This window comes from Tinamus guttatus, unplaced genomic scaffold (genome assembly GCF_059628265.1).
Source record: "Tinamus guttatus ecotype Peru unplaced genomic scaffold, ASM5962826v1 Tinamus_guttatus_pri_ptg000012l, whole genome shotgun sequence".
Classification (NCBI taxonomy): Eukaryota; Metazoa; Chordata; class Aves; order Tinamiformes; family Tinamidae; genus Tinamus; species Tinamus guttatus.
In genome coordinates this window covers 2,880,789-3,024,967 of record NW_028288546.1, presented here as the reverse complement: position 1 = coordinate 3,024,967, position 144,179 = coordinate 2,880,789, and the positions used below count along the sequence as shown (strand labels likewise).

The 144,179-nt window shown below is 37.4% G+C and overlaps 1 protein-coding gene and 1 non-coding gene across 2 annotated transcripts; both read left to right on the top strand.

Annotated features, from left to right (window-relative positions):
• The first annotated feature begins 26,580 nt into the window (after window positions 1-26,580).
• Window positions 26,581-26,739, top strand: LOC148596326 (U4 spliceosomal RNA). The gene has a single exon (XR_015913283.1). It is a non-coding gene; the product is annotated as a U4 spliceosomal RNA (small nuclear RNA).
• A 55,798-nt stretch (window positions 26,740-82,537) lies between these two features.
• CNGB3 (cyclic nucleotide gated channel subunit beta 3) lies at window positions 82,538-141,695 on the top strand. The gene is made up of 19 exons (XM_088523284.1): window positions 82,538-82,657; window positions 84,125-84,191; window positions 95,077-95,188; window positions 109,465-109,655; window positions 111,068-111,256; window positions 111,855-112,063; window positions 113,873-113,923; window positions 115,910-115,996; window positions 117,427-117,491; window positions 122,476-122,598; window positions 127,953-128,094; window positions 130,188-130,347; window positions 130,752-130,849; window positions 131,899-131,982; window positions 133,510-133,628; window positions 138,088-138,234; window positions 140,211-140,385; window positions 140,554-140,658; window positions 141,441-141,695. The coding sequence occupies exons 1-19, from the start codon at window positions 82,538-82,540 to the stop codon at window positions 141,693-141,695; spliced, it is 2,499 nt and encodes an 832-aa protein (XP_088379410.1).
• The last annotated feature ends 2,484 nt before the right edge of the window (window positions 141,696-144,179 follow it).

Sequence of the window (144,179 nt, the reverse complement as noted above, 5' to 3'; positions counted from 1 at the left end):
GAGTCTTTGCATGAAAGAAGTCTAAGCAGTCTTCATAGGTTACAGAACGACTACCTTTTGTCCCCTTTTGGAAATTAGCACATCATGGTCACTGAAGTCGTGTGCCATGCATTTGTAAGGAAGTCCAATTCTAGAACAGAAAAGCTTTTCAAAAGTTCTGCAGGACATAAGGTGTGATCTAAAAGTTTTAAATAAAGGGGAAAAAAAGGCTTTTTTTTTTTATCAAATAACCCAAATGCCTTCAGTGTTTTCAGTACCTGCACACAAACACGCACACACGCACTCAGAGGAAACCCGCGGTGGCCGATGTTCTCAATCCTCACCTATATATCATAAATCTGGGCATGTTTATTTTGGATTTAGTCTTGTTTTAATAGAGGAAAGCTACAGGAATATATTCCAATTTCAACTGCTTTTTCATTGTGTTTTTGTTTCTGGGTGGGAGGATTTTATGTGCTTTGCCTGAAGACACAAATGACACAGCCATATATGTGCAAATCCACCCTCAATTATGTAAGAGATTTTTCACAGGGATGGTGTTGGATAACTTTGGAGAAATGGAATTTGATCTAAAGACTTTGCAGACGTGTAAAGATTTTGTTAATGCATCCTATAGGAACAGATGACTACTGTCTGGGCTCTGAGCAGGACTGTGAGTTTTGGATTGACCTCTAGCATAATTTTGGGCTGAATGTTCTGGTATCTCCAGCTATTAGGCTCATCCAGAATAACAATTAAAAAATGTGCAAAATAATCTTTTTCCCTCTGCATATAAACAAATTGGTCTACCTCGTCTAGCTTTTCCAGAGGTAATTTTAGACCAAATGTTTTCCAACACTTTAAAGATTGGATATTGGTGATTTAGGGACTAAATGGGTTTATTGGTTTAGAAGCTTTGAAATACAGTCACAGGAAAACACTTTCTGGGCAGAATATTTTACTGAAAATTAAAACCCTCTAGAAAGTCACATTCATTTCAAGAAAAAAAAAAAAAAAGAGAGGAAATACCAGAGGAAAACAACTGTTCCACACTTGGGTATATGAAACACAAGATTTTGACAGTGTCTGACAAGAGAAAAAAATAGTTCAGGCAAAAAAAAACAAAGAAAATAATGATTAATCCTGAGTAAGACAGGGTAATCACCAATAAAAATATCAGGAAATTATAACCAAACATTACTTTGTTCCCTCACATTATTTGGAAGTTTATTAGTCCACTGAAAAGTTTAAAGACTCTGTGTTCTCTCCAGCAAAGTAAAGATATAAGTGTTAAAAAACTTTCACTTCAGCATCACTCATGGTGGCAGCTACTATAAATTCCTAATAATATTTCTTACACTTCTTATCCTTACTCATAAGCCAGCTTCTAACACATCTCAGAGGCAAAGGATAGGCAATCCACTTGATCTTTTTTTTATCACAGTTGGAAAGGTGAATTTAGAAGGCCAGGACCACACTGCAGAATAATTTATCGAATGAACATTTTCAAAAACAGCTTTATGAAAGATTTTGAAATAGACAATCTTCCAAAAATCTTCTGAAAAATTAATTCCATCATTAATTTTGCAGATGTCTATACCTAGTCCCAAAATGACTGTTGCTAAAAAAAGGGATGTTGAGAAAAGTAACATAATTTAGTGAAGCCATAGGAATAAAACAAATGAGGCTCATAATATTTATGACATAACACTGATAAACTGATCCCATGTTAAAGCAGAAACAAGGATTCATCTTATTTCTGATACTCATGAGCTCATGGTAGTCCAGAATTCAGTCACTCAGATATGAGCAAAATACCTATTAAAAAAAAAAAACTTTAGAATTGTTTTTACCTGTTTCCATTATATTTTTTATTTAATGAGTTTGAGTGTATTAAAGAAAAAAGGCACTAAATATAACACAATTATGCCAGTTTGTTTTAGCAAACTCCTAAATATACATATTTTGGGAAAAAATCCTAGAATTAGTAGAAAATCAACCAAAAGTTTGAGTTGGAATATCCACAACCAACACACTAAGAAGAAACATTCAAACACCCTGATCCTGCTTGCACAAGGGCACTACTGTAAAAGGCAGGCTCCAAGAGAAGCACAAATAATCTCCTTACAAACATCTTCTCACTTCATCAGCAAAAAGATCATAGTAGCAATCTAAAAAGTAGACATTTATTATCCTCACTGAATTTTTAAGCATCTTAAGATATTCCACTGCTGATATTCTGATGCTGAATTTGAATTTTGGAAATTCTGAAAATCTATCCTGGACAAGTTGTTATGTTTGTTTTATTCATTAAAATAAAATAAAATAAAATAAAATATCCAACAAGCAGTACTTAGGGATCATCATGTTTTCATTTTCCAGATGATAATGAAGAATATATTTGCATATTCTATAGTATAAACCTTTACTAGTATTAGATAATCTGGCTTTCATTTTCTGTCTGACTTTAATTTTTTTTTTCTGTGTGGATTTTATATGGTTTTAATTATCTGTTGTGTAATTAGTGGATTTTCAGTTGAAGAATGCAAAACTATGACACAACAAGGTCTTTTCAGAGAGATCAAGGAGAAGTTTCAGCGTTGCATTTCCACTGGATTGTGTACTTGGGTGGTCAAAAACCAAGGCAGTCTGGAGCTGTGGGAGTTCAGAAAAGTTTTAATGCAAGGGACACCCACAAATATAAAAATAATTAGCTGATTCAAGGGAATTTTTAAAAGCTCCACATATATTCATTTACCAAAGGAAGCCAGAAGCAGAAAGGATAAATATCATCAGAAAGTAATACTGCAAGATCAAAGAAAGAAAAATATACAAGGTCAAATCTTCAAGTTCTTATTCAGCCTTTTGTCCACTTCTCTACTAGTATCTGCAATGAGGATTTTCTGGTATAAGGAGTAAGTGAAATTTTCTGAAAAAATATTGTTGTCTCAAGCTGTCCTCTAATAAGGATGATTTTCAGAAAACCTTAGTATTTAAATTTAACTTTGCTCTGCTGAAATTAGTGTCTAAGGAGCAGGGTCAATTCTGAAACAGCAATTCTGAAAATCTTCCTACCATAAACTTCAAAAGATTTACTCACATCGACTCAGAAACATGTTTTCAGTGTTGGCTGAATGAAGGCCCAAGAGCCCAGAGTCAAATGAATATGCAATCCATTTTTTAAATACGAGAGCACCAAAAAGGCAGTGGAGAGTTTTCATGTTTCATGAGTAAATATTTGCCTCAGGAATTTATTTGCTTTAGGCTGTAGCAAACCAAATAGAACACAAAGACTGCAGCTTTCAGTGAGGCAGCTCTATGAACTTAAAAAAAAATGTCCAGCATAATTCATTTTTAATTCTATATTATACTTATTGTGCATGGTAAAATCATGGAGCAAAGTTTTTTTTGTTTTGTTTTGTTGTTTTAAAGATTGCACACACAAAGACTACTTACTTCGTGCTATGCCATCCAGCAAAAAAAATAAATTTGGGGAAAATTTTCAGAAATGTAATACTCCTAATGGTACGCGAACAGTTTATCTATAGCTTACCATTTTTTGCACTTTCAATATTTTGAAGCCGCTAGGGCTGTGTGCTGCTTTGTTACTGCACAGGAACAGCAAAGCAGCTTTGAAATGGTCAGTGTCCCTGTAGCCAGCAAGGATGAAGCAGGGCAGAGCACAGCCCACGAGCCTCCGGGAACCTATCTGCACCCAACAGCTAAAAATATTTCAGCAAATACAGAATTTGCTGAAAATGAAGCTTCAGAGACCCAAAATACATGACAAGCTTGAGTTTAATTTAGCTAATGCTTTCATTGGAAGAAAGAAAAATATGGGAAGCATATTACATTTTCTGAGTCAGTGACTGCAAGTTTCAAGATAAACACTGGTCGCATTTCTGTTTTGAAATGACATTTCTGTTTAAAATATGGAAGAAATTTGAAATACAAGTTAAAATGACATCTAATAAAAAACAAACAACAACAAAAAAAAAAAAACAAAATGCCTCATTTTGAGTCGAAGGAAGAATTTCAAGTATATAATTTTTAACACACCTTTATATTCTGAAGTTTTTCTCCGAAGAACATGGAAAACATGCAGCTACACTTTTTTGTCCACAGGTCTAAGTGGTTTGAAAAGTTTTATCCGCCAGTGCACAGTCCACAGACGGATCCCTGCCTAGCTGCCCCACGTATCATCATGAATTCAGTCCAGTATTGCACATGCAGTGGCAAAGTCGAATTTCCTTAGCTTGGGAGCGCCTTCCTAGCTCTGTCTTGTCGTTTACCCTCAATCTGGTCTGCAACGTGGGCTCAACCTTCAAACTAGAGTATGCACATGTGCCATGTTTAAACTGTGTTGCATCTCTCTCCCTTCTGCACAAAGAGGAAAGGATGATCTCAGGAGAAGAGAGGAAAGGGAGGCAATAAAATGATCAGTGAAAGGATGATCTGCTGCCTCTGGGATGGACACCTCAGCCCACTGCTTTGGCTGTATGAACCAGGCACCACTGCATATAGCACCAGAAATAAGGCATAAAGTCCTTCCAGGCCAGCAGGATTTCCACGCTGGAGCACAATCCCCTACTTCCTGACTGGCTCTTGCTGCAGCATCAGGCCCCGGGGCTCCAGTGTAAACTCATAATACTCCAGGGACTCAATTTTTGGAGGCTCGTCCTTGAAAAATTGCTGTATCATCATGCTACAGAAAGATGACGATCTTTACAGTCACCATACCCCCCATATTTCTTCTCCAAAATAACTGTAGCTTGGACAGGAGGAAATGGCCTCAAGTTGCACCAGGTTAGACATTTGGAAGAACTTCTACATGGAAAGAGTGATGAAGCATTGGAACAGGCTGCCCAGAGAAGTGGTGGAGTCACCAAGAAACATGTAGATGAGGCACTTAGGGACATGGTTTAGCAGCCATGGTAGTGATGGGTTACAGTTGGACTTGATGATCTTGAAGGCCTTTTCCAACCATAATGATTCTATGTTTCTATGTAAAAGAAATAATCTTTCATTGGTGATAGGGGTGGCATTTTTTTTTTTCTCTTGCCTTTCTGAGGGCCTGAAACTCTCTGGCAGATGGAAAAAGCGAGAGAGTTTATATCCACATGGTATGCTGAAAGTTCAAACTGAATATTTGACCACCCAATTTGTGACCTCATCTCCGCTCAAAAAAAAAAAAAAAAAAACCCCAAGAATCACAAAAATTTATTCAGCAATAATTCAAACAATTTGGAGAAATCAAAGTCTCCTTTTCGTAATAGAAAAAAAAATGTCTTTTCACAGCTGAAGTTGTAGTATATAGCATCTTTCTTTTGATGGTCTTTTCTATCAGGAAACCACTTTTATATCCTACCTTTGGTTGCATGAAGCAATCATAGAGGGCAGAAAACTACCTTCCCCTGCTACTATGTTAGGCCTGTAAGCAACAGAGATGCTGTATTATTATCACCTGTGGCCAATAGAGGAAAGAGTTTCTAAAAGAAGGAACAATAAAGGAGAAAAAATAGCCCGGTATCATACTTTCCACAGTGGGACTACAAAAATCAAATGGTTGCTTGCCCTTGGGATATCAGGGAAGCACCACGCTAGCATCAGCTCTTCCTTGCATGAGCTACAGTAGTTTGAGAGTCACTAGCTGCTTGAATAGCTCTAGAGTCAGAGACACCAGTTCTCCTGTCTCTCCATTGCTACTCATTTGATAACACAATTAGGTGATTGAGGGAGGTGATCTGGTCAAAACTAATTATGTTTTAAGTAGGGTTCAATTTTCACCAAATTACTTCTCAGAAACTCTCTTGCAGTCACATCACGTGAATACCATGGCAGAGGCAAAGAGAGGGACTGAAAGATGCAGCAGGGGTGCAGAAGACCGGGTTTGAATTAGTTTAATGTGCCTGAAAGCTATATCCCAAGTCTTCACATATCCTAATGCTTCACATATACTTTAAGCCAGCATTACAGTTGCAAGAAACAGTCGCTATTTGACCGTGGCTACTTTGCACTTAAGCTTTTCCTTATGGCAATATACGAGCTTATATGCTTATTGCTAAACTTGGTCAGGGTTAGTAGCACCACAGATTATTTCTCAAACTCCGTATTGCAGCAACACAAATGCTCATGTGGACGTGAGGAGTATGGGAACATATTTGGAATAACCACGACCCATATTGTTGGCAGGGTGGTCTCTTCCCCAACCTCAGTGGCTTGCTCACTGCCTTTCATCAGCTGTAGCAAATCCACAGCTGCAGGATGAGTCACTTCAATCTAATGGGAAACTGATTTTGTGTTTGTTTGGGGTTTCTTCTTTTAGTAATGGGCTAAACTGTCATTGGATCTAACACAAGGGAAATACTGGTAACAGGCAGCCAAAGGCAAGAGAGGAAGTGGGAAAGAATCTTTCAACAACAGCTCACATTTACATGAGATTAGGGATAATGAAATATCTCAAACTAATTGTCAGAAATTATCTGTTGGCTAGTCCATGCCATGACTGCATTCAGCAAGCACGGCTGAAATCCTGGCTTACTGGAGTCAATGGGAGTTTGCCATGGACATTGAATTTGAAATCCTGGTTTTCTTGAGGACTGACACCTTCTCCAAAAGTTTTTATGTTTGGAATATAACAGTCTGATTACATCAAGGACTTACAGTAGAGACTTCTCAGCAGCGGCTCTAGTTTAAATTATTACCACCTCTCACCTGCTGTCAACTGTTCCTACACTTTCCTCCTGCCAGTTACATTGACATAACTGTGCAACCCTTCCCCAAGCCAGATCAATAAAAACATTTGGATTAAGGAAAGCAAATTCTGTTTTTATGCTGATCGTGTCACATATTAATTCGAAGAAGTAATAGAATAAACAGTTATGTCAAGCAGACGTTTGAGGACTGGATCCTCCAATGGAGTTGTACAAATGGTAGCTGGAAGCAGACTAAGGGCATCTTTGATCCCATCTGCTTGTACCTCCAACAGAATCATTAGTGTGTCCTTAAAGTAACTTAAAGTACTGGCAAAGCTGTGCATACATGAAATATGATTTTAAAAGCGCTGAAAATGGATGTCAGGTCATACCACTTCATTTATACTGAAATAGTTAGAAAGGTCCAGCTTTGGAGGTTAGATAAGCCTTTACTCTTGAACCAACTGATGGTGCTGAAGTTACAAGATAAATGAAGCAAATGTCTTGTACCTCATTCTCCTCGTCCCTTGCTAAGTCAAAGCTACAACTATTAAATTAGGCAACATTAATAGCAATAAGTTCTACTCACACTGCACATGCAGCCCTTCATTCGCCTTCCCCCACCACCTCCCACCGTTTGCAGCCCGGCCAACAGCGGCGGCAGCAGCGTCTGACATTTCTGCAGGGCAGATCAATTAACATTTTGCAACTAAGCAGTACAACATAACTATGAGCACGAAAATGAGAAGAATTTAGTTATTTAAAGCAGAAATGTTTTAAAAGAATAACTCTTTAATATCCTAGAATGATCGGAACAGCTAAATGAGATAGTCCCCTGAAGCCAGAGTTTGCTATGTGCCTAGTATTATGTATACCATAAATCCATATAGATAGCAGTAGACAGCAGAGAACTAATGTTTGCATGGACTAGAAGTCTGGCCAGCTGTAACAGGGATAGAATCATGCAGTTAACACCAAAATAAAACAACAGGTTCCACTTAAGGTGCTTAACAGGTTCTACTTAAGGTGCTTAATTTCATTTAAGTCAGTAGAATTACTATGATAAAAACAGTATAAATAGTGATCAATGGAGCGTTTCTTCAGTGCAAAGAAATATGGTAACTGTAGGTCCTCAAAAAATCAGCCCTAAACTTTTAGTTTCTCTAGTAATGCAACATTCTAGTGCTTATTCTAAATATGATAATAACTCCAGGTAGAAAATAGGCACTTGTAATGCAACCCAAGATTCTTGATAGTGTCTTGATTTTTGTGTAAATACAGAAATAGAGTAGATACTTCAGAGATAGATGTGAAACACACATTCCTCTCTTTAAAAAGTCTGTAATCTAAGGACACAACAGGAGGAGGAGGAAAAATTATCAAAAGGAAGGTAGTATACCTCATCACTGAAGACTACTGTGAGATCATATTCCACATTTTACTACTATATTTTTGTTTTGCTTGCCTTTTTTCCCCAAATCTAAGTGAAATTCTTTTTCTTCCTTCATTTCCAATGTTAAAAGTTAACTTTGATCTTAATACTTACACCTTCTTGAGTATTCTTATTAACATGTCGATATGCTCCCTCTTCTGAAGAGATTCTTGCTCAACTCTTGGGATACCCCTGATCTTCTTAAGGTAGCTACCTATATCATGATACTTCTCATCCACTGGTTGATTTTCATTGAGTGGTTTTGGTATCCTAAAACACAAGAGACAGTTTTATAAAATGTGTGTCTCATGCACACAAAAAGCTCTTCTTTAACTATTATTAATTAATTTATTTATTATTTGTAAAGGGCTTCCAATAAAATAAAAAAGAATATGAAAATATCACTTGCAAGAGAGCTGTATATTTGAAGAAAAAAAATATACATTTTTAAAAGAATTCTAATTTCTCTCTTAACAAGCAAGTTTGGAAAACATGCAAAAAACCCCTTCTGTGAAAGGTGTGAAAGCAACAGTTCAGCTTTTCCCCAAGGCTGCTTTTGCTTTTATCTAGTCAAGAAGTGGCTTATAGGCAAATGTTGTGCATAACAATGCAAAGTGACTCATGTACGGGTTTAAAAAAAATTAACAATTTGAATTGTTGATGGTGTATTTACTGTCTAAATTGTGTAGGCATATGAAATCAACTACCCTATAAAAAGTTTTATCAGTGAGTGTTATTCAGAGATTGCCTTATTAGTATTCCCCTCTGGTCAGTAGAACAAAATGAAGCATCTGTTTTAATTTTTATGTTACTGCAATTATTTTCATTGCTTCTCTTCCTATTGACATTGTGTGATAGAAGTAGAGCTTTAAGCTATATTTTCGACTACGTGGCTTGCTTCACTGTGGACCTCACAGATTCTTGGCTATCCAGCTGCTCAGGGCTCCCTCAGCTCTAATTTCAAGATATTCCTTCGGGCTTCTTGCATAAAAGTTAAGACACTGGTCATTTCCAGGGACAGAACAGCTTGTCATTGAGGCTGCCTGAAAGCAGGGTTCATGGTAAAGAACAGTAAATCCATTTTATTAAGAATGGAAACATTGTTTTGAGCATTTTAATTCCTATTGCAATGAAAAAAAATCTTGAAACAAAACAGAATAATTTGCAGAGCTGCAGACTAAAAACAGGGAAGAAATCAGATTAAGACAGGTGATAACAGTACCTGCATAACCTGATAACAGCATAAGAGCATGCAATATTTAACCATACTAAGATAATTATGTGCCCATTTTCCAGGGATTTCAGTGGGGAGTAGGCACTAAAATACTATTTTGAATAAAATTGCTTATTTACCTCTCCTTTTCCCCTCTTCATTTTCCTGTAATGTAAGCAGCTGATAGATTCCGGTCTTTTAGTAAACTGGAATCATGGCTTTGTGCTGTAAACAAGCACACACTGCTTCTTAAATAAACTTAAGTCTTCATAATTTAGGCAGATTTCTCAGTCCATTCAGAAAACTCAGAGACTGAGAGTAGATAACCAGTTCTGAATCTCTAGTAAGAGCCATCACAGCATGGGTTTACTGCACCGTAAGCATCTTGTGACAAAGGAAATTTCAACACCACTAACTACAAAATTCATTTCTAAACATAAGTTTCCCTAACATTTCTAATTCGACACACATTTCTAATTCAACCTATTATGGGAAACAAAAAAGGGAGGAGTTTGCATCCTGAATGTGAAAGTTCATTAATCTTTACATGTGGACTCTGCTCATGCAGGTGGGGTCCTGATTTTGCACCACTTTGGACACTGTTCCGAGCCAATCCAGGGCAGTGTGCTCCCAAGGCAGCTCATTGCATCGCTGCTTGTCACCATGCAAAATAGAAATAAAGAATCAGACTCGATATCCATCTGCAAGTGTTTGTAACAACTTTGAACTAAATCTTTTCTTCGTGGTTATGATCGTCATTTCCAAATATGTTGGTGGCTATACAGTAAACCACATTCATGAGAAGTTCTCAGGCATTTCAGATTTTCCAACAATAGAAGTTTTACTCCTCAGATTTCTACTCATTTTACATTTGCATCTAAACACTGATAACAACACTCTGCAAATCAAAGTGGTCTCCTGCAGCTTTATAATTTGTCATTGTTATTAAACAGCTATGCAAAGGCAAGACCTAAAGCTCTTATTCAGGATCCATTTTACAATGTGCTATCAAAGTAAGTGCATTGTCTATATCTTCAAGGGCTGATGGTGAAACATCTGCCAGAACTGTGAAGAGAATTATACATAAAAGTGTATTTTCCGTTGTCAGGTAGAATCTAACAGATGACATTTGAATTTGATTCATGTGAATTAGGTTCTGTTCAAGAATTGCCAGCACATTTTCATTTTTGTTTACAGAAAAAAAATAAATAATATAATTCTGAAATGTTTCTCTCTTTTTTTTTTTCCTTAAAATAATCTCTAACCTTCAAGGCCATGATATAGCCTCCTAAATATATAAAAATGCTATTTTCCTATGAAAAGTAAAGTATTTTGAGCAATACTTTATGAACTAGGAAAACATCACTGTTTATAACATTACTATACCAACAACACGTGCTTCATTAAATTATTGGTTAAGAAAAAGTGGAAACTTCACTCTTTTCTTTCACTTGTCCATAGAAAATGGCAAATTTGAGTAATAAATAATAGGAAGATACTAAAAGATGCAGATTCCTGATTTTTTTTTAATGGAGAATTTAAAGTTATCAGATAGCAGTCTATAGAGAAGCTCCTCTCTGCAATAGCTTAAAATGGATTAGAAAGGCAAAGTTCTGGGTATCAGAATGCAAAACAGATAAGACACATCATTGCCTCAAAGGCTGCTGCAACATTTTTTCTTTGGAAGTCTGAAGCGAGCAAGCTACTAATTTATCTATTCTTCTTCCTCTTAGTATTTTCTACGTCCTGATTAAGACAGAATGTACAGTGAGCCTGCCAATTCAACAGCCACTATTTTGCTATAATTTTCCTCTTTTCTGCTTTTTCTTTCTAATGGTTTGACATAATTGTCACTTCCGCACTTCACTGACTGCATTTCAGAATTGAAAAATAACAAAAAAGTAATATATTTCAATCAGTCATCTCGTCCCTTGTTTCCCTTTTAGCCATGACCTTTACCTGTCTTTCTTACAAGTTTAGCAAACACAGACTTCACTAAAACTTAGAGCAGCTACCCACTTTTCTCTCAGTTGGTGTATAGTATGCTCCCATAACATTTATTTCCTACATTACTGCTGATAATGTCCTGATGATAGCAATAATAATAATGCATGATGGTTGTAATACAATTTATTTCACTTGATGTAGATATTCCAGAGGAAGCTATTTGCACATACATGAGGAATAGAATAACAAGATAAAAATTTCAGTAGGGCGAATGGAAGCTATGAAAGCCCCAGGAAAATGCAACTCCATTTTTAAATTATCAGTTAAATTAGATTCTAATAAAAAGTCTTGATAATAAGGAAACTATAAACGACTGATGTTATAACCATGTCAGAATTAAATTTAGCCTTCATTATAGTCTCCTCATCAAAGTATTGTAATTCTTAATGAGAAGATACCGACCAATGTACTTTTACTGGTATAGCTCCCACATCAACATTTAATTTGGTTCTAAAATACCCCATTCTGGCTTACACCATACTATTTCCAAATGGTCCAAAATTACCATTTATACTATATAAGAGTGTTCTTTTTTTTAAAAAAAAAAAAAAAAAGGAGCTTTACCAGTGTTAGCTCAGAATTATAATTACACTGCAAAATTACCCTTTTTTAGGGGAAGTTCTGACACTATTATATGTTATACTGGACAATGGGATTCTGTCCCTATAGGTAGCAATTTTTGCTTACATATGTAACGGTAGCCTTTTTTTGAGAAATTCAAGGGATTAAAGTTAATGTAATCTGTTATATCTGTCACATGGTATTGAGGAAGAGCTCAGCAATTAAAAAATAATAATCAATAACAGAATTCAAACAAATCAGTGGTCCTGAGTATTTCGAGCAAATAATGCATTTATTAAATTCAGGCCATCTGTCTGTTTATGAGTTGCCCATGGACAGCCTGCATTTAAGACGTAGTATTTTATTCAGAATAAAGTATTTTCTGTGAACAAATTGCACAACTGACAACTATTTGTGATCTGTTCCCCAGAAACAAACCTTTAAGCAATACACAGTTGTGATTGATTCTGAGAATGACTTGCTTCCTATTTCGAATAGCAATGTTTCTGCTCCACTCCTGATTGCACAAACTTTTCCAACGGGGGCACTGCATGAATAACGGGGTTGATTCTGAGAGAGTCCATGCAGGAGCAATGCAGAGCGATAAATAACAAGTCACGCAAATTTAATCAGAATTCCTTCTGCACATGCATGGATCCCAGTTCAAAATACCTTGTGTTCCTTCCTTCTCTCTGAGGTAGGGGAAGGTATAACGCACTGGCAAGGGAAAATTTCTGACACTTGAGTCCAGTTTGTGCAACGTCACTTGCAGCCCTTCTTAGAAAACACCTCAGCTTAAGCTTGATGGACAAGACACGATGGAAAATGTGAAGCTTAGATTAGTTGCAAATGATTAAAGCTAGGGCCATACAGCTAGCTAAGATATAGTCTACAGGATATGATTGTTATGTCTGTCCATAAAGTGTGCTGACAAGACCCAGCATACAAAGACGTATTGCACATTCTTTCTTCTTCCAAGAGTTACTCTAAATCCCAGACAGGTAATTATAACTTGAGTTAATCTGGAAGGTGCATGGCTACTAGTAGCAGGAGAAAATGAGACGAGGCAAAACATTGTGGGGGAAGCAAGTGAATCAACAATAACTCTCTACATAGGAATGATATGTTCCACATATAAAATAAATACCAAAGATAAACTGCCTAGCAATGATTCTAATTGTGTATTCCCATCATTTCACACCATTTTCCCCTAGAAAGCAAAATACTTCATATGCGAGAGGTGAGGAAGATAGGAGAGAGGGCAAACAGGGATAAGTCAGTGAACACAAGCTTCAATATTCGGAAGATGGCTTTAATAGGCAAACAAAAACTGCTAGCAGCAGTGAAAGTCTGGGTGTCAGAAATGTTTGTCCTTCACTCTTGCAAAGGCTTCTTTCTGTGAAACTGAATTACACAATTAAAGTCATCTGTATTTTCTGAACAAGTAAGATCCATAAACTGCTGAGCAGGACAGCTCTGCTTTGTAACTTTAAAGACTCTGGTTTCGAAATTATCTCGAGTCCAGTGAATCTCTGACGTATAACTGGGACACCTAATGTCCAGTAAATAAAAAGCCTCCTCTTATGTATCCCCTAGCATAAATGATCTATACTGGGAAATTTTGCACTCCCTGAAGCATCTGCACATGGCTGTGGAAAAGGGCAGCAAATATATTAGCTTGCACAACACCGCCGCATTGACACCTCTGCTAAGGCAAGACTCACTTGGGAGAAAAGCAAGCTGTGACACTTATGCATGAGATGAGGATAATTCTGCTACTGCTGTCAGAAAGAATAAGTGTTTAATTTATGGGTCGCTATGCAACTGTATGTCCTTCCAGTGCTAGGACTTTGCCTACATGATTGCAACAATTATGATCCTTTATGCACACAAGGAGGAGAGCAGCAGTATTGATATGCACAGGAGACCTGGAATTCCACTTATAGATGTGAAGATTTTGCTGCCTGTCCTGTAATGCCATCAGCACGTGCACACAGGTCAAGTGTCAACTGCATTTCAAACAAAACAAAACAAAAAACCAACCAACCAACCAACCAACCAAACCAGCAGATATGGGCAGGGATCACAGCAGGAAAGTTGCTCAAAGGCTACGTGGCAGAGGAGAATGATGGGAGCCAAAAGGGAGCACCTACAGACGTTTCAAAGAGTATTTATAGGATGACATTGATTGATTTAACCGAAGTTCCTATACAGATTTACATTTAACTGTAGAATGGCTTATTTCTGTGCAACTTGCATTTATAGCCAATTCCACTTAAACTAAACCAAGATAACCATCCAAACAACCTTCCAGTTCGTCTGTAACTGTACCAGTTAAGAAGCTCACCACTATTTTAAAAAGTCAAGACAAGTTAAGACTTCTCAAAACACAGGCTTTCCTCTATAGCAAGCACACATTTTCCTGAAAGTCAAACTTAACTTTACAGTATTTCTGAAACAACATTCAAGACCAGGATATCTTTTAATTATCTCTCTCTCAGTTTGATTAAGCTACTAGCAATTCAGATTCACATTTAAGGCAATGTTTATGGCTCTGCACTGACTCAAATCATGACTTTACAGCTATTTTTTTTTAAGAGAGATAATTTGATTTTTAAAACCAGTGCAAAAGCTGGTTTTGAGTAAAACTGAGTAAAACTTGATCCTCTTCATATATCTATCAATTAGTGGCCATAAATTGCAATGAGGAATATTAACCAGGTGTCAGTACTCTGTCCTGGGGATGGCAGGTTTACAAAGTTGCCCTGTTCATGATCTAGTTTTACTGGGAACTTTGGCACCGCATTATGAGAGACAGGGTCAAAAGATTCCAGCTCTGAAAGAACACAAGAAGCAACTCAATAAGTCAAAAGCCAGTTTCCCAACTCCATTCTCTCTGGGTTCTCTGATAAATTAAGTTTGCTCTATCTTTAATTCTTAGCAAATTCTGGTGTTTTTCACTGAATTCCATAATACTTTGGGGAAAAACAAAAAAAAATGCAGAAAGAAATGTTTCACACTGAAGGACTGGGTAGACTTTTTCTATTTAATGTGAAAGCATCTCTTCACCTCTTGCAAAACACATGACAGCTTGTCTCCATTCTTATTTCTGTGTTCAATAATCTACTCTCCCTTCCTCAGTCTGGGAAGCTTTTTCTGAGCATTGCCTCTATATTATCTTTATTCTCTGGTGTATAAAACTTAACGGAGTTTGACTTGATAGAGTAAACTGTATTTTTGGCAATGTTTGAGCTTTTTTATTAGGATCATCTATATCCCTCAGAGAAAACTAAAAGAAAAAAAACAATATTTGAAGATGAAAAAAGACACAGCCAAACATAATTCTTTCTTTTTGCCTTATATCCTGCACTAAATATATGTGTATAAGCTTATTAGCTTATTCATCTTCAGTTCACTCGTAAGTTACACTACACAGAATATACAGTGATGATTTAAAGGGTCATTCAGAATATATTTCAAATCATTTTTCAGCGCATCAGCAAGAATGAAAGCTTTGGCTGCAAAATATATCAATATGTATTTCTTCCATGTGAAACTTGGGGAAAGTTACCACTGTTGAACTTCATTTTTCTCTCACAAGAAAAAAAAAAAAAAGGATTGCTGTAATTTATTGAATGGCTTTCTGAAAGAGAAGACATTGACTCTCTATGGCTGTATGACTGCCACAAAGTCCTGTCACTGTAAACACTAGAATAAATTATATTTAAACAATAATTTTCCATGAAGGAGTACATACTGTCATACAACCATCTTCATCCAAGGCCCTTCTGTTTGCTCAAGAAGATCTGGGGCAATTACTGCTAAATATGTAGCACACTCGGATTACTCTTCATGATTAGAAGCTGGAAACAGCTAATGTCATGTTCCAATGTATCTCCTAATATATCTTGGCATATTAAAAATATTAAAATAATCCCAGACTTTTAGCTCTGAGTGGCAGAAGGCAGAACATGCAAGTCTAAACCAATCTCTCTGCCCTTGTGTTTATTAATTTGGAGGTCTGTAGCTAGCTGGGTCTCCTAGGGGTCAACACTGGGTTCAGTATTGTGCAATGACATGGATGAAGAGACAGGGTGCACCCTCAGCAAGTTTGCACATAATACAAAACTGGGAGGAGTGGATGATACCCCAGAGATCTGTGTTGCCATTCAGAGGGATCTGGATAGGTTGGAGAGCTGGGCGGAGAGGAACCTCATGGAGTTCAGCAAAGGCAAGTGCAGGGTCCTGTACATAGGGAGAAATAACCCCAGGCAGCAGGACAGGCTGGACGTGACCTGCTGGAGAGCAGCTCTTCAGAGAAGGTTGAGGGGGTCCTGGTGGACATGTTGACCATGAGCCAGCAATGTGCCCTTGTGGATCTTTCGGACTAGATGATCCCCACAGGTCCCTTCCAGCTTTAACTGTTCTGTGATTCTGTAACACTTTAGAGGCTGACATTGCAGCAATAGTCTCCATACAATTCCAAAAAACATCTTGGAAAATTGTGGTGGTCTTCTTTGTGGTTTTTACCGATTCAAGCTACAGGATTTGAGCTTGACTGGGACCTTATACACAGTGAATGAACGAAGATATTCTTGTCCCATACTTGTGAACCACTTAAGAAAACTCCTCAGATATATATATGTACTCAACGAAACTTTAAGATGCTCTGATGTAATGGGAAATGTTACTTAAACTCATAGGAGTAGGAAAGAAATGAGAAACAAAGAATCTTCCCAGGAATTTTGTTTTCAACTTTGAGTGGACTAAAACAGTGACAGGCTAGGTGCTGATCCTCAACATTTAAAGTTTCTTGCTCACTGCTGGCAGGAAAGCAACACATTTGCCTGAGACATACTGCTCACTGCAACTCACACAGGGCTCAGTGGAAGTTATCCTGATAGAGACTTCTAGATCTGTCTTCATTGCATGATTCACCTTATAAGAATCCTTAAAACATTAGCACTTTTGCATTAACAAAAGGTATCATGTTTTTGTGAGAAGCTGGACCACTTATCCCTAAGAAAAAAAAAAAGGCTAATTTCTATAGCAGAGAATACATAATAGATTTTACTTCCAAAGAAAGAGTTTTTGGGTGGTGGAGGATGTATCCTTTCCATTGCACCATAAACTTACTGATGGAGAAGTCAACAGCGATAACTGAAGAGGGTTCCACACTGAGTAATGTTGCTTTCCAGCCCTTTTCCTACGCTGGATGTAAAAGGCCAGAACTTCTCTTCCAAATTTTCATTCAAGAAGTTTTAAAGTTTTGTTTGTTTGTTTTGTCCAACCCATTTACACTGATTTTATATCAATGAGGCACCAAAGACGCAAATTTAGGATTAGCTGGAGAAGCCAAAAGAAAAAAGGGGGTGAAGAAGAGGAAACTCACAAACATGCAGTAAGGCGCTGGACTCCTTTTGCTAGCCCAGAGGCTACTGATCAAGGGTAAACTACGGGACACCATTTTCTCCAGCTCAGAGATTTAAATGCAATGAAATAGCAGCTCCAAAGGGACAAGAGTGCTTCCTCCCAAAATATCATATAGACTATTCAGATGGGAGACAGAGAAAAAAAATAAATTCAGATCTCTCTCTTTCTGGATGGATGCCATAACCACTAGAATACTTCATAAAAGAGATGACATCCTCTTCTTTCATCTTTGGTGGTCTCTTGAAAGAAAGAACTGATGTGTGTTTATTTAAGAGACATCTTAAGATTCACAGCCCTGCAGCCCTTCCTGGAAATAAATGCCTAAATGCTTCCTACAGTAAACCTCCTTACTGTTAGGAAGATGGAATTTGCATCTCTTCAGCACTTCCTCTGAGCTATTTGCTTGGTGCATTAAAAGTGGCTTTTCATCCTGAGCCTTTAACTCAGGCTTGTAAAATCCTCCTGGCAGAATTTCCATCCAAGCACCGTGTAAGCTGTTTTGTGCCCCCTTCTTCAGGCTCCTGAAGGCCAGTTACAACATCCCCCAGCAGGTTAACTAAGTGATCCAGCCGACCGATTTTCCATTAAGCTTTTCCTGCCCTGTAGCACAGAGTTTTCCACAACTTTAAGAGCCATAAGAAAGCTAGATACTGATCCTCAACAGTCCAGAAGAAAGGTTTAATAAGACAACTGTAGCAAACTAAATGCATTATGTATGGAAAAAGAAAAAAAAAAAATCACACTAGCCGCAGATTCCAGCTGTTTTGCTTTCCATGTACCTGACCTTTTGAGATGTGTTTTTGGTATATTTAAGATTCGTCTAAATGAAGAACGTTTCGCTTAGGATTCCAGGCTTGACTTGCATCTCTGAATGAGATCTTAAAAGAGCCAACAGTCTACTCATATATCATACAATGTTTTATTAAATGAGATCCTGTGCTGGTCACGCTTTTATTGCAGTGATTTTACATGCTGCACACGCATACACTTTGGGAATCAGAAATAAAATGAGAATATATTAGTGCTTTCCAATGATTCCCATATCATCAGATAGGAATTTTAGGAGGAGGAGGAGATGTTTGGAGTGGGAGATCTGTTGAAAGTTGTGCTTACAGAAAACAACAGATGAACTACCCAAACCAAGCACTTGTGAATTAGCATATGCAAACTGGGGCTGTGTGTAGTTATGATTTTGCAATCTAACTTCAGCACTCCCAAAAGAATACAATTGCAGATCACCTCAGACCCTGAATGCAGGAGCAGAAGAAACTAAATATGCAAAGCTCAGGCTGCTTTGCTCAGCGCTGTTGCTGCGGGGCTCTTGTCTATAATCTAGCAATTACAATATTTGCCTACTAGTATGAACAATTCCCTACACAGCACTCTGCAGCTTAGTTGGATGCAAACAAGCTCAAGTCACTAGGCCAAATTCTGTCTTCAGATACACATGCCATAATCCCACTGATACCTGTTAAGTAATTCTTTCCAGAGGAAAAAGGAGAACTCAAGACATGAGTTTGGATTCCAGTGTCTGTCAGTGATAACAAAGTTAAGGTAGACAGAAACAAAGAAACCTTTTTTTATCTCATCCTTTTAGTTGTAATCATGCAGAGAAAGCTAACACGGTGAGGGCAAAAATTCTTAATTCAATTATTTCAATACTGCTTGTACACATATCAGAGTTATATAAGAAAAATGTCTGCAAAAAGAGCAAGATTTGTAGCTCTTGTCGAAGGGTCTGGAGCTTATAAATCAAGGACTAATTTAATCAATGACCCAGAAATGTGTTTTTTTCCAACTGTGGCAATATAGTACTAGTAATTTTAGTTTCATTTCTGTATTATAGAGCACTGCTTATGTGAGAGAGCACAAGAGGATGTAAATTACAAAAACTGTGAGCAGAAATAAAATTCATGTTATTTCAAGTCACCAAAGGTAAATGGTTCTGTTGAGTGTATTTTTTAAATTCAGAGCTAACTTTTACAACAGAATTATCAGCCTGTGAGAACAGTGATTCATCACAGAACTACCAAATTAGGTTTTCGTACAGCACTCTCAAGACTGATTCAAAGACAAATTTTAAAACAGAAATTCACTATGTCCATGAGGTGACTTTACTTACTGATGTTGCATTACTCATTTTTTCCTACAAAAATGAAAATTTTTGCAAATTAGCAGTTTCTAGAGGTGTCCTGCAGAAGGTAGTTATGTTTTTGTTTGTTGTTTGGTTACTCAGAAAGATACTGCTTTTTCTATTAACAATTATTAAAAATATTTAATTAAAAGTCAAAATTAATTTAAAATGCTTGCAGAATATTTTCAGAATTCATCTTCATTGCATCTTTAAGGGGGGCAAAGTTTTATTCTGTGTGATAAATATACTACATTCCTGATCTACTTTAACAAGCAATTGAAAAATCCATGTCTTCAGGTATGTCTGGCTTGGACAGAAGTACAGCCCAGAAGTACAGGAAGTCTGTTCATTTCAATTTCTTTAATGGATTTTAAGCATTCCTTTAAGACCATTAATTCTGAAAGAATTTTGTTTAAATCATGACCAAAATGACTATCAGGAAGAGTAAATAATTGGTACCAAGTTCCCATTTTTCTTTCTACACAGGTATATGAATAACACAAGCAGGTTCACTTTAATGGCTTGGTTGAAGACTTTTCATCAAAATATTTTTCTTTGAAAAAACTGATTGTTACTCAATGGAAAAATATTAACTATTCTGTGTACAAGCCACTGAAGGTAAAGTACTGTAGAGGTGTAGTAGGTTATATCCCTACATTTCTACTTCTTTTTCCTGGAAAAACTTCAAAAAATAGATTCCATTTAGGGAAAAAAATAGAAATCTTCATCACCTTGTAGGCCAACTTCAGACTAACCCCATGTCTTTCAGCAAGACTCAGGCTTGGGGGCCAAGCGTCGGCGCTGTGCGGAGCCCCACGGAGCTCTGTGCACCCTGAGAGGTCTCCAAGGGGAGAGGCACAACCGGCAGCTGTTCCAGGGGGAAACAGGAAGCTGGGCCTTGCCCCATGCCTGCAGCATCCCTCTCACAGGGTAGAACTTTGTGATGGCCTTAAATATTTAACAAGGAGTCACATTTTTGCCTTCACTTTTACCACTGAGATAGGCTTCTCTCTTGCCTCCTGCAGATCCCAGGTGCTTTGCAGAAAGCTTCCTCCCTCCCAGACTTGTGACAGTGGTAGTCTCTGACGTGGCAGAAGCAACAACATATCCCTGTGCCCCGGGAAGCTCCTGAAAATACAGACCCTGGAACAGTGACTGCTTGGGGATAACTCTGACCCCTAATCAAGAGGTTTGGGACCAGGAGCTTTATAACCAAGGCACAGAGTATAGTGCAACCGCAGACCAACATATGAATATGTACATATAGATGTATTTGCTCATCAACAATTTACTTTCTATACGCCTCACTTTTTTTTTCAGGTAAAATGAAATTAATAAAATAACAGCAGCCATGCTCTTTCTTTCCTCCAAGAATCCAGCATCACACTGAGAAGTGGGTATGTGTAACCAAAAATGTTTTGAAAGGTTGGACAAATGTACTTCTTAGCAGCGAACAGATGTTTCTGCTCATGCAGAAAATGAATTTAGCAGTAGCTACTAATCTTTGTCTTCTGCAGCTGCTCCATCGTATGCAGTTGTAAAGCTTGACCTGATAATATCTTGCGCTTTTCTTTCTTAATCTCTCTCAAAAACAATAAGAAAAGAAATGTCATTCCACTACAAAAAGGATTCAAGAGGATATATGTTACCTTTTCAGATGTGCTTCAGGAATTCTTGGCAATACACTCTTTTCTTTGTAGAACACTTTAGGATAAAGTTCAATAAACTTCTGATGAGCTCTTTCATTGATGCATGGATCGTTACTAAAAGAAAGTGAAAATATAAAGCACACAGGCTGAAAATAAGCCTTAGACATAATGCAACTAAAAAGGTCAAATTACGTTTTTCCAAATGAAACAACACTACTGTCTTAGGAGCGTGCTTCTCATAATAATGTTAAATGAGAGTCTGCATAGAGACTTCCAAAGACTAGCAGAAGCAAAAGTCATTCTTCATGCAACACTTAAAATAAGATTGTATTTGGCATACAGGGAGAAAATCTCCTGTGAGAATTTTCTCTCTGGACCTGCATAGAAAATGATGTCCTTCCTCTTCAGTTTTGATTCTGTAGTTCGAACAACATGGACTTGTTTAGAACTCCCAAATGTTCTCCTGTCAAAGCATTTCAGAGGCAGCCTTCTCCAGAGCATTGATGAACCCAGGATTAATAGGGTTCATCGCTCATGCGAGCAGCTATATAAAATTATTGAAATTGTTCGTGAGCATCTATGAGCAATACCAAAAGTTCTTGCCTCCTTCTAGAGTATAAACACACAGGAGACTGTAAGATGTCAGCAGTGCAAGTCTACAGTTATGCTGCATGGTTTTGGAAAGCATAGAGATGGAAATAACCTTGAAAAATAAATAAAATGCTGATGCATGCCACAAGGGAATTTACAGGATGGCAGGGCACTTCACAGGTCAAAGCCAATAATAAATTAAAGGTTCTGCTGTGCTGGGCCATTCTGAAAAACAGTTTTGGTGTTTCCAATTTTTACTATTTTAACTAGTTGGTCTAATAAAAGGTATTGAGATATTGCCTCTACTATACGTACACAGATAGATCTGTTGTACTTCTGATAAAAGCTACTACAACACACAAATAAAAATTCCCTTCACATAATTAATATAATAACTAAATTCATTCACCTATGCATAGGTGAATGCACCTGTATGCAATATAAAAATATGGTCATAATAAATGTCATTATCATAGACATAGAAATAGTTACTTAAAGTATATACATTTCTTATGAAAGAGTCAAGGGAAATGAAAATATCCACTTTCTACTAAAAAAAAAAAAAAAACCTCAAGTGCAGCTTCACACTACATCACACATTTATGCTATTTCACTAACATCTCAGTCCATAGCTAAACTGTTCCAATTAGGCATTATCTTGAAGAAATATTTATTGACATTTTTCAGAAAAGTGTTTCTGACATGTCCTAGTTGAAAAGATTATTGCCATCAAGAAAACTCAGCTTGAAATTTGTTCTGTATCACCATTCTTTTTCCAAAATATTTCCATCAGAATCCACATGTATTATTAAACATTTTCTCAGTTTACAATGAAGACCAGAACCACATAAGCCTGTCATGCTCCTCCCTGTGGAGGGGCCACTTTCCTTTGCATCTACAAGGAGACAGCCGTACAAGTAAATGCAGTTGCTCCCATTTAATTTCAGGTGTCAGTTTGTTGTCTGGTGCTGTTGCACCAAAGGCAAGAGAAAGGCCAGAGAAATAGAGATAGAAGTGGGCAAAGCAGTAACAGAAGCACTAGGAGCACAGTCCTGAAGACCAGATAGGACCTTTCAAACTTTGCCCCAAAACTTAGAAAAAACAAGTAGTAAGAAAAACAAATGACATGAAACCTGTAGTGCATTTCTCTTTCAGCATATGCTTCTTTTAATTTTTCTAACAGTTGAGAAGAAAGAGATATTTAAACTTTGGAGAAATAAGTAAAATTAAATATGTATCTTCCTTTTGTTTTGTTTTAGTGTGCAGAAGATGAGAAAAAAAAATAAAGTGAATTTCTGAAGAAACACATTGTTTTTTGCATGATAAGTCTGCACTACGCAACCTACCAGAGCAAACTTTCTACATTTTTAAGTATCCTAACAAACAGCTAGCTATCAGATTGATACTAGCAATCAGTTTAGCCTGCATGTGTCTGGGCGTTAACAGCTGTTCTAACGCGTTTTTAATCGACTTATGCATAGGAAAATTCTCTAAGCTATGATTAATCAAAACTAGTCTCATTTACATGGAAGCTTCGGAGTGTGAACAGGATGAATGCCCATGTTTAGCTAATTCCCTTGCTGCTGCTGTTTAATCTGCATTTTGCTTTTAACAGAGGAATAACAGCTATCTGGTTCCTAAGACTCAAAAACTGACAGTCCCTATTTTTGCTCCTTGAATGGCAAAAAAATACTGTTAGAGTGCAAAGAAGTAAGCTTTCCTCTTTGAAGAAAGGCATTACATCAATCTATTGAAAACTGGCCATTTTGATTGATCTTAAAAATGTCTAGTCTTGCATTCCTAACTGCTTTTTCTGATGATCTATATTGCATATTTGTAACAAGTAACAAAGCACAAAGATAAAAAAAAAAGAGACAGTTATGCTTTGAATGGCTGCTTTTGCTAATGGGCATAATTAATAATAGGTATTCTTATTTTCAGAGTGAAAAAGCAGCCCTAAACAATTGCTGTGACATGACATGTTTGCAGTAAAATGGTACTTACATTTCCAGATTGTCTACACAAGGCAAACCACTGCAATCTTAGCTAAAAGTGTTAGCCCAACTAAAGCGTGTAAAGATCTCTTCCCAAAAGGGCCAATATTTCCTCTCCCAAGGCTGCCTACTCTTCAGGGATGTCAGTAACACAGCACAGAGATTCCCAATTTATCCCTGGGGAAACCATATCTAGAACTTGAAGCAGTGTTTCAACCTGATCTAATAAACCCATTCTGCCTTAGAGACCCCATATCTTTCTGAATACCATCCTCTTTCTGAATGCCATTTCTCTGCCATATGGTTTCTCAGTGACTTGCTGAACTACAGCAACTCTCATTTTTGGATCTTGTGGTTAAATCGCACCAAATCATTAACCACAGTTTATCCAGTTGCCACTTTGGGAAATTATGATGATGTGAATATAGACCAAATGAACAGATGACTCATCGCTCAACCACAGCATAAAGCCTAAGGACTAATAGCTCCAGGACATGGTCTGGAGAAATCTTTGCAGGGAATTCCAAGTTCTAACTGCTTTTAACAGAACAGACTGGGCAACGTAGACCCACACGCATCGCACCTCATCCTGACTAAAGGTTACTGCTCTGAGACCACCCTGTGCAAAGACCTTGTGAATATGAAGCACATGAGGACAGTATTCAGAAACCTGTTTAAGTTCATTTCCACATTACAAAATAAAGACCATCATTGCTTTATAATTTTCCTTAACTTAGCTAAGGAAAAATAAAAAGGTGGTCTTAATTTTAAAAGGATCTACATTTAAAAGGATCTAAAAGGAGCTCCCCATAAAGAATTGTCTTTTATTAGAAGGAAGGCATGAAAAATTGCAAATAGACTAAAACTACATAGATATTAATGACCAACATAGAGGGATTTGAAAAAGTCTCATAAAAAAATCAAAGATCTGATTGATTATTTTTTCAGCAGGAAACATGGACAGTAAAGCAACTGCATCTAATTTTGGTGGGAAATCACTTTGGTTCCATTAAAGGCATAATGAAGATGGGCAATAAATAACAGAAATTGCTTATGGAAAGGCAGAAGCTTGGAAGAGGACAAATTTCACAAGAATGGAAGAGAGGTATCGTTTATAGCACGTATCACATCTATCTTAGAAGTATCGTAAACTGGAAGAATCATAACACCAGAATTAGAATAGTCTTGAACATGACAGAGGAAACTGCACTAAAGAAAGTGGCAGCACATATGCCCGAGAGTAGCTGCTGCAGCTTTTTCAATCCACTTCACCTGTCTGTCTGTATATCTATACCTTTGATTTCTAGTCTCCTTGTCAGGAGTAAGCATAGGTAGTCACATTCTCCTTTTGCTATCAGTCCCCTCCTCCTCCTTGCCCTCCCTTCGCTGCTTTTCATGATCTGCTCATTATGGGCAATATGACTGGGATACCTGCAAAAAATTAATCAGTCACAGCACTAGGCAATTCACCTCATTTTTTTGCATAATCTTATTTTTAATTAGAAAATAAAATCTTTGATTTAAAGTTTTTGGATGGCTGCATTATCTACAGAAAAATGTGATTTGCATGAAATGTATCTCATCCAAAATCAGAGAAGCAACTTGCTGCACAAACAAGTGATCTTTAGCATAATAAAAGAAATAGATGCATAAATATAGCACTCTAGCTGAGATTATCCATTCTCATAAACCTTGACATATGAAGATTTTTTTTTTCAAGGACAGACATCTGTGTACTTGTGTTGCTGTAGAAGACTGTATCACATTTTATCTGTATCAACGCAGGACATAATATATATGATGCTTTAACAGCCTTAATACAAGCAAGTACATTTTTCCCTCCAACACAGTTTTGTCAAGTAATTGAATTTTCAAAAATATTTCTTGGAATAACCTGCACCGCTTGCATAATCTAGTAGTCCTAATGCAGATGCCATTCTCATCAGTGATAAACCTATCTATCTGCAGTGTGTGTTGAAAGGGTTTGATCTCCTAAATAGCACTCAAAACTTTTATTATTATTGGAGTAGTGAAGGAGTATATTTCCATATCATAACACACTTCAGTTTCTCCTAATTCTGGAATGTTTCTCAGAGTGAGATGTACTTTTTTTTTTAACTAAATAAAGAAAACAGCGCAGCAGGGAACAAATCAGAACAAGTATATTTTCCTTACAAACTTCTCAGCCACAACTATACTTCAAGAACCATTTTAACTACCTTCGTTGTTCAATGTTGCACAAATACTCTTGAATAGGTTTAGAAGTTACCTGTTCTGGAGACCACTGATGTTACACAGTTCATCTAAGTAAAGGTAATTCACCCTCTGAGGAATTCTTTTCTTATCTGAAAGAAAGAATAAAAAGATACGAATTATATGGAAAATCCAAGGTCTGAAAGATTCAGATATTCAGAAGAGGCTTTTATTATTATGGGGTGGGAATGCTACCTGGGCAGAGCGAGACCACGTGTGAGCGGCTATACAGGATGAGCTCGAAACAGATATTCAAGAAGGCCCAGTGCAAACTGACGACACAGATGCACTCCAATTGCCCCTCAGTTTCCATTTTTATTCTCCAACTTTTCTATTCCAGAACTTCTCAAGCATAAACTGTTGTGTATATCAAGCTGTCCAGCAAGACTGGCATTTCTCTTACACAGAAATCAATCTTTGTTTATCTAATATGTAAAATGGATTGAAGCAGTAAGGTAAATGGCAAACAAGTAAATCTGTTAACCTGTTTTTTAAAAAATAAAATAAAATAAAATAAAATAAAATAAAATAAAATAAAATAAAATAAAATAAAATAAAATAAAATAAAATAAAATAAAAATACGTCCAACTCTACAGTGTAGCATTAGTATTTACAATTCTCTGAAATAGTTGCCTGGAAACTTTGCGCAGTGGCAGTATCGTAGCCAATGAGGTTAATCTGAGGTGCGACTATTGCTAATTGAAACATTCTACGAAACTCCTCTCACAGGGGCTATTTCAGGCCCTTTGGTAATAGAGGATATAAGAAAATTGTGTAAGACCTACATGCCTAAAGGTATTCATATATGTAAATGGTCACATAGCTAGGCATACAAAAGTATAATTGAGCTATAAGATGGTGTTGACTAACGCAGTCAAACATTTAAAACATGTTTTATTTATAGTTTTGCTAAATCTGAAATCTTCTATGCCAGCTAGACTCTTGATCTCAGATTTAAATAAGATTGCCTTTAATAAAAACAAGCAGATTGAATTTCAATGCCATGCTTGGTCTCATTAGCTTTCAAACATTTTAACCAAACTCCTGGTCAAGTCACCTAGTTTTCTTCCCGTAACAATCTTTGCTTTGAAGAAAGAAGAATCAAAAACGAAATTATGGTTGCTACCAGCAAAGTGGTATATTATAATATATAAATTTTATATTTACATAGTGGTATAAAAATATACCACTCAAATATTATAATCATCTCCTTTTGTAGGAGGGAAGAAATATTTTGATTTGCAAGTCCTGAACAGGGAGAGCAGATAATACTATTTTCTATACTGAAGAGAGCACCAGGAGCAATCATTCTCATTTGTCCCATGTTGAAACTTACTGAAATAAGATAGAGGTGCAATTGCTACAACATGGGATATAACCACAGAAGACTCATACATTGATCAAAAGGTGTGAACAGGACTTTGGCTAAGTGTTGTCTTAGATAACCCTGGGGCAAAGAGCAAAAAGAGGTCGCTCCCATTGTTCCAATTCATTGATGTTCAAGAGAGCAGGACTTTGCAGCAGGACTTGAAACCCTATTTAATCTTCTTCTTCAACAAACACACAAGCATCAGGACCCTACCTTGCCACCTCCCACAAGAAACTCCCACTATTTGCACTAAGAACAAAAAAGCAGTTGGATAATACTTCTCCTACCCAAACCACCTTGGAAAGCTGTTAAGATACCTACTCTACCAGATCACATTGTATATAGCATAAATCTCTCTCTCTCTCTATATATATGTATATGTACATGTGTGTGTGGGGGGGCTATCTATACATATGTATACATATGCTATATATACACATATATTCATGTGTTTTATACATGTATATGTGTATATATACATATATACATATATGTATATGCTATATACATGCTATATATGTATATATATACACATATGTGCTATATGTGTATATATATATACATATGTACATAAACTGCATCTGAAAAGGAAAAGCAAGTTGTCCATAGCAGACTGTGTCAAATTCCATCCTATCTTTCATACACTGCCATGACCAGCACTACCGTTACCAGTATGGGCTTTTTGTTTTTCTCTCCTCTACTAAATGGAGGCTTTTCCCTTCCCTTTTATTTCTACCAGCACGCAAGCCAGGATCAAGACTGAACATTGCAGACAGATGTTTTAAGTTAAAATCAAAGTCAGTTCATTGACCTTATCTTTCCCCGGTGCTGTCTAGGGTTTTTTCACCTCATCTCAACAACCAATTTACTAGTGTGCCAAACACCGAGAATTCAAAACCCGAGTTCACTGTTGTACTCCAGTTAATTGCTCATTAACTTTAATGATTCTCATAGCTATCTGTAAACGTGTACTATTTAGAACTCCAAAGCTTGCAAGGAAAAAAGAAAGATTTGAGAGATTATCTCCATGAGACTTGAACAGGCCATACGCAAACGTGAGGGTCAACACCTGCAACAGTCACTGTGCTAACAGTGCAGACAGACTCCACTACCCTTGTTGGCCCGGGAGAGCTGCCCACCAGCCTCCTGTGAAGTGTTTTGCTGGCTTCACACACACAGCTAAGGCTGTTCTCCGTGGTGAAAGCCACTTCTTCAGTGTCACATGCTGAAAGTTATCTTTGTTCTTCTCTATCATCCAACAGGGACATGTGACACTTGGATCCAACCTTCTTAGCATGAAGACATAGTTTTTTAGGAAACATAACTTCACTCCAGAGAAGAAGAGCATGAGTAAGTAAACATTTTGCCTGGGTTTAGAAACTGGTGGCAAAATTAGTCCAAATAGGTCTTCTAACATAGGGCAAATATCCTACCTAAGGCTTCCCACCTTTTAGGATATTTGCCCTATGTTAGAAGACCTATTTGTTCAGTCCTGAAATGACGCGTGCAAGGTTATGCCTTGGTTTAACAGCTGTGCCTACCTGATTTGCCAGTGATTTATAGTACAAAGCCAATTAGACTGAGTCCATAGAGTCCCTCTGACCTCGGCAAAGAAACAAACCAAAAAGTCCTATTTCATCCTCAGTTCTGCCCAGATGTTGCTGCCTGAGCCTCAATACCAAGGATATCTTTCAGCTTAGATCAGCCCAGCCTAGTCATTCAGTTTTTACTGAAGACATGCACACACATTATAAAAACCAAAATGTCCACACACTCAAGGAGACTGTGAAATTTGGTAGAGAAGTAGGAACATGCAATATGAGAAGCCACTTGATAAGTTCCTTCCTGAGCTACCTTTGTTGCTACATCCAGCAAATCATGAAACTACAGCCCACAGTTCCCAAGAGAACCAAGAGAGTGCCTAAGCAGACCTATGCCAAGCCATCATCCATCTCTATTAATCTTTCTATAGATAAGATATATTAGATGTCATTGCAAAAATTAGGCTTGCTCAGCATTCTGGCATCCCAGTGGCTGAGGAAACACATCAGGGACTTGATAGCTGTCATTTGTTTATAGCAGACAGCTTGTCATGCCAACAGCCAAAAATAACAAATATGAGTAAAGAAAAAAAAAATCCTAGTACAACTGAGGCTGAAACCAAACCTCTGTAGACAACAGCTTTTGCAGTTTTGAAGAGACTGCTTTTCTTCAGAGACTCTTCTCTATGCATAAGGCTTTAAGAAAGGCTATGTTACTTTCTAAGCCTCAAAGGAACTGCTGAGGTTCCTTCAACCCCATGCTGCTCACAGAGAATTGTACAGTTCCTGCTGGGATATTCTCACTTCAGAGAATGTAAGGAGAAATACCAATTAGATAATTTTTACACAGCAGAGGCTCCTTTCAAAAATTACAAACTACTACCACTTTTTATTTCATATTTTTAGATGATCAAAATTTTGACTTGATACACAGTAAATCTTGGTGGGAAGACAGAGCTATCTACATATTAATCAGCAGTGACAGATGCCACAATCTAATTATAGCACTGAAATGTGGAAAGAACTATAATGAAAACTGATTACTATCCACATAATTTCTACAATTTTAATTTTAATAAATACTTTAAATGAATGATTATGCAAGTATGTCACATTTGCCTACTCCATTAGCCATTATAAAAATCCTACAGCAATATTGTTGTTATGCTCTACATCTTAGTTCCATTTGTTCACTTCTAATATAAAACATATTTTATTTTTTTTCTGAATGAGAAACTTAATTTGTATCTTACTTGCATATGAAGATGCATAAAGAAATCCATAACAATTTATCATTATTTAAACCACAAATAATAAATAAAAATAAGCATATCAGTCTTACTCCTTTAAGATGCAATGAATAAACAATTAAAGACAAAAACCCTAAACAAACTTCTTTCAAAAGCCTAAGAAACCTAATAGGACCCCCAAAGTGTCCAGAAAGTCACCATAAAAGGCCTGGCTTCAGACCATGGGACAGTAAATGTAGAGAATCTCAGATATTAGGCAGTTTCAGGAAAAAAGTTCTGTCATCTGAGTAAGCAGCACCTCTTATTTTTAGGTAAAACGTTTTATGGATTATGATGGATGGATGCAGTGGCACTGCAGTGATCTGAGGAGGGCATTAGCTCATGAAAGAGAAAGGTGAGAAGGAAGGAGCAGAAATTTTTCCTCTTCAGAAAGAAATATTATCTGTTCCCCTATAAAGATCAAACAGGAAGAATCACACTCTTGCCCACAAACTTCCATTTTGAGCTCAAAGCTGTGTTTGCCATCCTCAGTGAGGGCACTCACACAAACAAAACAGAACAAGACAAAACAAAAAGTCAAATTCAAAATCAGTGAAAAGAATCACTTAAAAAAACTCTCTTGGGTATGTTAGAAGTTTGGCATATTAAGTCCAGAAGTTTGAGTTTTATAGTAATCATGGAGAAACTGTCTAGAAGGAATCTCAAAAGGTCACTGAGTGCATCCTTGGTACCAAAGCAGGTTCAACAGTACCAAAATTAAACATAAGCCCTTCTTCTACTACCCAAAGCGCACTGCAGCACACGCCAGAAATACCTCGCTGAGCCCATGCGTATATACAAAATTCACTCTTACCAAAGAGGAATAAGATCCCACACGCTCTAGGGCAGGTAGTGCTGTAACAAGAACCATGTTCTTCACCCCTTCTCTAAGGTGCAGCTGCAGCCCACATTTACATTCAAGGAATTTGTGCCTGCTTAATTCAATCCTACATAAACACGGCAGCGTAGCAGTTTGCCGCTGGCTTTCCAAGGCCAGCCCATAATGCTTTATCACTTGACAAAATATTTACTTTATCACGATAGACTTTAAACATGGATGAATATACGTCTCCTTTTGAAATAACATTGCATTTCCTTCAGTGTTCAAATCACTTTGCAAAAATCTGTGGATGCTGACCTACGATAAGAATATACTAATACCTGTTCTGCATTATGGGACTGAAAAACAGGGATTGCATTTTGGTGAGGCTGGGGGATGAGTAGAGGGGGATGCAAAATATTTAAAGAAAGTTTGGGGAATAAGAAAGCTGAAATTGGCCCAGATGCTTAACTGCCTTAAGTGTCCCTGGCTGTGCAGCTTGAGCCTAATGAAGCAATGCCAGTACAGCCTTTGGATGGATGTGACACACTCAGCTGCCCCTGACTCATCACTGGGAATAATTGGGCCACACTAAATAATATCTGATGAGTGCCAGAGATATGTGTTATTCAAGGTGTAAATGTCACAATCATCTCAACTAGAAGAAATGTAGAAAATAAATCTCTCGTAAAGGCTAGCAGCATAAAATGCATATTCATTTTGAAGACAAATATATTTTAAAATAAGTTTTTTCTTGTCAGATTTAGTGTTCCCTGTTTTCATCTGTAATTTACTGTCATTCATTACTTCATTCATTTTAATTCCAGTAAATTAGTTTTATTTTCTAATCCTTCTTAGCCACTCATTCTGACAGATGGAAAACTATCAGTATTAGAGCTCAGATTCTTCACTGTTCAGGGATTTTCATGGGGTTTTCAAACAAGAATGGATGCAGTAATTGTTCAGCTTGTACAGGATGAAGTTTGGCTCAGAAAGCAGCAGCAGTCATTTGAGAGCATTTAAAAAAGGAAAAGTTAATCATCTCAGTCTTTCTGTCCTTGTTGAAGTGAATGTGAATTCTGTCACCAGACACACAAAAGTGTTCACCGGATTATTTCAAAGTGCCTACAAGCAGGAAATAATTCTGATTTTTTTTTGCTCTAGTACCTTATCTAGAAGGTATTGTTTCTGTTTCTCCTTCTCTTGCATAAGTTCTCTGACCTGAGGGCACTAAAAAAGTGAAAGAAATATACTTTGCTTTAGCACCTATGCCACTCCAAACCTATGATTATAGACGAAGTCCCTGATGATGGTCTTAGTTGTGTGAGGTGCAAGAGTTCTAGAATGGCCACTTTGCATGCTAAATGCTGACTGTATTTAATTTTTTTTTTTAATAGCAGAATTTCACCTCCCAGCTGAATTTTGTTGGTGCATGATCTTTGAAGAAATAGAATAGAGCCGGATTTTTCCTGATGCACCATGCTAGCCAAGCTCTACTGTTTCCAGATCTTTATTTGGATCAAACTTGGCCAGTACTGGTAGTTTTCAGAAACTCCTGTTTCTTGGGTTTTTTTTTTTTTTTTTTCTGTTCTATTACTTATTCCCAAGTATAATCCTGAGATAGATGTAAAATACAGAAAAAAAATGCTTTAAACACTGGTCTCTAGCTTGCCCTATACATCAACAAATTATTAAATTGAACCACAGAAGCAACTATTCCTTTCTATACTTTTTCAAATAGAAAACTTATCATAATGGGAAAGTTATATTAACTTTAATGTTTTCATCTCTGAGCTATCAATATGTTATCATATAATACACACTCTATATTCCATGTTATTGTCCACCAGACATAAAAATCTTAGTAAGAATAAATGTGAATGATTTATGCCTGATACTCAGAGTATTATTTGCAAATTTATAGTTACCCTAAGAACTGAATACGCTTTGCCAATTTAAAGTGTATTCATATTACCTAAAAAGCTTTTCCTTCAGTACAAATACAACTTTCCTTTGCAATGATATAACTATCTTAAGGAATGGTACAATGAATTTTTTATGATATTTATAACACCTGTTACAAAATGGTGGCAAGGGAGGGAAAGTACTGGAAGGGAAAGCTTGAAATAAAATTCCTCTGTAAATATTTTATCATGAAAATTAAAATCAAGTGTAAAGAAGCTAATTAAGCTGGGTTTGAATCAGTTCTGACCCGGAAGCAGGTGAGGGGAAGTGCATACCTCTGGGCATGCACGTCATCTATGAGGCCTATGCAGTCCCCCTTGCCTATGTGCAGAGCTTTGCTCAATGTTTGGATGAAATCCCCAGCTCAAGGAGAGCCCGGGCGGCCTCAAGCAGTGCCAGTGCGGCGCAGGGTTGCACACTCACGCCGGGCAGCAGCGGCAACGGGCGGCAGCAACGTTCCCTCCGCAGGAGCACAGGAACAAACCCCTCTCCTCAGGCATGCCGGAGCCGCCGCCATCTTCTGTCTCCAGAAAAGGTCCCCAAGGACCTGCCACCCTCCTCCAGCCTCACACCATCCCAGCTCATACAGACACATTCTGTTTTCTCAGAACCCTTTGGTGCAGCCAGGACAACCCGGCTCAGGTCAGAGCTCCAGGGATTCCTTATCCTACACAAAATGCTCCCAACTATGAACAGCCCAGCCAGCAATGCCCCTGCACAAGCACTGTGCTGCGTACATGTTCTGAGCATCTGAATAACCTTAATCAACCACAATCATGACTCAAGTCCAAAGTATGTTTTAAAATGACTCAAGTCATACAGCAGTCCATGCCTGCTTTCAGCATCTTATTCATCTTCCTGGGTCTCCATTCTGAATGTCCAGGATGTTGCCTGATAATTCACAAGAGGATTTCACGAAATGCAAGAAAAGAATGAGAAAATTGGCAAAAGAATGTGAAAGTGGCAAAAATATATCTCATCCCCACCTTATAGAAGAGGAGAACCATACATTCTGGATGGATAGACAAATGGATGAACAAAAAAAATGCTTGGATGATCAGGCTCAGAGAGCAATCAATGCATCATATTCTACTGGGAGGCTGGTGCCCGGTATAGTACAACAGGGACTTATTCCCAGACCTGTTCTGTTCAGCTTCTATGAAGGACCTAGAGGAGGCTCATAAGTTCTTTCCCTTTCTTCTCTCCCTCTTACATCTGTTTTAATGATCTTAAAAAAAAAAAAAAAAAACAGACCAGAGAGAACTTATCAATGTGCCATTAATGAATAAATAATGAAAAGAAGATGATATGTTTTTGTGCTCTCTAGCTTATAACAGTCTTTCTGTTACTTATAATTACCATAGAACAATGTAAGTAGAAATACAATTTTTATGTGGACAAATCCCCAAACCTCTTAATAGCATCCTAGTTATTTTTGAATCATTCTAAACAATCACATAACAGATAATTGATTTTCTCAGCAGGAATTTATGACTCAGTTTCCTAGAAGAATTTATTTTGGCACCAGCATATATCTTCAATTCATAAAACATCTAGATGTGAGTTTGGCCAGGAACATAAATATTCATTTTCAGCACTTAGATCTTAGCTCATGTTAGCACACCATCAATCAGGTGGTTGTGCTACCATGCTCAGTGCTGGGTGGGTGTGAGAAGCCCCAGGCTCAGCCTTCACCCATGCACTTTGCTTACTGAGGACCCTGGGCAGAGACAAGATCTAGGCTCTGGGTCACAGCCTGGGGCATCAGGGCTGCAGCACTGCAAGGTCTCCTTAATGACTAGACCTGAATCATACACAAGTTTTGCCATAGGTGGCCAAAACAGACTAGAACACTGACATAAAAATGAAAGTTAAAAAAGATCAAAATTAAAACACAAGAGAGGAAGAGAAATAGCAATACTAGGACAAATGAATTTTAAAAGGATCATACTATTAAGCTGTTGAAAAAGCCTGACATTTTGTCTCTGTATGGAATTAAAAATTTTGACATGCTGAAGAGTTCATGAGTGACAAACCCAGCTGTGATAGTCATTCCGTGTTTAAATCTTCAAAAGGATCAAATAACTCTTTGTCTTTTGCATCATCCTCCTGAAACTGCTTTCAAATCTGGCTATGCCTGTATGGTTCTGAAGAGAGAGATCATTGTCAACACAAATTAAATCTTTGATTTAAAAAAATCATTTCCATATTAATGATCAAAATATTTGTATTCTTGCCAGAGGTTTCTTAAGAAACAAGGCTTGTACACTTGTAAGTTCTAGCTCCAACAGAGGTGACAACATTTAAAGAGAGGGCCAAGCATAGGGTCAAGTACTCTGAAGAACGAGATGAAGGAGAGCTTCCAATTACACATGCAGAAGCAAGTAAATAAAATTCAAAAAGTTTCATTAGCTGGAATTATTATAAAGTATTTCTTTTGATAGATCCACTCACAGCTACAAATAGAGAGTTAACAAGGATCAGTGTCTTGGCATGTAAATTCTGCAGAAGTCCTGCAATAGGCAAGATCTCCAGGAGTTTCCACCTAAAACCAGAACAGTCGGAGATAGGGGGACTTGTTATCCAGTCAGAGCAAACTAGTGCCAATTTCCATCTGCAATAACCATCTGTTATTGCATGTTTAACATTTGCATAAGGCATGAGGTAAAATTAGGGATTCAGTAAGAAAACTGAGCACAGATATTTCTCATAATACTGTTTAACCAGTATCTTCTCAGAAGTCAGCAATGGAAGAAAGAAACCTGAAGACAGGAATGTGCTAATTAAGGTGCAGAAATATTAATCAACAAATCTTAAGGAAGAAGACAGGAAAGAGTGGACTTAGTTACTTGCAAGACCCGATGCTAGTTTACAGGAAATGAAAACAGGATAATAAACAGGAAAAGAGATGTTCAGGGAATTTCATCTAAGAATGAGAAAGAAATGTTTTACTCAAAACCCTAGCTTGAAGTACTCCAGTAAACACCTTCAAAAATACAAGCTGAAAAACTATACCTCTCAGAACTCTCAAAGACATGTTCATCCTAAAAGGATTTTTCTTTTGTCAGATCTGAAGGTCAGTGGAGATGCTGAAACAGTTAGAGCAAATCTTGTTAAATAAATTTTAATAGCATATGTTATTGTTTAACTTTTTACAACTTCAATCCAGTTTTGTAAATCTATGGGCTTATTTTTTATTATTTAAATCTTGCTACAAGTAGCATGACTGACTAAGCAAAACATTCCCCTTTCATAGAGTTGGCAATTTTTTCAAAACTTTCTGCTTCATCTACTGCCACTTTTCCCCAGAGTACCAAACAGTAGCAAGTTTTACAGTCTCTATGCTGCACAGCTGATGTGCGTATGGATGCAGCAATCCCCAGTGACCAAGGACTAGGAAGGAAAGCTGTTGCTTGTAGAAAGGCATGGCAGAAGAGAAAGGAATTTTCTATTTTTTTACAAATCTTAATTTACTACATTTTAGGGGAAAAAAAAAAAAAGGAGGTAAAAAGTTGTTCTTTACCATCATGAAAATACCTAATACCTACAAAAGTAGGTTTATCTAAATACTTAAAGAATAAGATACTCTTAGGACTTTGCAATTTTTATTCCCTGGAGCTAGTATTTATTCGGTTGGGTTTTTTGGGTTACAGTCTTTGTAACAAATAGGAAAGAGAAATAATCCCCAAGACCAAGGCTGATATCTTTTTTTTTTTTTTTTTTAGGACATTGTGACAGAGATTTTGATGTATAGTACTATGAAGGGTTAGTTTGAATATTAATCTTCCTTGTTCCAGACTCAATGATTATTGTGAAAATATTATTATGTTTGATTTCTTTCATCAGAAAATTTTGTAGTGTAATAGATATTAGTGTTATTTTGGTTCTTGTGGTTTTGTTCACAATAATGCAAACATAGTCTTTTTTTTTAAGGATGCTGTATAAAGGTCTGAATTCTTCGGTCATGACCGGCTTAGGAAAAGGGTTAGGAAAGTGCAAGGATTTAATGAAATATTTAAGAACTTTTCTGAAGAGTATATTTGTAAGATAGATTATTTGGCAGGATAGAAAAAGAAAAAAAAACACTTCAGATATGGTGGTCTTGCCTTCACTACAGATGGATTTGGGAGTGGGCCATAAACTGCAGCAGACCTGATGCAGAGAGGCACTAGTTTGGCCAGAAAAAAAAATCTTTCTCAGCTTCCTGGACTTCTAGGCAGTGTTTTGTTAATAAAACATATGCCTGCTCTTGTAATCTTTACATCTCACTAATCCCTGCTCACACAATAGGCTTAGTTCTGTTGTGCCTTATATCACAATGAGCAAGTAGTTCTGCTGAAGAAAACAATTCTAGAAGAGAATCTGAGATCATAATCAGGCCAACTAATGTGAGGTTCCCTTAATGTCCATCAAGGTGCAAATCATGTCTTGCTAATGACTGTGGCTTCATTCTCCCATTTATCCTCTCCTTTTCTTTTCCCATAAGTTTCATTCTGCCTTTCACTAAGCATCACTCATATTTCCTAATCATAGGTCAGATCTCAATTCAAAATCATCCTTAAGAAAGCAATCTGTGTTACTCCTGAGTACAATGTTTGTAAGGAAGTTGTTCCTTGCTCATGGTGGTATGGGGTGGACCTTTTCCTTATTTCTTGTCTCATTTCAAGGAACTAAAAGGTCTTTAGCACTAGCATGAAGCACCTTCTCTGAATCCACAGCCCAGAATCCTTCACTCTTCTTCATTCTTCATCCTTCTAGGATGTAGGAAGCCGAAGGCATTTCATTTAAAAGCATAAAGAAGAAAAATGGGTCTTCCTTTTTGGATGGTAATGCACGCATATACTTTCAGCTATGGAATTTTTTTCGTATTATTTGCCCGATAACTATGTAAAATGAACAGTTTTTAGGCAAAGGGATGTGAATGTATGTTTACTTTCTCTCAAAAAAGCAATTTCATGTTCTCGGCAGGAGGTTGGCATACTCATTTACTGTTTCTACCTCAGGATCCTTTTCTGATTTGTTATGTTTCATTACAGCATAGAAAACCTTTTTTCTTCAGCCCATAGACTTGTGGTTGAGGTAAACTCCCAAAGGATATCTGAGTCTGAATCTCCTGGCAAGAGGAACTGAATGTTTTTCCTTCTGAATGCATGGTTTACACCTGGATCTCTGGTATGTAAAGGATGGAATCCCTAGTGACGTCTCTGAAAAGCAAGCTGTTGCCATATTTAAATCTGTCTAACCTGGTGTGTTTGACACACTCTGACAATGCTTACCAGACCTGCATCAGGTAGAGACAGATCTACGCTCTGGATCTTAATAAGGTGTGAGAAGGAACTGAGACATTTGACAGTTGGTTTTATTAAAATTAAGACGTTTCCATGATTTCCAGACTAGTACTCAAGTGCAACTAAAAGGTTTAAGTACCACTATCTAGTACAAATTAGCAAAGATTTTCAGCCTAAAAATTTCAAATTTAGGCATGTTCTGTTTTAGTAATGCAAGTTATTTACAGTCTGCTCTCAGATCTACAGCCTATAGACTTACAAGCGTAACACTGTTTTGCATACTGGAAAATATTTAGTTCTTCAGATAGGAGAGACATAGGAATCTCAAGCTATGGGAAAGTTGGGATGTTGGATTAGGAATTAGATAATCAAAATCCAGTGTAATCTCTCACAACAGAGTCTGTTAAAAAGAATCTTTGAAGAAAGAATCTTTGATGCCAAAGACAACAAAATGCAGATTCTTTCAGAAAGTTTAAAGGGCTCCCTTTAGATGTTATGAATTATAACGGATCCTATGTACGTTGTTGTATGTTCAACATCTGATGTTAGAAAAGAGCTTCAGGTCATGGTGAAGAAGCACAATGTAACTACAGAGTTGAAGAGATTTAATTTTGTTTTAACCATTGCTCTAAAAAGTGTATTGAATTGTGTAAGAATTGTGTAAGTTATGTCTAATAGACTACATAGGGAGGGGGGTGGAACTTAGTCTTTTCCAAAACAGTTTATCATGATTATAATTAACATCAGAATGGATTTTTTTTTCTCATTTATTTTCTGAAGGCAAGGACAATTAAGCCCATTAAGCAAAAGGTGGAGTTTAATGGACAGATCTCCTCTGGAGGTAGCCATTTTGCATTTGATCGGTAGCTTGAGATGCACAAACATCATAATAGCCTCAAACCCGAAATTTTCGCTTTTATTTTCTGGTGGAATCTCATGGTCAGGAAGACAGAGCTCCAATACGTGTAAAGTGTAAAGTGCAGGACATTTTAATGTCGGGAGTAGGAAGATACAGGAGGTAGACACTGCTTAAAAAAGAGGCTGGTATAACTCATAAATTAATGCAAGAAGTGGGGAGAGGAAATCTAGAGGAAATAGAAGCAAGTAGTAGGGTGTCAGATTGTACACAAAATCCCAAACCTGGAATGGAATTAATGCTCTCAAGAGAAAACTGAACTGCAAAGTGTTAATTTATTTAAAAAACATAACAATATCCAAAAGCGTTTTACCTGTATTGTGTATTTAAATTACACAAGCCTATCTGCAACTTTGTAGATTATGAACCCATAGTCGGGTTATTTTCCAAATTACATGCTTTCCCTGAGCATGTAATGAGCCACAAGGATTTTAGTAGCTGTGTCAAACAAGAATAAAATATTAAGCTGAATGTTTTACTAGTATTCAGAAGATGAGAAAGTCACAAATATTTTATCACTATGAACATCAAAACATTTAGGTATAATCTTAAAGAAGGTTCAAAACCTGTGCAAATATCTTACACAAAATTAGCAGTATCCTTGTGGTTGTGACTCATGTTGCAATTTGACAAAATAAACTCATTCTATCTACTTTTAATAGATTATTTTTAAAAATTAACAAGTAAATGCCTTTAAGAAAGTGGCTTGCTAAACTAATTAATTATCTTACCTTAGCCCTATACAAACTACAGTGTCAAGGTAAGGTCTCAATTAAGACTGCATTCATAGATTCACAAATAAATTTAGCAGATATCAAATCAAATTGTGAACCTGATCCAACAGAGCAAGAGATCCTGAACGATCCTTTGCTTTTGCAATGCACATTTCACCTTCCACTCTGCTTCAGGGACCACCTTTGTAGCTTTGGATTAATCAAGGAAATGCAAGCATTTTTTTTCAAAATAACAAAAAAAAAAAACAGATATTGAAATCCTCTTGCAGTTTAAAATTTTTTCCACTGAATCATGATGAAAAGTTTCATCATTTGAAAAAGAAATCAATTAAGCAACTACAAATTAAAGGGTTTTATGAAAATATCAGTTCTGAAATATGTCTATCCTATATTCTTGGAAAATATACCTTCACTTTCTGGCTGATTTTAGTGGTCCATAGTCAGAAGAAGTACCATGTCTGCTAATGCTTTCATTATTTCTTAGTGTAGTCTGGATTTCTAACAAAGAATAAAGGAACTAACAACAACAAATTCATCACCTGTCGCGATGACTTTTGTCCTGAAAATATAAGATGCTTTATTTTATCAAACTAAATTTTACTAATAAACTAACTTTCCCCAGGTTCAAATCATATTGGTCTCATATATCACAAGAGTATATATTCGTACTAAATTGAGATCAGAGAATCACAGAATCATAGAATCGTTAGGGTTCGAAGGGACCTCTAGAGATCATCCAGTCCAATGCCCCTGCACACTCAGAGTCACCTAAAGCACGTGACACAGGATTGCCTCCAAGGATCTCTGGAGAAGGAGACTCCACAACCTCTCTGGGCAGCCTGTTCCAGGGCTCTGTCACCCTGTTAATAAATTTTCCGAACTTTTGGCCGTTTCTGGCTGTTTCCTCTAGTTCTGTTGCTGGCCACCACTGAAAAGAGACCCCATCCTCCTCACTCCCTCCGTTTAGGTATTTATAGACACTGATCAGGTCCCCTCTCAGCCTGTTCAGTTTTTCAGGCTGAACAGGCCCTTTCCTCATACGGCTGATGTTCCAGGGCCCTGATCATCCTTGTGGCCCTGCGCTGGACTCTCTCCAGCAGCTCCACATCCCTCTTGCACTGTGGAGCCCAGAACTGGACACAATACTCCAGATGCGGCCTCACCAGGGCTGAGTAGAGGGGCAGGATCACCTCCCTCAACCTGCTGGAGACGCTCTTCTTAACGCACCCCAGGATCCCATTGGCCTTCTTGGCCACGAGGGCACACTGCTGCCTCATGGTCAACGTGTCATCCACCATGACACCCAGGTCTTTCTCCGCAGAGCTGCTCTCCAGAAGGTCGGTCCCCAGCCTGTACTGGTGTCTGGGGTTATTCCTCTCCAGGTGCAGGACCTTGCACTTGGCCTTGTTGAATTGCATGAGGGTTTTCACTGCCCAGTCGTCCAGTCTGTCCAGGTCCCTCTGGATGGCAGCGCAGCCATCTGGGGTATCGGCTACTCCTCCCAGTTTGGTATCATCAGCAAACTTGCTGAGGGAGCACTCTGTGCCTTCATCCAGGTCATTGATGAATAAATTGAACAGGACTGGGCTGAGGAATGGTCTCGGGGGGATATAGAATATGGTGATATGGAGTATGGGAGATACTGAATATTATCCATAATCATGGAAATTTTCAGAGATAGAGAAGATCTTTTAAAAAGTATCCCTTGTATAATAGAAAGGATGGATGAAATTCCCATTATAAGCAAAAATCAATCTGAACAACTGTCCACCTTACTTAAATGCTCACTTAAATACTAGAGTCATCAGGACATTTTTAAAAGAATGTACATTTCATGGGTCAAAAAAAATGGTGTGCGTTACCTACACAGAGAAAGGAAATTTATTCAGAGGCAAAATCACTGCATGGAAAAGGCCTCAGTCCCCCCAAAAAATCCCTCCACCAAATAAACACCTGAGCTATATTTATTTATCTTTAATTATTACATTTCTTTCATGTGTTTCAGGCTATTTCCAGATCTTTCATTACCTCCCGAGGAAGGATATCCTTGTAATATGAATGTTTAGGGAGCTTAAAAAGCTATGTGGAACTATTTGTTAATTGTCCAAGACAAAATTTAAACCTTTTATTCAATGCTTTATATGTTAGACACACTCTTGTTTAAGAAAAGATATTAAAGACTGGCAAACTATGTTTCCAAGTCACACAATAGAGCTGATCATTACTACTTCTTTGAAAAATAGAGTCTCACCATAATTATAATGTATGTATATATAAAAATGAGACTTTTCCATGAAAATTTGGACAGATTACAAGATGACCAGCTGTATCTGCTCCATTGATGGAAGATAAAGTGAAAACAATCACACTTCAATGGCATGGGAAGACTGTTGGGAGAGCATATGTGCTATACGACAGGTTTGATGGCTTGCTGCACATACCAAATTACAAGTCCATAAAGTAGAAAAAAATGTTTTACTCATAATGCTTTTGCCAGGGGTAAGTGCATACAAGGACTTCAAACACTTCTGGTGTAATTTATGAAATGTTCACAAAACTTTACACAATCATGCCTGTTGTCACAAAAAGCTGATCAGATTTTACAAAGATGGAGGTAAAAGACTTTCTGAGCAAGAATGGAATTAAGCAAAGTCAGATTTCCCCATATATCCCACTTCAAAAAGGCTGACAGAAACAAGCCTAGGACTTTTTAATGAGGGATAGTGTAATATTATAGGTAAATCCTGAAACAACATCCAAGAAATTCTGAATGAGGATCAAAGACAGTAGAGGGATTACAGGAGCAATACTTCACAAAATGAAATATTACATTTAAGAATCAACTTTCGCTAATGGAACTCACAATTCTGAACCAAGGGCCTCATTTCCATGTATGTTGGATAAGAAGTATTAGATGATTTAAAGTATGGTTTGCAAAATCCAGTATGCTAAACATGATGATTCCATGCAACTGGAAATGCTGGAAAAGCCTATGTCTTAAATCTTGCCTCTTCCTGCATTTACAACATGTTCTCTTTTCATACTTTACCTGTGTCAGGACCCAGAGCTGGTAGCAAGCATAAATATTTGAAGTGAAATTTATGTTAACTACCTTTAGACATTTTTATATGAGCTAATCATATTTTCCCTTTAAAACAATGAAGAGAAATAAGTACCTACAATAAGTACAAGAGTGATTCATCCGGACGCATTTCAGACATCAATATTACATGCAATAATACATACATCAGAGGTTAATCAACACAATTAGGTTTACTGGAAATATCTAAAGCTGGCTTAAATAAATCCTACATTCAGTATCCAAACTTGCATATGGAGTTCATATTGTCTACATTCAAGCAGAAATTTGGAGAAGCAGCAAAACAGTAAGTAATGAGTAATATCATTGAGTTCCCACTCATATTTCTGAGAATATCCTTTTCTTCAATTAATTGTTGTGTTAATTAGGTTACTGACTGAGTTCAGAGAGCTAGTGATTATGCAGCCAGAGAAGTCCCATGAGGAGCAAGGAGGGCAGTATGGGCAGCTAGCAAAATTTTGTAGCCAGCCTTTCTTAAAAGATAAGATCATAGTAAGTTTCCATGTATTTACCAAATGATAAGCTAGTTTTTTTTTTTTTTTTTTTTTTGATCACTGCTAATGCATACATACTGTCAGATTCTACAGAATCTGGCTTTTTTTTTTCTTTTCTTTTTTTCTTTATTTTTTCAAGGGTCCGAGACTTAGAGTAGCACAAGTCCCATTTTCTGATCCAGGAATTACATACAGTTTAGGTGCTTAGTTATATTATCTTCTCTCATGTTATCACATAGAGCTTCTTGCTGAAATTGGGTGACTATCCTAAAGGGCAAATTTAAGATTTACATGGTCAGATGCAATTAGCAGGAGGCTGCTAGAATCTACAGCTCTGCAAAGCTATTTTGGACTTTTGTTTGTAATCATGTTCTTTACATTTTGATCTTTGACCTGGAAAAAATAAAAAGTCCTTATGTAATGCTTTGCAATACATTCCTTTCAGTCAGATTCTTCAATATATATTCTTGCCTGTATTTGATAAGAAATATCATTATGAAATCAAAATTTCTTCTGTAACACTGTTTTTATTTGCAGGAACTGACAGAGGAAGTTCACTGCCAGACATAAATATACACATTTTGGACATTATGATCTGCTAAAATTCTCAAATACCCACACACTGATGAAAAAAACAGATCAAATATTTAACCTCCTACTGAAATGTCTCAATTAAATTCATACACAGATACATATGTATGGTGGATTAACGACTGGCTGGATGGCAGAGCTCAGCGCATGGTGATAAATGGGGCCAAGTCTAGTTGAAGGCCTGTGGCCAGTGGCGTTCCCCAGGGATCAGTACTGGGCCCAGTGCTGTTCAACTTGTTCATCAGTGACTTGGACGATGGCACAGAGTGCGCCCTTAACAAGTTTGCGGATGATACCAAACTAGGCAGAATTGCTGACCCTCCAGAGGGCTGTGCTGCCATTCAGAGGAACCTAGACAGGTTAGAGAGTTGGGCAGAGAGGAGCCTCCTGAGATTCAAGAGGGACAAGGGCAGGGTCCTGCACCTGGGGAGGAATAATCCCAGGCACCAGTACAGATGAGGGGTTGACCTGCTGGAAAGCTGCCCTTTGGAGGGGGATTTGGGCGTCCTGGTTGACAGCAAGTTAACCATGAGGCAGCAATGTGCCCTCGTGGCCAAGAAGGCCAATGGGATCCTGGCTGCACCAGGAGGAGCGTTGCCAGCAGGTGGAGGGAGGGGATCCTGCCCCTCTACTCAGCTCTGGTGAGGCCACACTGGGAGTACTGGGTGCAGTTCTGGGCTCCCCAGTACAAGAGGGATATGCAACTGCTAGAGAAGGTCCAGTGCATAGTGACAAAGATGGTTAAGGGATGGAGCATCTATCATATGAGGAAAGACTAAGCGAACTGGCCCTGTTTTGCCTAGAGAAGACTGAGAGGAGATTTGATCAATATGTATAAGTACCTGAGGGGAGACTGTAGGGAGGATGGGACCAAAATCTTCTCAGTGGTGGCCAGTGATAGGACAAGGGGTAGTGGGTACAAATTGAAACACAGGAAGTTTCATCTCCATGTGAGGAAGAACAACTTTCCTGTGAAGGTGACAGAGCACTGGAACAGGCTGCCCAGAGAGGTTGTGGAGTCTCCTTCTCGGGAGATCTTCAAATCGCACCTGGATGCCACCCTGTGCCACGTGCTCTGGGTGTCCCTGCGTGTGCAGGGGGGTTGGACTAGATGATCTCTAGAGGTCCCTTCCAACCTCTACCAGTCTGTGATTCTGTGATATATTTATACATTTAGCCTTTATCAACCTTAAGTTTAATTCACCATGGACACAAAATGATCATTGGGAAAATACACAGGAAAACACACTGCAATTTTGGTTGTATTGATTTTTAAAAATCTTTTAGTGCTTTGGGATTTTCTGAATTGATTAGAACCAGTTTGACAAAGTTCTCTGGCTGTTGTCTTGTTGTAGGCTAAAAACTAAATAGAAGTGAGCATGACAAGACAGAAAGCCCACCAAACATTTTCTGCTAAAAATATGTAATCCATGGGAATTTGGAGGAAGTTACCAGAATTCCACAAAAGCATTTCAGGAGTAGATCTTAACTTTCTATTTAATGAAATTAGTTGTGCAGTGTAAAAGATAAGAATGTTTCTGTTCATTTATTTTATCTGTGAGCATAGCAAATATATCATGCTTTTTATTTTGTATGTAAAAATAAGCATCTTAAGGTCAAGGTTGTTAAGCACACCTGTACAGCGAGAGAAGAAATGGAGGTAACAATTACAAGACCTGGGAGCTGCAGAGATGAGATAAGAAATTGGTCCTTTTCAAAGCTATTTAAATTTGTTACCAGTCTACAAGGCATAGCAGTAGAGCAATAACAAGAAGGCATTTACAAATGATGGAAAATAAAGTGCCAGTAGGCAGTGAATTTTTCCAGATGTGCTTGACTGGAAGGAAAGTTGAGTTTGTTGCTCAAGGTCCTTTTTTACAGATTTTGTGCATCAGACAAAGACAGCATCAAGATATGATACATAGGGACAGCTGTGAGTTGAGGGGGGGAAGCTGTCTAAGCTTTATTTTAAGAATAAAATTAAAGTGCTTCATTTAAGTGTGAAGTGCTTCACACTTAAAACGTGTTATGTTCACTTAGAGACTTTTCCAACACTAAAAATTAATGCACAAAGAAATTCCAATGTAAGAAAAAGTATTAAGATATAAAGTCTTATTTGAGCCATTTCTAAACATACTTAAAAGTCTTGCAGTTTAGCCTAAATAATAGAGAGGTTATTAAAAAAATGAAAAAAGATTAAGAGTTAGATTCCAATCTTACTACATTGTAATAGGAAGAACTGTCAAGTTCCCTCATGTAAATGAAAGATACTTTGAAAACTAAATTCCTTCTTGAATAAGTTCTTTAATCTAACGAATTCTAGCTTTTATACATATGTTAATTTTGTACTTTAAGCATAATGAAAAACCCTTGGGACAAAAAATTTTATGAGACCAATATGTCTCATTTTACCTCTTAAAATTTTAGTTATTTTAACTTATAAATTATTCAGTGTGAATGTTTCATAATCATAGCTTTGTTAAACTGCTGGAATATGAAAAGGATTATTTAAAAAAAAAATTCACATGGCAGGCACGTACCCAGCATAACCTTAGATAAATAAAGGAAGCTACTGTTCTTTTATGGTACAACCAGATCTTGCCTCAGAATCCCTGACTTGATAATGAAAATACTCTTCCTTACTATTATACAGTTGTTGTTGTTGTTAAACCAGAATATGAGATGATAATTTGAAAAAGGAAGAGAAAAAAATAAGGGTAAAAAAAAAAAAAAGAGAAACCAAATACTCTACGAGACATAGTGCACAGCAATAAACTAGATGCCATTCATGGGAATACATGGGTTTGCTGTTACCCCACATTGCACTCCAATTACGAGACTTAGAAATTCATGCTGGAGTTGAGGTCTTGCAGATTCAGAGTCAGAATCAGGATACTACCCTGGGAAAAAACCCTGATGATGTCACTTTTTCCCCCTACATCTTATTTCTCTCAGCTTTCTAATTCTTCTATAAACTACATTGGATAAAAATATCTATATTGAAAAAGGTTGAAATCAAGCAGGAAAGAAGTGTTTTTCTTGAAATGTGAAGGAACAGAACTTCCTTATTTTCTCTAAACTCAGTCCATATAGCCATCTGGCATCTCATTTCCTTACTTCCAGGACAGAATTCTCAACCAAGTTCTGAATTGAGTGCAATTTTCTCCAGCAACAGAACAATTAGGTTCTGGCAAAACTGAAAAGGGACGAACCCCTTCAGGTATAAAATTCACTGGATCTGCCTATCTCTAACATTGTGCATAGGTGAATTTCCTGGAAAATTGGGGAGAGGCTCAAGGAATACAACAAGTTCATTTTTACCAGATAGCATAATACAGTGTCTTATATCACGCCCCAAACACTTCAAAACCAGTCTGCTTTTGCAATTCTTCATCTGATCAAGAAATATAAGGTGGTGTTTGTGCAAAGTCCTGATTCAACCAGTTTGATATTTTGGATATTTTTACGTTTTCAAAGAATCACGATTAACTATTAGCTTTCATAAAGAAAAATGAAATAAAAAGGAAGGTTTGGGCTTTTTTTTCTTTTTCTCTCTTTTATTTAGTTTGTAGGAAATGCAACAAATAATAGATTTCCCCAAATAAGTAGTGTCTTTTATAATTGGCAATCTGTAAGAAATAACCGAAAAAACATTTTGGAGCAATTGTTTGGGACCATACATTGTTTTTTTAAATGCTGTGATAAGAGTGTTTTTCAAAGGAGAGGACAAAATGATGAAGTATATTGACTGAAAGCAAAGATCTGCCTTTTTGTTATTCGATATGTTGTTAAAAGCTTTGGACATTAGAACTAGTTATACATAAATGATGTACTCTGCAAGAACTGTCCTTAGTCTAAGAAAAGTACCAGCAGCCTGTCAAGATAGCAAGGCAAAAATAAGGCTAATTTAAAATCTGCCAGGAAGACAGAGCCCTCCCGGTGAGATTCTCTGTGATCATCACGTCTTATATGTGAGTTCACATCCAAAGTCCAAGCTCTGGAGTGGAGTAACAGCTTCAACAATCCATTTCATAGCCCTCACTTACGCCAGAATTGAATTACACCTCCTAAAGAGCAAAACTTTATCAATGTCTGTTGCTGAAGAAGCAATTCGCAGCAGCTGAGTCACACAGAAGCTTAACTGAGACTGTAACCGGGGCAATTCACTATTAAAACATTCAACTGGCAAAGACAGCAGAAAACTCTAATCAAGTTTCGATAGGATTATACCAGCAATTAGACCCAGGGGTTTATATTCTCTGCTGTATCACCCTCTGAACAGAGATTTATACCTCTACAAAATGCCTACCAGGGAGATTTTAAACAAGACCAGAATGGCACCATTTTACACGGTAGCATAACAGCACAAAACACACATTATTACTTTAGAGACTGTATTGCCTTTTTCACGGCCTTTCTGGACCATACAAATAAGCCTCCTGGCTGGATTTTCAGTATTTCTGAGTCCAGCCCCCTGCTACCCAAGCCACTTATCACTCCTTCATTTGCTTATCTTTTGCATCATCATCTGCAATGCACCTGGTTATGTTTATATACACTGTGCATATGCGTATACACAGAAATCCAGGTTTTATATATTACGTAACATCCAATGCTTTTTTTTTTTTTTTTTTTTTTTTTTAATGTTCAGTGGTATCTTTTAAGAGTCCTGCTACTCTTTTATGCTTCTATCTGTGGTTCCGGAGACCAAGAAGCTTCTCCTCCTCCTGCTTTGTAAGTGAGCGCAAGCATTTCTCCTTTGTAACAGAGAAAGACCATCAGGTTTAACGGCACACGATAGAGCACATGTTGAATCAGCAGCAGAGAAAAGACCACAAGAATTCCCAGGCACTGCTGTTTGACTGAAACAGCCATGCCACAGTGTAAGTTCCTCATAAAAGCTAACCTTGTTGCACAGTCTCCTGAGCTGTGATTTCCTAGGGTGCTGGAGAAGGATATCACATTATCATATGGTCTTCAGAATTTGCAAGGTCAGATCATAGTAACTGTCCTTCCTTAGACTTCTCATACATAGTCTTCCTTTCTTAACTAGGAAATAGTATGCAAAACTTCCTTACAGAGATGCCAATTTTAGAAAGCTTCCCTCAGAACTCAGATTTGTTCTCAGATAAAGAACAAGCCCCAAAATACAACTTCATCTCCTTTCCAAGGTAACAAGAGTTCAAAGGATAGGACAACCAGGAGCTCTCAGCTTGTGAACACATTAAAGGAATCAAGGAAAAGGCTTAATGACTTTCTGTACTGAGTTACTGTTCAGGGAGATATTAAATGAATCAGAGATTGAGATTTTGCTTTATATAACTTCAGACACTTAGACAAGGATGCATTTAAGGTAAACCATCTGACCTGTTTTAGGAGATGGACTGATCTCTAGAGATCCTTACTCCTTTTTCTTTTCCAGTAGGTAAAGTTTCACGTATCAATCTAAGATTTAGATGTCTAGCTTTTAGATGCTTAATCCGTAACAGGTGAGTAAGTAACAGGTTAATACGCGGCCCAATCCTCCTCAATTTATTCATCATATTCAAAAGTCACCAGGATATGGTCCTGGGCAATATGCTCTAGGTCACTGTGCTTGAGCAGGGGGATTGGACTGGCTGATCTTCAGAGGTCCCTTCCAACTTAAACCATTCTGGGATTCTGTGACTCCCATGGTTGGGGTACTGTCATTCAGGCGAAACTGCCTTCAGTATTAGACTTCAGCATATCTAAGAACTTGCAGTATCCCCAGTACCACCTACAGCTATCAGCACCATTGCCTCAAATGCTACATAGTTGAAGCTGAGCTATCACGAGGCGTATCACTGAATTCAGGGCTTGTGAGAATAGACTCTAAAACAAGCAATAAAACAGATTTCTTCCTTTTATCAAGCTGTTTCTATTGCTACGCTACAGCCTTCTCAACTTCGCTGTCCCTGAGGCCTTTCACAGCTCTGAAGATTTTATCTCTGATTTTCTTCAGCTCAAATGATCATCTTTGCCAGGATAACATCTTTAGGATGAGTGACGACAACTCATGTGAAGCTGCGGTGGAGCCTAGGGCTGAAACTCACATCTCTGTTGCTTTTGTGCTAAGTTTTACAGCACCATTGAGCAGTCTTACACTGTCATCACTGACTGGAAGATTCTGAGGAAAAATGAAGCCCTACTGCCTTCTATACCATGAGTCAAGCCTAACAGCACAGGTACTTTTGATCATTAATTTCAAGACAAAAAATATGCCATAAGCCAAGATGCCACCCACTACCTCATCCCCCTGCTAGCGAGGGGAGAAAATGGGGTCTCAGATGTGAACTGATGTTAAGAACTGTCCACAAACGCCTTTCTCTTTTCCATTCTGAAGAAAAAGGTAGATTTTCTCCTCATCAATTATTTTTTTTTCAAAGGAGCAAAGCAAAACAGAAGTTGGTGAGCAGAAGTCTAACCTCGCTGCACTCAGTTTAGCACATTTTTTAACACATTTTTACCAGACATATAGGTCAATCCAAATGCAAAGGTCCAAGTCCAAGAAACTCCTCAACCACTGAGAAGAATCAAGCAAGCAGCATGGATTTGTAACCTTCCCAGTTCACTCTGGATTAATTACAAGCCCAGCAGGAATTCATAAGGCATTCCACAGTACAGCAACAACAATTATTCTTAAATGTAGGCCCAGCTGGTTCCCAATCTTAAACCAGCAAGAGTTTTGCTAATAACAGTAGCAATAGCAGAAAAATAAATACCTTCATTCAGCACAATCATTACTTACTTGCATCCACCCCACTGGCATAATTTAACATGCACTCTTTATCCTATCTGCTCTCCTCATGCCTCCCAACAAGTGTATCCAGGACGTAAGACACTAGGGGATATTTTAAATAACTGCACTGTTGCCGCATGGCAGAAGATTTGCTGAGTAATGCATTGAATTAAAAACAAACTCATGAAAATCTGCACAGGTCTCATTTAATTAGATTTACTCACAGGTTGAATATAAACTTGTATGCCAAATTAAGGAATAGCATCAGCCATACCAGTACGGGAAGCAGTGACTGATGTCTAAAGAGAAGATCTCAGAGCAGGTATGTAGATTTAATTTTTATAAAGTGAATAAAAAATAAAGTTACAGTAGTATAGTTTTCAAGGAAAGGAGGAAAAAAAGGACTGTAATATAAGTGTAAATGAATTAAAATGTGAAATCTGAATGTCTCCAGGCTGTTAATTCAGAAGACATTCTATACTTGCAATTGCTAGGAATTAAATGGAAAACAAGTTGTGACATTCCGTCAAAACTCACCTGCAAGTGCAGAATATTTATCAAATAACCTCAGCTCATCCTTTCTGTTTCTGTTGTATGTTATACCATGAAAAATGTAAGATTGAGGTTATTTTTTTCAGAGTAGTTAAAAAGAAACTGTTCAATAGATCCCAGATAAAAAACATATTTTGCAACTCTAGCAAGGGTATTTATTATATTTAATATATTTAGGAATTTAGAGTAACGTTTTCAAAAGCATCCAAAATTTTTCACTTGCCAGCCTTTGAATTCTTTTGAAACGTTTTCCTTTAGTTTAACTAAAATGTGCAGAACAGGATTTCTCAGCCATCATTTGTCCTTGAGTAACAATTCCATGAAAGTGTCATTTAGAAAACAGCCCTATACTGTGTTCTTCCTACTGTGCTCAATTTTAACCTTTCAGCTCCCTCTGACTGTGAGCAACACGGGAAGCTCTTGCAGAGCCTTCCCCCACAAGCTATGGATTAGGAACTGTCGCTGCTGAATGGCTTCAAGAGCCATGGCCACGTCAGGTCATGTCTAGATTCATTATACTATATGCATATATATATATACACCTTATATTTGCTTACCTGCAAACAATGTCTATATTACAATGTAATTCTTAAAGATACTAATGCACTTCTTAAAAAATGTCTTGAACTGCCTATCAGTCCTTTTTTTTTTAATGTTTTGCAGTAAAACATTATATCTTTTGTTGTTTAATTTTTGATGGAATATTGTTATAGAAACTTGTACGAGCTGTGCAAGGTCTTCAGAAGTATTGTCATTTCTGGAAACCAAGACTTCTTGTAACCTAAATCACTGAAGATCTTCTGATTGTTTAAACAACAAACATATTTTCTGAGAAAAACAATTATACTTTATTTCCCAATTGGAAGGTGGGGGAAGGATGTTTTAGAAGTTTCCCTCAGAGAGGAGACATTTGGTGGCCGTTTCTCATGACATGTTAGTAGAAGAATTGGCTCTTCTTATGCAAGCTGTGACTCACTCTTTACTTAAGATTTTACCGGTACAATTGCTAAGGTAAAAGTATGACATCTTACCAAATTTAATGACATGACTTCTGCTTAAAGTGTGTGTGCTGCTTTACTTATTGCAGCAACCTTTAAAAAAACAGAGCTTTCTAGCACAGGCCAGGTCTCATCCCTGTCTTCAGCAACTGCCACTATAATAACAGCTTTTCACCATGAAGCCTTTAAGAAGGATCTGACTGACCCAGGAAACATATCCTATGATGCTTTTCCTTATGCTAGCTTTGCGTTTCATAAGCTGTATTTTATTTTTCTACCTCGTCCCTGATTGATGAGGAATGACAATAATCCTCCTTTTTAGAAAGGAAAAGAGAATGGGTTACCCCAGTCAAGTCTCCTGAAATCTGCACCCCTCACTTGATGTATTAAGTACTCAACTTGTTTTTAAGGTACTGAGCTTCACAAAGCACTTGCACAATCATCCCAGGCCCCAGTGAGCTCTGTTGCCATCAGGGGATTACAAACTCTGCAAACAAGAACCCAAGTCTCTTACTCTGGCTCCCAGGAGACAAAGTATCAGGCATTTAAATGACCAAAAAGTAATTTGCCTGCTACAAGGCAACAGGCAGAACTAGCACTGACTTTTCCAAGGAAGAACTCATACTCTTTGCAAGATACTCTACTGGTAATGCTGCCTAAATCAATATGACCCTTACAACAGAGGCAAGGAACCCATAAACAGCAGTCTCCTTTACAGATACTGCAAACATGAATCATCCCAATGTTAGGCACAAGCCTACACACCAGGGAAAAAGCCATCACAACCACGGCATATTCTAATTTTTAAATGTGCAGCATTACAACCTTAAGAATCCAAAAATAATTTTCTATGCCAACAATAAAAATAAAAACGAATATATCAGCATGTGGCACCACAACCAGACTTTTGGCAGAATTTTGGAGTGAAGCATTTGATTGTAGGACCCTCATGGAGTCGTGCATAAAAACCCATGCGCCTCTCTCCAACCGGACTTATACAGTACCCTTCAGTGTACAGGCACCAATGGCATTTTTAAAAGAGATGCAAGAGCTTTGCATGTAGCTTTTTGTGTGTTTTTGGATTGCCTCCTAAACTTTTCTTGTCTACTTTGTTATGTTCTGAATCAAATCATGGATATGAACCCTTGAATTGGCCTCATCATGGCCTCAAGTTACTCTTCTAAAATAACCCTGAAATGTTTTCTGCAAGATTTGTCTCTAACCGTCTGACCAGCAAAATCCCATTGAAACTACATAAAGGGAAACTTTGGGCTTCTTACTTTTATTAGCCAGAAATATAATAATCAGAGAAGTGCAACTTGAAAGCACCTCTAGAAAGGTTTAGATGGCTGCTTAACTTTCTTCTAATTGTTTAATAATCTGTATGTTCTGTTCTGTTCTGATTTTAGGAGTTTATGGCTGCAATTTGGAGAAGGCCAAGAAAGAGGTCAGAACCTTCGTATAAACATGGCATAACAACTGGTGAGATATCTCCTGACCCTATCTCCTCTCCATAAGATTACTATCAAAGCCTCATTTTTTGCAGATTTGAGGGTCCACTTTTGCATAAGTGGACCCTTATGAACATGTTTTTCAGATCCTCAACAAAATATTAGAAATAAGACTGAGAAGTTATATCCACACAGTCCTCTGCTTGGAGATACTATACAACACACGGTAGAGATGGTTAATTTTTTTTCAGAGTCTTTTTCATCAGTCTATTAAAGTGGGTGACAAGATCTATATCAGTGGTAAAAAGACTATAAGGAAATGAAGATATTTGTGCCCAAAAAAGTCAAATTCATCTATTATGTTAAAGATAATGTAACTGAGCCATTTGCTGCTCTGTGTCAATAATCATCGGAAATTATTTTATGTTTTGGTATGTGGGGTTCATGTAGTTGTATAGAGAATCATATGTATCCTGTTTTCAATAGCCACAATAGCAACAGCAAAATCATGTTTCTATCCTGTTCACCATGGCACCTACTGTTTACATTTCACAAGACAAAGTGAAATGATAAAATGTTATTTCTAATTCTTTTGGGGGGAAATCAAATCTGTCTCAAATCATGCTAATGTAAATTACTGTGGCAAATGTGACATCTCTGTCTGAGAGCATGTTAATGTAATTTACTGTAGTGAATATCGCATCTCCATCTGCTAAACCAATCTGTTAAAATTCACTACATTATTATCTTCAAGAGGCAGCGGTTTTTAATCTTTAGGTTGTTGTTCTTTAAATTCCTTCTGATGAAAATAGCATCTAGCATGTGACGCTGACTGGCAACATTTGATTAAATTAAAAATGGAGTATGTTAATTCCTAGTTGGTAAATATACTCTTTCCAGCTCTCTGTAAAATAGCAGCTGGTAGGAAGTTAAGGCCAGAATTTCAATTACTCAAAGCATTCAATTTCAGACAGTATTTTATTATGAGTGGTAGATAAAGACCAACCCTCTGAGGGTAATAGGATAAATCTGCTATATGCCTAAATTATGTCAACTTTTAACAATCCTTTACTTAGAGGTCAACGATTCAGAAGTGAAATAGCCCACCCTGAGAGTCTCTATTTTTTTTTTTTTTTCTTTTTTTAATGATGGAATGTTGCTATGTGTCGCAGCCAGCCCGGGCCGGTGCCGGCCGCGTCTCCCCGGCACACGGGGCTGGGCAGGAGAGGCGGGAGCTGCAGCCACGCGGCCGGCGCGTGACCAGGCAGCTCATTGGGCGCCTGCGGTTATGATTACTTCCTTATTAGGATATTATAATGGCTAAACGAGTAAGATACAACATCTAGGCTTGCTACCTCTGTGGAAATCACACAGGAAAAAAAGGCTGAAATATCTTAAACTATATAGTCTTCAGAAAACATGGTCAGAGATACCCAAACTGTACCGATAATGCTTAGTTTGTAATAATATTGAAAAATGAATATTCTTATAATCAACTGGAAAAGTTCTAAAGACTAATCAAGTGACATGTCATGTAGTTATACAAAATATTTATAAGAATCTATTTTGGAAAAGTCCAATATGGATCGAAAAGTCATTACTTATGCAGGATATGGGGAATTTGTATTGAAAAAAAAATGACTTAAGATTCTTCCAGGAGTTAACAAGTTTAATTATTTTAAATATACAAATATCCATTGAAATCTATTAGAATACCACATTTAGGGGAAAAATAAGAACAGCTTTAATTAGTGTCCCTTGCACTGATCAAAACCAAGACAAACAACTCAGTCATTTTTTCCAGCGTGTGACTAGATTCCACCTTACTAGCTGGGAAGTTCATAGGCTCCAGGGCTGAAGTTAGTGAATGAAGAGCTTTAGAGTTGTGGGGACAAGGAGCAGAGATGGTAACTAGGAGAAACAAGAGATGATGGCTCTTTCCCTTCTGTATGAAGGAGTTGCTCAATTTTTCTCCTTGCTTTTCTCCCAGATTATGGTTCCTTTTTTTGGAAGTGGTGGAGAACAGAAGAACTTCACAAAGTTAACTTCTAAAGTGAGACAGCCAAAATATATATATGCCCTGTTTCAGCCATATTCCTTCTAACTGCATCTGGTGGCTGGACAGCTTCATCGTTCTGGGGTATTGACACCTTCTGCCCAGTATAAAAATAACCAAGTGGTTTTTCTCAGGAACAGAGTCCCAGTGCTGGGTCCATATGGTTTTACATTCCTTCTCTGCCATATGCTGGAAATTTTATGATTCAAATCGGTCACAAGGAAAAATCAGACGTTTGAAACTATTACATCAATTTGCAATTTGTTATACTGGTATTCCCAGTATCTCCATTCCAGGTAATGGAAGTGTTACCACATCCTTACAGATTCTCCAGCACTTTATACACAAGATTTGTTTTCACTCTTTCAATAAAATCCAAAGAAGCATGCAATTCAGATTTTACTAGAGTGGAACCAAACCTACCTACACACACAACCAGATGTAACTAAGGTAGTTAGAATGCTTTTAAATAAAAAAGGAAAAATCATATAAGTTGCGAAAGAAGGAAAGGAATTTTAAAATACAGAAAAAAAGTGATGTTTGAAAGTATATGTATCTGCTTTCCTTTTGTATATGGAGATCTCTAGGCCTTTCCCTTCTTGTCATCTATCAATTTAGCTATAGAATCTAAACAAAGACCTCTTTACAGTTTTACAAAAGTTAAATGGTCAGTGGAACACTCAACAAAATCATGGAAGATAAAAGCATTGAGGCTTAGTAATTACACAGGAATGACATTTGGTTGGAGAAATCTGATCGAAAAAAGACTGGTAACCGTCCAAGACGAGATCATCAGGGAAGTGCTATATGTTCTAAGTATCTTTCCACTTCTCACACAATTTTTCCTAGGCATTCCCTTTTGACTGTTTCCAAAGACACGATATTGGGTTAAAATGGTTTTTGGTGTGGTCCCATATGAACATTCGTAAGTACTGCAACATCTGGCAAATGTCTGTTAATGAAGGCATGTTGCTATGGTCAAATGCTATGACCGCTGTCCTAATCCTTGAAAGCTGGAGCCTAGGGACTTATGTTCCTCTATGATCCCAGTGAAGATTGCAGCTCAAGAATAGAAGCTTCTATTTAATTTCACATCAGAAAATATTGCACCATGTGTTTTGTCTAACTATAAAAATAAAACTTCATTTCAGATATTCTAATGACACTCATATATTTTGAGGCTGTATGTGCAAAATTTAAAACAATATTGCAAATGTATTAAAGGTACAATTCAGTACTTGTCCTTAGCATATGTTAAATTCCTGTTGATACCTGAATATGCCTTCTTGAAGAGTAAAATTTTTGTAGTTACCTTCAGAATAATCTTTAGAACACAGGCATTGATTTCACCTCTCAGTTTTACTTGATATTTCAGAATGTTCCTGTGTAAAAGAGAAGGCTGAGAGGGGATCTAATCAGTGTATATAAATACCTCAAGGGAGGGAGTGCAGAGGACGGGGATGGTCTCTTTTCAGTGGTGGCCACTGATAGGACTGGAGGAAATGGCCGGAAACTGAAACATCAAAAATTCCATAGGAACTTAAGGAAAAATTTCTTAACAGTGAGGGTGACAGAGCACTGGAACAGGCTGCCCAGAGAGGTTGTGGAGTCTCCTTCTCTGGAGATCTTCAAAACCCGCTTGGATGCAGTCCTGTGCCACGTGCTTTAGGTGTCCCTGCGTATGCAGGGGGGTTGGACTAGATGATCTCTAGAGGTCCCTTCCAACCCTAAGCATTCTATGATTCTATGATTCTATGATTCTATGAAAAGAACCCCAGGAAATGTTTTGTTTCTCTCAATCTTTATTTCAAATAAACTGTATTATTCAAACAATGCATATATTTATTAGCCATGCTGGTGAGGAAGACTCTAATCTGATTGCCACTGTATTATCCTCACAGGCAAGATGGAACTACTTATTTTAGTTGCCTCAGTCTCATTCAAACAGTCTGAGGTAAGGACGTTGACACGAGGCATGACTGAAGGCATATTGCGATGCAGTATGTTTTTAACATCAGCTATTTTACATTTCGGTTTATACAAACTCTTCCCCATGTTCTCTATTATTAGTAGACCTGTTTACTCTTCTATTTCAGAAGCCGAAGGAGGAGGAAACAGCAGCCGTTGCTAGGCAGGGAAACACTAATCAGGGTAAAAGGGGGAAGAAAATAAAATCCCTTTGTAATATTCATATTGTAAAGTGTTTAAGTAATCAAACAATGTAAATCTGCACTATGACAGATATAAGTATCATGTTTCTCACTCTAAAGAGCTCGTAGTCTAACACAGGACAGGAAAAAAGAAAAAAAAAGTCAGTTCTGCACAGTCAATATTTATGAGGCCAGGAAAAGAAGAAAGCTATGAAGGAGTATGGACATGAGTGGGTGAGTTGGCAGCCAAAAACACTGAAAAATTAAAAACAATATGTGTTTTTACAGACATTCATCAATGAAAGAAACATCCTTCCAAAACTCCACAGGGAGTGAAAAAATTTCCTTATGACCACCAAGAAGATCTGCCCACATAAATACTGTCACTGAAAATAATAATAACAATAATAGACCATCAAATAATTGATTCCTTTCAGTGTCTTCTTATGTTATGGAAACACTGAATGGTAGCTTAGCAAAAATTAAACAAAAAACACACAGGAACAGTTCACTTTTCGTAAAATAAGTAGTACAAATCCAGAAAAAAAGAGTATGGAAAAAATGGCTGTAAGTCGCTGTGCCTCAAAACAGCAGGCTGCAACTTATATGAATCATTTTGTTGCTCATGATGTTCTGACTTGCCTTACTTTGCTCTGCATTTCTTTCGTGTGGTCACTGTTTACATGTACGGTCACACTGTTCTGCTGGAGTTGTTGGCATCAGATTCCAGGCTTTACTGAAACCAACTAAAACAGTCAGAAAGCAGATCAGAAAAAGTAAATGTCAGCCTGCGGCATTTGGAGACCTATGTGAATTTCCAGCCTGCTTTTAGGGACTCGATGAACATTCAGACCATCTTAGCTGACGCTCCCTAGTTTTTAGCACTATGACTCTTGACTTAAGGGTAGAGAAATGGCATTTGCTTGTGTGCTGTAACTGGAGCCGACACAGAGAACTCCTGAATATATGAGCTTGAAAAGAAAAGATTTCTGGAAACCCTGTTGATTTGCTAATGTTTCTGTCATCTTGCTATCCCTACTAAGACAAAGAGCAGACACATGTATTTAAGGTTCTTATCTAACCCAATGCTAATATATCACCTCACCACTTGTCACATTCCACCTCAGAGTTTGTAGCATTTACTTTCCCAACACTCCTTCCCAGTAGGAGAACAGTGCTCTCCACATGTTACAGAGGTGGAAGGTAAGTGCCAAAAATTTTGTTTAAAAATAAAGAAGTGCTATGTGAAAATTAGTTGTATGGAACCGCTTAAGTGAGAACTGAAAACTTCAGTCACCACTCCTTTAAAGATTTTTTTTTTTTTTGGCAATAAGTTAAAGCACCTTAAAATTTACTAATTTAATCAGAAATATTAAGCAGAAGTCTTTGCATCCTGTAAATTCGGACACTTGTGCTGCCTGTTTCTCAAGCAGGACTGCTCAGGATTCACACACTAGGCATGTCTACAAGGATAGCCTAAGCAGCATAATGTCAAAGAAATGCTATGAACTTTAATTACAAACATTGCAATTCCAGCTGTTCACTTTAAAGACAGTCTGAGGAGACAGGGATGCTGCTAAGCCTACACTTCATAGCCCACAGCTTTTCCCTGCAGAGCAGGACAGCTGAGCTGACTCCTTCTGCAGATCAAAGAGTTATTCCATGGGAGTACTCTACCAACTGGATGAATATGGGCCTTTGTTCAATAACCACTTGATTCAAAATGCACAGAATACCCTTGGGAGTAAGGATTTACAGCCTCTAGGCCTTTTCTTACCACATATCCTAACCTCGATGTACAGGCAGGCTCCCTGGTGCTTGCTTTTTCTCACTGTCCCTTGATTCTTGTGTTCTCCACTGCAGAATGGTTCTGCCTTAACGGAAAGGAGGAGAACCACCTTCATTGCTGTGTGTGTCTCTCATGCCATGTACTGGAGCTCTCCTGTTACACTGGAAATGCAAGCCTAGGACACCACAAGTCTCTTGCACCTCCCCTTGTCCCTCCCCGCATGACATAACCTTTGACTGTATTGTAGGATACAAAGATGATCCAGCTAATCCCACAAAAATGTGTGCTCTCAGTTGCTAAATGCAGGTGGGACAGAGCTTCAGAGATCCTCCTGTGTGGCAGAATCTGTTGGCCTATTTAGGCACCTGGTGCTTGGCATGTTCTTGTGAATTTGAAGTTAGGTCCTGACTTAACTCAGAGTTGAAAAATTCACTGTTGGAATGAGCTCCCAGTCTGAGTTTTCTCAGGGATATGCGCCATGGCACCTAGGTTTCCTGTCATACCTAGCACTTCTGAAACTTTTGCCAAAATCCACTTAGCTACATCATCAAGTTTATTTAAAAGTCAGAGATGTTCAACTTACTTTAATGGCTCAGTTCCACAACAGCTTCTGCACTGAATTATCCTTCTGTTTCTGTGCTTCAGAATTTTAAAACTTGATTTTAGTTACCCTTAGATTATAGATTTCATATTTCCTCTAACATTAACAATTTGAAGAGATGAGACATGAGACTGCCAGAGGGAAGAGAAAAAAAATAGATTTATAAATATAATAATAGAAAAACTTATGAAATAAGAAGTGTCCTTTATTAATATGTATTCTGTATTTGACTACAGATCTCTCTGCATGCAAACTCTGCTTTTTGCCTTTCTGGACTTTGAGGTTCTCCTTGTTAAAATGCACATTGACCTTTTACAAACAATATAGGGGAAAAGGGGGAAATATTTAATCTGTTTAATATTAATAGAAAATTTCAATCACTGCAAATACAATTAGCACATAAAATATATATTTAAATGAAGTATGTGAGTATATCTTTGTAATGTATAGCTATCTATAAGCTCTTATATTCTATAAATTAGACTGATTAGCAGTATTTCTCTATTCTCTGATTAAAAAAAAAAAACACCACTTTCATGAAACAGATTTTTCATATTATTTTAGAGTTCTTCTATTGGGGAGCACTTTGTGTGAGCTGAAAGATGGCCTAAGCACTATGGTTCTAGGCCTTGGAGAGTAGCACACTAGTATTGCCCTTTTCTGGCATCATGCAGATCCCTACAAGTCTGATTTTGGCATTTTAGTGTTTAGGAACTTAGACTAAAACAAGTAACTTGACCACACATTTCTTTTTTCTCTCCAAGTGAGGGAATAAGGCAGAATTAAGATTATATGAGTGTCTCAGATAATTATTTCCATACCTTACACAGCTGGTTTTAAATGTGTTCCTCTTTTTAAATTCCCTGGGTAAATAATGTTTGTCTTCCTAGCAACCTTGTTTGTCCCAGGTTGTTCAGATTCATCATTTCAATTCAGTTCTAAAAGCTTTTGTCTGGAATTACAAAAATACTTGGGCTGCAGATGAACAGCTACTTTTGCTGTTGAAATATTTCCCTAAGCAGCAGAAATGGAAGGTGAAAGAGAAGGATCATACTCAGAAGGCAGCACACTCATGTTCATGTCTTTCCTATTCTTTATAATCAGTGAACGGATGTTGCAGCTATAATCCAAAATAATATAATAATAAATCCCTGATCTCTGTCCTTCCTGTGTAACAGGAATTAACAGAGGGATGCATATTCGGCATGCTGAAAAAAAGCCCATCTAGATGGTTACAGGGCTGGAGCACATGGTATGTAAAGTGAAGCTGAGAAAACTGGGTTTGCTCAGTTTCAAAGAGAAGTCTGATGGTCATAGAGCTGCAGTCTCCCATCCTCAAATGGTGTAGAGAGAAGATGGAGTCAGATGGTTGGTGCACAGCAATAGGATGAGAGGTTTTAGACGCCAGTAGTAGGCTGAAAAAAAAAAAAAAAAGCAAAGATGGTCAAACATAATCGCTTACCTGTTTATGTAATTTCATCCTTGAAGGTATTTATATCTTGACTGGACAAGATCCTGAGCAGTATATTCTATGTCTGGATTGATCAGGAGTTGGGTCTAGGTGACCTCCAGAAGTCTCTTCACCATCCAAGCACTGCGCCTGTCGTATATGGTAACACTGCTGCACCAACTGTGTTACAGCTGCACGAATGTCCTAAAGGACAACCCTAGAGGACTGCCTAGACCTAAAGATCCCAAACAGGCATTGTTAAAGTCTGCTTGGAATTCTGCAGGTAAATTCAGGAGAGACAAGCCTGAGGTTTCATTTTAGGCTATTTTCATTTGTTTGTTTGTAAGAGCAAGTTTGGAAGTTCTCGAGCTCAGAAAGACATGCTTAGTTCTCAGAAAAAAAAATGCTTAGTTGTTTCTTAACACTTCTGTTTCACCTGTACATGTAAAAGCAAAGCAATCCACATTCAAATGCTTTTAAACTACTATTAATTTTTCCCCATGATGAAGTATTTTGTTTGATCTCAAAACCTAATTCAATAGATCCTCTTTTCTGTCCTGCTTTATATCCTTCTCTATACTTCATTTTTTTCCGTATTTTCCATGACACTCCAAAGGAAAATGGAGCATAGTCTGAAAATCAGAATTTAGTTCACAATTTATAGCTTCCTGCTATTGTCCTGTTCAATTCTAATCTCAAAATGATCTCTTATAATAGCTTCAAGAAAGAGTCAAGCACAGAATTCCGCACTATTATGTCTTGATTTCCTACACTTAATATTGCAATTCTTGGATTATTTGTTGCCACTGTTTGATAGACCTCAAACCTTTATCAGACCTGGAATGAATCTTTGCAAGGCTCACAGATTTTAGGATTTCAGGTTTTATATAGCACATTTTTGTATCTTTTTGAAGGTCGTCAGTTCTCTAAACTAACAAAAGAACAGATGAAAATTTGGCCCATATTGTTACGGAGTAAGATCTGAATTTGTCCCTACAGACACATACAAGGCAGAGGAGAAAATCAAAAACCTATGCATGATGAGCATGGGAAGATTCCCCAACCATGTGGTCTGTTGGTCAGAAACAATATCATTTTATGAGCAAGCTTTGTTCCAGGGCCTCCAGGTCAGTGGCAATATTACCAATGATTTTAAGTGGAGAAAAAAGAGACACAGCTGCACTAAGGCTATTTCGCTCCCTTGTAAAAAGCATCTCACTGTTTACATATCGCTGGGTGTAGCAGTGTGTAGGCAGTGATGCCCAAGCTTCATGCTCCTCCTTCCGCAGGGGAGAATGTTACCCTGAAAGACTGAAGAAAATCTGCTTCCTCTGTTTTTCAATGTAAAAGACAAAGCCATTAAATATTAGGATTTATACAGTCTGATCAGGCAATATTTTCTGCATGTGTTTGGACAGTATAATTCAAAGCTGGTTCTTTTTATCATCGGTAAGGAATTATTTACTATCCTAAACTGTTAGTAAATAAGATGCTTCTATATGCGTAATGTGTTATTTACATCAGTTAATGACATTTTTAAGTGGCAGCTAAATTGGTTTTCATTTGTTAAATCATTTTTCCTCTAGATTTTGCAGTTCAAAATTTCACACTATTTTTTGAAAAATGACAGTTTTAAGAACATCTATGTAAATATTTTCTCATTACAGCTAAATATCCTAATTTATGGGAAATTACATGCAAAGATCATAGGTGTAAATAAGGACGTGGTTCTGACTAGACTCCACTAACTACTGCTGAATGTGGAGGAAGCTAGGTGAGCTGGAGCAACACCAGGTGGACCAATGAGCCTTATTGATGTTCTTGTAGGGCAGCAGGTGAGATACAGAAACTGTCTAGTAACTGTTCCGGTATTCCCTGCAAACTAATTTACCTATCTGAAAACTATGAACCTGCTTACTTGTATAGCTTACCTCATCTAGCTCCTCCAGAGATGTTCTGGTGATTTCTGCATGGCACTGGTATGTCTGAAAGGAAGTTACTTACTGTGGTAAGAACTAGTACCATATAGCTTTAAGGAAGAAAGCATTATCACTGTCTGTGTACTATAATAGTCAAATCATTTCAGTAATAACTGAACTTTTCATAGTGACAAACTGGAGATGTATAGATTTTTCTGAAGAGGAAGCACAACACTTGCATCATTCACTCACTCAGTAAGGGACTATCAGTAGCTGTATCTGAAGCCCCTATGCTGAGGTACAAGATTCGGCCTGAAGACAGCTGTGCTTTTCACATTAGACAATGGTAATGATCATCTTTCAAACATAAACAGATTAGAGAGACCATGGGGAAGACATCTCCAAGCTGATCAGGACTCTATCTGACCTGATTTTACTTTCTTTTTTTCTCACTAGGATGGCATTTGCCTTCATGTGCATATCTGCCATCCTTTGGCTGTCAGTATGCAAAGCTGCATATCTCCCCTTTAAACATTTTGAACACGGGAAACTGAAACTGCTAATAATTGCCTTAGGTAAGTACAAATTTCAGAATGTGACCAATGTATTTACTCTATTGATTGTACTCTCTTAAGTGCTGCGAGAGAGACATCCTGCAGAGACTAAAGTGACTTTATCTGCTTCCCACAGGTAAAACTGCCATGATCTGTTCTGTAGTACCACTAACTGGCCTGATTACCCTCACAACTGAGCCAATTTTACATTGGAGTAACTCCACCATCTTCAAAGAAGGTTGCCTTCATTTAAGTTTAATCTAAGGAGGAGGATCAGGCTCCAAACATGTATAGGATGATTTTCTTCTAATCCACAGATAATCATAAGAAACTTAAAAGCAGGTCAGTCTAAGTCTAAAACTATTTGATCTTGTCGATTCTAAAAGAAAAAAAAAAGTCTTTTAACACTGAAGAAGAAAAGTCAAGAGATTTACCCTTTATAATTATTTGAGTTACATGGACTGAGAATCTTTCATGTTCCTTTTACTTAAGTGTTACTAATTTCTTCCAGTTCCCTGCTTTTATCACTCTACTTCAAGGGAAGTGAAATTAACACTGAACAAAATCTGTATTTTCCTGTCTTGAGGTCCCATCCACATAACCCTTTTAAATGCTCAGCAGAAATTCTTCATGGTTAGAATATATATTAAAGAAGGTGATGAAGACAGAACTGCAAAACAACTAGAGAAGATTATTCAAAATATCTACTACTGGGATGTATTGTGCATTAAAGGCACTTATTAACCTCACAGTACTTCCTTTTGTGTTCCTGAAATGTTGAAAAGTGATTTTGTAAGTGGAGAGATGATTTGGGGCTCTGAAGACAGAGAGCCTGCTCCAAAGCACAGATTATGATAAAAGGATAATAGGCTTTGTATGAACCCCCTAAAACATTATTTCTCAAAGTTTTTCTTGAAAAATAATAGCCCTTAGTAACCCTAAATAGGTATTTTCCTGTATGTAATTGTTTTTTCTCATTAAAATGTTAAAAGATAGATACTCCTTTGGTCATCATTTGCCTTCCAAGCTATTTCCTATGAAGCATAAAGAACAGAAAGCCCAGTAGCCTCTGAATGTCTCTCCTATAACATTTCTCCCCAGCTTAGTTAATTCCAGCCCTTTTCCCACCTTCGTCTCTCAGACTTGTCCTTAACCCTGACCCACCTCTTTGCCTGAGCACCTCTTTGCAGCTAGTTGACTCAGAGCAGTGGACAGGCTGATAAGTATTCATAGACTTCTTGGCTGGCTGATTTCTCTTTGACCAGCTCAGGGCTAAAACCCATCTGCAGCATCTGCAGGGGCACTAGATTGGATCTCTATCCAATCTGTGAGAATTTTCTACTCTTAAGATTTTGTCATGTTTGGGTAAATTGACCTATATATATATATATATATATATATATATATATAAAGTGAACTAAAGACAGGTAATAAGACCATACAGAGCCTCATTTTATTTAAAAGTCCGTCTCAAAGCATTGTCACATTGCTATTGTAAGTTACACTTAAAATCGTATTTCTATTGAGTAGTTAAAATTTCCAAGTCACAGAAACACTGAAAAAGAATATGTGAATACTAATAAAATATCTTCCCATAGAAGTGCTTTTTTTTTTTTTGTCTTCTGATTCTGTGAAAACTTCGCATAATGTTCCTAAAAGCTCCCTATACTTTTGACCTTAAAGTAAAGCAGAACAAGGAAAATAGTATACTCGCTGTATTACTTACCTGATCTGAAAATCGCTTGAGATTTATTTGAGAAATTTGAAGACTGTAAAGTCTTGGGAATAGCTTCTAGTAATTCATCAATTTAGAACATGTCCCACAAGACAGAGATACTCGATTTATGTTTATTTTTTGTTCAGACTTGGAATCTTTCATGCTTACATTGGCAAGTACAAAACCATTTATAAGCAGAATAAAGAGCATCTTTCCGGTGAGTTAGAAATACGCATAGATAAAAGAACAAGAGCAGTTACCTGTAATGGAGTGAATGTAGGACTATTATTAGTTAATTTCACAGTCAATAATACCTTTGGCAAAGAAAAAATGATTTCTCACTATTAAAAAATAGAACAGTACAAATCAAAAAACTATAAATTTACAGGAAAAGGAGTATTGAATAAGAACAGTTCCCTCAGCATAAATTAATGATCCACCTTGTCCAGCAGCGTGTCTGATTGTCAGCCAGCTCCTGTTTCATATGGGAACTCCTCCTGCACTCTCCTAATCAATTTGGTTATATGACTGAGTGAGCTTTTCTTCAAATATTGGATCCTAACTCAAAAATTTACAACTTGAAAAACTGTCGATTTAGCCCTGCTTAGATTCTTTACCATTCAGCTCTGATATTGATACTAAGCAATTCAACTTTACTGTGAGAGATTTAACTATTTCTGTAACATTTCTATTGCAGAAGGAACTTTTAAGGAAAAGAAGTGAGAGTTTTTCAACTACTTAACTGTAACCATGTTCCAACCTTCGTGATGGCAGGATGAGAGAGGTGTGGGGTGAGGGTGGAAGGGGGGAGATTCACGTTTCTGCATTAACGTGGTTTGGAATTGCCCCAAATCTCAAAAAAAATGAGAACATCCATAGAGCTGAATGGTTCTGCTTCTGACGCTTTTTGCTCTATCCAGGTTATAAATCAAGATACAAACCTAGTCCACTGTACCACCAGATACCTTGTTAAAAAAATAAATAATCAGCTTCTCTTTGGCTTTACTTTTGATGATAAATTTCCTCCTTCACTTGAAGTTTGTTCCCTGTCAGAGTTTGTACAAGGTTTTCCAGGAAAAGTTTTTGTTTTGATGAAGCAATATTTTCTGATAAAAAATAAAAAGAAAGCCTTTCCACTGTAAAATTTCCTAATACCTCTAATTCCCTTCTTTGAGATTATAATAAACTCAAAGCGATGGAAGGAAGAGAGGGTAGAGGGGGGAGGTTTTTTTTTAATGTTGCTACGCCAAACTCATTTTCAGAATATATTAATTAATATATTAATTCTTGGTCTGCTTCTTCCATAACTTCAAACAAGACATGCAGCTGCTCTAGGAGTATTGTCCTGGATTTTCTTTCTTTGCCCATCTCCAAGGGAATTTAAGCTGAAGCCCTGGGCTTTCCCTGCTGCAATTATAAGAGCAATACTAGATATTTATTTCCAATTCATATTTTATCATTTCTCCAAGTTCAAACAAACAAAAAAAAAAACTGTTGTGAAAGAGCACACAGACATAACACCATCCAAGTTCAAGCAAAAAGACAAGAAATTAAGCATACAATCAGCAGCATTTTATCATTTTGCATAGATGGGAGATGCAAAGCTTGGCAAACAGTACTCAGTGATATATATGGTGTATATAATACAATGCCATATAAAAGCTTATTTATGTGACAGTGGCCCAACTATACATAAAATGGATTTGACAAGGACAGACTTAATGATGGGGCTCTCTTTCATTTAAACTCCTATTCTGTCTCAAGACAGTGGATAAGAATTCATCCATCCTTAAATAGGTTCTTCTAGTAAGAACTCCCATTAACCTCTCATGGACCTTTTATAAACTAAGGAGTATTGAAAATGTTCTGAACCAGTAAATGGTGAAAATAGGAAATAAATGTTGCAGAAACACAAATCCACTGGGATTTATTCTTTGAAATCTTTCACCTTGCATGGGTTTGAAGGCAAGGACTTTCTTTTCCTTCATAATAGGTGTAATATGAATGATTGATTGCAAGGTTGAAAATTGAATTTACTATTTTTGAAATATGCTTTGTTTAAGAACCCAATATATTTGAGCCTTCTCTTGTTTATGCCTCAGTAACTACTCCACTAGCTTCCTTTCAAAGATGCAGCATTTTTCCCTCTGCTTATTGTAAGGTTCTCTAGAAAACTGTGCATCTTGTTTAAGGATTTTCTTCTCAAAATCTCTTTAATTTACATCTCTTTCTTTTGAATAAAAAAAATGCAGAAATCTAATGAAAACTGAAATCATTCTCATTTTCAATAGCTTGCTTATTCCTACTTCTCTCCCTCTTCCTTTTTAATTATTCTTTCTATGCTCAGGCCAAGTGTGGAACACAACCTGTTCTCTTCAGCTAAGCTATTGTTAAATTCTCATTTCAAGTGAGAACACATCATTAAATTTCCTATACATGCATATTTTTCTTAGATTTACAAAAATGTCCTGACTCCTTTTTGCCTATCTGCTATGCCATTAACTCTTAGTACAAGAGACCACCTTTAATTCGTGTATTGAATTGTGTATTGAATTGTGAATTATACCTTCTCTAATATCATAACATCCTATATACAGCAAGAATCAGAAACTCTATGTTTTAGCATCAATAGAATTTGTCATATTTTTAAGCTTCATCTATATATTTAGCACATAATATTCTCATATAATATTAATTTCCTTAACATTAGGAAGAGTGGGTGGTAGGTTAATGGACAAATTTTCTTCTGATAGCTTATCCACAGGAAAAACAAGTGACATAGATACTGCTTTCTAATGTTTCCCCTTGTTCATGTCTGTCTTATCTAGTAACTATGGTTGGTATCTAGAGAACATCAACTAGGTGAATGAATATTTCAAACAAAGCCAGAGCACCATTATAGGATTATGCATCAAACTGTCGACCTTAGAAGGAAAACAAGTGAAAAAACCTGCACACTTCTCCATATTATTCTCTGAATAATCTTTGCAGAGGTAAAAAAAGCAAAATTCTAACAGCAGCAATGGCTTTGCAGGGTGCAGAAAGGAAAAGGCACATAACGATGGTGAAGGAGAACTATAAACCTGAAATTACAGTAACAGCACTTGGTGACTCTATCCAGAACATGGAAAGGCTGTATATGGGAAGATGGGAAGCATACTCAGAAGGGTACAATAGTAACCCTCATGTGCCGTGAGTTTGGTAGGGCTAACATGCACTACTCCTTTTGAGAAGAGAATATTTGACAATTCATTAGAGAAGAACTCTTAAGATTTATGTTCATGTCCCTGCTTTGCTATAAGGTCTCTAAGTGACCATGTTAAGTGATATCTACAGGTCCTCTGCAGGCTGTTATCTCAGCTGTCCAACTCAGAATCTAGTTGCCCTGGTTCTTCCTGTGATGTTGTGATAAGAAAGGCATAAAAGGGCATATTCTGCCTTCAGGAGGATGAATCCCAGCCTCTGCATTTCAGCCCTCCAGTGAGATAGTAGCACCGCTTTGAGATACAGAGAAGAAATGCAAATAAGTATGTTACGAGGTGGGCAGGTACTCAGATGTTGTGATAACAGGGTGGCGTAAATGCTGAGGAAGAACAAATGCAGGCCTAAAAACACTGACGACTTCAGGAGAAAGATGTAAAATATCTCTCTCGCAATACATTGTTTATATGAAATATGAAGTCTTCCTTTAGAATCACAGAATCATTATGGTTGGATCATTACACTTTCTCTTCCTTTAGCTTTATTACTATAATCGTATACTAATTGTCTTTATTTACAAGAGCCTGTACAAGTCTCTACCACCCATCTGTTAAGCGCATCATGATTTCCTATTGAGAAAACTAGCATGTAGACAAATAATGGAGGACGATGATTTGAAAAGACAATATATATATATATATAAATAGGCTCCACACAACTGAGAACTATTGCTCCTATATAATTCTTTCCTCGTTTTTTCATGCAATGACAGCAGCTTTTGATCATTACCATTCAAACCATGTTTTTTGTCATACATTGTCCACAGATCAGCAACATTTATGGTACAACAGAGAAGAGGGAATATTTATAAATTGCACAAAATTATATTAAAACGGAAGCCTGAGGAATAAGATCTCTTAAAGCAAATGTGGTGGTGTGGAAAAAAGTGATTTGCATTTCTGAACCTTGCATTTTATTAACAAAGGCATCTCAAGGCAAAAACATCTCCCTAGGATATTTCTGTCACTATATACCACAAAATAATTTATTTTTCTGAAGACTTTTTCCAACTATGAAATAAAATGAGAAGAATTTTTTTAGGTTCCAGCAGTAAAATACACCATATCCTGTAAGAGCTTTGTATACACAGCAGACCAATAATTGGATACCTTTCCCAAACTACCATCCACTGTACAGACGTGTCAAAATGGTAAATATCCATAAAAAAGGAGAGAAGATAAAATACTCAGAAGGATTAAGAAACAATTAGTAGAACACAAAGACTTGGCAAGAAAGGCACTGCTTATTGGGATCCTGCTACAAAGGATACAGCATGCTAGGTTGCTGAGGTTATTGTATTTTCCTAGAAGGAGCATCTGGCTTTGGCAGTACAGTAAGTCATAGAACCATAGAATCCTTAAGGTTGGAAGGGACCTCTAGACGTCATCTAGTCCAACCCCCCTGCACACGCAGGGTCACCTAGAGCACGTGGCACAGGACTGCGTCCAAGAGGGTTTTGAAGATCTCCAGAGAAGGAGACTCCACAACCTCTCTGGGCAACCTGTTCCAGGGCTCTGTCACCCTCACTGTTAAGAAATTTTTCCTTAAGTTCCTGTGGAACTTCTGGTGCTTCAGTTTGTGGCCATTACCTCTAGTTCTGTCAGTGGCCACCACTGAAAAGAGGCCAGCACCATCCTCCTCACTGCCTCCCTTGAGGTACTTATAGACACTGATTAGATCCCCTCTCAGCCTTCTCTTCTCCAGGCTGAACAGGCCCAGCTCCCTCAGCCTCTCCTCATAGGGCAGATGTTCCAGGCCCCTGATCATCCTTGTAGCCCTGTGCTGGACTCTCTCCAGCAGCTCCACATCCCGCTTGTACTGTGGAGTAGATCAAAGTAGATCAAAGTCATTTGTAGCTTTGGACATGGTTAGTCTACTGAATCCAATGCGACTGCATAAACTTTTATGTCTAGTTCTTCATATAGGACTTACATATCTGACACTATTGTGATACAGAACCAGTACAACAAATTCTGCCTGCTCCTACCCAAAAAGTAAACACTTGGAGAAACATCTGTTATTAATATGTTTGTATATTCAGTATGCACTACTTGTTTTATTTACAAATAGCAAGATACAATTTTTCTGTCTGTGTCAAAAGGAATTGTATAGACATGACATTATCTTACAAACAGACTGCTCCTTCCATGAGTCCAGGATCATATCTGCACACTTAGAAAAGAAAAATGTTTGCTATTGCTTTTTACTTCTTTTGTCCCTTCAGAAATGGTACAGCTGAGAGCATATGAAAAAGATTTCACTTTGTCCAGCTGACAGCGGTGCAATTATCAGACAATTTCCCCATCATTTGTGCCCAAGGGCATCACTAAAGCAAGAAAAGTGCTGAAAGCAGACTTTGGTTGTTTGTGAGAAATGGCAGAACAAATCAGTACTTTAACTACAGGCTACTTACATTTTCAGAACAACCGTAAAATGGAAGAGGTGAGAGGCGAAAGTCTGGTTAATAACTAAGAGTTTCCCTAGTTTCCAGAAGGCACCCTAATACATGATGGCTACCTGGGGTAGGGAAGGGAAACCTGGTGACACATGACGCCACTTCCAGTGTAGTGTTATCCATTGGTAAAATAACTTCATGAACAGCCAAGCGCTATCATGTAGGGAGCCAGGGATGCAGCAGGAGGCTCTGAATCCTTCTACAGTTGTAAACTCACCCTGCCTGCTCCCCAAGCATTCAGAACTGTCTCCACAAAATGTATGTGTGCTCTATACCAGAACAGTGTATATCAACTTCACAGGAAGCTAATCAGCGAAACACCTTGGCAGATACACTTTGCAGAAACACTTCACAAATAGTAGAGCACTTCTGATTTACTAACATGAAAAGCATGCATGAAACTGCAGACCCCAAGCTTTTATCCAGATTTGGCACTACAGTGTGTGCAGGGGCACACAGCAAGGTATAGAGCAGGGCAAGGGCAACGGATATAATACATATAGTATGTATAATACATATAGTATGTGGGAGTAGAATAGGGGGTTCCCGGTGCTCACTTCCAGCAGTCAGATCCCTCTAAATACAGAGGGTCTAGACTAAAAGCTAAACAGCTGCACAGGAATGAACAAGAAAGTAGTAACTCAGAACAATTTTTCCAGGATTCCATCTGAAGAAAAACTGACCACTGCTTTATAACTCTGGAAAAACTATAATGTTAAAAAGACACACAAATCTTTTGCTTTTCCTAATAAAATTTACAGCTATTCATAAACTGCTTAATCAGGAACTTAGTAGTGCTTTTGATAAATGGCTGGTGGAATACAAAAAAAAAGGCATATTTTATCCCAAGAAGACATGGCAGTGCTGTAGCAGTGAAAGCTAACTCTATAGCAGAAGGAAAATGGCTTCTTTCCAGCTTTTACAGTCCTGACTGAGCCTTTAAATACTAAATAAATCTTTTCTTCCACATTGCTAAAATTTGCATTGTTTCAAGAACAAGCTTTAACCTGAGAGAATATCAAATTCATTAGCTAAGCCTAATATATGAGAGGGAAAAAAAAAACATTTTTAACGAGTCTGTATTTCAAACACTCCAGAGTTTCGTGCTTTTTTTTTTTTCTTTTTTTTTTCTTCCCCTCCTTAAATAGAAATAGAATTCCAGCACTGGTGACCTTGAAAAAGCAAATATTTTATTGCACCTTACCACCAAAAAGATTATTCTGCCTTTAGAATGTCTCTATCTGGGCTTATCTCCAACACATGGTACTTTGGAGTCTGAGAACATTCAAGTATAACTTCTGACACTTAAGACTCAGTCTTGTGAAGACTTATGGCTATGGTGAACTTTAAGCATAAAAATAATCCCATCAGATTCTTTTTTTTTCCCCCGTAACTTCAGCAAAATAATTTTCTTTTCTTTAAAGTTAACTGTGTGCTGGCAGGCCCAGAATCAAAGAGCATGACAGCATGATAGCTGATGGTTAAGTAGAAGAAAGAAAATGCTAGTGGAAGGAACTATCTCCAGCGTATATATGAAAATCACACCACGGCTCTGTGAAGACATACAAGATAGATAGCTTCCACCCATTTGGAATAGCAGCCTGGTTTCAATACAGTGAGCTAGATAATATTAATATAGCCTTCTCCTTGGATAAACTATGTGATTACTGTGTAGAGTTAATCTTACAAATAAAGAAAGATGGTTTTGTGGAGAGGTGGGAATACTCGTTAAAGAGACGATCATAGAATCATAGAATCGTTAAGGTTGGAAAGGACCTCTAGAGACCTCTAAGGCTCCAGGCCAAAAGGGCCATGCAGTGCCATACAAGTCAGATTTATTCTGCAGTTTGACCTTTTGATTTTCACCCTTACGAGTTCTGTGCAGTCCAGTGAGTCTCGTATTTAATTATTTGTATAAAATTCCTAAGTCTTTATAGCAGAAGCTACAACCTTGTTCCTCCCTTCCCAAATCAGGGGAGTATGGGAGTCATACTCTCTCTTGTTTGTCCTCCCTCTTTTGCTTCAGTCTGAACTGTAATTTATACAATAATATTGATTCAGGAGAAGGTGTTCAGTTTTGCCTTTAGAAAGAGAAGCATAAAATTTTGAGTACTGGTTGAAACTGGGGTAAAGCCTAATTTAATACTTTATGAACTAGACCATATTGCTTCCATATTTAAAGAATTTTCTTTCTCTCCTAAGCCACAGCTTCTGCAGCACTCAGCTCTCTGTTTGTTGCAATGTTGTTGACTAGATTAGATTGTTTGTGTTGGTGGCATGCTTTAAATATTTATATCATCAAAAATATAAGGTTTAGTGTCACTGCAGTGGGAAGAGGACGCTTTAAGGGTACATAGAAAACACGACGAGTTTAGAGGAATACATTACAGACTTCTTAGAGCTTTCGTCCTTTTGATAACACAGAGAATTTCAGCTTTCCAAAAGAGATGTAATTTATAACTAATTTCCTTGGTATTTCCAGTTCCCTCAGATAGAAGTGTTAACATTATAAAAGTGATGACATTTCTGGCACAAAGAACTCCAAATGCATTGCTCTCCCCTCCCCCCACAGTGATAATTTGCTTACAAGAGAGTATAGAAAAGCAGTTACCAATCACAGATGTTTATCCTCCCTGCTTATTGCTACTGTTTCCCACAGGTGTCTGTTACACACCTGTGCATCCTTTTTAATTCAAATTATGAAACGTGTCCATCTCCCCAGTTCCTCTTCAAAAAGTATGCCAAGCTTTTATTACTAAAATAGTTGAAAAGTAAAATACTCTTATAGAAAAAAAAAGGAGCACACCACTTAAAAATTATCATATTTGCTTTTGTTTCTTAAACTTGACCTCAATTCTCAATTTTGTTGCAAAGAGAAACTTAACTCTTCCCAAAGTATAGACAAAATTAACATATTTTCTCCTTTTAAGTCATTTTCCCTTCTTTTACTAAAGGAAAACGTAAGTGAGAAATGTTGAGAGGAGATTGGTCACCAAGAACAAGATTGCACATTGAAAAAAAATAAAATCAGGAGAGTTCAATCTTGCTTTGTGGTGTCTGCTCTTCACCTAATGTTAAATGGCTTTCAGTTCTTAAACAGAACAGATGCAATGATGCAATGACTCAATATCTGCCTTTCATGTATATTTAATTTTCCTTTATCTGGTAAATTCATAGTTAAGAGAGTTAAACTCACCTGATGAGTTTCTTAGTAGTTGCTTAAAAATAATGAAGATAAACACTATCAACTTTGTCCACTATGGTCTTCCTATACAAACTATGCAGAAAGGCAGATACAGAATTACAATCTTCTTAGAAAGAAACAGTAATAAACAGTTGAGAAGTTCAGTCATGGCCAGGTGGTTGTAGGATCACACAAGCACAGTGACTAGGTAGTGACTCGTATCTTCTAGTTGTGAGTATAAACTCACTGTGAGAGAAATGCTTGAGAAAGGGGAACTTAGAGAAAAACTAGGGCCTAACAGAAGTTATGGTATTATAGAGGTTTGCTTGAGGTGAGAGAGAGTTACCACTTCCAGGATGGTTGGTATGTGCGGAATCTACTTCTCCACGATTCCCTTGGCAACATAATCTGCCCTTCTAGCACATACTAATAAGAGTAAACGAAGAGTGGAGCAGAATGGAGACACCATGGCCAAACTTTGTTGGCTTCCCTGCGGAGGTGGAAACCTGATGGTGCCCTGCAGACAATGAGTGAATGGAGGATGTAGCGGAGTGAGGACGCCGCGGCCAAACGCTGTTGTACCCCCTGTAGAGGTGGCAGCCTGGTCGCACCATGCAGCTGATAAGTCACATAATGTGATGTCTGGTGCTGGGCGAACAATGGTGGCAGATCACTCCCTTCCAATGGACTTTTCTCAAACTTCTCCTCATTCTAATCTCATTACAGTACAAATGCACAACCCCATCCCAGAAGTTACCCGCTTCCAAGGAACGTACAATCCTCACTGACCATGCTCTCTCTAGATTTTCGATTAACTCAGGAGACTTTTTAAATCAATCAATAACGAAAGTATGACTAGAGTCACTCAAGCTCCACCTAAATGTAAAAGAAAATATATAAAAGGAGAATTAAGGAGGGATATAGTAGAAAGAATGGGGTGGTAAGAACTGAGCAAGAAGGAATGGGGAAAGGAGGAAGAGGAAATAAGGAAGAAGGAAGAGGAGAGAGGGAAAACTCCATCTTAACTTCTGGATCAGTTGACAGGCTGAACCCCTTTCCTCCCTTCGGGTCAGGACACTGCTTGAGGAGGCTCCTCAAGACTGAGAGCCCTATCCCATCTTCTGGGTGAGTGATGGTTGCGCATTTGTGCACTAGACACTAGTTAAGAACCCCACACTGTAGTAGTGAACTTCCTGTACTGACATTTGAAACCTGTTCTTTAAACGTTGCATTTGAATAAATTGTGCTATTCATGAACTCAATTACTTACTTCAAAGGCAATCGGACAAAACATATGAGAGACCATTCATGAACCCGATACTACCAGAGTTGGGCCTATAGCTGATCATACTATCTGTGAACTCGATTCGCTGTTTGGAAGACGATTGGACCTGCGGTCAACAGACTGTTTGTGAATCCGGTACTGATAGAGTCGCGCCTGTAGTTACCACAATATTTGGTATCCTTATTAAGACATGAGTCCAGCCTCCTCCAGTCCCTCTAACCTTTGAGGATCAGCAGGAACACAAGGGGATTCATCTCTTACCACATTTGGCCTCCTCTTCAAACCGCATATAAAACTATAATCCTTAAGTGACTATAGAGCTTTCTTCATTCAGTTGCTTAAATGACTACAGCTCAAGACTGTTACAAGAACAGAGATTCTGCCTCAATAAATACAATTCTACTATAATAAAGTTTATGAAGGAGATATTCTTTTTTTTTTTTTTTTTTTTTGGAGCAGAGGAGAGCAATATTTGCTCCCTCAGGTCTAGTGACTGGGTCTATATACACTTATAAGTGAGAAAGAGAACTACCGAAGCTCACAGAGCTTTCTTGTGAGCTAACACCAGTCACATTAAAATGTGCTTTTGCTGAAGAAATTCTACTCATAAAGATATGTAAAAAGTACAGATATAAATACCCACTGGTGGGAATGATTTTGTCCTTTAAAAAAAAAGGTTAAAAATAAAGCACTTTCTATGGATAGACAAAACCCTTTTCTCCTATCTCCATGAAAGTGCAGCCCAAAGAAAGTTAAGTTTAAATACGAGCAGACTTATTCTTTTCCTTCTGTCCTATGCCCCATTCCTCTCTGATTAACACTGTTACTTTCATCAAAAAAAAAAAAATCACTAGCAAGAAGCAGTATCAACCATTATAATTTTGGCAGGTTGACTATCAATTTTTTGCCTCCTCCAACCCATCCATCAAGTTATGACATGATGAAGATAATGTCACACTCAGGGTCAGCAAAGATATGGGAAAGATTCTGAAAGGTATACCTTTAGGATATGCCTCCAACTTTAACTGAGTAATTTTATATACAGAAATGTGAAAAGGAATAGGGAATATTAGCACCCTGTCTTTTCCAGCCTATTGCTGCAGAAGTGATTCCCATCTGTTTGCTTTTATAAGCTGATGGAATCCTGTCAATTGTGTTTGACATAGAGAACTAAATTTGAAAGGAAAAAGTAGAATCTACATTTCCGGAAGATGAAAAAAATCAAGATCGTTGTACATTTCCAAATTCCCCCAGGCCATAAAACCTATTACCGCTTCAAACACAGGCTGCAGAGGCTGCATCTAATACTTTCGTGCCAATAGACAAACTGCAACACAAGAAAAACCTTATGAATTAGTGCAAATATAGCTATATCAAAACAGTGAAAAATCATCTTTTAGGTAAACTATATCCTGGCATATGCAGTTACTAAATGCTTCTTAGATATTTATCTTAATTATTTCTAACCATACTTCTCTGACTGCTATAGTGATAGTATCTACACTAAGTATCTAATCTGGTGATTACAATAACATAATATACTTAAAGAGAGACAGACCCTGGCAGACCCGTTAAAAGCATAACCCATTCTCCTAACTGAAGCACAGTGAGTCAGATCATAGTCAGTGTCATCTGATTTTAAAAATAGGACAACAAGTAGCTATTAAAAATGTGAACTACAGATTGTTTTTTTAAGAAAAATAGAAAGGAGCATGGAATTAAGGAGTGTGGATAAATACATATTGTGATTTAAAAAAAAAAAAACAGAAAATAGGCAAAATAATTGTCAAATCTTAAACGGTGGAGAGAGAAAATCATGATAAATATAAAAAGAAAAGTTAATGCAGTTGTTGTCTGACTACTATTATGGAGCTCTGAAGAAATATGTCCTCATTTTAGCTGTCAAAATCCTTGAGTTGCAGAGACAAGCTCTAATGTCAGATAGCTATGGAAAACATTTGCACATTACATTTTGCATCATGGGAAGCTGTGAGTGGAAGTGAAACAGGGGCTGTGATCTTTGTAGCCCACCACAGTGATCTAATACAAAAAGAAAAACTTCAGATGGTATCTATTGATCTGAACATCCCCACAACTGGAGCAGCTGCCTGCTGAGGAAGGCAAAGCAGCCTTTAGAGTTCACTCTCATAGATATGTCTATGAAAAAAACAGCAGCTAAGTCTCTGTTCACAGGTCTTTTGTGCATTTTATAACAAATATCAGGCAAAGGCAGCAAGGATACTGCTCTGACCATTCAGAGGGAAGAAGTCCTGCTCCTCTGTGTATACTGTTATGATTTAAGTAGTACTTCATTCTTTAGTGGTCCTTCAAATGGCACAGTGGGAAAAAAAAAAAAAGGATTTACAAGATTCAAGGCTACTTTAGCAGTGATTACAAATTAAGTGAATATTTGATATTTAAATGACCTCTGTTTATAAGATACCTGCCTTATTTCATGGGGAATACTTTCTTATACAAGTTAAGCACATAAGATCCAGTTTGTGGGTCTCTGCTTTCAAATTTATGCCTTCATTTAAAAAAAAAATGCCTGGAGGAAAAACATTGTCAAAAGTTTGGAAAACTCTGTGAATATGCCACATCTTTAAGTGGTGGAGCAACTAACATTTCCTTGAAAAGAAAAATTGTTCTTTGAAACAAAAAGTGATAGTTTCATGAGGAGTTAAAATACATTTCAACCTTGCAAGTTTTTGAAGTAATCTTTGTGACTTAAGAAGGGACATCATTAACAAATATGTGTTCCACCTGTAGCTAACAAAAGCATGAGACAGGCTTGAAATCCCTAAACTCTGTAAGTAAGTTTTGCCATAAATACAGCATGCAATAAACACTAGCCAGAGCCAACAGAGCTCAGAAGCTAATTGGATGCAGACTATCTGCTTTGCCGGCTGCACTGTTAATCTTCTTACTTAACAGCACATCATGATGTTCAATTAACTGAAGTGCTTTTAGCGTGTTCAGAGACTGATAAAAATAACTAAATGGCCACAGAGCATAAAAGAGACACCAAATACTGGAGCAGGTTAATCACCCTTTGGACTCCAGAAGTGAACTTGTACCTCTGCTGGTATCAGTATATCAGGTTTGTTGTTGTGGCCTGAACATTGTTTACCGAGCTGTATCGTATACGGGGCATCCAAACATTTATTTCATTAGTCACAGACTAAGCCAGTGTAACATTCATTAGTCATGGATGTCAATAGTTATTAGCAGGTTCCCAAAGGCACTTTCTTTTTAATGTCTGTTACATTTTGGACGCCTTTTAATTATAAATTAAAATGGTGCAAAGCTCTAATAAAAACTAAAATTATTTCTTGACACATTTTAAAGGGGGAAAATGGATAATTTTGCAGAAGTATTTAACATAAATGTGCATTTTCTTTTAATAAATGCTCTACATTTTCAGCATATTCTGTTTTTATGTGCACCTTTAGCATTTGAAATAATCAAAAAACAAAGTTGCTTATTCTATAAATTTTTAATAACAAAAAGAATTTCATTTTTTATGAGATAACAGTTGGCCTAGAAAAGGTTCAGTCTGCAGTTATATTTTGTATGTATCAATTGAGCAGTTCCCTACAACAGTTAGTTTAATCCACTAAAATCTCACATAATTTATTGATAGAGGAAAAACTAACTCGTATTCTAAGAATTTTCCTGATATTCTTCTACTATGAGCCATTTACAAGGAAGATCAAGGCAGAACTACAGATCCAAAAGAAAAGCTCTCTACGTCCTGACTTACATAATTAAATGAAAAATACTTCAGATTTGTTTTTAGTTATTCCAAACACTATTTTTAAAACAAGCTGGGGCATCAGAAAGAGCTGTGTTTCAAGGTAAGTCAGACTGCAGATCTTCAAAAAAAAAAAAAAGGCAGAAATTCAAAACCTGTTGCTATATCTAACTATAAATTCGTGCATGTGGGTTGTTTATTATTTTTTTCCTTCTTAGGACTGAAGTCCAATTCAATTTTCAAAAGTCTACCTCGTAGGTGTCAATCTAGGAGCAAGGCTTGCAGATTGATTAGTGTTGTTTGTTGGCTCGTTCTTACAGATAATGCCATAATAAAATAAGGTTTAGACACCCATCTTGACAGACACTAGAAACATCATAATGGAGACAATGCTTGACAACCACATGTAATTATTATATTTTCAATACTTTCATATCATTATTGAATATGTTCTACATTTTGATGCCTTGATGATTTTCTAAGTGAGCCATAAGCTATTAGTCCAAATTCAGTGCTTGAAGTAAACATATGGGCCTGTAATGAATAAAGTGAAATTAAGAACAAGAAGGGATCATTAAATTTTATTAAATCAACATAGTGTTACAGACATCTAAAATTGAGTTTTATCTATAAGCCAAATCATGTTTAATTTTGTAAAGAATTATACAGGATGATCTGAAATCTATACAAACTCAAAATCATACCTTTGTTATAAAAAAAACTAGAAAGTTGTATTTTATTAATCTGTAGGACAGTATTCACATAAATTTTAATTTCATCATAATTAAAAGCAAGATATTGCATAATGTGGCATTGTCTGCAAACATGTTGGAAAACAGAAAAAGGAATAGAAGAACTAACTTCCAATTTTTCAAATAAAAATAATAGAATAAAGCAAAAATTAACTTGCTAAAACAAATACTGACTGAACACTGTTAAAGTGTCATTATGTCTTAAAAGAATGTATCAAAACTGCAGGACTGCAGAGAAACAAAACCTCTTGCGAGCTCATGTATTCTGCTGTGTAGCTAGTATGGTGTGAAGATTATTCATTAATTAACCTTTCTCATTTCCTTTCCAAACCACAGGTTTCTTTAGGAAAAAATTTCCGTTCTAAGTCTAAAGATATAAACTAAATATTAAATACACAACACACAAAACAGAGCACTGAGCTACTCTAACCAGAAAGCTTTCACTATCTTTCGAATTTATGCACGAGAAGTTGCATCTCTATACATAGTTCAACCATTTAATCATTAGATCTAGAAGCAACTTACTCTGCAGCAAAAGTACAAGTGGTAAGAAATAGCAGTCACTTGAACAGACTGGGACTTGCTTTAAGGCATTAATCAGACTTAAACCTGATTAAAGGTCTAATTGGCTTGATTACTGGAGGCAAGAAGAAAACAAGTGCTATACTTGTTCATGATAAAGGAGCTGCAGAGATTTCAAGACAGTTAAATGAAAAAGATGTTTAATAAAATAAGATTAATATTTTCTAGAGCAAAATTATCACCTGAGGAACCAGAGGTCAAAAATGAAGGCGTCCCTCCACCTCCTCAACCCCAGCCATCTGCAGGCCAGGTACAGCCTTTATTGTTCATAGATTCCTTAATACTAGATTTTCTTTGGAAACTATCTATGCAGTTCAATTGCATAGTCAAAGTTGAGATTTTCAAACGTTCTTACAATACTGGATACCAATCAGTGTTTAGCTGAATCAAATAAATGCCTTTATTTCTTCCCACCTACCAGACTTTTTAAATGAAGAATATATATATATTTGCTCCATTTGTGAGTTGCTTTCCAAAGGGAACTAACCTTCTATAGTATAAGCTTACATGAGTCCTGATCAGTATTTGAACTGAGGTATTGGAAATACTAATGTGGCTATTTCTGATGTGCTGATGTATTTATTCCTCTCCATCTGGTTCCATGCTGACAGAAAATGACAGTATATTATTTTTAAATACAGGAATCACATAGAGATCTGTATCAGTTTCTTTCCCTTTAACTGTTGAAACAGAAAAGTAATCCGGTAGGTTTTAAAACATTTTATTTGGGTTGTTTTTACTAATTCATTCCATTTTAAAAAATAAAAGATGGTTATATTATCCTGTAGTTTATTTTTTAATGCTTCTTTACTATAAAAATTAACTCATTCTTTCAATATTAATTAATGCAATATTTTAAAATGAGGCAGAAAAAAAGATATTCCTTTACTTGTCAGCTTTAAAAAATTATGTTTTGCTAAAATGTCACACAAAATGTTCAGTGGTTCCCTCTCCCCGGCACTTTTCTTTTTAGAGTGTGATATAATCAAAACTTCACAATCCAAATTTGCTACAGTCTAGGTTTAACCAAATAATTAAGAAAGCAAAACCACATTTTTTCAGAATCTATGTAAGATATTAGCCATTCACATGAAAGTTGATAAAGCAGTCTTATGAGAAAGCGTGTGTAGACATGTGTGGACTAAGTTTTCAGTTATACTACTTTAGGGAAAGTTTCTATTGCAGGATGGAATAGTCCTAGTTATTTTAATGGGTGTCATGTCAGGATTCCTAAGAGTAGAACTGGCTGTGTTTTATTGGGATGAAGAAGATAATGAGCTACAGGGCAAATTCCAGATTCCAGGCTTCAAAGGTCCTAAAAAACATAAATTAGTACTGGTGAGAAAAACAAGCATTTACTAAGCTGTACAGTTATTACATCTTCATCTTGCAAGACCGCTCAAAGTAAAACAAATAGCAGTTCAAATAGCAGCTGGGCCATGATGAATAGTGTTCATTCTTGTCTCAAGTTCTGCATGTCAGTTTTCTGGTATTTTTTTCAATAAAACATTTTCTTAAATAAGAAAAATAATTCCTGAATCTGAATGGCTAAATTCTGTGTAGCATCGTACTTCACTTGGCAAACAAACCAGAATGATGGGGAGGAGAGAGTGGAATATATCTAGGTTTTCCTAGGGTCGTGGATAACATCTGACTAGAAGGTTTCCATACATTCAGAGCAATAAACAGATCACACCCCATTAGCATCCACCATGTAAAGATGCAGTTGAGGGTTGGGAGGAAGGAGGAGGCTGGAGCAGGTGGAAAATGGGTCAAAAATTAAAGCATTCTGTCCATAGAGATATATATTCTCACCTAAAAAAGAAAGAAGGAATCGTCTTATGCTAATGGGAGAAAGTCTGAAATGGAGAAAATAACCTTCAAAGCAAAAGATCATCCAGATTCCTTCAGTATGGACCAAGATTCGATGAGGTTTTTTTTTTGTTTAAATATATATTAGAAATTCAATATCAGATTCTCTGAATAGAAGCAGACAAGAAAATAATGCTTGCAGAGAGAGACAAACCCTAAATTAATCTCAATGATTCGAAAAAAGAGCAAGACAAGTCTGAAGAGGGAGAAAAAAAACCAAGAAGCACTGAAGTCTCTTGAAATAAATTGATTTCCATATGCCTACCATATCTAATATCTCCCTTTATTAATCATCATGATAAACACCAGACAAATTCAGCTTTAATAAATGCCCACGGGCTTGACTAAGCAGCGTGCTGTCACATAGCACTGTGTACACATAAGATTTCCCCACCTTCTCAGTTCCTTCTCCTCTTTAGACCCCTGTCCAAGCCAAGGTGGAGAAAAGCACATGCTGTGAATGAGGACTTGGTCTACACCAATGTGTGAGGGAGGCAGTGAGACTTTTGCAGCAAAAGTTGACATCGTCTGTATTTTGTGAGGATTGAATTACATCATTTAATCGATAGCTGGTCTATTGGCCCTGTAGAAATTTTAGGCAGAAGGTGAATGGAAGGACACAGACTGGGCTGATGATCAGCAGCTTTGGACACACCAGCCTTGGCAATGTGAAGGAGACTCTGGGGTGTACAGCAGTGTAACTGAAGGCTAAGCAAGATCGTGCAGTAGGTCTGAAGAGATCACTCTAACCTCTGCATCTAAGCTTGTGTGTGAACCTGGATGGAAATTCTTGTCTAAGAACTCACAGAATACACAGAAACAATGCAGAGTATATGTGAACTTGGGTTTCTAAGTCCCTATTCAAATATTAATCATTTGTATTCCCAACAGTTTGAGTCTGTGTTTTCTAATATTTCCTTTTATTTCCTAAAGATTGAAAAGAAAGATGATCCACAGAAAGCAGAGGCCAATAAGAATGGAGGACCGGGACCAAAACAAGGTCAGTAATAATCCACGTATTAGAGCTCAGAGATTGCCTGGACAAAATATATGTATGGGTTTAAGGCTGTAAGTAACATCATTCCTCTTCTGAATGCTATGTTCTGCCAGAGGCTGATTTTATTTTTTTTTATTTCTGGAAGAAATTAAGAACTCTGAAATCCTATTGACCCCAAGCAATAATTTGTTACAGTAATACTAGCACTGTCCAACAACAATAAAAGAATATAAGCTTTCAAGCATACACTCCCTTCATAAACTTGCCCACTTTTAACAGCTAGGCTAACAAAAAGCTATTCCTTTTACTTTAAGCTTGATATCATCTTGGAAAACTTACTATAAAATAAAGGTGTTTACTAGCCTAAGAGAGAAAACTGCATATATTTTTATGTATTTTTTCTTGACTGTGAGAAAAGTCATTCAGATCCAGTACAAGAGGGATGTGGAGCTGCTGGAGAGAGTCCAGCGCAGGGCTACAAGGATGATCAGGGGCCTGGAACATCTGCCCTATGAGGAGAGGCTGAGGGAGCTGGGCCTGTTCAGCCTGGAGAAGGCTGAGAGGGGACCTGAGCAGTGTCTATAAGCACCTCAAGGGAGGCAGCGAGGAGGATGGTGCTGGTCTCTTTTCAGTGGTGGCCACCGACAGAACTAGAGGTAATGGTCACAAACTGAAGCACCAAAAGTTCCACAGGAACTTAAGGAAAAAAATTTTAACAGTGAGGGTGACAGAGCACTGGAACAGGCTGCCCAGAGAGGTTGTGGAGTCTCCTTCTCTGGAGATCTTCAAAACCCGCTTGGACGCAGTCCTGTGCCACGTGCTCTAGGTGACCCTGCGTGTGCAGGGGGGTTGGACTAGATGGTCTCTAGAGGTCCCTTCCAACCTTAAGCATTCTATGATTCTATGATCTTCCTCCAAACAAAATTGCTATTGAAAATGATTTATCATGACCGTGCAGAAGATAGCAAGGACTGGAACACAGGAACATAGAGCTCACAGCAATAACATAAGCTGCTTATTTGACTAAGAAGCTGGTTGCTGAACAGAGTAGCAACATGACCATGACTATTTGTCATGTTGCCCCCAGCGTCCTGTCTCCTTTTATTTTTGTATAGCCTCTCAAGACTTTATGCCAGGGTCTTGAAAAAGCCCAAATGACTGCTGCAACCGCTACCAAAACAGGATGCTAAGGATGGGCCATGTCCTCTCTGTCCTCCCTTGGAGTCTCAGAGGTACCAGCTGCTTTCTTTCCATCTTCCCATACTGGCAACATCACTGCATCCAGGGTTTTTGGCAGCCATTTGCTCCTTCTCTCCCCTCACTTTGTTATTCCTTCTGAAGCTCTCTTCACTGCAACAGCAAAGCATAGGCTGAGAAACCTTCAATATTCTATGATAAAGATGACTTAAGGTGAGAGGAACACTAGAAAAAGATCGCAAGGAAACTTGCATTATCCCTGCTGGCACTTCATCTAATATTAACCAGTATCACTATTTCTTTCTTGATACATCCAACTTTAAACAAAGTCAATTTAATGTAATTATGCTGTTATAAATGACTGTAGCACTAAATCAATGGAAAACAAAATCTGACATGAGTTAACTGTAGCAATAAGCCACCCACTGAAAAAAACATCTGATCTGTTCTGTGGCTTTTTAACAACATTAAATCACCGATACTATCCCATATAATATAATGAAGTCTGTTTGTAGAAAATTCTCCTGTTGACATCCAAAATCCAATCTAATTTTTAGAGATTAATATAACTGATGAGTCTATATTTTGGAGTACTAAACTACAAAATTTTGCTTATGAAATATAAAAAAAAAGAATCAGTGGCATAGAAAGCAACCACCTCATCAAATTTTGACGGACAACATACTGCCTCAGTAAACTCCATATTTGTTTTTCAATTCAAAGTTTACTAGAGGGTGTTTGGACCCTCATTTTCAAACAGCATTTCCAACACAGGACAGTTTCTCCTTTTCCTTGTGTGTATTAGTGAGCCAGATAGTTAGTGAAACAATCCCCAGAACATACCCAGGAACCACACTTTAGGGTAAATCTATGAATCCCACATACAGCCCATACATAAATCCTCACTATCCAAACTGAATAAGAGACTCCATTATCTGCTGCCAGAAAAGCAAGACTGGTCTCAAGCAGTTCATGCTGTGTAATTTAGTGAGCTCTCTATCACAGCCTAAAAACATGTGGGCATCAGCTGGAAGAAGAGAACAAATCATATCTATAATGAAACAAATGACAGAAGACCAGGCAGCATTTTGGAGTGAACACTCAAATTCAGAGACAGCTATAAACAACACAGCCAGGGCCCATCCAAAACTGGCTAGGGAAGGCCACTTAAATGGAGGAGGAGTTAAAGATAGCTAGACAGAGAAAAGCTTTTTCAGATTTCTAAGCAGAGTCTCTCAGAATAAAATTCACCAGAAAAACCTCTAGTCATAGTCTGTTGTTACAGCTCTACAGTCCTGAAGTAGAAACCAAGAGCATCAGCAGGACTTACTCCTACCCCTCCTCCTCCTCACATGGCCGAGACTAGCCATCACCTTCTCCCTTCCTGCAAGCACATCATGAGGCATCATCATGTTCCCAGCACAGATGAGAGCTCAGCAGGAAGCAAAATTGGAACCTGTTTGGTTGAAACCTGGCCATTTGCATCAGTCAGCAACACCTGGTACTTTTGGCTTCTTTGTTGGCTACTCATTGCTTCATCTCCACCTCCTCACTTGCCCTCTCTCTCTCTTTCACTTGCTTACTTTGTGATTAATTCTCTTCATAACTATCTTACTCCGTAATTAATTCCTTGTGTTTTGTGGGTTTGTTCCATAACAGATTTTTTTTTAACTTATTCTTTGCATTTGTTTATAGATTTAACAGTCTGATTCACTTAATCACAGGTTCTCTGTGTTATTGAGCTCTATTGCTACAGTTTCTTTGCATATGTATTACCTCCCATAAATGGCTATACAAATGCTTCACTTGTTTTACACACAGTTGTTTGGTAGGTCTGCTGATGGTTACACTATTTTGTGAGTCATATCAAGCCTCCCCCTGGCTAGCTGGTGTCTGTATTATCATTCCCTGTTTTATAGTTCTTTTCTATTCCTGTTCTCTTCCTTCATGATTCTTTCCAACTCATTCCTCATTCCCCATTCTCTAAACCTTTCTCAGTTCCACACATACATACTACTTTTCTGAAAACTGTCCTCTTTCCATCTCCTTCTCTCTTCCTCCTAACTAGAACCTGGAGTAATTATTCCCAATCTTCTGTGGTTTGTCTTCTGACTTCTACAACAACCATCTCAACAGAATTTATCCAGATGCACAGATACATTTACTAAAACTCCCACTGACATAGCCTTCTTGTTTGTATTATCCGATCAAGAAAGCTAGACTAAAACTGTCAGATGTATTTCCATCTATGCTACAAATGTACCTCTAGATCATGGTGAAGACGGAGTCTCTCATTTAGAGATTACCATGTGAATTTTCAGTAGTACCTCAATCTCTGACCATCTAGATGCCTTGGAAAATATTCAGAGGTTATGTAAAGGATTGGTACCTTTCACAAATGAAATGTAAGCATCATGCTACAGTGTACAGCAGAATTTGTTGCATCTGCCAGACTCAGAAAATCTGTAGTATCCTAAGTGGTGATCACAGTTTCAGTCTAAAGAAAGGAATTTGAAATACCATGTCTGAATTAGCTTCTGTGAGGAACTTTGTTCCTGACTTTTTCTCCAAAAACTAATTATCATCTACAGTTCTGCTTAGATACTAAAGTAACATTCACTTTTCCACAAAAATTTTAGCTAAACAAACAAAAGAGCAGAAGCTGGTGATACTTTCTGCCTTTCATATATAGCCTAGTTGTTAAACATCACTGTCTCATACTAAGAGAGTTCAAACCTTTCATGTTTCAGGAGAGTATCCTAACCCATATTAAGTGTGAACTAGAGAAAGAAGGGAGGAAGTTCTCTGATCTTCCGAATAGCTGGGTATCCATGCAGAAGAGAATGTGACAAATGTGAAGACTAAGAAGATGGAACACAACATGGAGACTGGCTCTAACCTATCAGTTAAGCATTAACTTTATAGGAGCAGGAGGAGAGGGCTTTGATTTCAGCATCTGTTTATATTACAACATTGTTGAAGCTAAGAGTGAGACAGTACTTGTAAAAGTTGTCTGAGCCTATGCCCAAGAAGGTCCAGAGCCAAGATTTCTTCTTTCTCTATGAAAGTTTTGATCATGGACTGCTATATAAAAGGTAATCACTTTCTCCCCTTGCATTTAGAAATAAAGGTGATTTGTGCTTTAGGTGTCCCTGCTGCAGCTGGGGGGTTGGACTAGATGATCCCTCGAGGTCCCTCCCAATCGCAACCATTCTGTGATTCTGTGATTCTGTTATTTTGTGAGAGGAACAAAATCCTGTGACTGTCAAGCCCCAGCTACTTTTTGCTAACTAGGTACCAGTTAACTCTGCCTGGAGTATAATCCAAAGACTTGTAAGAGTAGGTATCTTGGAATTAAATATGGACTTTCACAACTGAAAACTGCGTTTGGTCTGCTATGAACCTGACCTGTAAACTATTTTGCCAAATTTGTCCCCTAGCATCTCAAAATCCAGGGTTAAGTATGTCGTTTGTATCCCAAGATACTAATCACGTATAGCATTTTAGTATAATGTGCTGCAGCTCAATGGACAAAACCTGTCAATGCAAAGAGCCTTTTATATAGTAATCCTATCTTCTCATCCTCTGTACTCTTCACCGACATTCAGTCAATATGGAACTATTATTCCCAGAAAATGTATTTTTTTAAGATGATCAAGAACTTGAATACGTTTAATCAGCTTGCTTCCAATCCTGCTGATGTGAAGCCTTTTAATTTCTTTCAGAACTTCACTTTTCACATGAGTGACAAGGCTAATGCTAGGAAAACAAATCCATTGTCTGTCTGTCTTTGTGTGGAAAAAATACTTTATTTTATAACACTACTGCTCCCAACTAAAGATGAAGGTTTAGTTAAGATTTAAGATAGACTTGTTTACTGATTGCTTCATTTCAGCCACATTGATTTTCAAGTCATCCTTCCCTGCACACAGCATCCATTCAGAAAGTTTTACTTGAAAAGTCATGAAGGTGTGTAGTTTGTAATGTCAGAAATAAATCTTATTCTCTACTTCGTTCATAGGTTTCTTGTGTATTTATTTTTCTCTGACATTTTTATGACTCTCTAGCCATATTATGTGTGCATCTCTCAAATATTTATGGATATAGCCCCAGAACACCCCTGTTGGGCAAGGACAATCAGGCAAATGATTAACTAATATGACAGAAGTAACTCAGAAAGTTTGTTACCCAGATCTCTCAATTTCTACCCTACTGCATTATCTACAAGGTCATTCTTTACTCCTGCTATTTAAGCGAACGTGTTCTTCACATTATTTAGCAGGTGATAATATTTAAGAGCCTATTTAGACATTCAACCAGAATAATGGTTTTCAAAAAATGGAAATGAAAAAAAATCACACATTGTACGTGCTCAGAATTATTTCAATGGTATATATGTCACTGAGTTAGCTAAAAAGCAGATTATCATCAGCTTCTCTGCCTCCTGCTATTGGGCTCTACCCATTTCTTCTTGCAGTGTGTTCCCCATTTCACATGATCGTGTCAGTCCTCAAGTATTTCTATACTTTGTTAAAATTGCCAGCATTATTGTCTGTAAACTAAAATACCACTACCCTCTGTAAACAAATATTGTTACATAAGGTTTCCATGCCACCGTTGAATCTATAGATTCAACAAAACAAAGACAGAGGATTGCCCAAAGTATCTTGCTTTTTCTTTTCTTTTACACAAAGTATAATGGCTTTTTCTCTCCCATAACTAATTATCTTCTGTGTTTCTCTTAACCACTGAGAAGCTGATCAAGATACTTCCATCCAATTAAACTTTGGGGACTTTTTTTCTGCGCTGTGGGAATATGAAAGAATAACATTAAATGTTCCTTAAGTAAGAATTGCCAGCATTAATGTTGGCAATAAACATCCGAACGGATTGTTAAGGTTTATAACTCTATTACTTATATAGCATGGTAATTAACTGTAGTTAGTAAGATACTATCATTGTGAGATAATGTAGGATTTCTTTAACACCAGTTTCTTTTAGAATACTAACATGTTTTTTAAAAGTCACTAAAAAGTTAATGGTAGAAGAAGGTATTTGACAAGTTTTGCCTCCATGTATACTAGAAAGTGAGAGGAAGCATGGAGCAGATACTGGTCAGGCTTGCCAACACGATGCAGTGGAGTTGGCTGAGAACCCTGGGGAAATCTTACCTTTCCGAAGCACAAATGTGAAATATTCTGCTACAGAATATTCTGCAAGAATGATTGAGTGACTCTGTGTGTGAAAGAGAGAAGCAGAGACAGAGGTAGAAGATAAGAAGTGGAAATGGAGTAGATGATTGTCAAGACTCTTTATTCAAAACAATGCAATGAAAGATGAAGATAAAAATTGTTTTCTGAAAATGTGAACAAGAAGGTGAACAACACAAAACTCAGCTGGGTAGATTCCTTAAAAGGGCAAAGATATTTTAGCTACTGTAACTTAATCTGGCAACACTGTTCCAGTGTCATTTTACTGGAGGAACAAAATCCCTATCACAAGAGTAAGCAGTGAAGGTGTAATAATACCTGATTAAGATAGCAGTATTGTTAGTAAGACACTAAATCTAGCCAATATCCTTTCTATAGGATTTTTTTCTTGTTCTAAGCATATTTTGGAAGAAGAAAGATGTGGAAAACAAGAAAAATTTGAAATAGTAAAAAAAAAAAAAAAAAGAAAAGAAAAGGTCTCATAAGCAGCCTCTTGCTCCTTCTCCTTGTTATCCCAGATAGGTCATTGAAACACTGAGATCTTAGGGAATGTATTGATTTAACAAGCTACGTTTCTTCAGTATTTCTTTGAGCAGTATTTTGCCCATATATATATTTTCACAATTACCACTTTCTGCTCCATCTTAAAGACAACCAGCATCACATTTCCAAATTCAATTTTAAATTAGAGTATTCTAATAGAATGTCCAAATGGCCTAGAATATGATGTGGACTTCATTCTGTAACTCCCACTCCTAACGCAGAGTCAACGTTAGCTGTCCCTAGCTCTATTCCAGTAGAGCAGGAACAGACATCCTTGGAGAAAAACTCAAATCCCCTGCTTTCCCTTTATCTTTTGAACATCACTTTAAATGTTTGCACCTTGCCATAATTCTGCCTCCTTTTTCTCACTCTTGGTGATTTCTTTACCATAACCAAATTTATGTAACACAGTAATGCCAACATAATTTTTCTTTGCTGTCCTGTAGGCCACACAATCTGCGGGATGATTGTTATTGCTTATAGAAATCAATTAGGTAAATTTTCTAAAATGACTACCACAGCATCCCTTAAAGACACACCTTGGCTCTTTTTCCCCTAAGTCAGAGAGGTATGAGCTAAATTCTTTAAACATAAAAAAAGAACCTAGGGCTTTTTAAATGTCACAGTTTCACACAGAAAGAAACAACTGCAATTTGACACACAGCTGGCAGCGATGCCAGGCCTAAACATCCTAATTTTATGGCAAACTCCTTGTGCTTGTCCTGGAATATTCATGAACTCTAAAACCTATGGAAGCTGGAAATATTCACTTATTTATAGTTTTTCCCATCAGTGTGAGTAGAGTCCTCAGCCAATGGCCTGTGTGTCTTGAGATCTCGGACTGAACTTGAGCATCAATGACTCCATTACTAAGTGCATGAGAAGACATTATTTTTCTGCTATTGGAGGCAAACACCATATTTTTTTGTGACCTTCTGGTCTTCCTTTCCCATATCCATTTTATTATTCTGGAAACAGCCTATGTAATGCTAGAGCCATTTACTCTAAGTACTGTGTCTACCATATTATTTTACATGAAGAATACATTTCTGAAAGGAATCTCCTGATTGTACCCCACTGCATTTTATTTTTTTTCACACGGAGCACTCTAGGAGTGCATAACTGAATTTCTTTAGGGTAGAGCCAAACCGGAAGCAGCACTCTACAAGTGCAACTAGTATGGGCAAGCTGTTGATGGACATTCAGTCCAAAGGACCACTGTAGCCCTGGTTTGAAAAATAGCACCTCCCAAATAGGGTTGATGCCAGACCTTCAAGCCATTTCACTCTACTGACTGTTTCTATCAAGGTGTATCACTTGGTAGTAGATGCAGTTATGGTCAATTACTATGATTGATAAAATTACCAAAATAGGATAATTATAGAAATGTTGAGAATAGATTCCTGTAAGACTTTAGCATATAGTTTTTTGGGAGGGGAAGGAAAAGGGGGAAACTGTAATCCATTAATTCAGAAGAGAGTAGAAAAACAATGAAGGTTGAAGTTTTTGGGCTCTTGCATCTTCTTTTCTACATCATCTTGTAATGTTGAGCACAAAACCACAGTGTGGCAAGCGCAGAGTCCGTAGTATCATTCATAAAAATTACCTGGGGCAAGGGCTGAATAAAATTTTAATGGGTTAAGCAGAATTTATCAGACTCTTTTCTGAATAAATCACCCATGTCAAGACTTAAAAATTAGTCAGACATAAATAGTTCCAAAATCCCTTAATATTTTGTAACTGCAGCTCTCTCTAGATTTTCCTGCAGAAGACATCTGTGAAAATTTTAGGAAAAAATAAATTTTGTTCCACTATAAGGATCTATTCACTGTGATAGGAGCTTGAATACATTTTAAAATTCCTCCCTTCTAAAAAGGCCTTTGTGACCTCGACTCCCAGAGAAGCATTTTGAAACCCTGAATGCCTGTAATCTAGTGGAAACAAACCCTTTTGCCTCTGCTTGGACCTCCATTGAGAAAAGAACAGCAACAGTTATCTGTTGACCCCAATTCTTCCCTGAATGTGTGTTAATCTGTACCTTGAAAGTCCCCTGGATTGGAGGACCCTTCAAGAAAAAATGAAGCACTCCCCAGAGCTAGATTTCCTGCAGACTTTTTCCTCAAGATATTACCACAACATCAGGGGCTACAGAAAGGAAGTAATAACCTGCATTTCCATGAAGCAGGCAAGATACTGTTATCAACTTAAGCCATAAATCCTGATTTGGAGGATTTCCAGTTGAATGTCAGAGTTTTAAATGGAATCCCTCACAAAAATCTTCCCAGCTTATAGCTGATAAGTAGTAGAAGCCCTACAGACTGTCTCTTCATAATTCGATAGTGCTACATTTCTCCCAGAGATAGTTTGAAAATTAACCTATAAACTTACTAATCCAAAATCCAGTTGGCTAGGGAACATGGATTTCTTTGCCTTCTCTTCAGTTCTTTCTTTGACTCTGGATTAAATCTTTCTGGTTTCTTCCTACCCTCTAGGTAAAGAGAGTCACCCTCAAAGGACCTCCCTGTAGGTCTTGTCTTTGATCTTGTTTAATAAATGCATTCTTGTAAGAGCAACAGGACACACGCAGCGCATTCTCGCTTCTTAACCTAAAAACTGAGAAAAAATAATATCTCTAGCAATACCCCACTGGTCTTCTAATCAACCGTCCATCTGGTCAAAATCTGGGCAAGTCAGATTAGAAACAGTTGTGTATGCTCCTAAGTAATGCCTGGAAGAAAAAACTATCCCAAATCCGAAACTAATGGCACTGGGAGGGTAGTTTGGCTTATCGAGTTGCTGCAAACAAATTGATCCACTGTCCTTCACTTTTCTAGTGCTTTTTCTTTTTTTTAAATACTATTTCAAGCAATCACCTTTTGACTGAGCATCTTAACAGTTGCTGGCATAATAGCTTGAACCCCTCTGAAATGAGTAACAACTCTCTAAATGTGGAGATTAGCTATCAAAAAATTATTCTTATGCTATTTGCATGAAATACTCAAGGCTTGACTTTTTTCAACTCTCTTGAATTTAAAATGAAGTAGACATAACAGGCTCCAGATTTATTTGCTATGATGTTCTGCTGCCAAGCCTTTTTCTCTATAATCATATTACTTAAAGTATTCATGAAGGATGGAGTTGTTCCTCCTTTATGCAAAGTGTCAGATTGATGACAGCTCTCCAATTATTTTTAACCATGAAAATTTAAAATAAAGAAATAAGACTAATTAGAAGAATTAATCATATAAGGGCACTTAAATTATAAGGGAATATACCATATGCATACAGAAAAGTGAAGCTGGCTAGTCTATTCCTTCATATTTGTTACAATTATTTTTTTTAAAGATTAGCAAGAAGGATTTTTTTCACTTTTCGTTAAAAAAGTTGTATGTATTTACATTCTTAACGATGTATTTCAATCATAATTTACTAAGCAACAAATAGATCTGTCATGCTCTATAGATAATGCAGTCCAAACACTGGAGTAAAAATAATGTCACTAACATTAAAAAAAGCCATAGTTTATTTTTCCTCCTGAATTTTATGATTTATTTATGGAGAGATTTATCTATTTGTCCTCTATCTATTAAAAATAAACACTCAGACACACTATTTCGACTAATTTCATAATATTGCATGAGTCTTTGTTTAAAAGCAACAAGCACCGTATTGACCATTATTGTCCTGGTTAGAGACATATCTACATTTAAAACCACAAAGAATTTACATCTTCTAAAAGATAAATTCTGCATAAGCATATCCTGTACGATTGGCACTGAAATACATTTCTGCAGGAAATTACTCAAACTCAGGTCCCAGAATCTGCAACATACAGTCCATTGAAGAAAAAAATGGCAGTCAAGCTGTGATTGTTCCAAAAGCGCTATCATAATTCTTTAATAATTGGTATTCAAAAATTGCAACCTTTTCCTCTGCAGATACTGTTCCAAAAACACCACCTGAGCCTTCAGTACCTGAAAAGTCAGCTGAACCAGATAAAACAACTGAAAAGGAACAGGGTCAACTCAGTGGTGAGAAAGAAGATGCCAAGTGAGTAAATTCAATTACAAACCATGAGTTTTTTTCCTGACATATAAGAACAGTTTTCAATTTTGCGTGTTCTTTAAAAGTCCTTCCACTGCATTCAGCACACTGTAAGAAATTAAAGAGAACAGATTATGTATATAATTTTAAATCTAAGGCAGCCACACATAAGAAGTTTCCATTTAGTAAGTGCTTTTGATAGATTTTTCTGTTTCTCATTCTAAATTGCAGAAATGAGGAAAGGGACTTGCTCTGTCTGCAGTGAAATACCCATATATGCTAATTCTAACATTGTTATTGATAAGTTAGTGCCATTATACTGTGAAAGTCATTGGATACTACCCTGAAGAGCTGAAATATTTGCTATATCATCGTAATATGAGAGATTTTTACCCTGCATGTACTTTTTGTTCAGTTATACCTTTAAATATCTATTAGCATCTGCAACTAGAGAACTGCTCAAGTCTCTCCTCAAGAAGAAACAAACAAATGAGACTATAAAGGTGATCTGAATGAGGGGATTGAGTGCACCCTCAGCAAGTTTGCAGATGACACCAAGCTGAGAGGAAGAGTTAATCTGTTCAACCTGCTGACATTTAATTTCAACAAATTCATTTTGCTAAAATAAAAATAAATGTGAAGTCCAGAAAACAAAAATCTTGGAGTAATCTATTCTCATTACAGAACCATAGCTTCATAGAACATTTCAGGTAGGAAATCAGAAAGTACCCAGTCCAACCTGCTGCTAATGAGGGCCAACTTTGATTTTAGTTTCAATTTCTAAGTTAGATCAGGTTGCTCAGAGCCTTGTCTAGCCCAGTAATGAATACCTACCTCCAAGGACAGAGCTAGACAAAATCTCTGGACAATCTGGTCCGATGTTTGACCCCTGCATAACAAAATTATTATGTTACATCTAATCATTGTTTCGCTTGCTCTAACTTGCTTCTCTTTCTTTACCTCCAAGAACAGTTTGGGTACATGTCCTATATAAACCACCTACTAGGTGGTGGAAGACCACAGTTATCTCCATTTTCTCATTTCCCTTCTTTCACCAAAATAGAGACTGAAATGGTTGGTGCAATGTTCTTAACTCCTGTTTGAATATCATATTTTGACTAGCTTTGTGTCAGCGAGCAGCAATGTCCAGATGCTTTGAAGTGAAGGAGAGTTGGGAACTAAGGGTGACCCTAACACAAGCAACACCCTTACCAACAAGGTATAGTCCCACAGACTCTCAACATGGCAAGCTCAGTTAGGTCCTTATAACAGCACCCACAGTATATCACAAGGCAAAGTGATGAACCAAGCCCAGCTTCTATCCAGGGAGTCCAGTCAAGAGCAAAAGGAAAGAGATAGGATTGAGCAAGGCTGTAGCAATGGCTCCTAAGACCATCCAGGGATAGGGCCAAGGACAGGACTAGAGACAAATTACAACACACAGGTCCGTAGACTATTCAGAGGACTAAGTACAGGTCCTAGGACCATGCAGGAGACAAAGCAGTCTGCCCACAGTTTATGAGACTGCAGACAGCCACGGCTACAACATTACTAGGGCAAGGACTGAAGACCCACACTGGATCTTAAAAAGAGCCCACAGACCTGGGTGGAGTCCCAGGTAAGGCTGCTCAGGGCCATTAATGCCTGTGACGGCCCTGACACTATGTTTTGACTTATATAAACTATTTTAATCATTCTCCAAGAGTCAGATTGATGGAATTTCTTCGTAATAGGAAATCATCAATATGCACATTGGAAAAATACCCATAGGTTATTAATAATATCCATAATAAGAGATAATGCAGGGGTCAATCCGTAATATATGAGCACATATATATATATGCATAGGTATCTGTTCACAAATCATATCTATACAAAACAGCTCAGTGCTGATGGAAGTTGTATTAATAGAAAGGATTTGAATTTATCCTCTGTAACATATATTTATTTAATTCATCTGCACAGGATCAAATATAGGAAAGGAACAGAACAAAATAAAGGAACAGAAAAGAAGGCAGGCAATAATGACTTCAGTCTTTGTCATTACATACAATTAAGGGTGCAGCTTTTGTTCCAACACATTTGACTTGTTTGAAATTGCACAGCTTTTGTCTAGATCATGTCCATTCATAATATCTCTCCATACATAATATCAAGGGGTGATAATGAACTCCCATATAGGACTTTAAATGTTGAAGACTTAGGCCCATGCCTGCAACTATGCAATACTGCAGTCTTACACTAATATAATTAACTTACTGAAATCTGTTGGATCACGTATATGTATGACAGTTCATGAGACTGTGCACTAACCGTATACACCCTTCAATTCATTGGCACTAGGCTGGCTTTTTACTCATGGTTAAACACCACCTCTGCTATCTATTAACAAGAAAATAGTGTTGTGAATCTCCTCTGAAAGAACAAACGGGTTTATTCTTTTGCTATGTGACTTAGCTTTGACTGAGAATTCCCACTGAAACTGTTTATCCACATGAAAAAAAAAATGTCTTGGCTTTCCCTCTCAGCACTTTCTCATTTTTCAAATATAAAAATGCATTGTGATGGACATTAATAAAGAGCAGAGAGGCATAACTCTGTTTTGCCTACATCCATCTCAACTCTATGTCTGAAAGAGGAGACACGCTTGAATGGTTGATGTGCCAAGGCACTGAATTATGACAGAATGACTGAAACTTTTAATGTCTGTTTCCTAATGGCTTAGACAGGATTCCACACCGGTCTTCCTAGTCGATTAATAAATTGTTTCTCTCCTCCATCTTTAATGCTAATATAACAGAGTAATAGGTTATTTCCATGAATAGCTATCTGCTGAGCAATAATAAGCTCTGTTTGGAAGGGAGGGCTAAGTGTACGCAGTCTCTTCACAGCAAGAAGTAAGGAAATAGAGGAACATTCAGAATGTAATTTGCACTCAGAGGAGTCTTATTAACGTGGAACTAGCATAAAACATTAATTGCAACCTCTATACTATATCAAGATTACTTTTGCGGAGGGCTTATAAAAACATATAAACACATACACAATCCAATAAACTTTTAAAATGCAGGATAAAAATTACACACAGTATTTTCTGCAGCTCTTCTGCAAATGCCAAGTATTGCCAGGGAACAGCAGGGACCAGGAGGCGAGGCCTGTGCTGAGGCCTCCCTGCAGCGGCCCAGGAGCCTCCCGCTCGGACACCAAGGCAGAGGGACAGCCCTGGGCTGGCCCTGAGCCCCGCAGCCAAAGCTCCAGGACAGGGGGCACTCTCAGGACCCTTCCTTTCATAACCTCGCTATCATAACCTTACTTATACAACCTCTGCTGATTTTCTTATTGTTTATTTTAAGGATGCATTTTTTTGTTAAGATTTTAACCCAGAGGAGGACATATTCCTGCAGTGCATTTGACCAAGACTTAAATCCAATTTATAAAAGCCACAGTCATGTACGCAATTGATGAACAGTTTCTGGCAATCTGAGATCACCCTGATGACTAAAACCTGCGGCATCTTTTTTGTTTTTACTCTGCCCACGTCTTTGCGCTCCCTGTCCTGTGCGTGTGCAGCCACATGGCCAGCTAGATCAGCTGCCATCCAACTGGGAACAAATCACTTCTCAAGTGGGCTAATGCTGAGCACAAGTACCCCATGAGCGCACAGGAAGGCTGGCAAGCAGCTAGCTGCCTTGCCCCAAGTCAGCAGGACTGAGACCCTGAGAGCAATAGACTGTGATAAATAGCGTAGACTAGGCCATCTGATAGTTTCTTCTGGTCTTAAACCATAAGAAAACAACAAAAAAAAATCTTTGAAAAAAGGATTATCAATATTATTTTTCTACAATAAGACAACTTCAGAAGTCCATACCCCAGCAGCTCCAAAGTTCAAGGAATGTTATAGATATCCATAGGCTTTTCTGACTTTGATGCAAGTCTCTGCAAGGAGAGGAATATTGCCGTTTGTACACAAAAGAAAACCATGGTGGGGGGAACTCTTTGGAATTTGAACTCCAACAATTTAAAAGAAAAGATATGATGCAGATGATCATAAAGGAGATGATCATATAGGACAGGTGAATGTTAGGTCCTTGTGTGACACTGCACCGCGGGCTGGGAACCAACACAGCATCTAGCTTGTGGTTACTGCAAAGAGCAAAGGGGAGGCCAATCCCCTTGGCCAGGAAATAGTAGCAAATATCTGGACTCCTGAGAAGATGAACAAGCTGCAGCAAGTCTGAGAAAGTGCAGGGGGTGAAAAATGGTGCACAAAACGAAAATGGAGGAGTAAAAAGGGCTTCTCTGACCTGCTTTCTCCTCTGTGTCTTTCAAATCCTTTAAGCCAGGCTAAAGGTGCAAGTGTTTCATCTCCCCAGATTACCTAGGTGATTACCGTTGACTATTAATATTAATATTAGGGCAGTATTCCAAAGCCCAGGGATCATGAACTGTGAAATGCTGTGTAAAATGACAATCTGTATTCACAGGCCACATATCTAAGAGCATATAATGAAAAAAAAACATGCTGTGTAACCAGCACTTCAGATGCTTTTAGGTTTCTTGGCAGTATCTTACATAGTCTGGGGAATACTGTTAGGAGGAACAAAATTTATATCTCACATGCCACCTGCAGAATCTAGGTGTTAGGAATAAAACATGTTTAAATAAAATAAAATGCATTTTAATGCATTTTAATAAAATATAACAATTCAATGAAATGCATTTAGCATTCCCACACAGTAAACACCTGCTTCTGATTCTCCAACTTTCAACATTTCAAAAAAAAGAAATAATAAAGGGAGCTCCAGTGTTGCAAACTGCCATATGAGGGAATGTGATTCATGTAGACCAAATTCTGTCTTGTTTTTTGCCCTTCTCATAGCCACATCCTATTGTCGAGTAGGTTATACCTGTCTCTCTCAGAGCCATAAAGGATATTTTCTTCTTCTCCAATTTGGCTAATAGCAAAAAAAGATAACAAAACAAACAGAGATTAAGAGGCAATTTGCTCTGCGGTGCATAGACAGGTTAATAAAAGAACTCCTGCTGGTAGCCTGTTCTTAGTGAGTAATGAACTTCATTTAGCTCAATTGCCTCAACCAAGAAAATTACCATGTTTATTAGTGCTTGCCATTCACTAGTTGCAACACATCCAGTAACGCAGCTGATGCATCTTAGAGCAACTGTATCCTATCTCAGGAATGAAATGTCAGCACGCTGAAGAAACAGACCCAATGTCAACCCACTGCAAAGACTTCCTTATTTAAAGCAGGAACATGAGGGACTCAGAAAGATGATACTCGTGGTACTAATTCCAATTGACTTGAAAGTAAAACAAGGCCAATGCTGAGCACTTCTGAAAGATCACAGTTGAAGTATAGACACAAAAATATTTTATAAAGACTCTAGTATCTTTCTCTAGATGTTTCCAGTTAATCATTGCAGTAGTTAAAATTGCAAACAGATGGAAGATATCCTGTATATTTTACTATTCTTGCCAGAAAGACATTAGCATATAAAAAAATCAAAATATTTTTCTTAGCACTTATATCCTACCTCTGCAGGTCTTTCAGAGCTTGTCACTTTTATTGCATGAATTTGAATTTATTTATTGGATAAATTAAGAACCTGTAAATTAAATAGAAAGGTTGTGATGTACTGCCTGGTGTACCAAAAATGGGTGAAACTTTCTGGAATCATAGCTGAGATACATTTTCCTAGAAATATAAATTCCATCTGTATTGCAGGATGCAGTTACACATGTTGTTTAATGCAACTCACTTTTTAGGACAATCAGGTAGATTGCCTGAAGTTAAAAAGGTAGCAAATATCAAAGTTTGTCCCCGAGGATTAAAGGAAGCAAGTAAAATGACAGGAATGTCATAGTGAAGATTGGAATACTATTTATTTTTTCTTTTTCTTTTCCTTTCAGTATTTTAAATTAAGCTTCAGTTATTTATCTCTTTCTGAGTGTAAAAATGAGAAAAATAATCTTAGAATCTGTTAAGAAAACAAGGGTATCGTTTCTCATGCTTTGTTGCTGATTTACTTCTTTAATTATGAGCATTTTTTATAAATCCTTTCCTGATCTAACATTTTCAAAATAAAAATATATATCGTTTTGTAAAGGAAAAAAAAATAAGCTATTAAAAATATTCTCTCTGCTACCATTTGTTGAATCAATGCCTGAGAAACAGTCAAAGGAACTATCACTGACAGATAAATTATTGTGTGTTGTATAAGTGCACTAAACAGTTGTAAACATATCAGTGTCTCCCTTGATAAAGCTAACAGACTTATAATTTAAGAAAAAAAATGGTTTAGTATTACCATTTAGTATCATTTAGCAAAGGAAAACTGATTATTACTTTATAAACTGTGTTAGTATTCATGCCTATAATTAAACTTTTCCAACATTTTTATTGCTATATCCTGTATCCAGTTACATATTCCTTTTCCAAATGTTAGCCATTTAAGACAAAAGCATCCCATGTTGTATAGCATGACAGCAGCATGCTACAAAGGATGTGTTGGGGTATGTTGATGTGAGGACTTGCAAGAAGGAAATCAGAAACAGCAAACAGTGACAGGCAGCGCTACGAAGAAAGAACAGATAAGAAATCGGAGGAGCCTGGCAGGCTTTCTTAGTGACCACAACAAATTGTCCTGAAAATTTATGATGATAAAAGTCTGTTGTCTGCAGGAAAACTACTTAATTTGTTGCAGAATTTAGAAATTAATGTGGTTGGGGATTGGAGATAGTAAAAGGATGTTCTTAGAGCAGAGGCTATTAAAAGTCATCACGGAGGACTGGTTTCTTGCTCTCTCTGAGTATGTTTCTTCATGACACTATGAAAGCTACATGAAACTAATGCTTTTACACAGGCACATACTACAAATTACCACTAGAGAAAATAAGACCACTAAAAAAATTGGTTGCCCCTAGCTAATTTTAGTTTAATGGTGCAGGTTACAGTCAGAGATGGCATAAACTTCAGTATATTGTAAAAGTCTTTCACTGTTTACAAAGCTGAGTCTGTGCCACCATGTCTTTGTTTCATCCTTGCAGGTGGGATTAAAGCTTACCGAGGTTCGTTTGGGCTAAAAAAAATTTACTCACCTCACACCTTGGTCCCTGAGTACTTACCTCCTCCCAGGGACTATGATAAACATTATTCCCATCCTCTGAAAGAGAAACTGCTGGAGCCAGGGAACTGCCAACTCTTTAAAACTGGCTTTCACAGCAGTGAGTCAGGCTTGGTAAAGAGAACTAGGAAATGAACTGGGGTTCTTACATACATGGATGACCCTTTCCAAAGCTTTCTCATTCGGAACAGCCAAAATTTTTCTTTTTTCAAGAAGTTTCCATTGTACACAAGCAAATAACTGATTTTCTAAAATCACTGTTGAAAAGTACAGAGAGAAAATAACTTTAAAAAAAAATAAAAGAGTTGTTGTTGTACATTTTTCCCCTTATTCACAGTGCATGTGGCAAATTTCATCAAAACAGAATTATCTTAGATATGGGTGAAAATTCTAAGACTGAAGATAGTGAAGCATGGGGATAAATTATTTAAGAAGATTATGAAATAGCTATCATATTAATTAATGCTCACTAATAAATATGTAGAATGCCAAGTTTAAAGAAGAATTTGTTCTCAATGTTGTTCGGCTTTATACAGTACTGGGTGATACTCTGATGAACGCAATCTTTTCCTTAGTCATCAAATATTGTATGCTTCAGTAAATGGTTATGAATCTGAAAGTGTTTGAACATAATAGTTATCATATATATGCATTAAAAACTAACTATAAAAAAAACCCTGATAAGAGGCAGATGCTCCACATAGAGGAGATTTAATAACTTCCAAGTAAGAGAGCCCCAGTGGTACAACAGCATCAGACACATAAATAAGTGAGACCATCTTGTAAGAGGTTTCTTTCCTACAATGTTATCCTTGTTCTAGAGCAATTAGTTTCCTATCTGGTGCTGTCTTTTTTAAAAACCACAGTAAATATTCAGTGCAACTGAACTTGTTTATATCACTAGTTACATTGAAGAAAGGTGATTTTAAAAGTTCATACTTGCTACATTAATCCTGTTTTATTTTCAGTAGTTAATGCTGCAAAATAGTAATTAAAATAAATTTTATTCACATTTTAATCTTAGCCAGAGTTCTGTGTATTCAACACTGAGACTGAATTCTCCTTGGAGTACTATAAAGGAGATTAAAGGAGCCACAGTCTGTTGTGACCAGTTGAGTAAGAGGATTGTCAAAGAAGCTGCTGTGAAAAACCTTTGAACTGAGCAAGAGAAACCACATGCAGCCCTGGTGATTAGTCAACAGACTGTGCTATGTAAATCAGTTGATTCTGAGATCGTTGCCACCAAATAACTCTGAATAGCAAAGACGTCCTTAAAAGTTCTTGCTTCTGTATCCATTTTACTGTATGAATGCAGAACAAGAGAGCTGATAAATGATATATCTCTACATTTGACTTCAAGAATATTTGCTTAAGGCCAAAATCAGTGTACAAACATTGAGGGGAAGTCATCAATTAAAATGGCTAGTTCTGTTTACGCAGTGTCAATATGAAGTTTATTGATTATGGCCTTTCTTTGCTTGTACATGTAACCAAAGTTACTAATCCAAGTAGTGGTCACGTTATCATTATATTTATATTAATCAAATAGCTAAGAAAAACTAACAAACAGCCCTTTAAGTTCAAGTTGCATAGTGAAACATAATGCAATCCTAAAACAGATTGAAAATAAAAATATATTTTATCCTCTCTTATTACAAAGGAAAATTAACTTACTGGCATCATTCCGAAACAGGGCAGCAAGTAGGGGAAGATATGTTTTCACTGGATCACTGAAAGATTTATTTGTTCCACTTTCCTCCTAGAAAAGAAGAGATGATGAGGCATAGAAAGATAAAAAATATGCATTTTTTAGGAGTGTTACTGAAAATTTAAATTGAATTTAGAGCTTTCTGAAGTTTTAAGCAATCTAAACTGTCAACAGTTTCTTTCAAGACTGTAAAATAACACTGTCAGTACCTCAGTTCACATTGGTAGCACTTGGGCGGTTCAGATTTTGGTAGTAACACGTGTGGTGCCACCTGTATAGGTAAAATCACACATTCACTTTCTCCCTCTACACATTTCAAGCTTATTTGGTAAAAAGATCCATTCTGTACGTTCTCAGGAATTGTTGTCTACAGCAGTTTTCATGAACTCAGCAAATACCATCTTAAAATTTGTCACATTTGTTTCAACTGATCCTCATATTAGAAGGCTGCCTAAAATCTCAGTCTATGAAGTCTTAGAAATTTTCTTCTGATCATTAACTCGTTTTAATTCACAATTCTTCTGTTTACATTTGTTCTCCTAAAAATTCTATTCTTCATCTCAAGGGAAGAGAGATTCTTCATCTTTTTTCCCTCATCCTCCAACATTTTGAATTTACAGTCAACAATCCTAGTGCCTCTTTGTTTGCTTTGCTAGTTGTCTGGTGACCTTTCAGAAGTCAAATTCTCAAGAGCTCTGGTCATTCCTATAGCACTTCTCTATACTGCTTCCTGTGTGAATTCACCTTTTGAGTACAGCTGGTTTAAACAAGCCGCGCCGATGACTTTTATCCTCATATTAATGTTTCCTGCACTTTACTGGGTACACATCTCAAAGGCATTCTAGGGTTACATATATGCCAGTTTAAGGTATGGCTCATGGACATCCTGATGTTGATTAAAGCCCTTGGATACTTCTCAATCTTCTGCAATTTATGATCCCCCCATTCTCAGAAGAATTTTTTACAGTTTGTTCATAAATGCATGACTGCATTATGTACCCATTAAGTTTGCTCTCATTTCTGTTATCCAGTTCAAATAATTCCATTCTTCCTGTATAGAAATCAGATCTACTCTGTGCTTTGTAATCATCCTAATTCAATATCCTATCAAGTGTCATTAGCACTCTACTACATTTGGTACCAAGGTCATTAATGAAAATATTAAAACACACTTTTAAATCTTCACAGGCTTCCTGGGGCGCTAAGGGAGAAGGATAGGCTCATTTTGCAGGCAATTCAGAACAAGAGCTTAGCTCAGTCATTCTGAACTTCTCCTCAGAGAAACCTGTCTCTTTCTTTTGGCTATAAAGAGAGTATAATGAGAAACATTAGTCAGCCTTTTTGAATACTTCCATTCCTTTACCTCCTAGATGACTAACATTATTTTTCCTTATAGAACCATGAGGTTTCCCAGGTGTGTTATTTTAGACTTGGAATGGAGGGACAGATAGAGGATTCAAATCTCCGAACTCTACCCACACAAGGTTTATCAGAGCATGCTGGGGATGTGTCTTTGAATCAAGACCTTTCACTAATGCCTAGAACTACATTATTCAATCACACTGAAATCTTTCTCATCTACACAGTCATGTTTTATGATCAGTTTTATAGCCATGCATTGTCATGTCCTTCTGAAAACTGGTTATTTGGATGAGATGTTCTACATAATTTATTAAAGACTACAAATTATGTGTTCAAAACACCAGTTGTAAATATGATCGTAAATCATAATGTCAGTGCTCAATAAAAGCATGAAAATCTCTACTGCAAGATGAAGAGTTTTATTTCCAGGTACACAGGAGGACATTTTTTAAGTGCTACAAAAAAAGGCTTGTGACTGAGTTCAACAAAAAGGGGTATGGATTTTTTTTGGATAGCAGCATACATTTATGAAATATATTTTCTCAGTGTTGACCTGCTAGATAAGAAATGGAGTTAAATTTAGATATTTAGTGTCAAGGCCAAGAAGAGAGAAAGAATTAAACTCTAGACTGCAAACTGAACACAAGCAAACTCCATTTATTCTTCAATAACTCCGCACTTATTAATCCTTCTTTTATATTAACTCTTAACAGAAAACTTCAAAGTCCTGCCACCTAACAGATGTTGCATACATTAATATACTCAATGCAATATTTCGGTAGCCTGTTCTTTCAAGAGCTCTTTCTTCTGCTATGCAATAGATGTCTAAATCTTTTCTCTTGACTTGGGAAGAATTAAGACACTGTAGTCTGATTCACAGGACAGATAGGATCTACAAAATAAGAAACATATATTATTATTTTTACATACATTGCTATTATTAAACACAGTATGGTTAAGGCAATAACAAAACTACTAAACAGCTCATTAGCTGTGCTCCTGACTTGTTCATTCGTGGACCATGTGAAGTCATTACTTCTGCAGGGTATGATAAGCATTTGCATTCTCTATAAGCCTTTGTGATGTAGTAGGTAACATAGACCCGGACCTATAATTCATCGTTTTAGAAACAACTCAGCCTAGGCAACTGAAGTCAAAATATCCATCTGCCCAGCAAAACAGCATATTGGTAAGAAGGCAGATTTAGCTTTGAAGGTACAGATCTGTCCCTGTATGGCACAATCTATAGAGCTACATAATATAGGCAGACACAATCCAGGAATCGGTTGACACCTACAAGTTTGATCCTCCCTTGAGAACTTTCACACTCAGAATAAAGCCCAAAGGAGATCAATTTGAAATCAATACACTCTTTAATTAAAACTTTGAGGTGAAAATAATATAATTATGGATCCAGAATAATATTCTCTTTAACAGATCGTGTTAAAAGCGTAAAGTCAAACTAATCTCTCTCACAGATGCAAAATCTGAGTAGGAATAAACCAGAACTAGAAAATATTGCAATACAGCGTAATGAAAAAATAATATTATTTAATTATATTAATTATATTAAATATTAATATTATTTGATATTATATGTAGTCTTTTTAAGGAGGAGAATGACCACAGCAGTGACTCTGACTTAGAAAATGAGCTCTCCTTCCTGCTGGCTCTACTGTGAAGGTTCTGCTGTCTCTGCGTGTTATTATAGGAATTTATAAAACGTATTTTGGTCAAGCTAATCTGAAGTTTGCCACATGGAAAAAGTGCGCACATAGTGTGCTTCAAACACAGAGAGAAGAGTAAAAAAGGATAGCATCTGGGACAGCAGGATTCACTCAAGCCAATGCAGAGGGAATGCAGAGCTGGACCTCAAATCCCACTGAGTCCTGCATGCACTGCAAGTTGGGTGCATGGTGCTGGTCTCACATGTCACGGTAAAGCCCCACTTACCATGAGAGATGGAGTGCAGTTTGAATAAGCTTCATTTTCTGAGACAAATTAAAGTGCAGCTCCCCACTAAGTGTTTGGGCAATACACATCTTCAAGTAAGCAGTTTACAACATGCAGTCTCTTCCATTTCCATTAGCCACAGAAAATTTAAGGTAAGCATTTCTTTAGCAGAAAATATAATAGAAGAGAAAATAATGCAAACCAAATGTAAAGTATAGCATAGAACATCAATTTATCATTATTTATAGAACATATAACTTCAAACAGATTCATATAGCTTCAAAGCAGTACAAACTAGCAACATACTTTCACTGGACTATACAGCATAATAAAGCACCAAATTTATAACAGAGAAGACTTAAATTTGTGTTGGAAAAGCTGAACTGTTCAGTTCAGTTGAACTGAAAAACTAACAAGAAAATGCCATACTTACAGGCTTATCCCATAGGGATAGGAGAAGGGGCCCTTGACAGGACATTGATGATAATTTTATTTTATTATAAAATAGCTAATGACCTGAAAAAATACATTAAAAGGCTAAAGTAAGAATTATTTGAAATTCTTTGCATAGAAACTAGAAGACTAATTGTGACATGTTATCTCAAAACAAGAAAGAATTTAGTTTGCCACAGATGGTCAGAGCAAAGGGAATAGGTGACTAAAGAGATTGTGATGAGATTGCAAAGTACATCAGAACTGTTTGATTAATCTCCGAATGGGGGAATTTTAAGAAGTAGAAACTACAGAAAACTTAGACTAGAGGAATGCTAAACACCTATTTCCAGTTTTCTGCTGCTGCTTCTACTAATGATTTATCTTTATTTTATCCAATATTTTATTTTGATGGGATTTCACATTCTTAGCTTACGCTTCCTTAGCCACTGTGATATGTGCTGTGTGTCATAAAGGCTGTGCTTCTTATAAAGCTTCTCAAATCCCATTCCCACACTCTCCTCTTAATTACAACTCCTGTTAGGAACACAGAAGCAGTTTTACATCTTGAAGGGACATAGAGCTTTTTCAAAGATCACCAAGCAATGTTTTTCACTTCTCCCCTACTCAGGGTGTTAATATCACTTTCCTTCCCTTACCTCTAGGAAGGTTTCCTCAAGTGGTTGACACTTCACACCCGTATCTTGGACAGAGGGTCAAAAATCTTTAAGGAACAACCAAAAAAAAAAAAAATCCCAAATCTCCACTCTATCTTATGTACACTGAAATAAAATGACAGGATTTAGCAACAGGGGCAGCAGTTTTGACCAGTGAGGAGAGGCCACAACCTGGCACATGTCAGTCACAGCGGGACTGGCTGTCTCTGAAACCCATCAGCCTTTTTAGCAGGACCAGTTTGGGATAAATATCCTCTCAGATGTTTTGAGTGCTCCACTCACACATATAGATGCCCTCATAGTCTTTTTTTACCAGTTGTTATCCAGCCCATTTTGCCAGTGGTGAATTCCTCCACAGACCAGCAAACCAATTGCTTAGAATCATGGCCAAGATCTAATGCTTCATTGTGGCATTTTACAGTACCATTTTAATATTTTTTAGGATAGCAGCAGGATCTGTCAGCTAGTTGCATGTTTGTGAAGCTTTATTGCCACTATAGTGTGGTTATAAATCAGTTTTATACGTATCAACAATTTTTATTTTCATAATTTTATATTTCATAAAAAGGAACCACAATTCAATTTTACAGAATGCATAATTTTTATTTAATTTCTGATACGTTTCCAAATTAGAGTTATTTTATGGAGCTAGAAACATTTTCTGGTCCTCTTTGGCAGAAATTTATGGTAAGAAATACTTCCAAATCCTACATCCAAATGCATACATCCATATCTGGACTCCACAGCAGAAATTAGGCATATTCTCTCTACTCTGTGTCCTTTTCTCCACATAGGAGTAGTCCAATGCATGGCCCAGCTTCCAGCTGGTTGGCACTCCTGAATATCTCCAGTAGAGAGATACTAATCAGATTATAATCAGATAGCAATCAGATAGTACTCTGTGAATTAAAGGAAGCAAATAAGCATTGTGACCAAAAGAGATCCAGTCTTAATATCTGACTTCTCATATTCTAGAATTAGCACAGTTTCCTTCCATTTCTTTCCAGTACGTTGTGTTTTTTTTCCCCTTTTGTTTTAATTAGCATACAGAAGGCACCACATCAAGGTTTCCTAACAAATGAGTATGCCGATGGCCAACTTCAAGTGATTGTCAGAAAAATGCGGGAAAGGACAACAGCCTACAAGGAGAGGCTGAAAGATCCAGTGCTGTCCTCACCTGAAGGCAGCCCGACAGCTTGTAAGTGATTTTAGAATGCAATAAATACCTGTTCACTTGATTGGTATAAAGACAAAAATTCTTCTGGGAAAAAATAAATTCTGGAGTAAAATTTTCAGTAAATATAGCATAGAATGTCAGGTGCTCAACCACAGAAATAAATCAGTTTGTACTTATTGAAGTCAATTTATCCATAATGGTCTAGAATAAGACAGGTCCATAGGTTGAACTCCTTCGTATCCCATCAGTTGGAGAGAAATTTAGGACAATGTCTAGAGCAATCCCTGTCAAGCAGTTTTATATACTTTAAAATAGCCTATAGATATTCAAATTCATGGGGATGAATCTGTAATACTGAAAAACACATATCTTAGAAGTAAATATAGGTGACTCTGAGTTTAGATTTATTGTGTAAAAGTAAATAAAGTTCAATCTATGACAGTAATCTCCCAGACACACCGAGGAAGATAGGTCCATTATTTGGATAGAGCAAACTCATCTGAATTTAAACATTGATCTTTGACAATATATGAAACACAAAGTAACATAGGATGTTTTTCCTCTTTAGAGGAAAGTTTTTATGCTTTTTTTTTCCTTCTCACAAGAGATGGAGTTTGGAAATTTTATATTCTATTTCAGATTTTCAGAAGACGTCAATTGTTTACCTGAATTTGAACAAGCTTGAAAAAAAATAGTACTTATAAAGAAAATTGATTCTTAAAATTATTTAGCTAACCTGTTTTATCCCCCTATAGGTCCTGCAATCATTTATTTTCTAAATCATTAGAGATACAATTTACCAATTTACTGCAAAAGATAGTATCCTGCTCAGAAGTAAACCCCCCAAAATGAATGGGGCAAATGTGTAGACGAAATTATCCAGCACAAAGATGGAATAACTGGTCTCAAAAGACTAACACATAGCTGTTACAAGCCTGCAGACCAACAAAACCATGGGCTTCTTACTAGTTTCATCTGCTGCTTCTTGCATATTTGTTTTCAAAACAGGAGAGCCGTGGCACATTCACCTTTCCTCATCTCCACCCTGTTCATATACATTATTTACAACTGGCATGGAAGAACCAGGCACACTGATGAATGCTGGTTACCTTAGATCTCATCCACCTTTTATGGCATTGGTTGTGAGTACTGTCCAAGGACAGTATACGCTAGTATAGGTATAGGTACTTCATTTTGTAACATAAAGTGCCATGCTGGTGAAAGCTCAGCATGACTAAATCAATGGTGATTTTATTCTCCAATCTATCTGCTTTGTAAAGCATTCAGTATTTTAGTGAATTTTAGTGATAGTCATTGCCAAGTGTTTTTACCAGCATTTTTGCGATGCTGAGACTCTTGTGTATGTTGAAACTGGGCGTAGCAACTGCACCATTATCAAAACGTTGCCTTTTATGACATTCTTACGTTGTTAGCACCATCAAAAAAGAAGCCTCCTCCTCCACCACCAAAAGAAGAAAAAAAAGAAGAAAAGAAAGAGGAAGCAGAAGCAAAGCCAGAGGAGGATCATTACTGTGACATGCTGTGCTGCAAATTCAAAAAGCCTCCACTGAAAAAATACATGGAATATCTACAGCTACCAGACAGCATAGACTCATACACAGGTAAAATAAAGCTGCCAAGAGAATCTGCCAAAGATGTAAAGCCCCTCAGCATCACACAGCACCTGCAAACCCCATAAGACCCATGCTTTGGTGTGCACCTTAGAGGGACACCGAGATTGTGCCCTACAGATCATTCAGATCAAACTACCAGAGGACATGAAAGCAAACAGCAGCAGTAGAGGCACAGGAAAGCTCTATGTGTGATTTCTGCAGTACCCCAAAGTTGATAGGTAAAACGATCATAATTAAAACCCAAACCTCCTGATGCTTGATCCAGCATTTGCCTATTTGTTAAGGCCAAATAATCTTTTTGTCACTCATATCACTCATATCATGCGCATGCAGTCCTTCCAAGCCAAGGGATAAATGGAACTTCTTCAAATGGCTTAAATTCTATCTTCACTCATGAACTCATCCTTTTTCACTCTGTCTCTGTGTGACTCCCAGTTCCAACATCTATTGCTTTAGGAGTCTGAGCCATTAAAAGAGGGACAATGATAGAGAAAAGTTCCCAGACCCTGCTCTAGACTAACAAAGTCTAAAAGAAAGAGAAATGAGTCTGAATTCATGCCTGTGTGTTCACTGTTTTGTCTTCCAGATCGTCGTTATGTAGCGTGGCTCATGCTTGTAACAGTTGCTTATAACTGGAACTGCTGGTTTATTCCTCTGCGGTTTGTGTTTCCATATCAAACCCCAAGTAATATAATATATTGGCTTGCCATAGACATCATTTGTGACATGTGTTACCTGTGTGACCTATTGGTTTTCCAGCCTCGAGTGCAATTTTTAAAAGGTGGAGATATAATAGTAAGTACTGGAGGTAGGACTTCCACAGGCAATAGTTGTGATTTGAAGTGCGTTACAAAAAATCCTTAAACTACCAGATACATTTTTTCCTACTATATTAAATCCATGTAGTATTTTTATATACCAGAATATGTTAATACTGTTCTTTACCGTCGTTTCGCTGTTCTGTTCTGGAAGAAGGAAACATTGTCTATATTCTGTGTGAGTCTTGCAATTCTAGACACAAAAGTTCTTAAGAAAGAAAAGCAGTTGTGACAATAAGAGATGTGAGTAGTCAGAACGGGCAAAGCCTGTGGTGCAGCGTGGTGCAGCTTCACTGAAATCAGGGGTTATAGGAATATGACACGTACCTATATGTGCCTGAAATAGCATCTTTCCATTCATATTGTACAGAAATTATAGCTGAAGACAGTGTGGATTTCTCTAGGACTGGGCTGGATATGAATAATTTGTCACAGGTTATGAGATTTTGATTTTTTTTTGTCAAAATTAAAGCAAATCCCTGTAGTTTCAAGATGCTTTAAATCATTTATTTGAAGTGTTTTGTGATACATTCAATTTTAATTCTGATTTGCCATATTTTTATGCAATAATAAAAAAAATAAAACTGTAAGTAAGTGTCTAAAAAAGTTAAAACCTTTCCCCTAGCATATCAAAGGGCATCTGGAACATTCTCTTTTCTTTAGAAACTTCCCAATTTTGAGTCTTTAACTTCTATTGAAGAAAACCTAATGTACAAAAAAAGTGCAGATAATTTCAGTACAGCCATACTATTCCTAACAGACAGAATATGTTCTCAGGGGTAATTTGAAACCAGCTTTAGTTCAGTGCTTTTTATGTAACATTTTACACAGTAGGAGCGCAAGATATTGCTAATACCTTTACAAGGGGATCTCAGACAGGCCTATATAAATGTAGTTTGGGTAGATATTAAAATGCAGTGTGTGTAATGTGTACCATTCAGTACCTGGCAATCTTGTCTAAATCTCACAAAAGTCAAGGTTTGTGAACAAGGCTAAAAGTCTGACATGGAAACTTACTTTTTATTTCACTTGAAGCTTTCTGTAACATTCATATATTTTAGTGCTTGAAGAGATCATCTGCAGCCTGATCTCTTGCATTTATTTTAATGCTTACAATGATAATAATGAAAAGCTGGCATGGAAATATCCTTACAATTTTAAAGCTATTTTTAAAGTGACTCTGATATAAATACAGTAAGTATAATAATAGATACATTTCTTTAGATGCTTTTGATTAGCCTTTCTTAATAAGGTACTCGCATCAGTTCCCATGGAGAGCAATTTCAAAATAAATAGCTAATCATTTCTAATGAATGCAATGTTGATTATTAAAATGCTAATGATGCCACATTCATTTAGCTTTCAGTGAGCTAATTTTGTTCAGCACTATCAGAAACCTTCTTTGCTTTTTTCTTGGAATCACTGAAGTCAAAAGAAGCTTTTGACCCTGAAATTGAAGGATGTTGGGTCAAGTACCAATGTGTAGAGAGATCTTGAGAGTAAAATTTTGTGGGAAAATGCAACGTATTTTAGTAAACCAGATTGGAAAAGATACAACTCTCAGACCTATTTTTTTTTCAAGTAGATCTAATACAGGCTGGTCTAATATAAACTGGTTTAATAAAAATATGACTTTCTCCTACAGATATTTCTCCATTCATGATTTTATACCATTAGTAATATAACTGTTATCATCCCTATTATCAGAAGAGTGCTATTATTATGCATAGCAGCACTCATTCCTGACATAATGTTCTTGCTTTTTTCCATTTTATTTTCGCTATAGACAGACAAAGTGGAAATGAAGAAATTCTACCACAGCACCGTGAAGTTTCGGGTAAGTAGACCCCGTGTTACTGCAGTTGTATTTCGGTGCTTTTCATACTGTCTATAACATCTCACAGGGTACTTCAATTCATCAAAACCATTCTTGAATTAAGAAGGCCATCAGAAGGCATAGGGCATTTCATCCTCACCAGCTGAAGCTAGTGTTGACGTCTTCGTAAAGAGTGTCTAATTATAAAATAGAATTATTATAAACAACTATAAATGCTAATCATAAGCAATAACAGTTGAATAAAATAAAATTAATGAAATTCTGTGTCTTAATGCATTTCTTGCAGAGTGAGGTCATCCAGTTGCACAAGCAAAGGCAACAACACGGCTTGTCTGAGATTCATTAAACAAAATTAACAGTTTAAAAAATGGATGATAACTCTATTTAGTGAACTCTAGGAAGTACACTGAGGTAATGAACATGTTATTGATCACTCAAGTAAATAAAAAATTCAAAATAAGAAGTTTTTTGATTTTCATTTCACTGTATAAAAACAAAGAGCCATTTCATTTAGGAAAATTGCTTATTTTATTCCTAAATACTGTTTTTGCTCACACAGAGCATGGACTCTGTTGAATTCCTCGAACATATACACCTCTGTGACACAGAGTCTGCGCTTCTGAAAAAAAAAAATCTTTGCCTGAAGTTAAGCTATGCAAAAGTACTTTCAAAATTCAAAGCCCATATAAACACCTATGAGTAAATAAGCAGAAGGGACAGTCAAGCTTGAAGCAAGAGCTTTGGTTTTATTATTTTTTATATTTTTATATGTATGAATAAATATATATAATTAAATATATACTATATATAATTATATATGCATTTACTATATTTATACATATTATATTTGTACCTGGTTTTATTTTATGCTTCTTCTTGCAATATGTTTAGTATTCTTGATTCCTGCAGAAACTAATGGGAGTTAAGTGTTCTCCCTACCTGCAAGACATAGATATAATTTGGGAATCTGTCATCTAATTAACTACTGATTAGCAGTAACTGATGTTGAAAGACTAAAGACTAAATTTTGCCTGCTGTTAGGCATAAGTCTGAGAGAGGGAGAGGTTGCAAGAATCTGTTTGATCCCAATAAGTTGTTCACATTTTGTTTTGTTTTGCATAGTTCAGATTTTAGCTGTGTCTTACCTGCATGGAATCAAAGCATAGTGTTTGCTGGTTTAGTTGTTGCCAGCATGAGTTGTGTCTATCAGGGCAGAGGCATTTCTGATGACAGTGAGATGAAGCCTTCAGTTCCACATTGTCTTTCATTCCCAAACCATGTCGGCAACAACAAACCAAGATGTCTCAAGATACAGAATGTGAAAAGGAAAAGCCAAGTTTCCCAGAGCTTTCCAGTATTCCTGGAAAGAATAGTGTAGGCAGATTTAAAACCGTAATCACACCATTGCTAGACTCCTGGAAGATGCTCAAAGACTATTGTGACTGCTGGGAAGCAGGAGCATCCAAATGCAGATATTAAAAAAAAAAAAAAAAAAAAATCCTACAGGACTCCGGTGACTCTGTTGTATGCAATACGTGGCTGTCGCAAGTTGGAAGCAAGGAGTCTAATTTGCCACGTTTCACTAGATTGCTTAGGTAGCCTGACTTTAAAAGCCATATGACTACTAAGAAGCACTGGCTTTCCCTACCTTCCTCTGCCCAGCCACATGCACACTGGAGCACATCGTCTTGTCAGAGCCATAATGGAAATAACCAAATGCATTAATAGTCAAATAACTGAGTTGCTGCTGGTAACTTCCATGAAATAGATAAAAATCTCAGACACAAGGGACTAAAAAGTAGAGCAGAGCAAAACTGTTATTGTTTTCAAAGAGATAAGCTTCACTGACAGTACTTTAGAAATTATGAGCATGGCATGCTGATGGCTCAATGCTGATGCTCAATCATGATGCAAAGTAGGTTTCTGACAGCAATTAAAGGCATCAGGATTATTGTGAAGTTTAAACTGACCTGTGCTCTTCAACAGCTTGATGTGTTATCAGTGTTGCCATTTGAAGTTTTATACTTCTTCTTCGGATTTAACCCAGCATTTAGAGCAAACAGGTTCCTAAAGGTAAGATCTTTGAGGTAAGATGTTTGAGATGGCTAACATATAAATGCCTTTAAAACCCAATGGAAAGTTCTTCATAATATTTAAGATTAAGGAACTTTAAAGTTGGAAATCACGTTTAAAATTTTTGAGGCTCTGAGCTACAGCTTCAGTAAACAAGCCATAAACAAATACAAGATATAGTCTAGCTAGTTTAAGTCCTTATTCTGTTTTTCTCTTGATTTTATTCTTCTCTGTGTTTAAAAATGTGTTTTGTGAGTGAGACTTGTTTGCTTCCATGGTTAAAATTAAATTTATTAAATTTCTTACATGATTTTCAAAGATCAAAAACATTAGTTTAAAACTAGTCAAGATCTGTAAGTACCTGTAATGTATTTTCCTCTTCTTTTACCTGTTCGCTCTCTGTCAACATCTCCTTCGGGTGACATTAAGCACCTTAATGTCAACTGCTGAAAAGCAAAGAAGAGAATATTTGATATAGTGCATTTAATAAGCACAAACTCACTTTCGTTATTGAATCTAAAGATATGTGAGTGTGCCACGGAGGGGCTGTGAAGGGGTTAGGCAACAAACTGCACTCTTCCTCCTCCTTTGGATGCGTATCTACACATCCAAAGCACATATTGATAGACACAAGTAACAGTGAGAAAGTCTTTTTTACTTAAAAATCTTTTATGCAGTTATGCTTGACATGGAACAATGTGTTGGTGTGTCACATACATACAAAAATGACTGTTAGTGCATAGAAATGGCTGTTCAGTTAAAGGCAGAGGGAGAAGCAAGAATTCTGAGAACAAGACGAGGATAGTTTTCAATTCAGCTTTCAGCAAAAATTCAAACATCCACAAATCAGAACCGAGTCAGTATGAAAAAATGAAGAGTGAAGCAGGACCTAGTGCTCAGCAAGCAGGCATGTGCCACACAGAAACAAAGAAAAGGCACATGGGAATATTAAGAGCTAACACTTATACTATAAATAACTGGAGAAATGCAGTACAACAGCAAATGTTACTATATGACATAGTCTAATATGTGGTTGCTGATAAATATCATCACTAACTGAAGAGAGGAAAGGGGATTTTTATATGTGTAATTCTCTCTGATAAAATTGCCCATGCAAATATGTACACTTGAGGAAGCGAAGTTATTCAGCAGCAGTGGCCCGACCAAAAGAGCAAGGTTATCTCTGTAATCAACACCAGAAACGATATCTAATTCAATGCTCATCTTTGCTTTGCAGTTCACCTTTAAGCTAAATATTCAAAGAAAGTAACTATTGACTCAAAGAAAGAGTTCAAAGAAACTGTTCAAAAAAAGACTACTGACAAATCCTTTGCTTTCAAAATGCATATGTGAGCTAGTGTCAGGACTATTGGTAAAACCTCTATGGTAAAAGATCATAGTTGGATTACATTCATTTGTTTTCCATTCAGCATAACACATTCTTCGAATTCAATGATCGGTTGGAAGCTATCCTGGATAAAGCCTACATCTACAGGTACGTGCTCAGGAGACCGCTGTGGCATGCCAGGCTGGGCTGAATATGATAAACCTTAACTGCTCATTTTAGGGTTTTTTAGATGTTTGTTTTTATTGTAATATTGCAAATAATAAATTTGTTTCACTTGCATATGAAATCCTGTTAAGTTCAGATGGCCTATTGGAGTATAAAGGTTACTTTCAGACAGAGGTTTTACCAAACTGAGGATCCTGACAAAATTTAATCAAAAGTATCAGACAGAAGGTTCTTTAATGAAGAAGGGTAAACTGATAATTTCTTAAGGTTGTTCACAGCAGTGGCAAATCCTCAGTAGCCATTTGCTTGCACTTCACAGAAGCTGAGTTCAATCCTACATCAGATATGCTCTCATCCTAAACCTGGCATATACAGAAATGTGATCCTCTGTGGCCTTGACTAAAGCTGGCATGAGAACAGTGTCTGTGCACTATCCTATAGCATTTTTACCTTTTGCATGAACCAAAACAACCTATGGGGCAGCTCGGATGGTCCATGGCTGTGAGGCAGGCAAGCTTCCTACCTGCCTCAGCAGACAGTCCTGCTGCTGGGACCCGATGAACCCATCTGCTCTGTCTCCATTGCTGTTGTCCTCTGTCTAACAGTGTCGCCAGCTCTACTTCATCCTGTACGATACAGACTTTTCCCCTGTTCCAGTTCAAAGCCATGTGCTGTTCCTGTGTGCTGCTGCAGCAGCAATAGGGACCAGTTTTTTTAACATCTCGTTCTGTACCAGGTATTATTGCATTTAAATGGTAAACTTGAGATTCTTACACTGTAAATGAGGTATTTTATGAGATTTAGTAACTGTAGTTAAATTTGAAAAGGAAAACATCATCTAGTTTATATTTTCTGATACCTGCTAAATTAAACAAAACTTAGAAATCTGAAAGTTTATCTAAATTATTTATGTTTTGTTGACATCCATAAACATTCTTCTTATGTTGTCATCTCCTTTCACTTATTCAAGATTTTTCTGTCTCATTGTAAGAGCAAGTTTCTCTTTAATTTCCACAACATGGGGAAATTGCTTTTCAGTTTCTGAATCACTGGCTCACTGTTTTCTCCAATTTCTAATCTAATTAAAAAGAACGAGTTTTCTTTGTTTTGCTTATACTTTGTAATTTCTTCCTAATTACTCTTTATTACTTTTATTTTTTAATCTTATTTAGCAATGTTAGCAGGGATTAGATAACACCATGTGGCATAGGTGCCCAAAGTGTAATAAATCTAGTTCTAATATTGCAGACAGCAAAATGGATACAGAAAAGGTAAGAGATTTGTGCATATAGTAAATAAAAGCTAGGTCTTTAAACATACTCCAGCAACTGTTTGCCCATTTAAGTCCTTGGGGGCAACCATAAAGAAAAAATTCTCTTCTGTTGCTTAATCTTAAGTTCCCAACAAACAGTCTGTTTTTTGCTAGTTGACTTGAAGATGTTTGAACTCCTGCCTGATGTTCCTAGGGGAATTCTGGTTCGAGCACAAGACCTAGAAGGCATGAAATAAATTCTCAGATGAAGGAGTCTCCAGTGTAGTGTGACAGTAAGCCTGAGCCCACATAGATATACTCACAAGTTACTGAGATTCTCTTTATAAAGAGGTACCTGGAGAAAAAAGTGTTTGCTTTCAAACACCTATGACTATCCACTTACCCTGGATTGGACATGGATTTTGAACCCATGAATCTTTTATTCTGCATCAATACTCTGAAAACTAGCTTATGATTTATTTACTCTTATTTACGCTATCCATCACTTATACTTGTGATTGTATTACTCTTCTTTCTCATCTTTTTGTTTCAGAAAACGGAAGAAAAATCATTTAGGTGTCTGAGTTCAAAGACAATCCATCCTATCTGGAGGAGATTAAATGACTGTGGCTAGTCAAGTCAGTCAGAGGAGGCTTCTGTGAGACTGAGTCTAGTTCCTACACCTGAAGCATGATTAAATGTGGCATGCCAGGTACTATGATTTAGCCAGGATCACAAATACAACTGGCTGTAAACCTAGGAAAAATGATTGCTTCTGGATAGTTTGAACTTCCTTTGCATTAAGCAGTCATATATAGGGATCCATCGGATCCCTATTGGGATCTATGCACAATGAGACTTTATTGGATGCACAGCAGAAGCAGGCCAAAAATAACTGCTATCTCATAAAATCTCATGATTCTTTTTCATCGTATGATCCTGCTTTTGGCTGGCCAACAACATTTTCAACTACACATGAAAAGAACTCCTCTCTGTATGGCTGGTGACCACGGATAACAGTATTTGACATCTCGCGCTCAAAGAGCTTTGTGAGCAACCTGCCACAGCAGAAGTTAGTTTTGGCAGTGCTTTCGGGAGTAGTAGTAAGCACACCTGCATCTGCAGCATAGGGATAGGGAGAGGGACAACACAGACTAGCTCTTCCTGGAGGATATTTTGTCAGGTTAACATCAGGCAGCACGGCACTGTTTCCCAGCTTTGGAAGGAATTGTCAAGCAATGCAAGGATTTTACTGCAGGCCTTCCATGATCATCTGTCCCTCAAAAAACTTCAAAATGGCAGAGTATTTTTATGGATGTCAGCTCGAAACTCACCCTAAAATCTGGCACAAAGTTTTAGAAGCCATCTAGAAAATTACTATCTCAGATAAATGCCAATAATAATTAGCCAGTTTTATATGTGCAAGTTGATTCTTAGGCCAGGAATGATGGATGTGTTATTAGGTGTTATTAAATGGCAGAAGGCTTTCCACTCATGCTAAAGTGCAGCTTTGCATCCCTCATTGCACTGGAGCAATTGAAGTTTTATAGTCTTATTTTTTTCCCTATCTAGAAGACTTCTGAATGTGTAAATAAGAAAAGACTTTATAAAATTATTTATAAATAAAAGATTCAAAGTCTTCATTGACCATTATGGTAATGGCAATTGCCAATATTAATGTGAGGTGTTCCAGAAAAGCTCATGCTGATAATCTATAAAAGCTGCAGTGTATTTCTTGAATATAAAAGATGGAGATTTGCTTTTATGACATGAATCGTGTTGACACTCCCCTTGTTATTCTGTGAGATGCCACTTACTTTTTGCTGCTCTGGCTGCTGAAGCCTCATGCTAAACAGTGGAATCATAGAAAAAGAACCGTTTCTCTATTGCCCATGTAACTGCATGCTGACATGAGTTGCGTTTCAGAGAGTGAAGGGCGGATGGTGAGATCTCTCATGAATGGGCTAGAGATGGTGAAATGTACCAGTCTTGAATTCTAACTGTTTATTGCACAAAATGTATGTCTCATTGAGAGCTGAAAGGCAGAAGTTGAGAAGTTCCCAAGATGCTCAGAGCAGCCTGGATGATGCCCTTCTTAAAACAGCGATTTGCCATGTGATTAGGGATGGCTGTTGCTCCTCTGTTTAGGCCAATTTATTATTTTTCTTTGGAATTCTAATAGGAAACATACAAATACTAGTAAACATACAAATTTTCTCATGCTTTTTGCAGTTATCATAGACCAATTCATAAGATACAAAGTGCTATTTCTTTCAGTATTTTAGATGTAGAGGGCATATTTTCTCTGGGATGTTACATTGCTATCCAGTAGTTGTCACATTGCCATCTACTTTAAAAAACGATAACGAAAATATGTCAAGACTCTACACTAGTGTTTAGGAATGGAACTTTCTGATATGAAACTTTTATTGATAAACCCATCTGAAAAACAACTACATGAAATAAAGCTGCTCTTTGGTCTTACCTTCACAAATATAACTGGGACTGTAATAAGTCACTGCTGACATATCTTTCAGTTTATAAGCAGCTGGCGGACCACAGCAGGGCTGGAGAGATCAAGAGCGAGCTGCTGCTTCCAGCGAACTTTGGAAAATAATTGTGTGAGGTGTGTGTGAAGAGATGAAGATTGAAGGTGCAGTTGGAGCCCTGGTGCTGAGATGGTCACAATGTGAGGCTGAAAGGGGGAGGCCTTTAAGAACTGTAAAACCAGAATTACATTCTGAGGCTGTGATGCTCTAGCAAGGAGAAGGAAGGAAAATTTTAATGAAGGATTCTTCCCACCATTGCTTTCTCTCTTCCCCTGCATCACTCTTCCCCTGTTGTGTCTTTTATCCTACTGTGTGCTAGAGCACTGCTTCTTCTCCTGATTCTGAAGTGGTCTTTCCCTATAACCTGCTTCTGATTCTTCTCTTTCTCTCTTCTCTTAAGAAATTCCCACTTCAGGCTAGTTTTCTGGAAACAGGTAGAAATCTGTCCCAAATCCGTCTTTGTTCCCACTTTTCCCACCGTAGATCTTCCAAATATTTGGTGGTCAATAAAACCCATGTCCTAAAAGGTCTGGTTTGCTCAGAAATATATTTCATCAGAAACCCACCCACATGGATTCGAGCACATGCGCAGGACCCAGCACAGTCAATATTACTGTATCACTTGCTCATATTGGCTGTGTATTGTTCTTATTTAGCAGATCTACAGAAAGTTTTCTAACACAGCTCTTGTGAAGCACTTCATTTCTGACCTCAGACACTTCTTGGTTTTAGTTCAAAATGAGATTAGAGTCTATCTTGTAAAGAGTTTGGTGAACTTATTAATTTGTACCCTCCTGTCTCATGAATACAGTTTCTCCTTTCTGTAAATACTTATAGGCAGTTAAATAAGTAGGTTATGGAATCATCAGTGGAGCATAACCCTGCATCAAGCATTCCAGGAAAGTTATTTGTTTGCCCATGGAAGGACATGAGAGACAGGTAACTGCCAGCTCTTTTTTCACAGAGTTAATATAGTGAACAACTATTTAGTGGATGTAAGCACTGTTGATCAAAAAAAGCAAAGAGTTCCATATTAAAAGGAGGGGAAAACACTAAACTCTGCATGTGCAGAGGGGTTGGACTAGATGATCTCTAGAGGTTCCGTCCAGTCCTGAGGATTATATGATTCTATGATCTGCAGTTTGGAATCTGCTGCTTTTCACAGGGTCATTCGAACAACCGGATACTTGTTGTTTATCTTGCACATTAATGCATGCCTGTATTACTGGGCCTCGGACTACGAAGGACTTGGCAGCACTAGATGGGTGTACGATGGAGAAGGAAACATGTAAGTCCTTTTCTTCTGAAAGATTTGCTCCTTCCCACCTCCCTCTTTCCCATGACTTTGCTTGCAGGGGATGCCCTTATAAGCACTTATATAGCGAACTTCCAGCCTCGTAACTGCTGATTAGCAGCTTTCATTACTAGCAAACACTTGGGGGGAAGGTGAAGTGAATCCTCAGGTTACCACTCTCAGCTTTTATAGGTTTGTGAGCCAGTGCTAAGTACTAACTTAATTAAACATTTAGAAAGTATCAAGGGTCATAAATTAAACCTAGTGATTACATATTCACATGGGAAGTGGTAGAAGGATAGTGGAACAATCCCTTGAAGGGGTCGGAGGTGGAGATTTTTTTCTGTCACACAGTGCTATGTCATTAAAATGCAGCATTTTATTGCTTCTAAACACCACAGTGATTTGTCTGAAAAAATTCCACCCACTGACTCTGCTCTCTGGAGCAGGCCATGCTTAAATATGTGATGAAGTTGTCTTCTGGTGAAAAGGAGGGGCTGGCTATTGGCACCTTCCCACAAACTCCTCATGACAGCAATGGGCTTGGAGCCAAGCAAGAAACATTCATTAAGATAATGGAAAAGAAGAAAAAGAAAATATCAAAGTCATAATGTGTTTTGTGTGTAGTAATATAGCAATATTACTACAACAGGTTAAGAAGTATGAAAATATTTGCATTTCTTTCAAAGACTATAAGCTCAATTTGTTCATTAGTTACATTCTTTGGAAAGGAACATATAATACTGCTGATATAAACCACTCTTTAAACAAATTTTCACACTTTTCTTTTAATAGCTTAGAGGCATGTTCTTTTTGCTTATAATTTTGTCAGGCTTCATAAGTTAACTGGGAAGTCACTGTTTTGAAGGGAAGGAAAATAGCCTTTGAGAGTAAAACATGCTTTGTATAAAGTGGCATTGATTTTTGAATAATTAGGTTCTGTCCCCAGAAATGACATAGTTAAATTTTCCACTCCCCACAAAAATACACAGCTTGTGCATTGTAATCAGATACCCATGTAAGCAGGCCCACGGAGCTCAGAGGGAATACTCACATATGTCAGGCTATACATCAGTTGTTATTTGCAAGCTCAATATTACTAGGAATAGGACCAAAAAATGAGGAATTAATTTTTATTATAGTCATTCTATTAATGTAGTTTTTATGAATACTAGCTTCATAATTAAAAAATAAGTAAGTAAAACAGAGAAACACAAAAGAACTCTGAAAGCAGGCTGCCTCCTCAGTCTTTAAGATTTTTCTGTTCAGAGAAGGCTAAAGAACAGACAAATAAAGTCTTCCTATTTCTCATGGGCAGGGATGTTTTACATTTCTCTTTGGGAATCAACTGGTAGAAATGATTTGCTAGCTTGATCAGAGCCACTGCAGCTCTGTCCAAGGGCAGTGGCCAGGTTGCTTAATAAATATTTTGTGGTACCATTTTCCTGAGTAGAAAGAAGAATTTTGCAAATGATATAGCACTGAAATCACATGTGATTTAGGGCAGCATTATTATAAATAATAATAAACTGATAAAGAAACTAGTAACTCAAGCTCTGCTTAAAACTGAGATGTTGAAATAAAACACCTATCACAATATATCATAATATGCAGGCCTCTTTAACTCATTAATCTGCCTCAACATGACATTAGTTGATAAATGCATGCAGCTATTGGTTTTGCCTATACCTTTTTCATACTATAATATATGATCTAATGTTTATGGGATCCTATACATTATCCTGTGCATCTCATAAAATGTAGCTTGTTATCTTGTAACGAGTGCCATTGGCACAGGGTTGCAGAATTAGCATTATGTGTTTTCTGATTGTTGATATTTAGGGATCTTTCACAGACAGACATCAGTTATTACTGAGTTCGGTTGTGAATTTGAAATCGTCAGATAAGATTCTTCTAAGTATCTTTATCTCTGTGGAAAACAGGAACAAGAACAATCAGAGAATAATCTGTCAGAAAAGGTGACCAGAACGGCAGTATGTACTATGGTACAGACATAATTTCCTTTCATACAGCAGAGTTGCCAGTATTTGAAGCAGAATGTGCTGTTGATCTCATATGGAATGGGAACACCGATAAGATAAACACAGTTTAATACAATGACAGCATTTTGATAAATAAAACAAAATTGCAGTGGTCTCAGATTACAAGGATCCAAAACAAATGAACTGGCAATAATTTAGTGGCATTCATATTTTATGTACCATCCCTACTATGTCCATAAAATCCTGCTGGTGATGGTCACGTGCATTTCTAAAACAATCCAACACTTCTAGGGTCAGTTTTTTTCTTTTCCAGGCTAAAAGGAAGAATATGCAAACAGAAATTCCCTTAATCAGTTTGGTCATATATACATATGAGCGGCCATACTAACTGGTGAAATTTCAATTTATAACTAACAGATATAGCAGAGCATTCAAATCACAAACAAAATTACTAAAGTAGCTCCTTTGGCAAATTACTGTTAGCTGAGTTCTTTTCCAGCTTGTGTTAGTCTAAAGTGTTAGTGTTAGTCCAAAAGGGTTTAAAGTCTTTTGTATGGCAGCCATCAACCAAAGCTACTGAGCTGAGGAACAGAGAGTCAAATTCACCATCCTACAGCATAAGCAGATTAGATGAGATTATTTTGCTATATCACTGATGAGGTATAGTCAGGAAGGTGGACATCAGACTCTCTTAATAAAGAACAGCATTACAGGCGAAATGCCTTAGGTACAGAGCTGATGTGCACTGAGCAGCAGGATATTAAAAAACTCTCCTAATTATAGCGAGGTGAAAAATTAGGCCTAAATTAGACCAAAGCCAAACACATGGAGCTGTAAGGAAGAGCCTGGTTTCCCTAACTCCTTAGGATAATGGGCAGATCCTCCAGAAAAGTGACTCAAAGCAGGAATCTAACATCATTGCTCTGAATTCTCCCATGGACTCCTCTTTCATGGAATGATTCCCCAGAAAATCTATGAATCAAAACATCTTTTTGCATTCTCTATAGTTTCTCTATAGTGTGTTGCCTTCTTGCTCTGGGCACAGACCTAGCAGACACCTGGAAATCCCAGAAGATGGTTGCTGGACATGCCTAGAGAAACTCTTATCTCCTTGGCACATGCTGCCCACTACTCAGTAAGACTTAAAGGTGTCCCTTAAAGGTGTCCATATGTGCAGGTCAGCCATGCCTCAAGCCTAAAATATATCCGATGTGTCGTGATCCTAGTGCTTGCTGCACAGAGGCTTTTCTGTGCCTGCAGAGGAACTTTAAGTGCACACCCCAGCTCATAGGTATGTTAGATCTAACACTTTCAAACCTGATACTTGTAGCCTGATATCCGATACCTGTAGATTTTTTTTTTACATGAAGGTGAACTATGTATAGTTTACGCCATTGAGACCATCACACTTGCAATCAACTGATGAATAAGTCACTCAGGGAAAAATGGTATCAAGACAGGAGGAGTGAGAGAATACGTGTAAAAATGCCACCTCTGTATTCCACTTCATAACCTTCCCAGCTGCAATCAGAGAGGACAGCCCTGAATTAATGCTTCACTGGGCTGCAACTAATGTGTGCATATCACCTTAAAATCTGATAGCCGTATGCAGAAAAATTTAACTGTATTAGCCAAAACCGTGTAGGAAATTTAGCTTATTCTGAAATGGACTTTTATGAGAAAGATATTTTCATTGGCATGGCATTACAAGGATTTTATTTGCAGATTTCTTTTCCCTAGCTCAGACTTACTTCAGGGAAAAATCTGGTAGTTTGATTGCCTGGAGGATAAACACACTGCCTGTGTTGTACAGAGGTAAAATCCCATTCTTGTCTCATGTTGTTTGCTTCAACAGTAATTTTATAGCAGGCTAGTAAGTTGTATGGCAAGCAGTGATGGTTTCCAGACACTTTAACTATAGGAATCAGAGGTGCTAATACCATTGAAATTGGAATCTGTTTTTTTTTTTTTTCTGGTTTTCTGTAAACAAAATTTACAATCTCATTTCTTCAATTCTTAGGAAAAAAAGAATGTCTTATATTTCAACTGTCCAACTCTTATTTCAGACTAAAATAACAATAAAATGAGCAAACGAAGAAAATATAAAACCTGTGCCTACGAGATAGTGAACATCCTGTGAATTTGCCAGAGATGGTTTCCTCTGAAGTAAAATCACAGAGAAAGGCTCTGTGGTAGCTGTGTCTTTAGAAAGCGTGGGCACTTCTGGAAAAACCCTCCCATTTTACATGACAGGGGGGCAGAGCAGAATGTCACCCCGAAGCTCTTTGGGGAGCTGCTTTCTCTCCTTGGAGATGTCCTCAGAGCCATGATTATACTGTCTGTCCTAGGGAACTCATCAAGGCTCCAATCCCGGCCCATTGGGAGGCAGGGAGTTTGTTAATTACTTTGATTTCTTATAGTTACTAGCTCAGAACTAATGTTAATTTCTTTATACTTCATAAAGTCTCCATGTTTCAAGTGCCACAGCATGCACTGTGTTGGTAAACAAGCATGCTCTTCATATGCTTTATATGATGATTCCCCTCAGACACAGTAGGGACGGAATTCTAGGCTTAATTCTGTTAATTCTTCTTAAATGGGTCTGAGGCTTTGTCGTGCTCTTTATTTCTGTTACAGAACTCTGAGAGAAAGCCACCACCTTTGCTGGAAACACGCTTAGGTGGTGATTTGTTTTCAAATTCGAGTGAAAATTTGAGTGAATTGCAACCACAACAGGGAAAAAATGATTTGATGATAAACAGGCAATGACATTTCTGACTCCTGAAAGACTCTGATAAAGCTGCCAGTTCTATCTGTTAAAATCTAAAAGCAGATAACTGCAGTGAAGGGGATCGTTATTACTGCGTTCCATGAGACTGAAGGCAGGACAAAAGTGATTTCCTAGTGAAAAGCAAAAATCAATTGCTTAATAAAGCCTGATCTTTTAAATGGAAATTTTGAAACCATTTTGAAGTATTTTAAAATGGAAAATTCCCGGTATGAATCTGTTGTTACTGGGATTTCATTTTCCTCTATATGAAATAAAAACTTTTCTTTCAAAAGTATTCTTCCATACTCTATGTAGCATTACTAGACATCACTAACCAACAACTGCTGCATTTTTCTACATGTTTTCCTAGTTTGCCATCGGTGAGAACATTCACCTCAATATGAGTGGATCATTTGCAAAATCATAATAATTTCTAAAGAAAAAAAAAAAGAAAAAAGAGAGAGTTTTTGGACCAAAAAGGCCTCACTGAAAGACCAAATTCCAGCATGTATCTGCTTAGCTTCACCTACACAGTTCCTTACGGTCAGTGACACAAATGGCATCTGTGCCCGCAGGTATCTGAGGTGCTACTACTGGGCCGTTCGCACGCTCATCACCATCGGGGGCCTTCCGGAACCACAAACCCTGTTTGAGATAGTTTTTCAACTCCTGAATTTTTTCTTGGGTGTCTTTGTCTTCTCCAGCTTAATTGGGCAGGTATGTCAAGAAATCAGTTGCTAGATATGTTCAAATTACTGTGACTCTGTGATAATACATTAATTTAGTGTGGTTTAGATCTTCTGGGGAAAAAAAAATAGACTAGCCTCTATATGAATGTTGCTGTTTTGAACTATCATCTCTATTTATTCTTCTGATAAATAAATGTGCTTAATCAATTCCCAGTTTTGTAGGCCACGTCCAAAATGACAGGCAAGTGGATTTAACGTCAAGATTGCAGGACACAGACAATTCTTTAAACTATATAAAATTCTGATTTTCCAAGGAAACAGTTTCTAAATATTCACACTATACTGTTAAATGGTATGAAAGTTATAACTGCAGATATGGTTACATTCATATTTACAAATTATTGAATAAATCATGCGTGATGGTACTGGCAAGAAAATATTGTTAATGGAAATGTGACGATCCTTGCCAAGCTAGAATTCTGCTCTCTTCCATAGGTTACACAATATTTGTTAACATGAAAATTAACTGCTTTCCATTCCTCTTCGTTCTCATTTGGCAAGAGGAAAAAAAAAAAAGCCCATAGCAAAGCAAATCAGTTATATTTCCAAATGAACACAACTCAGCGTAAACTATTTCCAGCTTGTAACTATTAGATTTAGGGTTTAGATCCACTGCTTTTAAAATACTTTGCCAACAAGAAAACAAATGTTATAGTTCCTCCATGAGATTACATCTCACATTAAATTCCTATCAAAATCCTTCTAGGCCTTTGGATTTGTAGATGTACGTTACTGGGAAAATTAATAAGAGAAAATGAATACAAAAAAACTGATAACATTTCATTTATATTTTGAGTATAGGATTTTAAAATTTCAGTCAAACAGCTAAAAAATGCATATGCCTCTTGCTATTTTAAAAGTGCAAGAGGAGATCTCTGCTATCCTGAAACAGATCCTTCCCATAGAATTTAAAAATAATCCACAATGAAGAATCACCCAAAATACAGCAAAGCACTTCTTCATAGAAAATATTTATTCTGACAAATTATTCAACTTAAGTATATTGGGTTAAACTTGGGGGTTTACATATTTATATATCTATTTTCTTATAATTTGATTTAAGAGTCTATGAAGCCACAAGTCTACCACTTGCTTCTGCAAACTAGCTTTTGCAACCAGCATAGTCAATCATACAATTGAAACTTAAAAATTAATACACAACTGCATTGCAGCTCGTTTTCCATTCCTATTTACAAAGAGCTCTTAATATTAATGAAATTATTAGTACTGCCCTAGCGCACTTATCTAAAAATGCTATTCCTTGTGCAAGCAGCTGCATTTCTGCAATGTCCTAAGTCCTAAAATTAGTAAAAATATTAGTCCTGCTTTAGCACACTTATGTTAAAACTGTTGTTCATTATGCAATCAATTGCATCTCTGTAACAAGGAGAATCTAGTCTACTCACGTACCAATCTGTGGCCACAGCAATATTAAGCCATTGTACTAAAACCATTTCTATACAGTTACGCTTATGAGGAAGGAATATCTATGAATATTAACTCATCCTACTTTTTAAAATTTAACTGACATTAATTCAACTATGTTGAAACATGAAATAATGTTCCTGCACTAAAATCTTTAACATCAGCTTTCAGCCCAAGATATATTTTTATGACTGATCTAGACTAACTCAGCAATTTAAACATTGGCAGGATCTTAGTTTTAGTGGTGCCAGCTGATGTTAATGCAGAAATTTAACCCAGTTCATTTCATTTTTGTTTTGCATTAGATACCAAATGCAGAACAGCTTTATTATGAATTTTTAAGAAATCTTCATCTATATCTGTCTTCCAAGTGCAGAAATATGAGTTGCAAGAATAAGCTGGAAACCACAAGTGATTCCTTTAAAAATCACATATGTAGACTGCTTCTAGCATAACTAGATTGCCATAAATGTTTCTGAAAAAGCATAGAAAAACAACTGCTCAAACATACAGCTGAATATATAATGAATCAGCTATTTTGCAAGTGCTTTACTCTTTTGTATAAGTTGTAGAAAAGTTATTCAAATCTCGACTGTTACTGGTGAAACACGTAGTGACAATGGATGATGTTTACAGATGCGGGATGTAATCGGAGCAGCTACAGCAGGACAAAACTACTACCGCTCCTGTATGGACAACACAGTCTCCTATATGAACACTTATTCCATTCCAAAAGGGGTTCAGAATCGTGTTCGCACTTGGTATGAATACACATGGGACTCGCAAGGAATGCTAGGTAAGGCTTTCAAGCACCTGTCCCATAAGGACTCAAAAGGAAGAAGGCTCTGTGTAGATATAAGCAAAAAAATCACATCTCTGCTGAATTTCATGGTAGAGGATGAGAGGAAGGCATGCAATTTACTGCAGACAAGCAAAAAGCTCCGGAGCAGTATGATGCTTATTACTTCACAAATTCTATTAATTTATATAATGTTCTAACTATAACTTCAGACAGTATGCAACAACAATCTCTTATGGTGAAAGTAGATTAGCATTTTCCTCATTAGAAGTCATAAATGCTGGAATTGCTCTAGCGAGTAATTTTTCTGTATAATACTCATTTTTATGAACATTCTTGCATTCTCTCTTTATATTTTCTAACTAACCAGGCTTGAATCTTTTGTGTTATTTATTTTGTAGATGAATCTGAATTGTTGGAGCAGATGCCAACCAAAATGCAGCTCGCCATTGCAATTGATGTGAACTTTGCCATCGTCAATAAAGTTGACTTATTCAAAGCAAGTATTTTACAGGAGAATGCAGCAATGTGTGGTACTCATGAGACAGAAACCTCGCTTTGTTTATTTTGTGCGCTTAAGAATATGTTTATTAATATTCAGGACAAAATAAGTCCAAGAGATATTTAGGTCAATGGAAAATTGTTTGGATTAAGCCTGAGATAAAAAAGAATGAATAAGATGTATTGTCCTATTATGTCAACATATTAAAGTAGATGTTATGTAACTGATTTCAAGGTATACCTCATTTCAAGAGTTAAGTATAGAAGAAAGTAATTTTTAGTACACTCTACATCACTGCCTACCACCTAGCACAGACTGAGACATCCCTAATGCTATCTGTTCTGAGAATATAACTTTGATTTAGTGAATGTTACTGTTATGTTACTTTTTGTACAAAGGAATGTTCTCTTTGTTGACATGATGGTTTTTCAGAGACATAAATTAAATATTAATATTTAAGATATTAAGTATTTTTGCCACAGAAAAAAAATATCCTACCACATCAAAAAAAGAAAAAAAAAAAAGAAAGGCTGTATTTTTAGAAATAGTCTTGACATACTACCTTAATACTAATTTGCTTGTTAGGGTAATTGCAAGAAATCCCACAGTATAAACATACATAGTTTCACTGTTTTTGCAACATTTGCTGAAGAGACGAAATTCATAGATTCAGACCAACATTGGGTGCGGTCTGTTTTTTCGGTCATGGATCAATAAAAAGTGTTTCACATAAAAGACCCATAAAGCCCTGAACATAGCACTGACTGAACTTCCACAGCCATTAGATCTAGATGTAAGCAAGCTTCATTTGTAGAAAGCATATAACCAAGAGAGAAGAGCTTCTCCTGGAAATATCTGGAAAGACAATTCCTTTAATTGTTTTCTCTGCTTTAAAATGTGCTATTTATGGTGCTTTTCGTTTGCATTCGGCATAGGAATCCCTGGGTCAGCACATTCATGTACCATTGCATTTTGCTGTCCAGTGTAAGCACTGATAATAGCTTCAGTTACTGAATTAATGCATCACAATTCTAATTCCTTTAAAGGGGTGCGATACTCAGATGATATATGACATGCTGCTACGCTTGAAATCCATTGTGTACTTACCTGGTGACTTTGTCTGCAAAAAGGTAAGCATTATATCTCTTTCAAATGCAAGTTAATATGTATTTTAGAACAAGAGTTCAGACAGGGTACTTTAAATAAGATTAATTCTGAGTGAATTTGATAGCATGAAGAAATAATTATCACATCACGAGTAATAATAATAAACCCTCAAGTTACAAGCTATTTTACAATGATTTTATTACTCACCTTTTCAAACAAAAGTGCGGTAGCCTGGGAAAGTATTTTATGTAAATATCTAGTGACATCATTAAGCCTGACTATTTAAAATGGGGAAAGTTATTTTATTTTTATACATGTAAGAATGCAAACATAGAGCTCAAGCTACGATGCTTATGAGTACCCAGTGTTTCATCGTGTATCCAGAAGCTCTAAACAGAAACATTCCCAGGAAAGCACAGGGCATCCAGCACAGCCCTGCACAGGAGCTCTGACCTGCTGTTCCTGCAGCTGGATTTGAGAGGGATCTCCAAGGTGCACGCTGAGTATGGGCTCAGCTGCACGCTGCTCCTGTGGGGGACTGTGCCCTAGCAGGGGTAAAAGTCACAGCAACAGATTTAAGGGCTTGGTCCTGAAGTCCTGTCATTAATGATGGATTCCAAGAAATGGGAAAAAAAAATATTCCAGCTTCATTAATTCCACACATTCCATAAAAGGCCACTCATATGAGTAGGGCCACTATGTGGCCAACCACTGCAATAATGCCATTGATGCTGTATCTTGTAGGAGTGAAAAAGCCCTTGCTGGAACTTGAGGCCTGTGAGCACATCCTGCCCGGCTGCACGCTGGGCTGATCACAGCCTGGAGGAGAACGTTCAGGGACACAAGGAACAAGCCCCATGTTTTCAGCCCTGGTTTTGGCACTGTTTTCTGTTCACTTTTAAGCTGAAGTTCCTGATTTACCTCAGTTACTCCAGCTGCACAAGTGGAATAGTATTTACTTGTCTGTTAAAGAGATAACATGAAAACTATTAGTTATTGGACTTCTGCAAAGTCCAATCAGGTTCTAAGGTTACTCCATTTTTTTCCTGTTTTTTTGCAAACAAATTTACATTTATGACTGACATCAACTTTAAATCCCGGCAGATCTTCTCTAACATGAAATATAATAAATGAACTAATAATCCCTTAAACCATCAAGTGCTTACATGAAAACATACAAACTTTTGAATGGTTCACAACTCCTATTTTTCCTTTAAAATTAGGTAAGGGTCAATTAGAAGTTATAGTATGAAAACTAGCACAAGGTTTTTTTTTTTTAAACCTATTATTAAATATACTTACGAATTATATCAGTCACTACTAGGATAGTCCATAGCAACAACTGCTAAAATCCTGATTATTACCAAGTCTTCTTGCTCAGCCCTGGGAAAGGTAGTGCAAGCTAACATTTATTTCAGCAAAACACTAGTAAATCTGCATAAAGGAGTCTGTGGGATTATTCTACTAAAAACAAACTAACAAACAAAAAAACAAACAAACAAACACCTGCCTGGCTAAATTGAGGGACCTTTATATGTTTGTGTGCCCAGGGAGAGATTGGCAGAGAGATGTACATCATCAAACAAGGCGAAGTTCAAGTTCTTGGAGGCCCAGATGGTACAAAAGTCCTGGTCACGCTAAGAGCAGGAGCTGTATTTGGAGAGATCAGGTATGTCTATCATTATCTTTAATGCTTTCTGTAGAAACGGTGAAATAATTAATGATTGTTTAACTTCTAGCTGATAAGCATGACAGTTACCATATGAAGGCTAAAAAGTTGGGCAGTAGCAACCAAGAGGATACCAAAGAGAGGTAGACAAGCTTAAAAAAAATAGAAGTGAAACAACCAAGACTTATTTAGAAAGGTTTGAGATTGCTGAATGGCAAATAATGTGTAATCCATGTTCTGGGCAATGTGCAGGGTCATTACAGAGTTTCTCTTCAGCACTTAGAAGATTTAACATGTTTTCCTGCTCCCAGGCCTGCAATTCGGCAGGACCAAATGCTCTTGTACTGAGACTAGAGGACCTAGATGCCTAGATAGGCAGCAGATACTAAAAGTGATAAATGATTTCCAACAAGGGGGAGGAAATATCTGAAATAACAACTGAAGCTGGTTCTTTTGGGAGCTGACAGAGGGACTAAGTCACTGAAAATCAGGCACCCCTATATGAAAATGCATTTGTTTAAGAGAAATGCATTTAAAAATACGGCTGGCAGACCAGTTTGAGAAGGTCTACATTTTTTTGGAAAGCTTTTCTCATGTTGCTACAAATGTTTTTCCTGTTTTCCACAGTTTCTATGCAAAATCCATTAGCTGCTGTTCGCCAATTAGCCAACCATGTGCTAGATTTTAGGCACAGCATCCCCTGCTGAGTTGGGCCTGGGGAAAAAGTAATGAGACGCATGTGCTGCTGCGAGTGATAACCTGGTCCTTGATTCCTTCCAACTGCCTCCCTGTTACTGCTAATCCTCTTGCCGGTAGCATTAATCTGCCTTGTGAAAAGTGGTAATCAGCACCGTGCCAGGTTTACCTTTATCTTCCCCTTGCCTCTGTCTTGGAGGTAGTGGAAACGCGCCAGGTTGTGCAGTGAGGTGTGTGCAGACCCTGCTCAGACCTTCGAGCAGAAAACACTGATCTGCCCCGTAGATACCAGCCTTTCTCGTAGAGTGGGAAAATGAAATTATGTCACGGATTCACAGAATGGTTGAGATTGGAAGGGACCTCTAAGGATCCAACCCCCCTGCTCCAGCAGGGACACCTAGAGCACGTGGCACAGGGTGGCATCCAGGCAGATCTGAAGATATCCACTGCCTGAGAGAAGGTTATTTTCAAAGTATTCCTCCATGTGCCAATATAATATTAGAGCAAAGGCCCCAAACAAAATCCTGTGACATAAGCTACATGGAGAGGCTGAGAATCCACCAGTTTTTAGTAAGGGCTAGATGCTGTAATGATAAAAGGAAAAAGCTAAAGCAGCAAGGATATGTAACCCACATATAGTTTGCTATTATTTCTGAGTTCTGGATTTGGAGTGAGTACTTTTTTAAAAAAACAACGATAATGATCAATTTTAATAATGATCAATGATAATGATCAATTTAAAAATAATGATCAATTTTAATGCAAACAAGGGAATTTCAAACTTTTAACCTAATAAAATTGAGCACTTATTTCTACAAGAGACTCACACAATGACCAAAGTTTCACTACACAATATATTTTACTCTGCACATAATTCCTGACATGGTCAATAAAACTCTCAGCAATGCTATAAACCTACCCTTCTATTCCTTTTTATTCATCATTGACCTATGTTGGTGGAAACATCCTTACAAGAGTACCAGCATAGACACAAGTACTTTGCATATAAATGGCGTAATCTTGAGGATAAACTTGAGGGGAAAATACACAACAGTTTACAAAACCAAAGAAAAATGAAGAACTGAGCCATTAAATGTATCAGCAGAGTTTTATCCTCCTTATGGCAGTATGTTAGAAAATAATGAGTTTATATAGCACTTGTCTATGTAAGTTCTGTCAATACCATACAGCAGTGGCAGAAGAAAGAAAGAAAGAACTCTTTAATGTGTGAAATATTGCTTCATTTAGCATGTCCCAGCTTTTCCCCCAGTTTTCATGGCATGGTTATAACCACAGTATTAGGCTGTCATGATTTTGGACTTCTGATTCAAGATTTGTTTAGAGAAATATGTCAACTTCTTTCACAGTGTTCTAACTCAACAAGATACTTGCTATTTAGTCTCACTCTGTTCAAAATGCATGTAAATCGTCCTTAAAATGCCTCTTTCAGAAAAAGAATTGAAGAAAACAAAGAATTTTCATGCATTTCAAAATGTACCAATGTTCAAAATGTGCTTGCATTTTTCCTGAATTATAGTAGAATCCCAATATAAGTTTAATGTTCAAACTACTTCTTCGCCAATTTAATTCTTGACAATTATTATAGAAACAAACTAAGGAATAGAAGCTGCCTCCCATTTAACGTCTTACCCTTGTTACTACTTTACTGTATAGATAATATCAGTTTGGGGAAGCAAAATAAGCTTAGAATCAGAGGCAAACAGATTGCTGCCTTAATGGAAGCCTGTCTGCACAGATTATTCAGAAATTCAGGAGAGAAAAACTGTAACAAAATACTTCATTAGCGCAGAGAAATTTACATTTTAAGCCAGATGTCTTCATTCATCCATTTTGTCAGTTATTACCTAGCACATTTTCCCATCAGCAAACAGTAATTCTGGAAAAAATTAAAACGCTTCTCTATTATGTGTAAATTTTTGACAGTGTTTTTGGCAAAAGTTTGCTCACAGCTTTATCCTTTCAACAGTTAAACTTGGCCTTCAGCAGATGAATGCACCATTTCCTGCTTCTCTTTGCTCATTTAGTGAAGGGCACCTTTCTAATGCAACCAGTTATAAAAGAGAAACCGATAAGTTGACTCATCACCCTAACAGTTTGATACTTCTAAATTAAAATTGCTACTATAGGAATGCAAAAGATAACCTTTCACACTAAGGTTACAGCATTTTACTCTAATAATTAGAGTAAAAAATATAAGAAAAAGCAATTTCTGCAATTTCAATAACATTAATATGGTTATTATAGCATCAAGAACTAGTGTAAGGTGATGTCATTTTGAACAATTTAGTTTTTCACTTAACTCGTAGCATACTGGGAAAAACCGACCTAGTCATGAAATCTATAATGTTGTCCTTAGTCAAAGATGATCTTGCTTGAGCAAGGCCTTACTTGTAAAATTCACACCATTACTACGAGGAAAAAGCTGGTCTCTTTAGTCCTCGTGTGCCTCAATGAAATGAGCTCTCTTTTAGAAGAGCCTGAAGATGACTGTTCAATAAGCATTTGCTACACAGTGAGTCATCAGAAGAAAGTTGGCTGGAATTTTCTTTAACTTCTGCCCTTACTGAGCAGATGCTTCTTTTTCTATCTGAACTGTACATAACTTTTTTTTTAAAAAAAAAAAAAAAAAAGCTGATACACTGCATTTTCAACTTGAGTTCATATGCTGATTGCTATTTTGGGTCACAAAAACATGTGTGTTTACATGTGTATAAAAATAACCTTATATACACAGTTGCAGAGCTATCATGCTATGTTTTATAAATCAAATACAATCAGTATAATATAGTATTTATAAATACCTTGTATAAATATCTTTGAAATTAAAAATAAATATGAATATATCCTTAATACTAAGTAAAAATTAGTAAATCATGCTTAATAGAAGATGGGATCCACATTATCCTCTACTAATAACCTTTACATTTGGATATAACGGAATATTCCTAATAAACATTAACTCTCAGGAAAACAGTTAAGGGACAAATGGTGGACATCCTTTAATATAGTCATAGTACTAAGAGTAAAATGTATCTTTTCTTGCTTAACACCAGATCTGAGAAGTGAGATCTCTTCATTTTGTTTATGCATGTTGTTTGTCATGCAAGATGAGCACTTAATTGTTGATTGTACAACATATCTTTATGTGGATATCATTCCTATGCTCAACTAGTGCTTGCTAGGATGCTCTAATGCCTTATTTTTAAAACAAAACGGCTGCCTTCTCACGCAGACACATTTTTAACTGTCAGGCTGAAAGAGCTTCTCAATCATTCAACTTGCCAGCATGCAAACGTGAGAGGAGATATGTGAGAAGGCTGAAAACCAGAGACTCACAAAAGTTATTTACCCAGGAAAATTAAAATTCTTGGGGTGGGAAATGATTCATTCATTGTCAATAACTCTTTTAATAATATCGGAGGTGCGCTGCTCCACTTCTCATGCAAATCACATTCAACAATAAAATTGAGGGAATTCTAAGTTCACATGAAGACTAAAACAAATGCAGCCCTTGCACTGAAACGTGTCTCTGCAGCAAGACCTTCCACAGCCCTTAGCATCAGCACAGTCCTGGCCAAGAGTGACAATTTGCCTTCTTGAAGAAAAAAGACATTTTCCATCCTTATTTCAGAAAGAGTTTGCAGGGTATAACAGGTAACAGTTGGGTAGGTGAACCTTGTGATGACTTTAGCGGCGATCACCAGCAAAGAGACCTGACTGTCCATGTTTATTTTCATTGCAGCCTGTTAGCAGCAGGTGGAGGAAATCGGAGGACTGCCAACGTGGTGGCTCATGGTTTTGCCAACCTTTTCATTTTAGACAAGAAGACCCTCAATGAAATCTTGGTGCACTATCCTGACTCAGAAAAGCTTCTAATGAAGAAAGCAAAGTATGTCCTTATATATATATGTATCTGTGTGTATATATATATATATATATATATATAAATCTTGTTGTTTAGCTGCGAAATGAACAGTTGTGGCTTCTAGAGAGATTTGCACTCATTTCCTACAAGAATAACAAATATAAACATATTTGTCTTCAGATGTTCAGTTTTTATGGCCATGGTCTTGGCAAGGATGCCTAGAACTGTGGAAATGTGGTAAATAAAATGACATTCTGAATAGTCATCTTTCATTTATATTTAAGGTAACAAAACAAATAAGTGGAATATATCAGGACTTCTTAAATACCCTTGTCTTGCAATATCTATTTTTCTTGGGAAGCCAGGCAAGGAGCAGGTTTCAAAGATGCAATGAGCACTTGCAATGAACTCTATAAACATAAGCTTTAGTGTACCCATGGACTTGAATACATTTCCAAAATCCTAAAAAATAAATAGGAATGTACTGGAGGAAGGCCTGACAAAATCAAATGTACACAGATCTAAGATGTGTGCATTTTGTGCAAAGGAGTTCTGGAACAGGATTTCACATTGAAACCTTTTACTTATTCATTTATTTGTTTGTTTTTAACCTTGCTTTGGCTGTACCTTGCTAGGGTGAGCTTCCTCTTTCTTTGTAAGGATGAAATATTGTCAGATTTTGTCAAAATAAAATTATGAAAATGGTTTCTCTGCTACCTTCTAAATCTAAAATGTCCAAACTTGCGAAACAGTTTTCCATTTTGAGCAGACTTGGGCACTCTACTGTTCCGAACTGTGCTCACGCCATTAAATCAAAAGGTGGAAAAACCTCCCAAATCTGAAATTCCCCCAGAGGAGATGAAACAGTACAAGAGTGACATATTTAGCAAAAGTGCCAGCAAAGAGCTGCATGTAGCATGTTTCAACAATCCTGGTTATCAAGCAGTAGCATCTTAATAATCACCACAGATGCAGAATGGGCTTATTGCCACCTGAAAAGCATGTCTAGTCCATAGAGTGTTTCCCAAAACAGTCTGCTGGACTCTTGCCTGTGGCACGTCCTGTTCATGGTTTAAGGTTTAGCAAGAGAGAAAGGAAACCTGAATCCATGACAATATAATGAAGCCTAATTGCCAAAAACAAGGAAGAGCTTGGATACAAGGTGAGGGTGAGAAGAACCATGCCTGTCACTGGGAGCTTACTGACAGGGAGTTAGTGACACTAAAAAATGTTGGGAAAGAGTCTCTCCTCAACACAGGTGCCCAAATGAACTGAAGACAGGGACCATGTGTAATCCAGACTCAGTGATGGACCCAAGTGAGACAGGAAGGTTGATGAGAAGCCAGAGGAGTAGGAAATACTCCCCTGTTTTGGGGATCCCTTTTGCCCCCCCAAAATGGGCAAAGGATCTTGCCCATTCAATAAGTGTTTTCACACACATGGCCTTCAGACAGGTTGATTTTCAAATCCAGCATCGACTGGTGGAAAGGAAGAACAAATCCATTGACTGATAACCCCCCAGCCATTATTTTTCCAGCCTTCTCACCAGCGTCTTTCTAACAGAGGTATGGTCAACGCCAGTTGCTATCAGCTGGACTCCAAACAGAGCAGTAAACATGCTCTGAATTTGCATCCAGACAGCCAGAGAGCAGAGATAGACCCTAGCTACCCGGTGCTCCTCCTCCTCCCACCCCCAGCTATTTCACATGTTACCAGGCTCGTACCTGCTTCATGATACCTTAATCAGAGTTTGCACTTCTTTAAGGATATCGGTAAGAAATTCCAGATTAGATTGGAACAGCAGCCTCCAATAAACTCTTGCAGAGTAGTGAATTGCAGAATAAAAGCCTTGGTCTTTCCAGATTGTTCCTGGCCACTGGAATTGGGATTAAAAAAAGTAATAAAAAAGCTAGAAAAATTCCTGGGTCTTCATCCTTGAATTTAAGGTTTGCACGAACGTTTCTGAGTTCTGCTGTGAGCTCCTTCTTTCCTGTGCCCAGGGTGCTGCTGAAGGAGAAGGGGAAACCGGCTCCGGCGCCGCCACCGCCCCGCGGCCTGGCCAGTCTGTTTGGGCAGAAGCAGGAGACTCCGAAACTGTTCAAGGCAATGCTTGGAGGGAAAGGAAAAGCAGGCCTTGCTGCGCTGCTGAAGCTGAAGAGAGAACAAGAAGATCAGGTAATGCCACAGAACGCTGAATAGGTTCGCCCAGAGAGAGGCTAGCAGGAGAAATTGGGGAAAGGGGAGGAAAATGTTGCCTTATCAATGCAATCAGTGGCAGAAGCTCTCAGGTGGTGTGGTGTTAACCACTGTACTTAATGTCTAAACACTGCTTCTGAAATATAGCTCAGATCTTCCTGGACCTGGACTACATATCAGAAAGGAAAGAAAAAAAAAAAAAAAAAAAAGCAAAGCAGCAAGAAACAAACAAAAAAGCCCATGGACAGTAGGGCAAAATATGTTTTACTAAGACTAACAATTGATCTTTCAATTTCATCTAAGGAAAAGTAAACACAGACGTATCCTAACACAGTAATAGGATCCAGCTGACTTGAGCAGAGTCCACACACTTTCCATCCCAAGTTTAGATCTTGTTGTAAACCTTGAGGACAAAATTTTAATTTTAGCCCAAACAGCTAAACCTGATTCAATCTTTAATATATTGCACTTATGAAAAAAAAAAAAATGTTATAACAGTTGATGGGAAACAATTCCCACACTACCAACTCTTCTGAGAGATGTTCATGCTAATAACAACCTACTCAGTTTTGCAGAGTTATCCAGAGGTGGCAGAACCCTATTCTACTTTTAATAGCTGAACTGGCTGTGTTAGAGTTAAATGTAAGGTTTGGTTCATATAGATTTCTACAATGCCACTACTGAAGCCAAAACTTAGTAAAATACATATTTTTATACTAATATAAGTATATAGAGGAAGGTGAGAGCTGAAGAAAGGTTTGTATGTGCTCCGAACTCCTTTCTATCCTGCTGTATTAAGGAAGAATGGATACTATCACTACACACACTATTTCCTAGTTTTTATTTTGACATTTTCATTTTGAAATAACACTTTTTAACTTAGAAGTTGAATTTCAGTAGCTGAATGCAAATTTATGTGCTTCGCACAATCTTAATCACAGTACCCATGCTGTGTCTTACCACTGAATGTACAGAAATAGAACTGCTTGAATTTCCTTTGCAGCAATTAGAAATGGGTAACTTCTCCTTTCTAGGAAAGACAAGCTAAAGCAGTTGAGAAGAAGCCTGAGCAAGATGAGAAAAAACCCCAAAATGAGGATAAGAAGCCTCCAGAGTGTGCTGCCCCATCTACACTCCCAGCGCAAAAGGAAAAGGCAGATGCAGACACTCAGCCAGCAACGGGTGAAGAAATCCCTAAGAAGCCTCTAATCATTAGCATGTCTCCTTCCCCCATAGCAGGAGAAGGAGAGATCCTTAAGGTTGAAGTCGAAGAGAAGAAAGAAGAATAGAGAGGAATAGATGGGTGCTTTGGGTAAGACCCTCTCTAATGTCTTGCTGAAACCAGAGGGCTAGTGCGACCTTGTTTTCAGGTGCATCACAAAAGTAGAGACTGCTCCAGGGATAATCTACTCCAGCTCCTTCTGCCCCCTCCCTCCCCTCCAAGGACAGCTGGGCAAGCTCTCCTACACTTACCTTTTGACCTTGGTTCTGAAGAGAGAACTTCTGGCGTGCTAGGAATTAGAGCTCAGGCTGTTTTTCAGGACTGCTTGTTTCTGGTTTTGTCCATGCTTTCTGTAATCTCTTACTCTGTCTTGCTCCTGCTTCTCCTTTTCCCTCTCCTCTTTATTCTCTCTTTCCTGCTGCTCTTCCTATTGCTCAGTTTGCTTCTATTTTTCATATGTGTTCTCTTCTATTTTCTTTTCTGCTTTCCCATAGTTATCCTTTTTCTCATTACAGCGCTGCTACTGCTAAGGTTGGCCATGTTTCTCTCCATCCTTCTCTCCCCTCCTCTTGTATTTCTATTAAGTGACTTGCTTTTGTGACCAGTGTGGCACAGTGCTGACAACTGCAATGCTACGTGTTTGGATGCTTTAGCTTGGGAGAGGGGGCTACACTGACTCTTTCCCAAATAAATAAATCACAGAAAGGAAAAAAATAAAACAAAGGGGAAGCAGAATTGCTGCCAATGTTTTAAAAACAGGAGCCTCTGCTCCAGTTGTCTCTATTGACTGTGAAATAAAATTGAGCTAAGATTTTGCTTGTTTGCTTTCCGCAGAAACGACCTTTAACTTGGGCTTGTTCACTCGGGTGTTTGATCTCCGTGAGGGGTTGGCTGTTAATGATGCTCTCTGAAGACAGGGCAGGAGGTTGATAGCTGGCTGACCTTTTGAACCAACCTGCTCTGACGCGGCCGCCGCTGCAACCACAAAGGTTGTTTCACAGAAGGCAGGTTTGACGTTGCGTCCCCGTGCCGCACAGCTCCAGCGACGCGCTGACCGCTGCCATCGCTCACCGCCACCACGTGGGCCAGGCGAGCCCGGCGCCTCGCAAGCGCTGGGCTGTCACACCTGGAGGCTGAAGCAAACCAGGAACACAGCTGAGAGGCTCCTCCAGTGTCAATGTTCCACATCAAATCACCATTTTTTTGCTTTCTTCACTTACAGATGGCAACAAACATGCACACATACATCTAAAGAAACACAAACAACTAATATAAGAGAAAGCCCCCCCAAAACCCCAAGAACCCTCTAAATCCTTCTCTCTACAAGTTCATGCCTTCTCTCCCCCCAAATCCACTTTCAGTTCCTACTGGAAGTACCGGGAACAAAAGCTGTTTTCCACGGACTAGCCAAGACACCATAAGGGCAGGTTTCACAGCTGCTCAAGGTACAAGAAAATGTAATGGGGAAATGAAACAATTCACTGTGCAGGCTATATATGACCCTGTGCACTATATATATAAAGTAGGCCTGTTCTAGAAAGCCCCTTAACTTCTCTAGTCAAAGGGATTAAGAAACAGGAGCATCTCATACATGGAGAGGCTGAGAGCGCTGGGGCAGAGAGAAGACTCAGCAGGCAAGGACAGGGCCCAGCTCTTCTCAGTGGTTCCCAGGGACAGAACAGGAGGCAAGGGGCAAAAACTCAAATACAGAAAACTCCATTTGAGCACGCACGTGCACACAGACACACACACAAGCACATTTCTTTGCTTTGATGGTGGTTGAACACAGGAAGAGGTTGCCCAGAGAGATTGTGGAGTCTCCATCCTTGGGAGATGCTCAGAACCAACCTGGACACGGTCCTGGGCACCCTGCTGCAGCTGAACCTGCTAAAGCAGGAGGATTAGTCTACCTTCCAACATCAAGTGGTTTGCGATTCTGTGAAAGCTGGCGACCCAACTAAAATCAGAGGGAACTCTGCCTGAATAAAAGCGAGAAGACTGAATTTTGCATCTTGTATATTCCACATGTTCTTGGGGGTGACTAAAACACAACTCAAAAAAAAAAAATCTGCATTAATGAGGTCAAGGTTTAACTGCTACATGGTAAGATCCATCTTTATTTGCATTTGATATGTAAAAAAGTATCTCATATAACAGAGGTGGGAAATGATAAGAGACATCATAAGGAATTATACATCTATTGCACATCCAGGAATATCTAGACACAATGACAAAACCAGAAATACTACAGAACACCTGCTTCACAAACAAGGCCTTCCGAGACTGAGAGGATCTCTCGTGATGATATAGGGCTACTACATCACTTCTGCAGCTAAAATGGCTAATAATTATGGACAGGAAGAAAAGCATATAATCCCCCAAATTCTAAAATTTTGGTACTGATAAGTGAAGCTCTTATTGCAGGACATTTGACTCCCTTCTGCCTTGACAAATGCTGCCAGGTAACTTCAGTATGCTGACAGCAAAAATACTTGTTTTGAGGTTCATCAATCGCACACTGACACATTACAAAGGAAGGGTTGAGTCTGCA

Coding starts and splice junctions, on each gene's coding strand:
- CNGB3 (XM_088523284.1), top strand. CDS start 82,538: ATGTCAGGATTCCTAAGAGTAGAACTGGCTGTGTTTTATTGGGATGAA. Junction 138,235..140,210: donor CTTCTAATGAAGAAAGCAAA/GTATGTCCTTAT, acceptor TCCTGTGCCCAG/GGTGCTGCTGAAGGAGAAGG. Junction 140,659..141,440: donor AAAAGCCCATGGACAGTAGG/GCAAAATATGTT, acceptor TCTCCTTTCTAG/GAAAGACAAGCTAAAGCAGT.